Raw genomic sequence first — 133,417 nt, forward strand, 5'->3', positions numbered from 1 at the left:
TGGCGCCCAAAAACTCAGAGATGCCAGGAACACAGAGCCCCAAAGAGATTGTTAAAGCTTGTCACAGCCCAGGATCAGGGAGCTGCAAGGTCTGGGCTCCCAGAAGGGCCACAGGTCTTCTTTCCTTCTTGCCACCCACAGCGTGGGGAGCGAGGGTGGGAGGGCATGTTTTGGGGAGGCGTGTTTTAGCCCATTTGTGTTACAGCTTTTTCAGTCCCACTGCCCGACTCCAGCCTGTAGCTCCTGGACTGGCCCAGCCCCACCACTGCTTCCTGTTGCATAGGGTGACCACTGGAGCCAGTGGAAGGCAGAAGAGCTATACTGTTAAAGCAGCTCTGGCTTCAGGAACTCCAAGATCTGGGCTTCCAAAAGGTCACTACTTTTCACACCCACAGTCCAGGAGTGTGTCACTGCCTGCAGCTCAGCAAGCCAGCCAGGAACATGTTATAGTTCCTTTTGTTCCTGCCATTTGGCAAGTCTCAAATTCCTGTCCCATGTCCATGAAGAATGAGGTATGAGGTTACACAGACAACTGTAGGGTGAGCAAGGTGGAGAGGAGCTTTGTTGAGAGACAGAACAGCTCTTGAGAGACTCAAAGTAGGTAGCTCCACAGGCAGATCATCCCAAGGAGTGGTTGAGTCTGCAGTTATTATGTGCTCAGAATGGAGGAAGTACATGCTGACTGGTCCATGGATGGCCGTGGGCAGGCCTTAAAAAAGCACCATCCAGTTGGCCAAAAGACATCAAGGAAGTTCTCACTCCTGGTCACAGACTCCACTTGGAACAGCCAGCCCAGCCCCCAGGCTTCAGACCATCCCTGGCTTGAAGGTGAGGTTTCACTGGGGACTCATCCCTTCCCAACTAGTAACCTGTCTGCCTCCTACTGCCATCAACATGCCATCTGCACCACCCAGACTGTTCATTCTGAGGGACACCTGCAGGCCCATGCCGAGCCCAACCATCACCCCCTTGCCAAATTTGTTCCTGAGCTAGTTGGCCCCCAAAGTTTCAGAGTGGGCTGAGATGCATTCTGTTTAAGGCAGCAATTGAAACAGAAATTTTAAGGTCAGCAGCAAGAAAAAATAAGCTCATTTTGATAAATAACATACAACAATATGACATTTTAAAATGTACTAGTGGTGATCAGGTGCGGGGGCTCACGCCTATAATCCCAGTACTTTGAGAGGTCAAGGTGGGAGGATAACTTGAGGTCAGGAGTTCAAAACCAGCCTGGTTAACATGGTGAAACCCAGACTCCACTAAAAAATACAAAAATTAGCCAGGCATGGTGGCATGTACCAGTAGTCCCAGCTACTTGGGAGGCTGAGGCAGGAGAATTGTTTGAACCCAGGAGATGGAGGCTGCAGTGAGCTGAGATCATGCCACTGCACTCCAACCTGGGCAACAGAGTGAGATTTCATCTCAAAAAAAAAAAAATAGATCCTAGAAGCAGTAAGAGAAAAGAAACAAATAATATACAATTGAGCTCAATATGTCTAGCTGCAGACTTTTAGGTGGAATCCTTACAGGTCAGGAGAGAGAGTCATGACATATTTATTATGCTGAAGGGAAAAAAAGCTTTTACCCTAGAATAGGATATCCAGTGAAAATATCCTTCAAACATGAAAGAGAAATAAAGACTTTCTCAGACAAACAAAAGCTGAAGGATTTTATCAACACCAGACCTGTCCTACAAGAAATGCTAAAGGGAGTGCTTCAGTCTCAAAGAACAGGATGTCAATGATCAATAACAAATCATCTGAAGGTAGAAACCTCACTGATAATACTAAGCATAGAGAAAACACAGAATATTATAACACATAATTGTGCAGTGTAAACTACTCTTATTTAAGGAGAAAGACTAAATGATGGACCAATCAAAAATAATAACTATGACACCTTTTCAAGACATAGACAGAACAATAAGACATAAAGAGAAAAAACAAAAGTTAAAAAGCAAAGAGATGAAATTGAAGTGTAGAGTCTCTACTCATTTTTCTGGTTTTTGCTTTTTTTGTTTATGCAATCAGTGTAAATCTGTCATTAGTTTTAAATTATGAACTATATGACAGCATTTGCAAGCCTCATGCTAGCCTCAAATCAAAAAACCTACAACACATACAGAAAAAATAAAAAGCAAGAAATTAAATCATACCACCAGAGAAAATCACATTCAACAAGAGGAAGATAGGAAAGAAGCAAAGAAGGAAGAGAAAACCAGAAAACAAATAACCAAATGGCAGGAGGAAGTCTTTATTTATCAATACTAACATTGAATGTAAATGGACTAAACTCTCCAATCAAAACACAAAGAGCGGCTGAATGGATGAGAAAATAAGACCCACTGATCTGCTGCCTTAAAGAAACACACTTTACCTATGAAGATACACATAGACCAAAAATAAAGGGATGGAAAAAGATATCCCATGCCAATGAAAACCAAAAAAGAGCAGGAATGGCTATATTTATATCAGATGAAATAGATTTCAAGATAAACATATGACATAAATCTCAAGAGACAAAGGAGGTCATTATGTAATGATAAAGGGATCAATTCAGCAAAAGGATATGACAATTGTAAATATATATGTACCACTGGAGCACTCATATATACAAAACAAATATTATTAGAGCTAAAGAGAGAAATCGATTTCAATACTATAATAGTTTGAGATTTCAACAGCCCACTTTCAACATTAGACAGATCTTTCAGACAGAAAATCAACAAAGAAACATCAGATATAATCTTCACTATAGAACAAATAGACTTAATAGATATTTATGGAACAATTCATCCAATGATTGCAGAATACACATTTTTCTCCTCAGTATATGAATCATTCTCAAGGATAGATCATGTTAGGTCACAAAACAAGTCCTAAAACGTTCAAAAAATTGAAATAATATCAAGCAGCTTCTCTTACCACAATGGAATTAAACTGTAAATCAATAACAAGAGGAATTTTGGAAACTGTAAAAAAACATGAAAAATAAACATATTTTTCTGAATGACCAATGCATAAGAAGGAAATTTAAACATTTGTTGAAACAAATGATATTGGAAACACAACTTATCAAAAACTAGGGGACACAGAGAAAGAAGTACTAAAAGGGAAATCTATAGCTATAAGTGCCTAGTTCAAAAAATAAGAAAACTTTACATAAATAACCAAATGATGCATCTTAAAGAACTAGAAAATTAAAAACAAACCAAAGATAAAATTAATATAAGAAAAGGAATAATAAATATCAGAGCAGAAATAAAATTGAAATGAAGAAAACAACATAAAAGATTGACAAACTGAAAGTGTTCTTTTTTAATAAACAAAATTGACGAACCTTTAGCCAGAGTAACTAAGAGAAAAAGAGAGAAAACCCAAGTAAAATCAGAGATGATAAAGGAGACATTACAACTTATATCACAGAAATTCAAAGAATCATTGGTGGCTACTTTGAGCAACTATATAACAATAAATTGGAAAATCTAGAGGAAATGGATAAATTCCTAGACACATACAACCTACCAAGATTGAACCCTGAAGAAATCCAAAACCTAGGCCAAGTGCTGTGGCTCATGCCTGTAATCCAAGCACTTTGGGAAGCCATGTGGGTAGATCACGTGAGCTCAAGAGTTCAAGACCAGCCTGCCTAAATGGCAAAACCTTGTCTTTACTAAAAATACAAAAAATTAGCCAGGCATGGTGGTATGCATCTGTAATTTCAGCTACTCGAGAGGCTGAGGCATGAGAATCGCTTGAGCCTGGGAAGTGGAAGTTGCAAAGAATTGAGATTGTGCCACTGTACTGCAGCCTGAAAAGAAAAGAAAAGAGTAGAAAAGAAAAGAAAAGAAAAGAAAAAGAAAAGAAGAGAAATCCAAAACCTGAATACAACAATAACAAGTAATGAGATCAGAGCTGTAATAAAAAGTCTTAGAGTAAAAAAAAGAAAAGCCCAGGACTTGATGCTTTCATTGCTGAATTCCACCAAACATTTAAAGAAGAACTAATATCAATCTTACTCAAACTATTCCAAAAAATAGAAGAGGATAAAATACTCCCAATCTCATTATACAAGGCCTAGTATTACCTTGATACCAAAACCAAATAAAGACATATCAAAAAAAAAAAAAAAAGAAACAAAAAAAACTAACTATGGGCCAATATCCCCGAACATTGATGCAAAAATCCTCAACAAAATACTAGCAAACAAAATTCATCAATACATTCATAAAATCATTCATCATGACCAAGTGGAATTTATCTCAAGGATGCAAGGATGGTTCAACATATGCAAATCAGTCAGTGTAATACATCATATCAACAGAATGAAGGACAAGAACCATATGATCATTTCAAATGATGCTGAAAAAGCACTTGATAAAATTTAACATTCTTTCAAAAAAATTCAAAAAACTGGGTATAGAAGAGTATACCTCAACATTAAAAAAGCCATCTACAACAGAACCACAGCTATTATCATACTAAATAGGGAAAAACTGAAAGCCTTTTATCTAAGATCTGGAACAAGACAAGGATGCCCACTTTCACCACTGTTATTCAACATACTACTGGAAGTCCCAGCTAGAGCCATCAGACAAGAGAAAGAAATAAAGGATATCCAAATTGAAAAGGAAGAATTCAAATTATTCTTGTTTGCAGATGATATAATCTTATATTTAGAAAATTCTAAAGACTACCCCAAAAAACTATTAGAACTGATAAGCAAATTCAGTAAAGTTACAGGACACAATATCAACATGCAAAAATCAGTAGCATTTCTCTATGCCAATAGTGAACAATCTGAAAAAGAAATTTTAAAAAGTAATCCAATTTATAGTAGCCACAAATAAAATTAAATACCTAGGAATTAACCAAAGAGTTGAAAAATGTCTACAATGGAAACTATAAAATGTTAATGAAATAAATTGAAGAGGACACAACAAAGGGAAAGATATTCTATCTTCATGTACTGGAAGAATCAATATTGTTAAAATGTCCACATACCAAGAGCAATCTATAGATTCAATGCAATCCCTATCAAAATACCAATGACATTCTCTACAGAAAGAGAAAAAGTAATCTGAAGTTTATATGGAACTACACAAGACCCAGAATAGCCAAAGCTTCCTGAGCAAAAAGAACAAAACTGGAAGAATCACATTACCTGACTTCAAATTGTACTACAGAGCTACAGTAAACAAAACAGCATGGTACTGGCATAAAAACTGACATGTAGACCAATGGAACAGAATAGAGAACCTGGAAACAAATCTATACACCTACAGTGAACTCTTTTTTTTTTTTTTTTTTTTTTTTTTTTTTTTTACAAAGGTGCCAAGAACATACATCAGGGAAAGACAGTCTGTTTAATAAATAACGTTGGGAAAATTGGACTTCCATATGCAGAACAATGAAACTAGGCTCCTATCTCTCACTACACAAAAAAATCAAATCAAAATGGATTAAAACTTAAATCTAAGAGCTCAAACTGTAAAGCTACTACAAGAAATCATTGGGTAAAATCTCCAGGACATTGATCTGCGCATAAATTTCTTGAGTAACACCCAGAGCACAGGCAACCAAAGCAAAAATGAACAAATGGAATCACATCAAGTTAAAAAGCTTCTGCACAGCAAAAGAAGCAATCAACAAAGTGAAGAGACAACCCACAAAATATAAAAGAAGCAATTTTATCACCACTACAATGAAGATACTGAATAATATCAATGATAAAAGTTTCTTATGGAAAATTTTTTTCTATAGGGAAATATCTAATAATCTGATCAAAAAATGGGGAAAAAATTTGATTAGACATTTCTCCAGAGAAGATATACAAATGGCAAACAGGCATATGAAAAGATGTTCACCATCATTGATCATCAGAGAAATGCAAATCAAAACTACAATGAGATATCATCTCACTCCAGTTAAAATGGCCTATATCCAAAAGACAGGCAATAACAAATGCTGACGAGGATGTGGAGAAAAGGAAATTCTCATACACTGTTGGTGGGAACGTAAATTAGTCCAGCCACTATGGAGGACAGTTTGGAGATTCCTCAAATAACTAAAATAGAGCTACCATACAATCCAGCAATCACATTGCTGGGTATAAACCCAAAAGGAAGGAAATCAGGATATCTAAGGGATATCAGTACTCCAGTGTTTATTGAGGCACTGTTCACAATAGCCAAGATTTAGAAGCAACCTAAGTGTCCATCATCAGATGAATGGATAAAGAAAATGTGGTATATGCACACAATGGAGTACTATTCAGCCATTAAAAATAATAACATCCTGTCATTTTCAACACTATGGATGCAACTGGATGTCATTATGCTAAATGAAATAAGCCAGACACAGAAAGACAAACTTCACAGATTCTTGCATATTTATGGGAGCTAAAAATTACAACGACTGAACTCGTGAGAATAGAGAATAGAAGGATGATTACCAGAGGCTGGGAAGGTTAGTGGGGGGTGGGTAGGGGGAAGTGGAGATGGTTAATGGGTACAAAACATAGAATGAATAAAACCTAGTATTTGATAGCACAGCAGGGTGACTACGGTCAATAATTTAATTGTACATTTTAAAATAACTAAAAGAATATAATTTGATTGTAACACAAAGGATAAATGCTTGTGGCAATGGACACATCATTTACCATGATGTGATTATTACGTATTACATGTCTATCAAAGTATCTCATGTACCCCATAAGTATGTACACCTACTATGTACCCACAAAAATTAAAGAAAAGAAAGAGAAAATGAGTAAGTTGAGGAAAGAGTTGGGTCAATTAGTTTTATCAGAATAAAAGTCGAGAGTGATCTTGTCAAGAGCCATTTCTATGGAACAATGAAAGTGAAAACTAGGTTAAATAGGTTGAAAAGTGATAGGAAGTGAGGAAGTCGAGATTGAATGAGTGACAACTTGGAAGAAATGAGTTTGAAGGAAATACATGAAGTGGTAAATAGAAGGAGACACGGGATAAAGGAGGCGATTTATAAATATAGGTGGTTTTCTAATGTGCTTACATATATTTTCTCACGTTTCTCACCAAAACGAACCCTGAATAAAATATCCTTTCTATTTAACAAGAAATAATGGTCTGTGATACAGATCCTTATAAAATTGCAGTAATTCCTGTCATGTAGGTCACTATGAAAACATTTTCTCATTGTCCATATAAAACCAAGTGCTACCAGAACAAAAGCAGAGAGCTTGACCTCAGATGTCACTTCAAAATGAGGTTATCTTATAATTTCACTGAAAAAAAAAACCAGCCAAACTTGCAGGATATTTTCAGCAAATATGAAAATTCTTTAGTTCTTCTCCCACATGTGAGAGACATATAGATAAACGAAGGACAGATAAATAAGCTTAGATGAGGGAATGGGAAGGGCATCTCACTGCAAGGAGACAGCCAAGAAACTTGTTTTGGTATTTAATTTGACAACATATAAAATTTAAGTAAAGGGACTAATTTTTAATTGAAGAGTTTCCACCCAAGTAAGTGTCCCAAGCATATTCTATTCATTTTTTCTAAACACAATGAGGTTGACTCTATTATCTTAAATTTATGATGAGGAAACAGATTTGTGGAAGTTAGCTGGGAAGTGTCAGATCCAGGGTCGAAGGCCAGCTTGTCCATCACCAAAGCCAATGCTGAAGATATATTGTCATGAGCAACAGTAGAGGAAAATGGTTAGAAACATAGGCTAGGAAGCAGACTACGCAATTGATGTTCAATTTTACTTCATACTAACTCTGTAAACTTGTGCAAGTTATTTTTATATTCTATTCCAGTTTCCAACCTATAAAATGAGGATAAGGAAAATGCTTACTACACAGCATTGTTATGGGGATTAAATGAATTTAAACAGTGCCTGGACCATAGACCTTCATAAATGACAAGTGTTAGTATATTATCTTCTCTTAAGAAAAAAATGGTCTCTCTATTTGGAAAGGTCACCCTTTTAATAGAGTATTACTAGTTACTTTAGTCAGCAGAGATGTTTCTCAGTCAAATCACCCTAAACCAGTTTTGATCTTGTATCTGAATAGAGGCAACTAGAATTTTAATTTCAAAATCATCCCATCCAAAAACAAAATTGTCTTTGGCTCATCACTGCATATGTATTTACTTGTTGTTCAAGATTTCCTTCCCACCAATAACTCTTTGTTTGTCTTCCTGTAAAGAAAATGATGAGGGCCAAATCCATCAGCACCAAAGCTGGGAAGCCCTCCAGGTTCATTTGGAAGAAAATACTCCTCTGAGCTCAAAGGAAGTGTGATCTGTCACAATATTGTATGCCTGCACTAAGTTTGCATCCTGAAAACTCACTGGAAGATAGGAAAGCAAGCATGAAAAAGCAGCCGGGTCAGACAGGCTTCTGGATTCAGTGTGTGGACGTGACTTTGCCTGCATGAATTGCCCCTTTCTCCTACAAACAAGGGAATTCGGTCAAGTGGATGTGGCAGAACTGGGCTGCTCTGAGATGATAGAAAAGGGCTCCTGCTTTTCCTGTAATTGCAGCCCCTTGTTCTTGTGGTTGCTACATGCAATAAATGTAATTCTATGAGAAGCACCAGCCCTTACATCCCATCAGAATGTTTCCTGGAAACCTGGAGCACAGAACTCTGATATCCTCTCACATTGTGGCAGGAGAAGCAGCACAAGGCACAATGCTGAAATACCATGGTCCAGGGTAGGGTACAGCTCATTTATTTTGTTGAAGAAATCCTTTTCATTGCATTTGCTGGAAGAGGAGGAGTAAGGGCTATTTGACACTCGTCTCTTAAATGCTATACATTCTACCTTGTCCCTGTGATGTAAGAGCAGGAAATAAGGAATGCCAAGCACAAAAATAGTAGTTAACAATTTTGTGGGTTAAATGATAAAGTGTGTGTGTGCATGTCTGTGTTTTCTCACAGTGGCCATGGAGTAAGTGATTTTTATGCCAAATTATGGTTTTATAGAAATTATTTCGGAGTTCCTATGGTGACTTCTTAACTTTATCAGACAGTTGGCAGTTTGGACAACTTACAGAGAAATCTAGGACTCCCAGCTAAGGAAATTAAATATTTACAAAAATCAGCCAATAGCAAAGAGAAGAAAAGCTCTGACAGCTTAAAAAGTTTCACAAAAGTGGTATTTTTTAGTGTAAACATAAACTGCTTTAAGAATGCGTAATTATCTTTGTACACCTATATGCATGTGTATTCAACACAATGCTCATACAAAGAATTTAAGCCCAAGTAATTTTAGTTGAAAAAATACATATTTTTCAATTACATGGATGTTCAAGAAAAAGTAAAAATTATTCCGACCACAACAACTTTCAAAATGATGTCACAGTTTTCCACTTTATTTGTGTGTAGACTATTTTAGAACATTTCCTCTTTTCAAAAAGAAGTCATCTTTGACAGCCATTAGAATGAGCACAAAATAGGCCCATTTATTTATTTATTTCACAGATGGACAACTAATACAGATGGTACTATTAAAATTATGTCACATCAATGTTTTCAGGGAACTTGGATTTAACATTATGAAAAAAGATTCATTCAGAAATAAAAAGGGTGATACTTTGAGAGTCAACGTGAGTCTACTTTCCAATGAATTCAAGCAATACTTCAACTGTCAACTAAATAATTTAAGTTATTGGACTTCCACTTCCAAATGTAAAAACTGAAATATCTTCCTTAATCGCATTTTTAGCAGTTATGAGATGAGACTAAATCAATAACACCAATGGAATTGAGTATTTACAATCATTGCTTCAGCAAAAGGTTTGGACTGAACAAAAGGTTTGGACATAACTATGGGCTAAATAATAGAAGTGTAACAAGCTACGATTTTTAATAGCTGTGTTTTAATAGTTGACAAATTTCTGAAATAATCTCAAGCAAGTAAAGCTCAGTAGAAATAAACATTAGTTTTCTAATCACTGTTATAATAGAAACTTTCCACAATGTTTAAATTATTAAGAATTTTTAATCCTCAGAAAGTAGCAGTAAATAGATCATCAACTTTTGTTCTGGGTCATGAATAGATATATGTATTTCCTTCCTTTAAGATCTATTGGGCACACTTAAGCTGAATATACAAATTTTTGTAGTTCCCACTTTTGGCAAAACAGTGGCCTTTATGGTGTCATTCTATATTCCGAGCCCTCTTAGGTATTATCTCTCCAAAGGGTTAAAGTGGCAAATAGTGCCCAGCCTGGAGTCTTAAACTCAAAGGTAGGATTTGGTCACAACTGCTGTTTCTATTATATTTTCATTAATTATTTTTTTCTTTCTTTGAATGTATTCATTTTCAGCAATGTTCAAAAGTTAAAATAGGGTCTATGACATATTTTCTAAAAATGAATGAAATGTGGGTGTCCCAATCAGTTTGGGCTGCTATAATGGAATACCATAGACTGGTGATTTAAACAACAGAAATTTATTTCTCAAAGTTCTGGAGCCTGGGAAATCCAAGATCAATTTCTGGTGAGCGCTTTCTTCCAGGTTTATAGATAGCCATCCTTTGCTGTGTCTTCACATGACAGACACAGGCAGAGAGGAAGAAAGCCTTCTTGGGTCTCTTCTCATAAGGGCACTCATCCCATCATGAGAGCTCCACCCTCATGACCCAACCACCTGCCAAAGACTCCATCTCCAAATGCCATTATATTGACGAATAGGGTTTCAACATATGAATGTGGTTGGCAGGGCTGGGGGGTACACAAATAGCATATGAATGAATTTGTTTCATAATATTTATTGCATCATATCCTTGATGATTTAGGCCTGCCAAAAAGAGGAAGAGAGTTTTCAAGTGGACGTTAGCCTTGAGCCTCAAACATTTTGATTCCTGCTTTTTAAATGTATCCAATAATCAAGAGAGAACAATAACAATGAAGGATGTGATGCATAGAATACCAACCAGTTACAGCCAGGAAACTTTCAAAAACTAATACATGAAATTCTAAGAAGAGCTTATAAATAGCTATGTTCATTTCATTTTAGTCATTTTATATTCGCCTGTGAGAGAGAGAATAAACTGAGAAATTCTATAAGCAATGCCATTCAAGTGCCTGAAATAATCAATGCATGCTGGCAAAAGTTACAGAAAGAATTTGTGGATTTATGCATCCAACAAATGTTTATGGGGAACCAATTTTATTTTGGACAAAATTTTCTGCCTTCATGGAGTTCACATCAAAGAGTAGAATAAACACGTAAGTAAAATTTAATAGGTTGAATAATGGTAAAAGTTTAATAAAGCTTAGTAAAATGAAGTATCAATAGTGTGTCCATTAGTTTACTATTGCCACAAAATTGTCACATTTCAGCAATACGTATTTATTGCTCATGTGTCTGAGATCTGTCAACTATGCTGATGTTGGCGGGGGTTGGCTGACTGAAGGGTGATCAAAGCTGACCCTGGCTAAGGTGACTGGAGCAACCAGTATGTGTCTCCACCTCCAGCATGTTAGTCTGAGCAGGTTATCAAGGCCCTGGAAGGAGTGGGAAGACACGTGGAAACAGCCAAGGCTTCTTGAGACCTAGACTTGCACTAGCACACTGTCACTTCCAGCTCATTCTATTGGGGAAAGAAAGTCATATTGTTGATCCTAGAGTCAAAGAACAGAGCAGGTCATCCTGCGCATTGAGAGAAGGAACTGGAGAGTCACGTAGTAAAGGATATAGAGACAAGGAAGAGTAAGAAATGGGGCCAGTGATGCATCTACCATGGCGTGGATGCTACTCCAAAGGAGAGGTCAGGAAAGAGGTTACTGATCTATTTGATCTAACTGATAAGACACCTTAAGGAGGTAAATAAGTGAGCTACAGAAATATCTAGAAGAAATATTTCAAGTGCAGACGCCATAAGGCAGTATGGAAGAAATGATGGAAGTGTGGTAGAAATGAGGTCACAGAGGTGGTGGAGGAGTGAGGTGGAACACAAATCTTGTAGGGCCTTGTAGGCCATTCGAAGAAACTTGATTTTACTCTAAGTAAGATAAGAAACCAGTTAAGGATTATGAGGGATGGAAAAACATAACCTTATATTTAAGAGGTTTCCTACAATGGACAAAAAGCTGAGCAGGCTGCTGGTTGTCATACAAAAAATGAATATTAAGAGCCACAGACAATGAGAGAAATTGATAAATTGGACATGCAGGATCATATATACAAAACTACATACCTGGTACCTTAAAGGAAATTTAATGACTATTGAAGGTAAGGTGATTTAAAATTTGCTTATGCTGAATTTAGAAAAAAAAAGCCCAGCTAAGCAGAGATTTCACCATAAGCTATGTCCTTGAATACGTTACTGCTGGGCCCACTGAGCACAGATATCCTTTCATTTATGTGGTATATACATTTCTAAAAGGTCTATGGGGTTTTGAATTATAAAGTGAAGTAATTTTCCCATTACTATAATGGAAGATATGTAGCCCCATGCAGAAATGAAATTAAAATTCTCCAAAATAAAATTTGCCTTAAACAATAAGAGAATTGAATAAGGCATAGGGTATAAAAAGTAAGCCTGCCAAAAGCAATATCCTATATGCACACATAACTAAATTGAAGATACAATGGGAAAGAAGACCATATCTGATATAGCCAAAATGTATAATAATATAAAATATCCAGGCTAAATTTTAGCAAGAAGTGTTCACATCTCTAGAGGAAATCTAGAAAACACTCTTCAAAGACACAAAAGTAAACTTAAACAAATGAAAAGATATGCCATGTACTTAGGAAGAAGCAACCTTATAAGGAGATCAGTTCTCCCTCAGGTAATTTTGAAATTTAATACAACACCATTGAAAACCACCAGGTTTTTCTTTTCTAGAGCTTGAGAAGTTAATTATAAAGTTCATTTGGGAAAAAAAGCAAACATATGGAGAGAGTGGCTAGTCTTATTTGTTATTAAAATCCACTAAAAGTCTCATAACGGTGTAGAATGTGTTATGCAAAAAGACAGAGAGACTAATGGAACAAAATTTAAAAATTCTGAAATCAACTTGGTTACATATACATACATACATAGAAAATATGGGATACAATAAAGATGGAATCTCAAGTTTAAACTGAAAAGATGAACTTTTTAGTAACTTGAGTTGAGATAATTTGATAGCCATATGGAAAAAGACAAAAATTAGATCAGTCTCTTACATCATACATGAGAATAAATTCCGAAGGGATCAAAAAGTAGGTTCTAAAAAATTAAACCCTGTAGTACTAGAAGTTAACATGGGTAAATTCTATAATCTCAGAGTGGGAAAACTGCCACGCTACTACTCAAAGTCCAGAAGTAATACAGGAAAAAAATTGATGAATATGAATACATAAAATAAAAAGATATTTTTGGTATGGCAAAATTATAAGCAAATAAAGACAAATGACAAACTGAAAAAAAAATAGCTAAGTGCTATATCTCTAATATATAAAGATCTTCTAAAATAAAGAAAAAACAGACTAATAGCCCTATTTTTAAACGGGACAGAAAATTAAAGAGATCTCACGAGAAAGCAAATGGCTCTTAACTCTAAGAGATGGTCAACCTCACTGATAAGAGAAATACAATTAAAACTACATTGAGATATCATTTCTCACCTACTAGATCAGCACAAATCCAAGAGGTTGAAATCACACTCTGTTGTCAAATTCATGAAGAATCAGACACTCATATATATTTCTTGTAGAGTTGCAAAATGTACAATTTCCAAGGAAAGAAAGTTAATAATATCTAGCAAAATTACATATGCATGTATCCTTTGACCCAGCATTAACTCTAGGAATCTACCTCAAAGACACAGTGGCAAAAATCCAAAATGCACAGGGCAATTCACTGTACTCCTGTTTAGAACAGCAAATGTCAGAGAATAACTCAAATGTTCATTAATAAGGCACTGGTTGAATAAAGTATGGTAATTCTACACACAAAAAAATAGTTTACAATTATAAAAAGCAGTGAAATATGTCTCTGCATATCATTATGTACTATCACAGGAAACTATATTAAAGTAGCAGGTTATAAAATTATACACAAAAAGCATAAGAAAGTAGGGAGGATAAAATTGTATAGTGTGACAACAATTACCTACGGATAGAAGAGAATATACTGTTAATACATATACATATCTGTTTACGGTAACAATTTATGGAGAAAACAAAATTTTTAAATTACCTTTAAGTGAGGGAAGAAGGGGAAAAGGCAGTGAGTAAAGAGTAGCTCAACTTCTTTAGAATGTACTTTACTTTGTATACCTGACTCTGATAAGAATTTAAATTGCTGATAAAACATATTGCAACACTGTAATTTTTAGAAGTGAATTTGAAGAACTTATGCTGAAAGTTATTTTCAAGTTTAGGAATTCTAATTCAACTTTTGTCATATGACATTAAGTTATTTTCTAAAGTTAGGAACACACAACAGCTATTTTGGCATGTGCGAAAACACATACGTGTGGACTGTATTTTTCACTGTGATAGGAGCTCTAGTATACAGCAGAAAGAGACGGAGTCTAGTGGAGAGTTTCTCAATTGGAAATCAGGTCACTAGCCAAATAAACAGAAAAAATTTCTCTGAAAACAAACAGAAAAAACTCACAATGGTTACTGATTGTATCCAGAAATAATGATTGGGGTTTGTTCCCTTAATGGATATGATCCTGTTTATGTAATCAAATACAAATATCTCAGTTTACTTCTTAGCTTACTTTTTCACTGAGCTATCAAGCTGATTTTGACACAAAATTGACTTATCTCCCTAGCACTTATCACCATCTGACATTACATGAAACTAATTTCTCTCCTCTCTCCCCCTCTCTTCCTCTTCCTTCTCACACCCCATCTTTCTTTCCTCCCTCTGCAACGTAAGATCCATTAAACCAGGGAATTTGTGTTTTAACTCTTTTAACTAACTACTTGGTACTAGTGCCTGACAAATAGGTGATGCCTGATAAATATTTGTTAAGTAAATGAATGGGCGAGTATTGATTATTTGTCACAGCCAAAAATCTAACTGAGATTTGATATGGTCACAGTGTGTTTTGCCATGCCTATCAATCCAGGTATTTATGATGGACAGCATCTCTTGTAGGCTTTTAATGGCACTGGGGCACAGGTGTACGTGAGATCAGGGCAGACTGTCCTGGCTAAAGAGGATGCTCTCTGAAGGCATTCACTCCATCTTCCACAGAGCCTAGTTCACGCACCTGGATACAGAGACTTAGGACAGAACCTATCTCATGTGGTTATTCAAGGAAAGTACCCAACACAGTGTCTGGCAGACAGTCAAGAAAATTTATTGTTCATACCCATAAGTTATGAGAAGGGATAAAGGGAAGAAGTCTGAAGGAGCCATAAAGCCTCCCCAACACCTAACTTCCTTGATTTCCCATTCTGCTATTTTTCATACAGGTGACCATGGTTAACTTTTTGGAATGATTTGAGCATCAGCTTCTGAATTAGAAAAATTGAAATAAAATAATTCCTGCTCAATCAAAAAGTCAAATAAGACCATTTAAGTGGAAGTGATATGTTACTATATAACTGTGCTGTGTCCTTTGCCATCTACCCACTCAAACCACCTAGTCAATTAAGCCAACTGTTCAATCAATCAAACAGTATGTATTCATGATCACACACCAAGTGAGAGGCACTGAACTCTTCACCATGTAGAATAATGTAGGTATTTACAGCACTCCCCAGGGAAACCACAGACAAAAGATTCACTGAAGTCTTCTGATTTTTGTTTAACATGCAGCTGCGGACACTCAGGTATAAACAAAGAGATTTTTTTCTCCCAAGAATATATTCTTGGGGACCAGGCACTGTGGCTCATGCCTGTAATCCCAACATTTTGGGAGACCGAGGTGGATGGATCACTTGAGGTCAGGAGTTTGAGACCAGCCTGGCCAACATGGTGAAACTCTGTCTCTTCTAAAAATATAAAAAATTAGCCAGGCATGGTGGCTCTGTAATTCTAGCTACTTGGGAGGCTGAGGAATGAGAATCACTTGAACCTAGGAGGCAGAGGTTGCAGTGAGCTGAGATCAGGCCACTGAACTCCAGCCTGTGTGACAGAGTGAGACTCTGTCTCAAAAACAAACAAACAATCAAAAAGAAGAAAATATACATCCTTGGGTTCTAAGTTCTTTCTCATTTTCTATTGTGCCCTGTTAATTCTTTTTTTTTTTTTTGTCTTTTCTGGCCCTGCATATCAAAAATGTGGGAGACCAAAACCAATTATAGTCCTAGTAAATAATAAAAACAGATTAAGTCTTCTGATATTATCCCAAGAGAAAACATTTGATACTCTTTTCAAATCACAATGTCATTCTCCTATCCAAACTGCAGGTTCAGGAATGAAGGCTCAACCCCTGAAAATGCTACTATCTCCTGACCCAGGATAAACTTTCTCTGCATGTTTTATACGGAAAAACAAAGTGTGTTCTATTGAAACAAAATGTATTCTATTTGGGTTCAAGGCCCGCCTTCCTTATATCCAGCATTAGACTATTTTCCAGGAACCTCACTCGCACCTGTATTAATATCTTCTCTTTCTGAACACATAATTTCTCCCCCACAAATTTTGTTTTTCCTTATATCACAAATTTCTTAACAATATTACTGTTTTTATTTTTTAATTTCAGTTTGATGGGTGCCTAGTAGGTGTATATACTTATAGCGTACATGGTATGTTTTGATACACGCATGCAATGTGTAATAATCACATCATGCCAAATCGAGCACCCAACCTCTCGCGCATTTATTTTTGTGTTACAAACAATCCAATTACATTATTTTAGTAATTTTAAAATGTACACTTAAATTATGATTGACTGTAGTCACCCTGTTGTGCTATCTTTTTTTTTTTTTTTTTTGGCTTACTGATAGCATGCTTTTTAAAAAAATCATCTTTATTTTTTAGAGCAGTTTTAAGTTCACAGCAAAATAGAGCAGAAAGTGCAGAGAATTTCCATATGACCTTTGCTCCCTCACACACACACACACACACACAGCCTCCCCACAATTAACACCTCTTGCCTTTGTAACAATCAACGAACCTATATTGACATATTATTATGACTCAAAGTCCATAGTTTACATTAGAGTTCACTTTTGGTGTTGTACATTCTATGGGTTTTGACAAACATATAAGGACATGCATTCACCATTATAGTACCATATAGAACAGTTTCACGGCCCTAAAAATTCGTACACTCTTCCCATTTTTTCCTCCCTCCCTCCAATCTCTCACAACCATTGACTTTTCTACTGTCTCCAGAGTTTTGTCTTTTCCAGAATGTCATATGGTTGAAGTCACACAGTACATAGCTTTTTCAGATTGGCTCATTTCACTTAGAAATGTGAATTTAAGGTTTCTCTATGTATTTTCATAGCTTAATGGCTTTCTTTTCTTTTCTTTTCTTTTCTTTTCTTTTTTGAGACAGGGTCTCGCTCTGTTGCCCAGGCACAAACATGGCTCACTGCAGCCTCTCCTTTCCGGGTTCAAGCAATACCCCCGTCTCAGTCCCCCAGGTAGCTGGGACTACAGACACATGCCACCGTGCTTGGCTAATTTTTGTATTTTTTGTAGAGACGGGTTTTCACCATGTTGGCCAGGGTGGTCTCGAACTCTTGGGAGCAATTGATCCATCCACGTTGGCCTCCCAAACTGCTGGGATTATAGGTGTGAGCCACCACACCCAGCTGATAGCTTATTTCTTTTTAGCCCTGAAAAATACCCCATTGTCTGGATGTAGTACAGTTTATCCATTCACCTACTGAGAGACAATTTAGTTGCTTCCGATTTTGACAATTATGAATAAAGCTGCTATAAACATCTGTATGCAGGTTTTATACAGACATAACTTTTCAACTCATCTGAGTAAATACCAAGGAACATGATTATGGGATTGTATGGTAAAAATATGTTTAATTTTTTAAGAAATTGCCAAACTGTTTTCAACAGTGGCTAGGTGTTTAGTTTTTTTAAGAAATTGTCAAACTGTTTTCTACAGTGGCTGGGGTTTGGGCCATACTCCTGAAACATACCATTCTAAATGTTGTAATATCAAATGTTGAAATCCCAAAAGATCAAAATCCCTGATGTCTAAAGTCCCCAAAATCCCAATCCTGATAGACCAAAATCACAATATAATTCTGGAAAGATAATTTTTAAAAAAATTTAAAGACATTTACTTACATTTGTAAAGAAGGGTTGTTTGAGAAACATAAAAACACAACCGAACACTTTATAGGCATTTGAGATTATGGCATTTGGGATTTTGTCTTTCAGATTATGATCGGCACTGTGAAGGGCTCTACCCTTATGCAATCCCACCAGCAATGAATGAGAGTTCTTACTGCACCAGCATTTGGTGGTGGTCATGTTTTGCTTTTGAGCCATTCTAATATGTATTTAGTGGTATCTCGTTTTAATTTGCAATTCACTAAGGGCATACAATGTTGAAAATTTTTTCATATGCTTATTTGCCACTTGTATGTCTTCTTTGGTAAGTTTTTAGAGTACTTTGGACACCAACCTTTATCAAAAGTATTTTGCAAATATTTTCTCCCAGTCTGTGGCTTGTCATTTCATTCTCTTGACAGTGCTTTCACAGAGTAAATGTTTTTAATTTAATGAAGTACAGCTTGTCAATTATTTCCTTCATCGATCATGCCTTTGGTGTTGGATCTAAAATATTCAGCTCAAACCCAAGGTCATCTAGATTTTCTTCTACACTATATTCTAGGAGTTTTATAGTTTAACATTTTACATTTCTGTCTGTAATCCATTTTGAGCTGATGTTTGTGAAGAGTTTAAGGTCTATGTCTAGATTCATCTTTTTGCGTGTGAACATCCCATTGTTCAGCACCATTTGTTGAAAACTTACTTTTCTCCACTGTATTCCCTTTGCTCCTTTATCAAAAATCAGTTGATAGTATTTATATGGATCTATACCTGTGCTCTCTGTTCTGTTCCATTGTTCTATTTTTCTATTCTTTTGCAGATACCACACTGTCTTTATTACTGTAGTTTTATAGTAAGTCTTGAAGTCGGATAGTGACAGTCCTCCAGCTTTGTGCTTCTTCAATATTATGTTTGCTATACTGGGTCTTTTTCCTGTCCCTATAAACTTAAAAATCAGTTTGTTGATATTCAGGAAATTATTTCTGGGATTTTGATTGGGTCTGCCTTGGATCTATACATCAAGTTGGGAAGAAGTGATGTCTTGATAATATTGAGTCTTCCTATCCATAAACATGGAATCTTTCTCTATTTATTTAGCTTTTAATTTCTTCATCAGAGTTTTATAAATTCCCTCATAAAGGTCTTATATATTTTCATTAGCTTTATGCCTAAGTATTTAACTTGGGGGAACTATTGTAAATGGGATTTTGTTTTTAATTTCAAATCCCATTTATTTGTTGCTGGCATATAGGAAAGCAATTAACTTTTGTGTATCAACCATTTTTGCCACCTTGTTATAATTGCTTATTAGCTCCAGGAGGGTTTTTTTTTTTTTTTTGGTCAACTCTTTCAGATTTTCTACATAGACAATCATGTCATCTACAAACAAAGGCAGTTCTATTTTTTTCTTCTTCTTCCCAATGTGTATACTTTTTACTTCCTTTTCTTGTCTTATTGAATTAGCTAGGACTTCCAATAAATATGATAAATATGATGTTGAAAAGGGTTGGTGAAAGGAGACGTCCTTGCCTTGCTCCTTATGTTAGTGGGAAAGCTTCAATTTCTTACCATTAAGTACGATGTTAGCTGAAAGATTTTTGTACATGTTCTTTATCAACTTGAGTAAATTCCCCTCTATCACTAGTTTGCTGAGGGTTCTGATCATGAATGAGAGCTGGTTCTGTTAGATGCTTTTTCTGCATCTATTGATATGATCATGTGATTTTTCTTCTTTAGCCTGGTGCTGTGGTGTAATTAGTCTGCTGCCACAGCCCAAGTGTGTAAAATCCTCTGGTGAATCTCCTGTGATGATTCAAATCCTGGAGTAATTTCCTGAAGAAGAGAAGAGCCTCTGCTCCACGTCCCGTGGCTTCCGCCCTTCCTTCCAGTGCAGGGGCCTGGCCTGCTCCCCACAGCCTTGGGGGCTCTCACCCCTTCTGTGCTATCTAATAGTAGGTCTTATACAATCTTTCTAATGATTTTTTTTTTAACCCGCCGAGTATACCCACCTCCCCATACCTTCTGACTACCTTTCCCAGCCTCTGGAAATCATTCTTCTACTCTCTATCTCCATGAGTCCAGTTGTTTTGATTTTTAGATTACGCAAATAAGTGAGAACTTGCGAACTTTTTCTTTCTGTGTCTGGCTTATTTCACTTAGCATAATAACCTCCAGTTCCATCCATGTTGTTGCAAATGACAGTATCATTCTTTTTTTATGGCTGAATAGTACTCTAATATATATAAATACTACATTTTCTTTATCCATTCTGTTGATGGACACTAAGGTTTCTTCCAAATTTTGACTATTGGGAACAGTACTGCAATAAACATTGGAGTGCTGCTATCTCTTTGGCATACTGATTTCCTTTCTTTGGAGTACATACCCAGCAGTGGGATTGCTGGATCATGAGGTAGCTCTATTTTTAGGTTTTTGAGGAACTTTCAAACTGGTTGTACTAATTTACATTTCTACCAACAGTTTATGAGGGTTGCCTTTCTCCACATCCTCACCAGCATTTGTTATTGCCTTTGGATATATTGTCCTTTGGATATAAGCCATTTTAACTGGAGTGAGATGATATCTCAGTGTAGTTTTGATTTGCATTTCTCTGATGATCAATGATGGTGAGCATCTTTTCATATGCCTGCTTGCCATTTGCACATCTTCTTTGGAGAAACGTCTAATCAATTCTTTTGACCATTTTTAAAATCAGATTATTAGATTTTATTCCTATAGAGTTGTTTGACCTCCCTATATATTCTGTTTATTAATCTCTTGTCAGATGGGTAGTTTGCAAATATTTTCTCCATTCTATAGGTTGTCTCTTCAGTTTGTTGATTGTTTATTTTGCTGTGAAGAAGCTTTTAAACTTGACATGATTCCATTTGTCCATTTTTGCTTTGGTTTCTTGTGCTTGTGGGGTATTACTCAATAAATTTTTGCTCAGACCAACATCCTTGAAAGTTTCCCCAATGTTTTCTGGTAGTAGATTCATAGTTTGAGGACTTAAAGTCTTTAATTCATTTTGATTTGATTTTTGTATATGGTGAGAGATAAGGGTCTAGTTTCATTCTTCTGCATATGGATATCCAGTTTTCCCAGCACCATTTATTGAAGAGACTGTCTTTCTCCCAATGTATGTTCTTGGCATCTTTGTAAAAAACTGAGTTCACTGTAAGTGTGTAGATTTGTTTCTGGGTTCTCTATTCTGTTCCACTGGTCTATGTGTCTGTTTTTATGCCAGTACCACGCTGTTTTGGTTACTTTAGCTCTGTAGTACAATTTGAAGTCAGGTAATGTGATTCTTCCAGTTTTGTTCTTCTTGCTCTGGAGAGCTTTGGCTATTCTGGGTCTTCTGTGGTTTCACATAAATCTTAGGACGATTTTGTCTCTTTCTGTGAAGAATGTCATTGGGATTTTGATGGAAATTACATTAAATTTGTAGATTGATTTCAGTAGTATGGACATTTTAACAATATTGATTCTTCCAATACATGAAAATGGAATATTTTTCAATGTTTTAGTGTCCTTTTACATTTCTTTTATTACTTTTTTTTATAGTTTTCACTATAGACATCTGTCACTTCTTTGGTTAATTTAACTCCTAGGTATTTAATTTTACTTGTGGCTATTGTAAATGGAATTACTTTCTTGATTTCTTTTTCGGATTGTTTACTTTTGACATACAGAAGTGCTACTGATTTTTGTATGTTGATTTTGTATCATGAAACTTTACTAAATTTGATGCATTCTAATTGTTTTTTGATTCAGTCCTTAGAATTTTCCAAATATAAGATCATATAATCTGTAAACAAGGATAATTTGACTTCTTTTTTTCCAATTTGGATGCACTTTCTTTCTCTTGTCTGATTGCTCTAGCAAGTACTTCCAGTACTATGTTAAATAACAGTGGTGAAAATGAGCATCCCTGCCATGCTTCTGATCTTAGAGGAAAGGCTTTTAGTTTTTCCCCATTTGGTATGATAATAACTGGGGGTTTGTCATATATAGCTTTTATTATGTCGAGGTATGTTCCTTCTAGCCCCAGTTTTTTGAGGGTTTTTATTATAAAGGAATATTGAATTTTATCAAATGCTTTTTTCAGTATCAATTGATATGATCATATGGTTTTTGGCCTTCATTCTGTTGATACGATGTATCACATTGATTGATTTGTGTATGCTTTGAATCCCAGGGATAAATCCCACTTGGTCATGATGAATTATCTTTTTAATATATTGTTGAATTCAGGTTGCTGGTATTTTCTTGAGGATTTTTGTATCAGTATTCATTAGAGGTCTTGGCCTATAGTTTTCTTTTTTTGCTGTGTCTTTGTCCTGTTTTGGTATCAGGGTAATATTGGCCTCATAGAATGAGTTTGATAGTATTCCCTCCTCCTCTATTTTTCAGAATAGCTTTAGTAGGATTGGCATTAGTTCTTCTTTAAATGTTTGGTAAAATTCAGTAATGAAGCCACTAGGTCCTGGGCTTTTCTTTACCGGGAGAACTTTATTCTGGCTTCTGTCTCATTACCTGTTATTGGTTTGTTAAGGTTTTGAATTTCTTCATGGTTCAATCTTGGTAGGTTGTATGTGTCCAAGGATTGTCAATCTCCTCTAGATTTTCCTATTTCTTGGCATATAGCTGCTCATAGTAACCACTAATTATCCTTTGAATTTCTGTAGTATCAACTCTAATGTCTTCTTTTTCATTATTGACTTTTATTTGGATCTTCCTTCTTTTTTTCTTAGTTAGTCTGGCTAAAGGTTTGTCAATTTTGTTTATCTTTTCAAAAACCTCATATTTTGTTTTGTTCATCTTTTTGTATTGTTTTTTACATTTCAGTTTCATTTATTTCTGCCCTGATTTTTATTATTTCTTTTCTTCTACTAATTTTATCTTCAGTTTGTTTTTGCTTTCCTAATTCTTTAAGATGCATTGTTATGTTGCTTATTTGAAGTTTTTTTTTTTAATGTAGGCACTTAATAGCTACAGACTTCCCTCTTAGTACTGCTTTGGCTATATCCCACAGGTTTTGGTATGTTGTGTTTCCATTATCATTTGTTTCAAGAATTTTTTCAATCTCCTCCTTAATTTTTTCATTAACTCATTGGTCATTCAGGAATAGATTGTTTAATTTCCATGTGTTTGAACAGTTTCCAAAATTCCTCTTGATATTGATTTCCAGTTTTATTCCATTGTGATCAGAGGAGATGCTTGATATTTAATTTTGTTGAATGTTTTAAACATTAATGTTTATGGTCCATCCTTGAGAATGCTTCATATGCTTAGGAGAAGAATGTGTATTCTGTAGCTGTTGCATGAAATGTTCTGTATTAAGTCCATTTGGTCTATAGTACAGATTAAGTGTGAAGTCTATTTGTTGATTTTCTGTCTGGAAGATCTGTTAATGTTGAAAGTTGGCTTTTGAAGTCTCCAGCTATTATTGTATTGGGGCCTATCTTTCTCATTAGCTCTCATAATCTTGCTTTATATATCGGGGTGCCCAATGTTGGGTGCAAATGTATTTGAAATTGTTATATCTGCTTGCTGAAGTGACCCCTTTATCATTATATAGTAACCTTCTTTGTATCTCCTTGTAGCTTTTGTCTTGAAATCTATTTTGTCTGATACAAGTATAGTTAGTTACTCCTGCTCTTTTTTGGTTTCCATTGACATGGAATATCTTTTTCTATCTTTTTATTGTCAGTGTATATGTATCTTTGTAGGTAAAGTGTGTTTATTTTAGGCAACAGATCAATAGGTCTTTTATTTTTCATCCATTCAGCTAGTCTTTATGTTTTGATTGGAGAGTTTAGTACATTTACATTGAATGTTATTATTCATAAGTAAGCAATTATTCCTCTCATTTGGTTATCTGTTTTCTGGTTGTTTTGTGGTCTTATCTTGCTTCTTTTTTCCATTCTGTCTGCCTTTCAGTGAAGGTAATTTCCTCTGGTTATATGGTTTTGTTTGTTGCTTTCTATATTTTGTGTATCCTGTGTATTTTGGGGAGGGGTTATGTTACCACGAGGCTTGCAAATACTATCTTGTAACTCATTATTTTAACCTGAAAACAATTTAGCACTTTTTGCATAAACAAACAGGTAAAAAAACCCAAAAAACTCTAAACCTTAACTTTGTCGCCCCACTTTTTAACATTTTGTTGTTTCTATTTATATCTTATTGTACTGCTTATGTCTTGAAAAGTTGCTGTAGTTATTATTTTTTATTGGTTCGTTATTTATTCCTTCTACTTAAGGTAAGTTTAGATTACATACTAAAGTTATAATGTTATAATATTCTGTGGGTTTCTGTGTACTTACTATCACCAGTGAGTTTTGTACCTTCAGATGATTTCTTTTTGTTCATTAATGTCCTTTTCTTACGGTTTGAAGTACTCCCTTTAGCATTTCTTGTAGGACAGGTCTGGTGTTGATGAAATACTCAGCTTTTGTTTGTCTGGGAAAGTCTTTATTTCTCCTTCATGTTTAAAGTATATCTGATGCAGAAATAGGGTAAATGTTTTTTTTTTCTTTCAGTGCTTTAAATATGTCATGCCACTTTCTCCTGGCCTGTAAAGTTTCCACTGAAAAGGCTGCCCACCAGACATATTAGAGCTAAATTGTATGTTGTTTGTTTCTTTTTTATTGCTGCTTTTAGGATCCTTTCTTTACCTTTGACATTTGGGAGTTTGATTATTAAATGCCTTGAAGTAGTCTTCTTCAGATTAAATTTGCTTAGTGTTCTATAACCGTCTTATGCTTAAATATTGCTGTCTTTCTCTAGGTTTGGGAAGTTCTCTGTCATTATCCCTTTGAATAAACTTTCTACCCTAATCTCATTCTCTATTTCCTCTTTAAGGCCAATAACTCTTAGATTTGCCCATTTGAGGGCTGTTTGCTAGATCCTGTAAGTGTGCTTCTTTGTTTCATTGTTTTTTATTCTTTATTCTTTTGTCTCCACTGACTGTATTTTCAAATAGCCTGTCTTCAAGCTCACTAATTCTTTCTTCTGCTTCATCAGTTCTGTTATCAAAAGACTGTGATGTATTCTTCAGTATGTCAGTTGCATTTTTCATCTCTATAATTTCTGTTTTATTATTTTTAATTATTTTAATCTCTGTTAAATTTATCTGATAGAATTCTGAATTTCTTTTCTGCATTACATTGAATTTGCTTCAGTTTCTCCAACATAGCTATTTTAAATTATTTGTCTGATATGTCACATATCTTTGTTTCTCCAGGAATAATCCCTGGTGGCTTATTTAGTTCATTTAGTGGGGTCATATTTTCTTGGATTGTCTTGATACTTGTAGATGTTTGTCTGTGTTTGAGCATTGAAGAGTTAGGTATGTATGGTAGTCTTTTCAGCCTGGTCTTGTTTGTATTTGTACCTGTCCATCTTGGGAAGGCTTTCCAGATATTCAAAATAACTTGGGTGTTCTAATCTAAGATGTATCTGCTTTAGGGAGCACCTCAACCCCAGTAATGCTGTGGTTCTTGCACATTCATTGAGGTACCACTTTGATGGTCTTTGACAAGATCTGGAAAACTTATCTGAATTACCAGGTAGAGACTCTTGTTTTTTTTTTTGTTTTTTTTTTTTTTCCTGTTACTTTCTCCAAAACAAATGGAGCCTCTCTCTCTGTTCTGAGCCATGTGGAGCTGGCGGTGGTGTGACACAAGCACCCTTGAGACCACCACTACTAGGACTCTGCTGGGTCAGACCTCAAGCCAACACAGCACTGGGTCTTACTCAAGACCTGCTATAACCATTCTCTGGCTGTGGCCTATGTTCACACAGGACTTGGGGCTCTTCAATCAGCAGGTGGCAAAGCCAACCAGGCCTGTGTCCTTCCCTTCAGTGTGACAAGTTCCTCTCAGGCCCTGGGCATGTGCAGAGATGTTGTCCAAGAGCCACGTTCTAGAGTCAAAAACCTTAGAACTCTATCTGGTATTCTATTGTACTGTGGCTGAGGTAGTACTCAAACCACAAAATGCAGTCCTTCCCACTTTTCCTTTTTCTTTCCAAAGGCAGAGGAGCTTCACCCTGTGGCCAGAGCCACTACTGGCCCATGGGGAGTACTGCCAGACTACCACTGCTGTTCCCTTAAGCCCCAAAGGCTCTTCAGTCAGCTTGTCATGAATGCTACCTTGCCTGGGACTCACTCTTCAGAGTAGTGGGCTATCCTCTAGCCCAAGGCAGGCCCAGAAATGCCATGCAAGAGCCAAGTCCTAGAACCCCATGAACCTACTAAGTACTCTACCCCACTGTGGCCAAGCTGGTGTCTAAGGTGCAAGACAAAGTCCCCTTTGCTTCCCCCTCCCCCAGCCACTTTTTTCAAGTGGAAGGAGTCTTACCCCATAGTCACCATGGCTGGGAACCTGCTGAGTCTCACTTGAAGCCATCAAGTTTCCAGTCTTACTCAAGGCCCTCGACATAGTACCTGAGTATTGCTGCTGGTTATTCAGGGCCCAAGGGCTCTTCATTAGCAAGTGGTAAATTTTTCCAGGACTGGGTTCTTCCCTTGAAGACAGCAGGTTCCCTTCTGGCCCAGGGTGTGTCTAGAGATGTCATCCAGGAGCTACGGCCTGAAAAGAGAGCCTCATAAGTCTGACTGGGGCCATATCCTGCTGTGGCTGAGATTCAAGATGCAACACGAAGTCCTCCCCACTCTTCCTTCTCCTCTCGTAGAGTGGAGAAAAGGGATCTCTCTTGGAGCTGTGAGCTGTGCAGCCTGGGGCTAGGGGAGGGGTGAGGCCAGCTCTCCGTTAGCCACCACATGCTCCTGTAGTCCACTGTCTACTGGCCACGTTCAGCACTAGGATTTGCCTAAAAGTTGCAGTCCTTGTGGCCTAGATAGTCTTTCGAGTTTATTTAAGGCCCCAGCGCCCTTTAGCCCGCAGTGGTGAGGCTTGCAGGAACTCAAGTTCAGACCACTGGGATTAGTGATTCCCCTCTAGCTAGGGCTGGGTTAAATGCTCCCTCCATGGGCAGGCATCAACTGAGTTGGTCCGGTTCTGTTTTCTGTTATAATAGGACAGCACTGAGTTCAATGTGTCACAAATGCTGCAATCTCCGTCTACCTAGCACACAGAAACACTCTCCATACACTGCCCACCCACTGCTGGGGAATGGAGGAGGAATGGTGTTGGTGATTCAAGACTGTTTTTCCTACCCTTTCAGTGCCTCTTTCTCTTTCAGTGATATGAACTTAAAACCAAGTGCTGTGAGTGCTTACCTGATTTTTGGTTCTTATGAGGTACTTTTTTGTGTAGATAGTTGTTAAATTGGTGTTCTTATCAGGGGGACAATTGCTGGAGCCTTTTATTCTGCCATCTTGCTTCACCAGAAATCCAATATTATTATCTTATTTGGTCTAGCTTATCAGTAGCCCTTCTCTTGTAGGGGTCTCTATGTCTCTTCCATGGGGCTTTGCTAAGTTCAAATACAGATTCACATATTAAACAGTGCCCCCTTTAAACTCTGATCTGCCTTTAAAATCTTTGGATATACGTAAGACTGACATTTTGTAAAGTAGTATATGAGCAATGTGACAACAAATTAAATGTTTCCTTTAAAAAAAAAACTAAACACTCTAGAATATGAATAAATGAAAGCAGTCTTTTAAAAGGGTCATTTTGTAAGATTATCTGTTTCTAGAAAAACTTGCTGGTTCAGGACTAATCTTGAAATTGCCTTCAAAAAATTCATAAACCTATTTTTTGAAAAGAAATTTCATTCACATACACTAAAGCTGAATGTCTTTCTTTAAGCCACAAATAAAATAATATGAGTACAATGCAAAACTTAGCTTTAATATTTCAAAAAAAAAAATTCTATCCTCAAAAAATAAAGACTTAAACACTTGCAGCTATATTAAAGTATATGTTAATATACAAGGAAGCACATTTCCAGATGAGATTTTCTAAACATATGTTGGATGATATGGTTTGGCTGTGTCCCGACCTAAATCTCATCTTGAATTGTAGTTTCCATAATCCCCACATGTCATGGGAGGGACCCAGTGGGAGCTTTTTGAATCCTGGGGGCAGTTGCCTCCATGCTGTTCTCATGGTAGTGAATGAGTTATCATGAGATCTGATGGTTTTATAGGAGGCTTTTTCCCCGTTTGCTCTCCACTTCTCCTTGCCGCTGCCATGTGAAGAAGGACATGTTTGCTTCCCGGTCTGCTATGATTTTAAGTTTTTTTAGGCCTCCCAAGCCATGTTGAACTGTGAGTCCTCTTTCCCTTAAAAATTACCAGTCTCAGATATGTTTTATTAGCAGCATGAGAATGGTCTAATTTTTGAGGCCTCCCAAGCCATATTGAACTGTGAGTCCTCTTTCCTTTAAAAATTACCCAGTCTCAGATATGTTTTATTAGCAGCATGAGAATGGACTAACACGATGGGCTATCATTAATAATTCTGTAGCCTCCTATCAGGAAATGTTTAGTCATGTACCCATGTATATTCTATTCAGGTCTGTTTCCTTAAAAATTAGTAGAATACCTGACATACTGTAGACTTCTGAGAGTCTCCCCTTGGTGTGCATTTATGTTTAAGAAGAGGATATATTAATACATTTATGAAGAAGGGTAAATCCTGGCTTTTGCTCTTGAGGTTCTTAAACTTGATTAAGAAAATAAAAAGACAGGCATTGTGGGGACACTGGGGATTTTAGAACTTTTCTTTTATGCCTAGAAAAATTTTAAAGATTCAGAACAGGACTATGTCTGTCTCTTTAAGAATTTAAACATTTTATAGTAAGGTATAATTAAGAATGAACTTCAAAGCATCAGTTTACCTTAATCAATAGTCTTACTGTGTGCTTGGACACTTTCAAGGGAAATGAGGAGAAAACAAGTAAAATTAAAAGCTAAAAAATACCAGAGTAACAGAAAATATTCACCAAATACATGCAGTTGACTTTCCCAGTAGCAAATTAATTTTTAGTACAAAAAAAATTTTTTTGTATTTTCCCCTATATGATTTGGAAAGTACAGAGAGATTAGAGAAGAAAGACAGTCTAGTCGAGACCAGACTGACCAGCATGGTGAAACCCCATCTCTACTAAAAATACAGAGAGATTAGAGAAGAAATTTGGGTAACAGACCTTGTTCTATATCAATTTTGGCAATCTCTTCACTGAAAAGAGGAAACATTCTATGAAGCTGAGAAGGATCGAGAGTGATAAACACCATTAGAATACATGGACTGCTTTCATTGTTCTTACATGAAAGCAGTCACAGAACAGATAAATACAAAGACAAGTGACATTAGTACTCTCTCTGAACCTTCAAATGGATGCAAATGAAGCCTAGACTATATAATCCAAGATAAGAAGCAGAAATTTCAGCCACAAAGAATCTAAGTGTAACTTAATTCTAAGGTTACCATGGAAGTTTAATTTTACATTTAAAGCAATTAAAAAATAAAATTTTCTATGTAGTTTAATCTCATCAAAAGCTCTGTGAGTAGTTCACATTTCTATAAATCTCATTTCAAAAATGCAATATCTTGCTGTTAATATAAAATATTGGTATTTGGACAATTTTAAATTATTATTTTACTAAAAGTGCTTAAAGAGAAAATTATCATTTAATTGTTTGGCACAGGTCATTAAGTTCTGAGCTACTCTGTTGCATATGTCTAGAATGCACCAAACCATGGAGTCTGCACTACTCTCCTGGCAACCAGTTGCTACAGAAAAGACTGAGGAGCTGCTATATTCTATAACTGCCAGTCTATAATGTCAGCAGAACCAGTGCCTTAGAGTGAGTCAAGAAATGTTTATTGGCTGGGTGCGGTGGCTCACACCTGTAATCCTAGCACTTTGAGAGACCGAGGCGGGCAGATCTTTTGAGGTCAGGAGTTCAAGGCCAGACTGACCAAAATGGTGAAACCCCATCTCTACTAAAAATACAAAAAAAAAATTAGCTGGGCATGGTCGTGCACGCCTGTAATTCCACGTACTAGCGAGGCTGAGGCAAGAGAATCGCTTGAACTTGGGAGGCGGAGATTGCAGTGAGCCGAGATCGCGCCATTGCACTCCAGCCTGGGTGACAGAGTGAGACTCCGTCTCGGAAAGAAAAATAATAAAAATAAAATGTTTATTAAATATCCACTGTGTGCTAGAGGAAAAAAAATGAGCAAAAACAGAGAAGAAAGATCATGGCAAATACAGGGAATTATAAGCTGTTGAGGATTCATGGTGAGCTAGGAGCAAACGGTGAGTATCCAGAAATGCAGCTAGAAGGGTTTGTCCTCAAGGACCTTAGATGTCAGGATGTTTAACTTTATCCTGTACATTATGGCGAGCCAACAAGCATGATCAGCAGAGGCACAGTCTGATTTCCATTCTTTTAATCTCTTTTTGGCTACAGTGTATAGGATGAACATGTAGGAAGATAGATCAGTTAAGAGCTCACTGTACAACTCTGTATGAGCCATGAAAGTTTGAACAACAAAAATGATACCAAAAGGTAGAGTCAACAATCGTGGTAGTTGAATGTGGGAAAGGCAGCGAGAGCAGTCTATGATTTTCTTTAACAAAAATTTATATGATGCATACTGTGCCAAGGACTCTTGTAAGTGCTTTATTAACGAAGCTCATTTAACACCCATAAAAGTCTTATAAAGTAAGCACTATGGAAACTCACTTTTACAAATGAAAAAATCAGGCCATCAACCAGCTGATTAAGTTGTTCATTGTCACACCAATTGCCTGTGATTTAAACAAGATTTTAGCAAGAAATGGGGCACGAGAATTTATACTTCTTTTAAAATTGTTTTTAGAGACAGGATCTCTCTCTATCACCCAGGCTGGAGTGCAGTGGCACAATCATAGCTTACTGAAGCCTCAACCTCCTGGGCTCAAGTGATCCTCCCACCTCAGCCTACCGAGTAGCTAGGATTACAGGCGTGCACCACAACACTTGGATAATTTTTTGTTTTTGTAGAGATGGGATTCTGCTATATTGCCCAAGCTGGTCTCAAACTCCTGGGTTCAAGTAATCCTCCCACCTCTGACTCTCAAATGCTGGGATTACAGGCATGAGCCACCTCACCCAGTCCAGAGTTCACATTTCTAACCATTGAACAGTGCTGCCTACCTAGAAGGCCAAGGAAGGCTGCCAGATTTTTGCCTTGAGGAACTCAGGAGATGGTGATGCCATTAAGAGAACTATGTTTGGATAGGAAGGTGAAAATGCTTTGGGCATGTTGTATTTCCAGTGCTCATGAGTTATTTAAGTGGAAATGTCTACCAAACTTATCTATATTAGGATCTGAAGCTTTAGAGAAACAACAGAGCTAGAGATGTAGGTTGCATCTGTCAGCATATAGGTTAAAATCAAGACAAGAATGATTTGAGATTACTTAAGAATATGCTGAAAAGGTTAATAGAGAGAATGCTGGAAAACATCAACATTTAAAATACAAGCAAAGGAAGAAGAAAGCATTAAGATAAACCAAAAGAAATTGTCAGGGTGGGAAAGTAATTTTTAAAAATAAGGTTATGGAAGAGAGAGATAAGAGATGCTGTAAAATAAAGACTAAAACACCAATAGGTTTAACATTATGAAAGTCCCTAAAGTCCTTGGAAATAAAGGCCAGATTTTAAAGTGTGGAGGAGGAGAAAGGGAAGCTGTGAAAAACAGAGAGAAAGTTGAAGGCAGGCCTTGGGTTAGAGATGAAAACATGAATAAAGTGCCAGTTTTTAATGAAAATGGAATAGCCCCATGGTATTAACACCAACGAGAGTCTTTTATACAAAGGCAGATGTGCAAGGGTTTGAACGTGGAATTAAAGCGCTGGAAAAGTGCTACCACCCCCACTGCTTTCTCTGTGACCCTTGGAGCATGAAGTTCAGGGAGGGGAGGATGAGAGGAAGAATCAAGTGAAAGGAAGCACAGAGAGTTGTACAGAGATAAGAATGCAGGTTAATACACTTTTTTTGTGAGTATTGAGGGCTATAATGCAAAAGAGTGATTTGCTCAAGAAGTGATTTTAGAAAGATTTATATGGCACTGATACAAATGTTCAATGGAGTAAAACGAAACAAAAGAAAGAAGCTGAGACATTTTTATGATGACCTAAATCAGTGCTTCTGAAAGTGTGGTCTGTGGATTTGTGGGGTCTCTAAGACTCTTTCTGTGGATCAACAAGGTCAAAAAAATTTTAATAATAATTCTAGAAAGTTAAATGGCTTTTTCACTATATTGTATTTTTGCACGAATGGGGCATAAGCAATCATGAGTTCAACTGCTAATACCTTAGCAGGAATCGAGACAGTAACCCCATGGCATAGTAAGAGTCACTGTACTCTTCACAGACGTGCACTCACAGAAGAAAAACACGAAAGAAGTTCCACTTTTAAAAATATAATTAATGGATCAGTAAAATGTATTAATTGTATTAAATCTTGGCCCTTGAGTACATCTCTTTAAATCTGTGTATGATGAAATGGGAAGGACACATGAAGCTTCTGCCACAAACTAAAGTAAAATGCTTGTCCCAAAGAAAAGCGCATGTTGACTGTTTGAGCTGTGAACTGAACTAACCACTTTTTCCGTGGATCACTATTTTTATTTAAAGAATGACTGAGGCCGGGCGCGGTGGCTCACGCCTGTAATCCCAGCACTTTGGGAGGCCGAGGCAGGCAGATGACGAGGTCAGGAGATCGAGACCATCCTGGCTAACACGGTGAAACCGCGTCTCTACTAAAAATACAAAAACAAAATTAGCTGAGTTTGGTGGCGGGCACCTGTAGTCCCAGCTACTCAGGAGGCTGAGGCGGGAGAAAGGCGTGAACTCGGGAGGTGGAGCTTGCAGCGAGCTGAGATCGCGCCACTGCACTCCAGCCTGGGCGACAGAGTGAGACTCTGTTTTAAAATAAATAAATAAATAAAATATAATATAATGATAAAGAAATGTTTTTATAGAGCTCTCAGTTTTAATTTCTGAAGTGATAGACTGTGATAAAGATAACCTAAATAAGAAAAGCTTTTTCGATCCTCAATAATTTAAAAATGTGTAAAGAGTCCTGAGACTGAAACATCTGACAACTGTTTATCTATTAGAAAGTGATAAGGGGATGTACTAGGGTAATGGCAAACCTCTGTAACTGGAAATTGAAGAGCAAGACTTGAATAGAAATGAGGTTCCAGATTTTAGAAAGACGTTTAGGCTTATGTATCATTTAAACTAGTTGTTTTTGGATAAATTTTCAAGAGTTGATTTAGTGGGACCCTAGATACTACCTTCAGGCCCTTAAAAGAATTAGGTCCTTTAAGGACGATTCTGTACAGTTAAATATAGTGTATTATTTATAATAATTCTTCTTGCTAATTTCTAGGCCACATACAACAGGATATAAAAAGCCAAACAACAAAGGATAAATTCTTTCATATGTGTGTAATCCTATAAACCCTCTTTGAAGTTGATTCTCATATTTTTATTTTGCAGAAAAGGAAACCAAATATCAGGAAGTATAAGTAATTTAGTAAGTCACAAGGAAGTAAATAGTTGAGACTGGATTTTGAACTGCTTTTTTTTTTAATCAAAAGTCCGGGGCTTTCATCCACTTTATTCTAGATGCCTTTGTTTTAGGTTTATTGGGTAGAAGTTGGTGTGAGGAGTTTTTTGCTTTCATTTACTTATTTATTTTTTTACCATGCAAATAAAGAGTGCCTATTCCATTTTACTTCATATGTATACAACAATCCAGTGATCAAGGATAATATTGTATCACAATGCATTTGCATTCTCATTAGCTATGCCCATTTAAAAGTTAGATAACATAGAAAATATCTATAAACAAATACATAAAATGTTCCTCCAATGAAACCTTGGATGTCCCATTTTTCTGAGCTTCAAACCACTGTAATTGTTTCCTGCATAGTATTTATGTTTGTGTTCCTCATTAATAGCCATTAATCATGTGTTCCATTAACAGCCACTCTCAACAGAATCAGGACTAAGCTATTAAAGTAAGTGTAGGATGAAGGCAATTCTATGAATAACTAAGCCAATAGATGTTGAAATTCAAAGAAGAGAAGTGACTTTTAGCACTTTCCTGGGATTCATCCATGCTATGAATAAATACGTTGCTTTGAAACAAATAATTTTTGTGAAAAATGTTGCATGATATGGGTTTGATAGCAATGTTCAATCTAAATGGATAGATAATAAATTATTCTTGCTTCGAATAGAAAGCCTGGGCTAAGCAAGAAGCATCAACAAAAAGACAGATATTTCTATTGTACAAATTACATATTAAGGCTCAATGAAATAAAAGATATATTTGGGATCAATACTGTATGAAATAATTATGTTTGTAATAAATTGACTCATTTGTTTGCAGTCCATCTCCTTTTATGAGAGACTTGAACTTTCACAACAGACTTCAGACCAATTGAGTAGGAAATGAACAATTATGGAGGAAACGGAATATACCATAGGGAAACTCTGAAATAACAAAAACTTGAAATTGAGGTGCTTTTATACTACATATTAAGTGGTATTAATTTATTATTTCTGGAACAGTTTTTCTCTAGGTTTCTCAAGACTGTCAATATATTTGAAAGAAAATTAAATTTGTTCTGCAGCTTCCTGAATTGTATATTAAATGGGTGGAAGATACCAAGATATAAATGTTAAACAACTTAAGGAAGGACATGCAATGATAACCAGAATATTCTATATTCAAAATAGAAGGATAATAACTATCCTCAGTGAAAGATGATAAAGACCAATAGAAAACAAAAAAAATCAATCTCAGCTGAGAATATGAAGCACAAAGTTCAAGTCCTGCTCTAGAGAGTGATTGCATTTTTCTATGAAACAGAATAAAAAAACAACTGTTTCTAGAAAAGGGCAATGGGAATGGGGTTGCTCTTTGCCTGTAATTCTAGAAGAAAAGGCATATGGCTAGTCCATAAGTCTATACGTTTAAGTCCTGGTTGGTTGACAGACTATATTGAGTCAAAAAGGACAAAACGTCTTCATTAAGGTTTTCCCATAAAGATGTTTTATTTTCAAACTGTGTCATTAAAAAAATCACCCAGATTGTTTTATTTTTATTTTATATTATTTTATTTATCACCCAGATTGCATATATTTTATGCCATTATCTGGGTATAATGGCATAAAATATATGCTAATCATTTTTTCAACTGAATTCAAATATTATGCACATGCATATTCATATATATTTAATATAGAAAGAAACACAGAGAGTGAGGGAGGGAGTCCACTATGTATTAAGTACTGTGTTAGTGAGCAGAGCTCCCTTAGGAACCTTATTACAGAGTACAAAGCTAGGAGAGTAAATAAAGTATATTAAAAAATGCATACTAAAGATGACAGAATCACCATTCCAAAAGATCTTGGTGGATAAGAATCATGAATTGGATCTAACAAGATGTAACTTAAAAGTAAAAAATCTGTAGTGTTGTACTGAGCTCCCTCCAAAGCAACTATAAATTTATAGGAGATGAAACATGATTCACCAGGCATAAGAAGAAAGTTTCCATAATCAAACACTATTGTATCCATCTTTTTAAACTCCAGCTCCTATCACAGCACCTGGTCCAAAGCAGATCTTTAGTATTTGTGGAAGTGACTTGGATTGTGTTTAGGAAATTTTGTCATTGGTAAACCCAAGGAGAGTCAAGAGAACAACGTGACCAAAAAATAAAACTAAAAAAAAAAAAAAATGGGACTTTCATTGTACTGGTAGAAAGATAAAGTTTATAATCTGGCTTAGTTTCTTTTTTTGTTGTTGTTTGTTTTTTGGTCAGGGCAAATTTAGGTCATTATTTTTAACACTGGAACTATAGTTTCAGAGCAGATAGACAAACTATAATGAGAATAGATGAACAGCAAGGCCACTGAAAGGACTCAGAACTACATCTTATAAGAAACAACTGAATGATGCTAATGTTTAACTTGCAAAAGAGAATACTCAGTTGATTTCAAATATATGAAATATAATGGTAAGGAGTTTTCACTTATTAAGCAATTACTATTGCAATGTATACTCATTTAATCCTGCTAACAGACATATGAGGTGAATATTATTAGCCTACCCTCGCCTTTTTTTAAGTAATGAGAAGACTGTCATCCTGTAGGGTAAAGTAACATGTCCAAACTCATACAGCTACAAAGTTACAAAGCTGATTTATAAAATGATTTGACTCCAAGGTCAGGAATTATTATACTGTGTCTTGTCTTCCACATGAACTAAGCACAAAGGAACTGAATGCAGGCAGACAGATTTCAGCTCAATATAAGGGAATTGTTACATTAGTTCATGGAAGAATATGTTTTAAGGTATTTTTGTTAGTCTCTAGGAAATCTCTGTAACATTTTATTGTGTAAATTATATGCTTTAATGTAAGAGGATAAAAATAATAGTGAACATTGGCAAAATAGCCTATGATTAATAGAGTTTACCTATGAGTTATCTGTTTCTAAGATAAATGCCAAAAAATAATATTGGATTTAAATGTTCCTTTCAAGATCTTCCCTCCCTGCTCCCTGAGATTGCAGTGAATTTTTCAAGACCAACTGGGGACATGTATTTTCAATGTTTATGGTTAAAAGATATATACATGCACAGATATATACATGCACAGAAATGAGAATTACTTCAGAATTGGTGTTAACTTTAGAAAAAAAAAAGACCAAGAACTTACTCTTGGTATTTACAAATTTATTTCTAAAATAGAAGCACTCGTGGACTTAGAAGTAAGGTATAAAATTCAAAAACGTATCCATGTTTCTCAAGGATCTTGTTGTAGGCCACTCTAATTCCATATATTATGTGGCTTTTCCTAGAATTTTTACAGTAGAAAACAGACTGAATGCAAATTTTGTTTTGTTTTAACAACCTTCTTCTCAGAAGCATATGTCTATCGAGGAAGTCTTCAGATAAAAAAGATAAACAATTCCAAACAGGTCTATGAGATTTAAGATGTGAAAGATCAACATTATCTTTAGTTGACTTTACTGGATGCCACAACCTTCTGATTTCTGTAACCACTTCTTATGCCTCCTACCCACTGAAACAAAATCAGAGGCAAACAGAGCTTCACCCTAGAAATTGGGGAAAATGAGGAACAGGTTTTCTGCACAAAAGTTTATTTGTTTCTCATTTCTTTGTCAGAAAATAAAGGATCGCTGTTGTTCCCAGCAGGTTTGTAGGGAAGAAAATTGGAGAAACATTATTACCTTTTCTTAGATGTTGGCAACGGAGGCAACAAGGACTGCAAAAGAAAATTGTGTGTCCCCCATTCCTAAATAATCAAAATTGACAGTAGGGATGGAAGAGCATTGGGGTTTTAGGGCTGTTAGGGTTTCATCAAGCCAATGTATTCCCTGCCAGATTTTAAGGAGAAAAAGGCGCTGGAAAATTGAGTGATGTCAGCCCCCTTTCTTATTTTTCACTGCTACCAAAGACTAACTATCTCTCTCCCCAACCCTTCTCTCCATCTCCCTCCTTTAGATGTGTTTGCACAGAAGAGTGCCCAGTGAAGAGACCTACTCCTTGGATCGCTTTGCGCAAAATCCACCCCTTTTCCCTCCTCCCTCCCTTCCAGCCTCCGAATCCCGCATGGCCCACCCTCCCCTCCTGCAGCGGTGCGGGGCAGGTGATGAGCCTCTGTGAACTACTAAGGTGGGAGGGGGCTACACGCAGAGGAGAATGTCAGATGCTCAGCTCGGTCCCCTCCGCCTGACGCTCCTCTCTGTCTCAGCCAGGACTGGTTTCTGTAAGAAATAGCAGGAGCTGTGGCAGCGGCGAAAGGAAGCGGCTGAGGCGCTTGGAACCCGAAAAGTCTCGGTGCTCCTGGCTACCTCGCACAGCGGTGCCCGCCCGGCCGTCAGTACCATGGACAGCAGCGCTGTCCCCACGAACGCCAGCAATTGCACTGATGCCTGGGCGTACTCAAGTTGCTCCCCAGCACCCAGCCCCGGTTCCTGGGTCAACTTGTCCCACTTAGATGGCAACCTGTCCGACCCATGCGGTCCGAACCGCACCGACCTGGGCGGGAGAGACAGCCTGTGCCCTCCGACCGGCAGTCCCTCCATGATCACGGCCATCACGATCATGGCCCTCTACTCCATCGTGTGCGTGGTGGGGCTCTTCGGAAACTTCCTGGTCATGTATGTGATTGTCAGGTAAGGAAAGCGCCAGGGCTCCGAGCGGAGGATTCAGCGGCTTAAGGGGGTACAAAGAGACACCTAACTCCCAAGGCTCAATGTTGGGCGGGAGGATGAAAGAGGGGAGGTAAACTGGGGAGACTCTGGAGGCGACCACGGACAGTGATTGTTATTTCTATGAGAAAACCTACTTTTCTATTTTTTCCTCAACTGATAAAGAAAGAATTCAAAATTTCAGGAGCAGAGAAGTTGCTTTGGTAAAAGCTACAAATGTCTAGGGGTGGGGGGCGGGGGGAAGCTATAGCATAGACTTGGAGCGCTTCCTTATACTGAGCAAAGAGGGCTGTTGGCAGAGTCCTACACTCAGTCCCTCTGCAGGAGCTATGGAAAGAGTAAGTTGTGAATAATGGGAGAGAAATTCTAGTTAGCTTTCCCAAATTTGGCTGGGGCCGGTGTGTGTGTGTGTGGCGGGGGGAGCATTCTCAAGTCTTCTCAATTGTTTTGAGATGGACCTTGGCAACTTTCCTACTCCTGCTGGTTTAGTACTTCCCTGTACCACAACCCCACCCTTTCTTCTCCCCTGCCATAGCAGCCCTTACCCAGCTCTTCCTTTCATCCTGAGGCAACACTAGGTAGAGGAAGTTTTCCTAGCATCTCTCCATGGTAGTTTTCCTCTGTTATAACAAACATGACAAATGTGTTGCCTAGACCAGTTTGCCATTAGTAGCTTCAGATTGCCTAAGTCACAGACTGCATCTGGAATGGGTAGGTTGGTTCAGGAGAACCGCAGGACATGGCTGTATTTCAATGCTTTCACAAGTTGGAGCTAATTAGGAGTGACCAAAAGCATCATAATTCCACATTAGAAACTGCAGAAACTCTTATACAGGAAGTTGTGATGGGTGCTCTAGACAAAGTGTTCTTATCAAGTAAAATTAATTCAAAAGAGTTGTAGTCCACTTTCTGTTTACCCAGATGTTCCCGGTATATTTGGCAGAGTGTGGAAGCTCTCAGTATTGACTGAGATTGATATTGATTGTGTTGGTGTTGATGTGTATATTCAAATACTACATGTGAATGTGAAATGCCATATATCTGTTTTTGTTAAAGAAGATAAATATTTTAACACTTTAAAATAGTTCCTAATTCGAGGGTGTTTTTTTTTAACCAGGGGTATGTGTATATAGGGAACATGGCATTTTCATATTTAGTTACAATATTTGTTTCACCTATTCAGCAAGTATTGCAGGTTTCAGCGGAGCTCTTAAATCATTTAACAATTGCTCTCTCCAGTATGCTTTCATTACCCAGGTGCTGCAAATTGCTTATAAGCAATTCTTTCTACTCATCTGTCTGATTTCTTTAATTAATGATTTTTAAAGAGTAAAGCTAATTTCCCTGATCTTTTGATGAGGAATAAGATAAGTATTGTCTGTAAGAAAAGAGCACCATCTATTGAGAGGAAGGCTAACAACAGAAGGAAAAATGCAGGAAGATCGATGGAAGTATTTATTTTTAAAAACATTTACTTTAAGTAATTCAATACAATGATTCACATTGAAGATTAAAAACCAGTTTAATTTTGCAGTTATGACAATAAAAGTTATAATTAAAGGCCTGTTTTGCGAAGGGAAAATATGTTTCTCATTTTTTCTAAAAGAAATTCATAGAATCGTAAACTAATCAAACTAGAAGGGACTCTAGAGATTATCTATGCTAAGTAAATAAACTGAGGCACAGAAAATGTAAATTATTTTCTCTAAGAACAGATAGTTCATTAATTCAGTGCCACTAAATCTCTCCTAGCTAACATAATTTTTTTTTATTGTGCTGGCAAATCATGATTTGAGTTAATTCGACTATTAGGTTGACAGAGTGGGTTGATATAGCAATAATAACTTTGGAATAACAAATTATCCCCAAATTCTATGTGAAATCCTGAAGGAAAAAAGCATGAAACAAAAATTACCAAAGCATCTAGGAATCCTGCCATCTGAAACATAATATTTTATTCCCTTTTATTGCTTCTTGATATTTTCCTTCCTCATTTTTCTACCCTTTAGTTTATGCTTTGCAATACAGAGAGAGCCAATAGAGTGGCAACTGGCTGTGAAATGAGCAGATTGGTCTTATTCCAGTGTAGAAGAGGTTGCTGGTTGGGTGAGTTAGTTTTAAAGGCATTACCTCTGGCCTCTTGTTGACTTGGAGAAACATGGTGACGGTGCATCTTACTGAGAACATGTTATTATGCTTTATTCTCGGTACTGAAAGTTCTTACAAAATGCAGTACTATTTGAAAGGTCGTCCCAAACACCCACCTGTGGCAGGCTGGGTTTTAATCGCAGGGTTAGGTAACCCTCTTGGAATGTGACTGTGAAACAGAAAAATGGGCGAGTTAGTGACAGATGAAGCGACAGGGAAAGCATCTGGGGATTGAAGCAAGTATGTCTATTTAGCTGAGAACATTTAACTGACTGTCTCCAGGCTGCGGTGTTTAAACTACAAAATGATCAGTTCAGGGATGTATTGTCCTTGCTAAAATGCTGGATATAATGTTGCATCTATTAAGTATTGAGGAGATATGTTCACTTCCTTCCCTATTTAAAATTCAACAAATGCTATTGAATGATCAAGTAGTTGCAGTTTTCTGATTATATTAAGGTAATATTTATTAAAATGTTTTAGTACATTGAGTGAATCATGAGGCTCAGATGACTATGGCAACAACAACAACAAAAATAACTGCTAACATGGACGCTGTGATTAACTCTTTGGTTCTGTTTGTAACACCATCGTCATCATCCCCTCATCAACAACATTATTAAGTAGTATAACTTAAATGAGATTCTTAAACAGGGCTGCTCTAAGGAATACAAGGGAGGAAAGGAGAAACTGTAATATGTTCTAAAGATTTTAAGTCCAGATGTTAAGTGATAAAAATGTTATCACTAACCATCACCTGAAAGCTTTTTTGGTTTTAAAGAAAAATAATGCTTGGAGAATAACCTTATGAAAATTATCACAAAGATTTTAGAAAATGTGATGAAAATACTACAACAAGTAGCAATCACTTAAAATGGGATGATAGTATTTCATTGTCAAGAACTGTAAAGAAAAAAATCAAAACAAAAAGTAACAGCCACCAGAGATATTTCACTTTTGGGAAAATATTTAATAACTGAACCAGATTATAGAATTACCCATAACTGCAAAAACTAATATAATCCCAGATGTGTTTATGTTGGGAAATTCTTTTTCCAAGGTTTGTTCATGTAGCTATGAACATGGTATGTACAGACACTGTTGAAAAGTGGAGGGCTAGAAACTTTGAGATTTCTGTGGGCTGCGTAAACCATCCTTCCAGTAGATTTCCAATGAAGAGTGCCAAGGAATAGTACCTTCATTTTTAAGATTATTTCTTAATGTGGTTATATAAATTCTCAATATAACTAATTATCAGAGAAGAGCATTTAAATACGTGCAAGATGTTATTGTCATTTCTCCTTCCTAACAAGTATTTCTGATTTTAGAAAAAGTCCTGTGAGCTTATACTTGTTCTATATACTAAATATTTGATTCAGGTTTAAATTTAAAAATGATCAGTTATACTTGATTGAAACAGAAGTATAAGCTTTTAAACTTAATCTAGATTCAGGTAGCTACAAATTAGTGAACAATAATGTTTTATCTAATATAAGGATATATATGTGTGTGTATATATATATAAATTCACACACACACATACATATTTGAATCAATTTGAATGCATATGTCACTAAATATGATCATTAGTAATTTTCATAAAATAAAAAGATAATAGTTTAGAAAGCTCAAATATTAATAAAATTCACTTTTTTAAAACCCACAAAATATCCTAATTAGAGGATGGATTTAAAGTGAAAAACACTAAATAAAATTCAGTTCTCAATTTAATGGCTTACATTAAAAAATACTAACTTAATTGCATGCCTTTCACTTAGTAAGGGAGAGCTCCTGGTACCTATTACAATTTGAACTTTAAGTGTTATTTTCCATATAGAAACTAATTCAGAGGAGAACAACTCTTCTTCTGTGTCTCCTAAATACAGTAAATTGCTTTTCCTTTCCTTGGTTGTAAGCTGTGTCTTTGTCATTTGCATGACATTACCAATCAACGAGTTTCCTATATTCTTCTCTCTCTCTTTTCTTTCTTGAAAGAATGACCTATCTGATATTTTATGAAACATCTCCAAAGATAAAAAGTATATAATTACAGAACAATTCTTCTCTTAAAGGATGGATGGATAGAGAGAGAGAGAGAGAGAGATAGACAGACTGAAACAGTTGAAGTCTCTTCTCTGCTCCCAATACCCTCCTTTCACTGAGACTACCACTATTATAAATTTAGTGGTGAGTTATTCACATGCATGTTTTTAAACATTTACTACATATGGAAACACATATATATATAGTAAACATATGGAAACACACATACATAGTAAATGTTTTTGTATGTTCTCATAACTTTTTATAATTGGTACCATATCATATGTTTAAGCTTAAACATAATTTCCCTAATTACTCCAAGTTGTTATAGTTCCAGTAGGCCAATGCTAGAAAACAGATGTCAAATAAAACCAACAAACATAAAAGAAAACTAACAAACGTTCGGGCCATTAACTCTTCTGAGTACTTTTAACTGATCTAATTGTTTTTAAATGTGTTAAAAATTGTTTCTAAAAATTTATTTGCAAGCATTTTTCTAAGCTAATTGTTTTAATTAATATTTAGGTATAATACTCAGAAAAAAACCTCAGCTACTGCTGCAAAAAAATAAATCGGTTAATGAATTTAAATAAAGCACAATTTCTCTACTGCTAAGAAGAAAATACAAATAATTAATTGGTGTCTGTATGTATTCAAATAATAAATGCTGACAATATTTACTTTGAGATTTTGAACATCTAATAGGATCTCTTACATATAAAAGTTGAAAATATTATTTCTCCTAGGATTCCGTTTAAGGCAGTAGTTGAAACAGATATTTTAAGGTCGGATGCAAGAAAAAATAAGCTCATTTTGAGAAATAACATACAACTATATGAGATTTAAAAATGTACTAGTGGTGGTCAGGCACTGTAGCTCTTACTTACAATGCCAGTGCTTTGGGAGGCTGAGGCAGGTGGATCACCTGAGGTCAGGAGTTTGAGACCAGTCTGGGCAACATGGTGAAATGCTGTGTCTTCTAAAAATAAAAAAATTAGCCAGACTGGGTGGCGCATGCTTGTAATCCCAACTACTGGGGAGGCTGAGGCACAAGAATTTCTTGTACCCAGAGGCAAAGGCTGCAGTGAGCCAAGATCGCACCACTGCACTCCAGCCTGTGTGACACAGTGGGACTCCGACTCAAACAAAAAAATTAAATTAAAAAAAAAAGTACTGGGGTAAATACCAAGACTAAATGATGCATGTCATTTTAAAATACAAGAATTCCAAGTCTTTAGTCCTCACTAAGTTTAATGTTTATCTGACTGAAATAATTATCTGTGACAGCAGTCTTCAAACTTGTTTTTAGATGTAGACACTTATTTCAAGAACTTGGGACCCAATATATAAAACAGATCACAGAACAACTGTCCAGATGTAACCACATGTTGAGACCAAGAGCACTGCTCACCTTGCACCCCCATACCACCCACCAGTGCTGTCCCCAAGGGACCACCATAGAATTTCTAGGGCTCCACCAGGCAAAATTTGAAAGCAATGGCTTTCACGTTGTTTCATATCCTTCTCGTGCCCACCTCATGTCCTTCACCTCGCCTTCTACCTCAGCCGTTGATATGGCAGTCAGTTTTGCCCAGACATAACTGAGTAACACTTCACCTTGGCTGCATCTAAATCACTTACTTTCTGCCCTAGGGCTTCTCTATTGGAGTAATTGCCCTCCATAGGAATCAGCCTGGCACTCACAAAGGCACTATTTGGAAGTTCAGGAAAGTTCCCTTGACCAGGAAATGGAAGCCTGTGGAAAAATGCTGCCCTTGCTCCCCTCTCTCCTGAGGTGTACAATTCTGAGGTGCCAACTACAAGGCACATCAGAAGGCCCCACCCACATTCTGACCGTCTCAAGAACATGCCTCATTTTCCTCTTCCCTGGTTTACTCTTCTAGTTTCCCACTCCTTGCCAAGCAACCACTTTTCAAAATGGTTCACCTTCACACAAGGTCGTATCTCACACTCTGCTGAATATCCTTCCTGTTATTTTATAATTGGTGACTATATGTTAGCACAGTAAAATCTGGTTAATAAATAGAGCTCTTACAGACCTATCAATAAAGGTTTTCTCTTAACTATCAAAAACTCGTAAGAAAAATTCTGATAGGCAGCACCAGTTAGAACTACCAAGAGAGTTCAGAAGCTAAGCTTTTCCTCCCATTTTTGTTCCTGCCTTGGGATTTAGGAAAGGCTTTTTTGGGTAGGTTTGGCTGAATGGAGAGAGAGTGCGCACCAGTCATGTCCAGTGTTCAGTTTACTTCTTCCTGAGCTCAGGGTGATAGGAGCAGAATTGTGTGTGCCATGTAAAGGAAATAAAGCCTCCTGTGCCTTCTGGCAAATTATCTGAGGGTATAAGAAAACAAACAAACAAAAAATCCTGCCACTCCCTTTTCCATTAATTTCATGTTATATAGTAACGTTAAGAGTATCTTGTGATTAATTGAGCTCAAGAAAATTTCAGTCTTCAAAAGTGAGCTAAAGCATCAAATGCAGGAAACGTCATATACAACAAGCATCATATACTGAGCTTACCAAGCAACTCCTTTCTTTACCCATCCTTTCTTGCCTCAGGTAACTTTTTTTCTTTCCCCATCAATTTCTCAGATACAAATTTAGAAAGGAAGAACAGCAAGGAAGAGAAACCTTGCCCTGGCTCAGGGCCCCAAGTGTCAGTTGTGGCTCGACTTCAAGGCACTCTGCGCCTCACTCTCCTTATCTGTAAAAAGGTGCGAATTGGACTAAAAAAATCTTAAACGCTTCCTAGTACTAAAATGTCCTATGGCAACTTCAATGACTATTAAGAGCATGTTTTTCCCAGCAATACAATCTGGAGGAAAAGAGGAATCATCCACAAAACTAAACAATCGTGGTTGCCATTCCATCACAGCCCTTTGGATTCTATATAAGCTCAAATAGGTTCTGTCAAAGGGAGAAAGAGTGAGCGTGCTCTGAACTGCCAGGTGTGGTGTTTATGATTAGGACAATAAGGGAAACAGAAAGTTACAGTCAAGCCTTTATTCATATGCTTCGAGAGTACAGGCAAGTGGTTAAGTGGGAAAAGGTGCAACCCCATCATGTTTCATTCCCCCCACCCCCACCCCACAGAAGCCACCAGGTGAACATCACATGTTTGAGCAGAAATGCAGGAAGGAGAGGGGAAAGTCATCTTCTTACTGCACAGGGAGCCCCAAGCAAAAGGTCCTGCTGTTTTGTGTACCTAAGGGCCTGGGTGCAAGATGGGGAAAGACAAGGAATGAAAAACAGTGAGTCAGAGTATGTGCTGCCTCTTCAAGGGTTAGGAACGCATAACCTAAAAGCGTGATTGGCAAAGGTGGAGCGTGGGCAAAATTCTCTCTCTCTCTCTCTCTCTCTCTCTCTCTGTCTCTCATTCTCTGTTTAATTTTTAGGAGATGGTTTTAATATTTACCTTTAGATATTAGTCCTATCCTGGATGTTGTATTCCAAATCTGATGCGAAGAGGTTCCACCAAATCTAATCAAGTGAACTTTCGTAAACCAATGGATAGGGCTTTCCCATAAGATGAAGTGTGTGATGGGTTTGAACAAGAGAGAGATCGTTCTGTTCTGGATATGCGTCTGTCCAGGCAAAAATGTTGTTAAGTACAATTTTTGTTTGTTTGTTTTTTGTTTGTTTTAAATAATATGTTAGCTTATGCACTGTATGTAAGTAGGTGTCTTCGTGTGTTCAGGCTGCTATAACAAAGCACCATAGCCTGGGTGGCTTACAAACTACAGAAATTTACTCTTACAGTGCTGGAGGCTTGAGAAGTTCATGACGAAAGCACCAGCAGATTCTGCATTTGCTGAGGACCTTCTTGCAGAGACAACTAACTTCTCCCCATTTCTCCACAAGGCAAAGAGGGAAGGAAGCTCTCTAGGGCCTCTTTCATAAGGGCATTAATAGTGTTCATAATGGCTCTGCTCTCATGACCCAATCACCTCCCAAAGGCCCCACCTCCAAATACCATCACACTGGGGAATAGGTTTTCAACATGTGAATTTGAGGGGAACACATTCAGTTTACAGTAGGTGTCCTAAGTGATTCAAATATTAACCACTCATATTCACTGAAAACCATTAGTGTGATTTAAATTAACGTTTAAGTAAATTAGGCCAACCTGATTCCTTCACTATCTTCCAATATGCTTCATATTTATCTCTTCTATACTGTTTCCTTTATTTTTCTTTCTCTCTGTTTTCCTGTAACGTATCTGTCATTCTTTTCCTATCAAAATGTTTCTTGTTGTTCAAGTATCAACTTAAATCCATCCTTTCTTACAGCCTCTCCAAAGTACTCCTACAACCAATTTCCCTGCAATATAACCCAAAATACATGCTACCATTGTTAAAAAAAATTATGCATTTTCTCATGGCCTTATAAAATGTCACCTGATAAAACTTAAAGACTTGAACTATATCTATCTCTTTGTGTTTAGGTGAGAAATCCAACATTCAAAGTTGACCAACAGAACTGAACATCTTCAAAATACTGTACAATTCTAAGCTATTAGCAATTCAGATGTACCTCAAATTATTCAAGTATAAAATCTAATTTAAATAATTTTCTCAATTCACTTTGTTCATGCATATTTAGCTTTTATCACTTGAATCATGAAAAGTGATCTGTACCATAGATACATATTAGCAAATCATAAATTCAAATACAAACACATACATGTCTATATATGCATATATTCCTGAGTTTACAAACTTTAAAAAGGGAATATATGGTTACTCTTATAATAAAAATTCAGAAAGTAAAATCTGAAGAAGTAAAAACATAAAAAGTTAATATAGTCAATTCCCATTATTCATGATAGTTATGGTCCATAAAGTCATTATGACTACAGAATTCGTGAATACTGAAGCTTTGCTTCTAGGGGATATATAGGGCAGGTTCCTGTGAGCCTCTGATTATAAAATTTTCATCAGCTAATGCATTCGTAACCTTGTTTTATGTGTGTTTCTGTTTAAAGACGCTTTATTTAATATATAGCTGATTCACTAACGTTGAACTCATGGTTAACAGCACTATAAATCATGCCTGAACAAAGCTTCTGTAACACAAGTACTTTCCTCATAAGCTACATCACAGTCTTCTTGGCTTAGGGACAGTAAGCAGAACTTCCACACTATGTTTGAGACCATTTTAAACAGTGAAGTCACCACTAACAACAACAACAACAACAAAAAACAGAAATGTGGAAAATGTGGCAATAAATAGATTGTGAAAAGGACACGTGTTTATAGTACAAGCTGAAAGAAGACAGCAGAGCATTGCCTTGTTTGACCTTACCTGGGAACCTGCACAGAGAGCAACTCAAATTTTTTGCTGCTCTATACATGTCCACACAGGTCCTCAAATGACTGCAAAAGCCAAGTATTATTTTGCGGGTAAATATTAATAGATTTTAGTGAAGAGGCCAATTTTCAAATACAGAATCCTCAAATAATGAGAATCAAATGTATATAAAATGTTCCTCAAGGAAATATTTTTGAAACACTAGTAAAGAAGAAAATCAGGAAGCTATGTTCCAAATTAAATATGGTAGCAAATTCATGACATGATGACAAGTTGTATGTTTTATTATAATCAGGTAGAATCATTTGAAAACAAAATGGATTCCCATATAAGTCACTCATGAGTCACCAGATACCCAACCACATCACACAAATTTAAAATATATACAGCGCATTGATTGATTTGCATATGTTGAACCATCCTTGCATCCCAAGGATAAATCCCACTGGGTTACAAGGAGTGATTTTTCTAATGTGTTATTGAATTCTGTTTGCTAGTATTATGTTGAAGATTTTTGCATTAATATTCATCAGAGATATTGGCCTGTATTTTTCTTTTTTTGATATGTCTTTGGTTTTGGCATCAGGGTAATACTGGCCTCATAGAATGAGTTTGGATGTATTCCTTCCTCCTCTATTTCTTAGAATAGTTTGAGTAGGAATGGTATTAGTTCTTCTTCAAGTATTTGGTAGAATTCAGCAGTGTAGCCATCAGGTCCTGGGCTTTTCTTTACTGGAAGACTTTTTATTATGGCTTAGATCTCAGTACTTGTTATTGATCTATTCAGCTTTTGGTTTTCTTCCTGGTTCAATTTTGGTAGGTTTTATGTATATACTCAAAACAAAGGAAGTTAGTATATCAAAGAGATATCTGCACTCCTATGTTTGTTGCAGCAGCACTGTCTACAATAGCTAAGATTTGGAAGCAACCTAAGTGTCCATCAATAGATTAATGGATAAAGAAAATGTGGTACATAAACACAATGGTATACTACTATTCAGCCATTAAAAAGAATGAGATCCACTCATTTGCAACAACATGGATGGAACTAGAGATTATGCTGTTAAGTGAAATAAGCCAGGCACAGAAAGACAAACTTTGCATGTTTTTACTTATTTGTATTATCTAAAAATCAAATCAATTGAATTCATAAACTTAGAGAGTAGAAGGATGGTGACCAGAGGCTGGAAAGGGTAGTGGGGGCTGATGGGGGGCTGGGAGGAGGTGGGGATGGCTAACAGGTACAAAAATATTAGAAAGAATAAATAAGACCTACTATCTGAAAGCACAAAAGGGTTACTATAATCAATAATAAGCTAGTTGCACATTTTAAAATAACATAAAGAATGTAACTGGATTGTTTGTCACTCAAAGGATAAATGCTTGAGGGGATGGATAACTCATTCCTCATGACGTGTTTATTTCACATTGTCTGCCTGTATCAAAACATTCCAAGTACCCCATAAATATATACACCTACTACATAGCCACAAAAAACAAATAATGTTAAGATTAAAGTATATATTAGCATGTTTTATTTTGCATATTGAAATAAAATTTCAAAACTAAATTGACTCCTGTATATTTCTAAAATAGAAGTTTAAGTAAAATTGTGATTATGTAATATAAGTATGTGAACGTCAAAATTATCCTTACAATGTAGGATTTCATTTATCTGAAGTCTTATGTTTTTTTCAGTAAAGCTCTAAAACATGGAAAGGAAACTTTTACCTAATAAGTAATAACCATGCTATAGCTATAAAATCACAACAATTACTTGATATTTACAATTAGCAAACTTTGGAAAAATTTATTAAGCCACAAAATCCTTACTCTAATTTTTGGTAAACAACTAAAAAGGGCTCTGCCTAAAATTGAATGGCTCTAGGACTGTGAATTCGCCTGCTCCCTCCAAACTGAGAATGGCGAAAATGCACAAGTAAACTAGACATTCCATCTGGAAAATAAAATCCTATTTTATACCAAAATACTTTTACTAGCCAACGTAAAATTTGGATCTAAATGATTCTGAGGTAAGACTCTCATCTCATTTTACTATAGTTAGATGCACATAAGACCCATTCATTGCATGAAGAGTGATGGCTTTGCTCAGTCTTTCCTATAAGAGTTACAAAGTATTTATGCAGCCAATAAGCATATGAGAAAAAGCTCAACATCACAGATCATTAGAGAAATGCAAATCAAAACTACAATGAGAACCATCTCATGCCAGTCAGAATGGCGATTATTAAAACATCAAGAAACAATAGATGCTGGTGAGGCCATGGAGAAAGAGGAACACTTTTACACTGTTGTTGGGAATGCAAATTAGTTCAACCATTGTGGAAGACAATGTGGCAATTCCTCAAGGATCTAGAACAAGAAATATCATTTGACCCAGCAATTCCATTACTGGGTATATACCCGAAGGAATATAAATCATTCTACTATAAAGACACATGCACACGTGTGTTTATTGTAGCACTGTTTACAATAGCAAAGACATGGAACCAACCCAAATGCCCATCAATGATAGGTTGGATAAAGAAAATACGTTACATATACCCCATGGAATACTATGCAGCCATAAAAAAGAATAATATCATGTCTTTTGCAGGGACATGGATGAAGCTGGAAGCCATCATCCTCAGCAAGCTAACACAGGGAACAGAAAACCAAACACTGCATGTTCTCACTCATAAGTGGGAGTTGAACGAGAACACGTGGACACAGGGAGAGGAACAGCACACACTGGGGCCTGTCGGGGGTTGGGGGGCAAGGGGACAAGGAGCATTAGGACAAATAGCTAATGCATGAGGGGCTTAAAACCTAGATGACAATTGATAGGTGCAGCAAACCACCGTGGCACATGTATCCCTGTGTAACAAACCTGCACGTTCTGCATATGTATCTTGGAACTTAGAGTAAAATAAAATAAAATAGGTAGAAAGTAAATATTTCTGGTTTTTACAATCAGATAATCTCTGTCACAACTACTCAGTTCTGCTGTTGCAGCCTAGAGCAAGCCATAGACAACACATAGATGAATGGATATGACTGCATTTCAATAAAACTTTATATGGACACTGACATTTGAATTTCCATATAATTTTCACATGCCTCAAAACATTATTTTTCTTTTGATTTCTTTCAACCATTTAAAAATGTAAAATTGTTCCTAGCTGGAAGACCACAGAAAGAAGTGGTAGGCTGGGTTTTGCCCACAGGCTGTCATTTGCCAAACTCTGATACAGAACATCTTAAATAAAATTTTATTCTTGCAGTGGTCATGAAATAGGAACACATCATCTTCCTTAGAAAATTTGATTACATATTGTTTACTACATGAAGGCAAAACATTTTGTTAAAATAACCTAGTACTTAGTAGGTGTGTATATTTATGGGGTATGTATATACCCACAAAAATTAAAAATTAACAAAAACCCTAGACCAACTCACAGTATTTTTCAACATCAGAAAATAGCAACACAAATATGAAGTTACCGCAAACCAGAACAGTTGCCATAGATTGCTATGACAGAGCATATTGCTCTTCTGGAACTGAGGTTGAAGTTGTGCTATAATAATCACCACACAAAATTATCTCTATTTCACCCCAGGCCTCCGTATCTAACCCTCAACTCTGTATTTGACTCAGACAATCAGCAAGGTTTATTACCACCCTTAGCCAGTGATTAAGGAGTAAGTGCTTAGAAAATAGCATTTCTGAAGAATTTCTCTCTATTGGATATGCTTTGTGGTTATCTTAAATAAGTGCAATTTGCTAGGCTTGTCACAGTATTTTCGTCTTCAATCTTTTGGAAGCTTTCAGGAAAAATGGAAACTGTCATCTGCAAATTCATATTAACTTCTTGGCAAATATAAAATCTGTCTTCCAAGATACCTATGCCTGCACACCTGCCACCCTGCACCCACTGCATGTGACCAGATAGTGAGTGGCAGCTTCAAACTCTATGCCATTTCAAACATAAAAGCTCATTGCTTGGATCTTTTTTCTTTTCTGTCTGACTTACATATTGCTCATTTAAAAAAAAATGTTTTCTGCAGCTCTCAGAAGTTGCTTTAGAAAATGCTATTACTTATTCTTTGGAACTCAGACTGTCTAGCTGGGTAAAAAGTTGTGCTAGGGTAGGCCGAGGTATTCTAAGCATGCTTATAATCCCTTGACTTCTTGTCTACAGTTTTGTTCAATGATTTCCTTAAGACTCACTGAAATCTCCCCCCTGCCTGACTCTACATCTTTAATTTTGTCCCCATCCATCCATATCTAAATGACTGCCCTTTGATCTGCCATGCTCAGAGGAAACTTTCTCCCATGTACAGGAATTCTTTAGATTAGCCAGATGACCATCAGGAAAAAGTTTGCAAGAAGAGTTAAGTTAAAGGAGAGTTTAAACTGGGTGACATAGAGTCCATTGCAAAATTTTATAATTCCCAGACTCTCTTAAGCGAGAATTGGATCTAAATTCTAGCAAGGAACCCAGACAGGATAAAATGAATCATAATTGTGTCTCCTTCCAATTAACTCATGGAACATCAGAGCCATTATATAAATCCCCACAATATGCTTAGACATGTAGAAGAAGAGTACTTTCAGATCATCTAGTCCGGTGATTCTGAATCCTGGTGGTACCTTAGAATTACCTGGAAAGCTTCCACTGGTCTCGGTGGCTCACGCCTGTAATCTCAGCACTTTGGGAGGCCGAGGCCGGCGGATCACGAGGTCAGGAGATCGAGACCATCCTGGCTAACACGGTGAAACCCCGTCTCTACTAAAAATACAAAAAATTAGCCGGGCATGGCGGCGTGCACCTGTAGTCCCAGCTACTCGGGAGGCTGAGGAAGGAGGATCGCGTGGACCCAGGAGGCGGAGCTTGTAGTGAGCTGAAATCGCGCCACTGCACTCCAGTCTGGTGACAGAGCGAGACTCCGTCTCAAAAAAAAAAAAAGGAAACCCGCCTAAGGTTAATTGAATCAGAATCTCCAGGGGCAGCTCCTGGGCATAAGTGATTGTAAAAGTTCCCCTGGTGACTCTACCATGCAGCCAAGATCAAGAAGGACAGGTCTGGTCCAACCTATCCATTTTGTGGATGAGAAAACTGAGTCCTGTTTGTGAAAAATATTTAACGGATCTGTCCTTATATTTTACTTCCCTGAACTTTAAGGGGTTATTTATAGAACAAGTAGTAAATTAAATTGTCTTGCAGAAAAGCGAAAGCTTAGGATGTTTTGAAAATTTCTCTAAATTTGACCAGTCATCTCTCTTCAGAGTAGGCATAGTGGAGTAGACAGAGTAGTAAACATGTAATGAAATACATGTTTAGATAAATGCTCGAGAGGATGCATACCCCATTCTCTGCGATGTGATTACTATGCATTGCATGCCTGTATCAAAACATCTCATATACTTGATAAATATACACACCTAACACCTACTAGGTACCCACAAAAATTTAAATTAAAAAAACTTGAAAAGCAGACATGTTTACATGTCTGCCCCTTACTAGTGACTACACTAGACACCTAACCTACTTGAGTCTCATTAGTTAACCCTTAATAAAGGAAAAATAGCCGTATTCAAACTCACATGGGTTTTAGGTCCAAATAGATAAGATTTGGATAATAAAAATAAGTGAAAATATGTGGTAAACTCTAAAGTGCTCTGTAAAGCTTGGCTGGGCGCGTTGGCTCATGCCTGTAATCCCAGCACTTTGGGAGGCTGTGGCGGGCAGATCGCTTGAGGTCAGGACTTCAAGACCGGCCTGGCCATCATGGTGAAACCTCATCTCTACTAAAACTACAAAAATTATCCGGGCAACATGGCTTGTGCCTGTAATCCCAGCTACTTGGGAGGCTGAGGCAGGAGAATCGCTTGAACCTGAGAGGTGAAGGTTGCAGTGTGCCAAGATGGTGCCACTGCACTCCAGTCTGGGTGACAGAGTGAGACATCATCTGAAAAAATAAATGAATAAACAAAAAATATATATATATAAAAGCTAGAGAGTTTTATTAGCTCCTAATTTTCTTCCCTCCCACTGCACTCACACCATCAGTATGCAACCTACCAACACTCACTCAGGGCTTTTGCCTTTCCCTAGGTCAGATATATTATCCATTATAATATTTCTAATTACAGTTTATCTTTCTAGACTCCTAAGTTCTGCAGAGAAGAAGCTAGGCTTTGCATGAGTATCACTGTTTCTTGTCATTCTTCTCTTCATTCCCATCAACTCCTTCTACATGCACTGGGTCATTCCAAAACCATCGTGTCAGGGACATGATGATGTGAAGAAAATTCTAAGGACAGGCAACTGCAACTCATTTGGTTCCCTACTGATAAGTCTTTTTATATTGTCTAATAAAGTCAGTGGGGGAAAAATATGCAAACCAGTGATGTTCGAACAAAACAGCATTTTTGTTACTTAAATCTTGGTGTGAAAGAATCTCAAGCAGGATCTAAGTCTAAATGCTAACTGCATGTGACAAAACTCCTTTGTCCCCAGCAGCACTGTTCATTTGAATAAGAAGAAATAACTTATAACAATGGCATTCTCTGAACACCAGCTTTGAGAATTTAGGGATTTCTAATTTCATCCCTATAAAGAGTCATCCTGACCCCTGTTGAGTCTGATTCTCTAATCACAGTAAAATTGGTCAAATGATGGAGCTCTTTTCTTTTCTTTTTTTCTTTTTGTTTTGAGACGGAGTCTTGCTCTGTCACCAGGCTGGAGTGCAGAGGCGCCAGCTCGGCTCACTGCAACCTCCGCCTCCCAGGTTCGAGTGATTCTTCTGCCTCAGCCTCCTGAGTAGCTGGGACTACAGGTGCTCACCACCATGCCCAGCTAATTTTTGTATTTTTAGTAGAGATGGGGTTTCACCACGTTGGCCAGGATAGTCTTGATCTCTTGACCTCGTAATCCGCCCGCCTCAGCCTCCCAAAGTGCTGGGATTACAGGCGTGAGCCACCGCGCCCGGCCTGATGGAGCTCTTTTCTGCATGAAGGACACATTAATGACGATTCTGTGGCTATTTCTAACACCTTCACGATGGATTTTTCCAGGACTTGCAATGCGATGTCTGTCAACTTCCTCACTCAGGACAGTAAACTCTATAAATAAAGCAAGCAGAGGATGCAGCAGAGAATGACAACCTGGAATCTTACGGTGCCCTTGAAAACTAAGACTCTTCCAAGTACAGAAGCTGTGGGAACAAGGAGATCAATGGAAGGGAAGGCCTCTTTGTTTCTGAGCATTTTTTCACTGAAATGCTGGGTTCAGTGCCAGTGAGAGGTTGAGCTTTTTCCGGGGGAGTATTAAATGTTAATTGAAAAACGTTGCCAGCAGTATAACCTGAACATCAGAGCCTCATTGTGCCTGCCAAGAAGAACAAGGGAAATTATTATCAACATTATAATTTCATTCTTACTCAGCCCCCATAAGCTCTGGAAAGAAAACCACATGGGCTGAATAAAATTAAATATGAGCATGTTAAAGATCCAAGGCCACTGAAATTGGTAGTCCTATTAAAAGCAGATAACATTAATTGAAATCCTTCAAATAGTCTTTCCTTCTGATGACAAAAGGAAGCCTTTTCAACTTCCTTGTAAAATAAATAAAACACATATCTAAGGACTAAAGATATTCCTTTCGTCCTTTTAATTTTATAGAACTTTACATTTTCCCCTAAATTGAGCAGTTTGAGTCTCATAAAATTTTTGTGAGTCTAAACAGGGAAGACATTGAACAGACTCATTTTAAAGAAATAGACTAATTTTAAAGAATAAACATGAACTACGTTTGTTGAGCACTATGTACAAAGCACTCTCTTAGGAGTTTCAGATATCAGTGAGCAAAATAGACACAGTCTGACTTTTTCCCAAAGGTACAGTCCAGTGGATAAGAAAATTAAACAATTTTACCAGTTAATAAATGCCAAGAATAGGACTATAATAACTGACCTTGTGTTCTTTCCATCACAGTATCAGAAAAACACTGTTCTCAAGGTTTATTGCAATCAATTACTATAGCTCATCTTATTCCATCACCAAGCCCATCAATGCAATAACTTCTTAATTTAAGTCTTTATTCCATTTCTCAAATTTTGTTAAAGGTATTATTTATGTCTCAGAGGCAAGATAGTAGTGAGTAGAAAAGGCCTGGGTTCATTTTCATAAAAGAATGAAAAAAAGTGCTATTGACCATAATTTATAAGTATTTTTCTCAAAGTAGATATTGTAAAAATTTTACAAATAGTAAGGATATCGGCACAGAAGAGCAGAGTCCTGTATGAGTGGAATTTGTAGGAAGAAAATCTCAGGAGTCATTCCTTTCGGACATTTGTTACTCTCACTGTATTGGAACGATGACCAGTCTACTTATGAATACCCTGTCACACGAAGACAGGCAGGAGAAAAATAAAGCCAGAAGTCCAACCTGAAACTTCCACATTTTAAAAAGTTTTGTATCAGTTTTGTGGAATTTAAGATGTAACTATCAAAAGAGAAATTGACACTAACTTTTAGAAAAGGGCCACTATTCTGAACAAAGAAGAAATTGTCTGCATATAAGCAAATACATCACATTTCCACAAAAGACTTTGGTATATTTGTCAATGCCACAAAGCATAACTTAAAACACATAAAGCACACCAGTGATCATTTCCACAGGAGTATTATTTTCTCAGCAATTTAGAAACTCAAAATAACAGCATATGAATGAAGGAATTAACATGCTTTCTACACACCCTTGCTTTTATGCATCTTTAAAAAATTTTTTATATAAAGATATATGCCTTCTGCTATATCAAAAAAATTCTAACACTAGTAAAAAGATGAAAAATGATGTTTGGTATAGCTGTCATGTTTTTATTCACACATTTGTTTGAAGTTAAGTTGATATTAAAGCAGAATATATTGGGTCAGCATTCTGGTTGAAATAGATGAAGTTATAAAATTTAGCTGACCAAAACATTTTTGGAGAGATAATTGGTCAAAGAAGCCCTTTGAAAACAGTTGTGTTTTCAGAACAATCACAGGTCAGAATGCATCAATTATCTTTAGCCCACATGAGAAACATCTAGAAGCAATGTTAGTACACTCAAAACAAAATGTAACACTTTAGTAAATATGAATGTTTAACCTGGGCCCATATTCTAAGGACAAATAAACATGAACATAGTAGAATATTGGTCCCTAGCAATGTGCCTTGGAGAATAAATTAGCACCCATTAAATTGGAAACCCATAGAAAGCATTATCATCATCACCATCTTCATTATCATCATCACCGTCTTCATTATCATCATCATCATTGACTTTTACTGAACGTTACTGCAGTTCAGATTCCATACTAACAATCCTTAAATACACTACATTAAAAAAATTTTCATCTGTATACCAACCATTAAGGAAGGTATTAATATTTCACAACTATTACAGATGGGAAAAATAGAATTCAGAAAATTTGTGTGATAAGCCCAAATTTGTCCAACTAGTAAATGATGGAAGTAAGATTTGAATTGAGAGCTACATTACCCTGAAACCTAAGTGCTTAAAAATTGTTTTATTCAATTGCATCAAGGAGAGGTTTTCAAACCAGTTATTGAGGGTTCATTTGGATGGCTGACTGGTATATTAAGGTAGCTTTTATATCTTACTTTCCAGAATTGTTCCCTAATTGGCAGCCTATTTTCCTTATTGACAGGCTCTTCCTTGTGGAAATCGGAATGAAGGAAATGAGACGCCTGTCTCCTTGCAAGTCAAACCCTGGAGATTTTCCTTCATATTAGTCTGTGACATTTTGAATTGACCTTTTGTCTCTAGGATAACTGGATCTAGGTCTGTAATTGAGTCAGCCTTTTAACCTGGTAAAATAGAACCCATCAATTATTAGTGGAACTTCTATTTACAAAGCCTCAATTGTGATCTAAAAATGCTGTCATAATCTATCCTCGACAGCATCATTACTCAATGTGTGACTAGTGAGTGCTAATAATTCCTATCAGCAAACTGATCAAGAGACAGCCACTCTGCCAGGCTCAGTGCTGAAAGCTGGAGATCTAGTCAAGCTTCCTGGATGTGTTATTCAGCCAAGCACTGTGACATTTGCATATCTCCACTTACATTCATGATCCTTTTTTACACTTGAAAAAAATTCCAGTTTTAGGAATGCAAGCTCCTTGAGGACAGACTGTGTCTGGTATTTTTGTTGTTGTTTGTTTGCCTGTTTTAATTCTTTTATCTCAGAACCTAACAAAGTAACAAATAATCATGTGACATACAGTAGCTGAAATGTTCCACTACACTGAATTTATTACAATGTTATGTTAATGCTACATTTATTTCAGCCCTTTGTGTCTCAGTGTTCCATTTCTAATATTTGAAAGTAACTTTTAAGTCATTGTTCCACTGAGAGCTAATGTTTCAAAGAAACTTGAAATTCCCAAGATTAAAATTATTGTAAAAGAGCTTTTTTAATTATTTTGATGCAAAGATATTTTCCAAGGTTATTTTCTATGTTCGAGTTGGGAAGAGAACCTAAGCCCATGAAGTGTCTGCCTTTTCCTCTTCCCAATTTAATGCCGCAAGGAATCCAAATGGGAGAGGGGTTATAATAAGATAATAGTAACCAAGAAAAATTGAATCTAGAAGAGGAATTAAATCTGGAAGAATCTAAGAAGAATCAATCTGGAATAAAAGGTACAACTTTACTCAAGGATTTTATTTTTGAAGCAGCACTAATTAAATTCAAGAAAAGGCATCCTGCTCCATATCCTTGCATCCCTACCCTAGCGAACAAAACACCAGATGGACAGAATGAAGGCAGATTAGCTGGAATTACTGCCAAGTGCAAGTAACCAGGCATGTCGGTGGTACTCCAGCGAGCCTAAATAAATAGACCAAAAGAACCAAAAGTACCCAGCAAAGTAGTGGAAACTCCCCCATTTTACTCATGACTCTTATCTGTAACTCTTTCTTTGCTTCTCAAATGGTTAATGGGGTCACTTATGGAAAGTATGGAAACCTAGTCCATTCAACTCCCATGCCAAATTCTTCCCATAGACTACTCCAGTCCATTCCATATTCTTTGTCTTATAAACAGATTGGAAAAGAATAAGGTATCTGAGGAGACTTCCAGTAAATGAGATTTTTGCTTATTGTATCAATATGATAGTCCGAAAACTGACAAACACTGAGAGAAGAATTCTTAGTTGTATGAGTTTTTTTCCCCAAAAAAATCAGTGGATTTCTGCCTCCCTGGGAGAAAAAGATGAGGTGACACTAGCCATAATAACAGGAGAACGATAGGGGTAGAATGCTTCCCTAGAAAATGGGAAGAAAGAAGTCACAAGACAATGTGTCATTAAGAAATCCAGATTCATCTTAGAGATGTATCCCACAAGGAGGTTATACTAGGTGATACAAGAAAATTTCTAGTCTCTACTCTGCACCAATTATTTCACAAATATTTAAAAGTACAAAGTTTATGTCAAGAAAACAAATTCTTACTTCATGGAGCAGAAATACACTGGTAATAAAATATTGGCAAATATCTCACTCTCGGTAAAATGGGTAGTAAAATTTGTGAATTTAAACATATTTAACAGTGGTGTATATTCACTTCTGGAAACTAGATACATGGCAGGCTAATTGGAGATACTAGATTTATATTAGTTTCTGGAAAACTTTCGGGCCCACCCTAAATTAATGGCTTTCTGCTACCATCAGAGACAAAATCCTTGGCAAAATGGGCCAGGAACATGTCCCCAGTAAGTGAATTAAATACTCTCATAGACACTCTCCATCTAGTAGAACAAATTTGGAATAATTGCAACATTCCTGTCACCTACATGAGCATTAAGTACTCCTCTCAACACTGCCATGTTACGCGCACTGCGCTGTAACATCTAACACACCATTTAGAAATCACTTGGTTCTGGTTTGTCACCAGACTTAGGAGAGATATGTCTCACTGTAGAACCAGTGCCTATCATGCGCTTGGCAAAAATAAACATAAGAGAGGTGTTATTATGGAATACTATGCAGCCATAAAAAAGAATGAAATCATGTCCTTTGCAGCAACATGGATGCAGCTGGAGGCTATTCTCCTGAGGCAATGTATGCAGGAACAGAAAACCAAATACCACGTGTTCTCACTTATAAGTGAGAGCTAAACATTGAGTACACATGGACAAAGAGGGGAGCAACAGACACCGGGGCTTACTTGAGGGTGGAAGGTGGGAGGAGAGTAAGGATCAAAAAACTTTTATCAGGCACTATGCTCACTACCTGAGTGACAAAATCATTTGAACACCAAACTCCAGCGACATGCAATTTACCTATGTAATAAACCTGCACATGTACTCCCTAAAACAAAAATAATAGTTGGAAAAAAAAAAAGGTGTTAAGGAAATGTATGTTGACTCAATGTTGACACTAAGAAGATTTTATGGTGAACAAAAGTAATTATGAAAATACAATGCGTTCTATGAAAATTAAAAACATGCCCATAATTCTTAAGATGCTTTAATACATAAAGCTCAATAACATTTTTGTCTTTAGCTAGGAAAAGTGTGAAATGTATAACTTTGATCACGAAGTTAGAGTATTAAATATAACAAAATGTTCCCAGAGTTTGCCTGTACTTGTTAAGTTTAGAGTGATTTATATTTTAGTTTTTATATAGTTCAGTGTTATTCAGATTTTTAAATATGACTGTCCAATAGCATAAGGAAAAATGTAATTAATCATATGAAAACAAGTAAAAAGGGAGAACATTTCAGAAGTAGTAGATGATCCTGAAAAGTAATAAAGTATTGCATTAGAGAGCTTTTTTACTAAAATATAAATCAATGTTTGGAATTTTCCTATTAAAAGAATAGTTACATAATTTGTGGCTAAAAATGTTGTTAGTGCCAAATGACTCTATTCCAAGTCGGAAGACAACTCCATATTGATTTAATAACCCTTATTGCACTATAAGACTAAAATTTCAGGCTTTAAAAACTAATGGGACTTCTTTGCTTTGCCAAATTACTGGTTTATTCATGAATCATATTTTCTCCTTACAAATGCTATTGAGTTCTCCACAGGGAAAGGAAAATACCTTCCAAAAAAAACTCTCTGACTGAAAAGAAATCTCAATAAGCTTCTTTCTGTTTCCTAGAAAAATCTCAAGTCAGCATGATTGTTAAATTACAAATAATTGTGTAATTCTTGGATGGAAAACAGTCATCATAAATACCTAATTTTATATAAATCAAGATCTACAGGAACTAATTGCATTACCTTTATTTCTCCATGAATTGGTCCTAAAATATTTTGGAAACCTACTGTTGCAGGAATTCATTAAATGTCAAAATATTCAGACATCAGCAGGTGTCTGGATAAACAGAAATGCTCATCAACAGTTTGGACAAATAGAATTTGAAATTAAGTCTTTATAGACCTTAATTAAATCTCCCTTTTGTAAAACTTAGGAGCAATGAGAACATCCTTATTTCAATTTCAGCTTCCTAAACAGTATCCTGACATATAATTATTTCTAATCTGTTGTGCTATTATTAAACATTCCAAGTAGTTAAATCTCCACAAAACACACACACAAAACTACAACTGAAACAAATCTTAACTATCCAGATATTTTGCTTGCATAGCAACAAATATCCAGGTATTTCAAATGCACAATGCTAACAATGTTAAATATTTTTGTCTTTGACAATTGTCCTAAACTTCAGTACTCTTCTCTTTAAAATAGATAGAGTAATAGATACAATAATCATGGTTGTCTTAGTTACTACTAGAATTTTTGTGAACATCAGTTCGCACAAACCCCTGCAAAGAGTTAGTAAAGCTTTCTGTACTTTATAATTATTTATTATACAGATAGCTTATGTTTCATGGTGCATATATGGTAGCAGTGCAATGTAGTAGTAAAGAGCATTAACTTTATTAAATTATTAAACTTTATTAAATTTAAATATGAATTTAAATTCTGCCTCTGCCATTGTTATTCTTTTTTAACCCTAATTCATATTTTTATTGATTCATGCAACATAAAGTTTCCATTTTAACCGCTTGTAAGTATACAATTCAGTGGTCTGAAGTACATCCATGTCATTGTGCAATCATTAGTATCATTCATCTCTAGAACTCATTTCATCTTGCAAAACTGAAACTCTATACCCATTAAACAATAATACCCATTCATTCTTTCCTCCTCCCAAACCCTGGTAATCACCATCCTACTTTTTGTCTCTATGATTTTGACTAATCTAGTTAACTAATATAAGAAGAATCATATATTATTTATCTTTTATAAATGGTTTATTTCATTTGGCATAATGTCCTCAAAGTTGATCCATGTTGTAGTATATGTTAACATTTTCTTCCTTTTGAAGGATGAATAACATTTCATTGTATGTATGAACCACATTTGGTTTATTTATTCATCTATTGAGTGGTTACATCTATGCTTTAGTAATTCTGAATAATTCTGATGTGAAGATGGGTATATAAATATCTTGTGGAGACCGTGTTTTCAATTTCTTTGGGTATTTGGATCATATGGTAATTCTGTTTTTAATTTTTTGAGAAACTGTCGTACTGTTTCCCACACTGATATGTCATTTTACATTCCCACCAACAGTCCATAAGGGTCCTATACATTCTCCACATCCCCACCAACACTTGTTATTTTCTGCTTTATTTAATAGTAATATTCCTAATGAATGTGAGGAGGTATCTCATTGTGGTTTAATTTGCGTTGTCCTAGTGAATAGTGATATTTTGCATCTTTTCATATGCTTATTATCCATTCAAAAATCTTTTTTAGAGCAAAGTCTGAATAGACTCTTGAATAAGTCTTTTGTCTGTTTTTTAAATTGGGTTGTTTGTTTTCTGTTGTTGAGTTTTGGGAGTTCTGTATATGTTCTGGATATTAATCCCTTCTCAGATATATGATTTCCAAATATATTTCTCATTCTGTAGGTTGCCTTTTTACTACATGGATAGTGTCTTTTGATTAACAAAAGTTTTCAGTTTTTATGACATCCAATGTGTCCATGTTTGCTTTTGTTGCCTGTGCCTTTAGTATCATATCGAAGAAATCTTTGTGAAATCTAATGTTGTGAAGATTTTGCCCTATTTTTTCTCTTAAGGGTTGTATAATTTTAGCTTTTATATTTAGGTCTTTGATCCATCTTGAGTTAACTTCTATACATCAGGTTAGGTAAGGTGCCAACGTTATTCCTTTGCATGTGAATGTCCAATTTTCCCAACACCATTTGTTGAAAAGACTGTTCTTTCCCCATTGAAAGGTCTTGGAACTGTTGTTGAAAATCATTTGGGCATGTAGGCAAGGGTTTATTTCTGGGATCTCTACTCTATTCCATTGGTCAATACGTATGGCTTTATACAAGTACCATGCTGTTTTGATTACCATTACTTTAAAGTAAGTTTTGAATTCAGGAAGTGTGAGTCCTCTGCCTTTGTCCTTCTTTTTCAAGATTATTTTGGCTATAGTGTTTAACTTAAGATTCCATATGAATTTCAGGATGAATTTGTCTATTTCAGCAAAAACTTCATTGAGATTTTGATAAAGATTGCATTGAATCTGAAGATCACATTGTATGACATCTTAACAGTATTACATTTCCAATCCATGAACATGGGATGCCTTTCCATTTATTTATATCTTCTTTAATTTTTTTTTTTTTTTTTAGACAGAGTCTCACTCTGTCACCAGACTGGGGTACAGTGGCACGATCTCGGCTCACTGCAACCTCCACCTCCCAGGTTTAAGTGATTCTCCTGCCTCACCCTCCCAAGTAGCTGGGACTACAGCTGTGTGCCACCACGCCTAGCTAATTTTTGTATTTTTAGTAGAGTCGGGGTTTCACCATGTTGGCCAGGATGGTCTCCATCTCTTGACCTTGTGACCCACCTGCTTTGGTCTCCCAAAGTGCTGGGGTTACAGGTGTGAGCCACAATTTCCTTTAGCAATGTTTTGTAGATTTCGTACACGCCTTTCTCCTCCTTGGTTAATACCTAAGTGTTTTATTACATTTGATGCTATCATAAATTGAACTATTTTTCTAATTTTCTTTTCAGATTGTTCATTGTGAATGTATAGAAATGCAACTGATTTTTATATGTTGACTTTGTATTCTGCTACTTCACCAAATTCATTATTAGTTCTAACAGTTTTTTTGTGTGTGTGGAATCTTTAGTATTTTCTACTTATAAGATTATGTCATCTGCAAACATATTCATTTTACTTCTTTTCTAATTTAGGTGTATTTTTTTTCAAATTTATTTCTTTTACCTATTTTCTCTGGTTAGAACTCTCATGCTACATAGAACAGAAGTGGGGAAAGTAGCCATCATTGTCTTGTTCCTGATATTAGAGAAAAAGCTTTCAGCCTTTCAACATTGAGTATGATCTTTGCTGTGGAATTTTCATATACAGCTTTTAATATATTATGGTTGATTCTTCCTATTTTGATTGTTTTGAGTATTTTATCATGAAAGCCTGTTGAGTTTTAACAAATACTTTTTCTGAATTAAATGAGATTATCATGTGGTTTCTTTTCTTCGTTCTGTTAATCTGATATATTACATTGATTGGTATTCATATGTTGAACCATCCTTTCATTCCAGAAATAAATCCCAGTTGATTATAATGTATGATCCTCTCAATATGCTGTAGAATTTAGTCTGACAATATTTTGCTGAGGATTTTTGCTTCGATTTTTATAAGGGACATTGGTTTACTGTTTTCTTTTCTTGTAGTATCTTTGTCTGTCTTTGATGTTAGGGTAATGCTGGCCTTATAGATTTAATTAGGAAGTGCTCTCTCCTCTTCGTTATATTGAAAAATTTTGAGAAGTATTGGTATTTGATTTTTTTTAAGTGTTTGGTACAATTCACCAATGAAGCCATCAGGACCAGGGCTTTTGTTTATTGGGAGATGTTTTTATTACTGGCTCAATCTCCTATTATTGATAGTTTCTATTACTTTGTACTTTAGTCTTGAGAGGTGTTATGAATTGAATTATGCACCCTCCCACCGCCCCCCCAAAAATCATTTGTTGAAACCCTAACTTTGATGTGACTGTAATTGGAGGCAAGGCCTTTAGGAGATAATTAAAGTTAAATGAGATCACAATGATGGGGTACTAATGAGGTTAGTGCATTAATGGAATTAGTAGCCTTATAAGAATTGAGAGAGAGAGAGAGATCTCCTTTGAGCAAAGAGGAAAGATCACAGGAGGACACAGTGAGAAGGCTGCACCTGCGAGCCAGGAAAAAAATCCCTCACCAGGAATTAAATCAGTTAGCATCTTGATTTTCAATTGACCAGCCTCCAGAACTACAAAAAACATTTTTGTTGTTAAAATCACTCAGTGTATGGTATTTTATTGTAGGAGCTCAAGTAGACTATTACAGTAGTTTTTATGTTTTTACGAACTTGGTCATTTCATCCAGATTATCCAATTTGTTGGCATATAATTTGTCCATAGAACTCTCTTGTAAACATTTTATTTATGTACAAAAACTAGTAATATGCCTACTTCAGTATTTTATTGTAGTGATCTGATTATTGTCTATTTTGTTATTAGCCAATCTAGTTAAAGATTTGCCAATTTTGCTAATATTTTTGGAAAACCAATTTTTGTCTTCGTTCATTTTCTCTATTTTTTTTAGTTTCTATTTCATTTATCTCTACTCCAATTTTTCCTTCCTTCTGCTAGCTTTGTGCTTACTTTGTTCTTTCTCTAGTTCCATAAGTTTTTAAGTTGTTAATTTAAGATTTTTAAATTTAAGCATTTATACATACAAATTTTCCCTTAGCACTGGTTTTGCTGCATCATAAAAATTTCAGTGTGTTGTGCTTTAATTTTCATTTATCTCTAAGTATTTTCTAAGTTCTCTTGTGATTTTTCTCTTTGAACCATTGGTTATTTAAGAGTGTTCTTAATTTTCACAAACCTGTGAATTTTCCAGTTTTCTTTATGTTATTATGTTATTGATTTTTTAAATTTTATCCAATTTTGGTCAGAGAAGATACTGTATATAATATTTATTTTTTTAATTTATTAAGATTTAATTTGTGGTCTAACATATAGTCTATCCTTGAAAATGTTCCATGAGCATGTAAGAGGAATGTTTTCTGTTGTTGTTGGGTAGAGTAGTCTGTCTATATCTGTTAAACCTAGTTGGTTTATTGTGTTTTGTAAGTCCTCTATTTCCTTACTTATCTCATCTGATTATTCTATCCTTTGTTCAGAGTAAGATATTGGCACTATCTCTTTCCCTCTTCAATTCTGTCCACTTTTGCTTTATATCTTTTTTAATGGTCTGTTGTTGAGTACTGTTTGTAATTGTTATATCTTCTTGCTGTGAAACATTTATTGACATATAATGCCTTTCTTTGTCACTTGTAAACTTTTTTTATTTACAAAAAGTTAAATTACAAATTATTGTTGCAATAATACTAGCATTTATAATTGTCAATGTATTTACCTTTACTGAGACCTTTATTTCTCTGCATGACTTTGAGGTATTGTCTACCGTACTTTCCTTTCAACCTGCAAGACTCCCTTTAGCATTTTCTTAAATTTTAATAGTATATTTTACTTAATCCCATGTATCTATATTATCATTTCAACAAGTAATCGATGTAAATTTCTTAAATCATGTACAACATGATATTTTGAAGTATACATGCATTCTGGGATGGTTAAATCTAGCTAGTTATCACTTCTGTAATGAAAACACAACATTCACTCTCAGCATTTTTCAGTAGTACCATATTTCAATATTAACTATAGTCACCATGTTGTACAATAGATCTCTTGAATTTATTCCTCCTAACAGTAATTATGTCTTCTTTGATCTATATAACCTCAACCCCAATTCACCCTAACCACCCCAGCCTCCATTCTGTTCTCTACTTGTATGAGATCAATTTTGTAGATTTCTCATTTGAGTGAAATAATATGGTATTTGTCTTTCTGTGCCTGGCTTATTGCACTCAACATTATGTCCTCCAGGTTGACCCATGGTCACAAATGACAGGACTCCCTTCTTTTTTATGGCTAAGTCGTATCCCATTGTGTATATATACCACATTTTCTTTATCCATTCATATATTAATGGACACTGAGATTTATTCCATATCTTGGTTATTGTGAATAGTGCTGCAATAAACATGGGAACGTAGCTATCTCTTTGACATATTTATTTTGTTCCCTTTGGATATATATACCTAGTAGTGAGATTGCTAGATCATATGTTAGTTGTGCAATTCGTTTTTTGAGGCACCTCCACAGTGTTTTCCATAATGGCTCTACTAATTTGCATTTCCACCAACATCGTGTGAAGATTTCCATTTCTCTCCATCCTTGCCACCACTTACCTTTTGTATTTTTTGTAATCATCATTCCAACAGGTACAAGCTGATATCTCATTGTAGTTTTGACTTGCATTTCCCTGATGATTACTGATGTTAAACATTTTTTTCATATACCTGTTGACCATGTGTATGCCTTTTGAGACATGTCCATGCAGGTCTTTTGCCCATTTGTTAATTAGGTTATTTGCTTTCTTGCTATTGGCTTGTAAGAACTTCTTATGTATTTTGGATATCAGCCCCTTATCAGCTGTATAATTTGCAAATATTTTCTCCCATTTTGAATGTTGTCTCTTCACTCTGGTAATTTGTCCCCTGCAGTGTGCAGAAGCTTTTTAGTTTGATGTAATCTTATTTGTCTAATTTTGTTTTCGTGGCCTGTTTTATTTTTTGAGATGGAGTCTCGCTCTGTCACCAGGCTAGAGTGCAGTAGCCAGATCTTGGCTTACTGCAACCTCCACCTCCCAGGTTCAAGTGATTCTCCTGCCTCAGCCTCCCCAGTAGCTGGGATTACAGGTGCATGCCGCCATACCCAGCTAATTTTTGTATTTTTAGTAGAGACAGGGTTTCACCATGTTGGCCAGGATGGTCTCGATCACTTGACCTCGTGATCTGCCCACCTCGGCCTCCCAAAGTGCTGGGATTACAGGCATGAGCCACCGCGCCGAGCCCTGGCCTGTGCTTTTAAGGTGATAGCCAGAAAATCATTGCAGAAACCAGTGTCATGAAGCTTTTTCCTATGTTTTCTTTTAGCATTTTCGTAGTTTGGGGGTCTTACATTTAAGTTGCTAACTTACTTTGAATTTATACTTTATCTGGTGAAAGATAAGGGTCTCATTTTATTCTGCTGCATGTGGAAATCCAGTTTTCCCAACATTATTTATTGAAAAGACTTCCCTTTCCCCATTGTGTTTACTTAGCACCTTTGTTGAAAGTCACTGAGATATAAACTTAAGGTCTTCTCAGGCTTTTTTCTGGCCTGTGCCTCTCCCTCGGCTTGTTAGTGACTTTCTGATTTTCCTTGTATATGCAGTCGCTTTTGAATATCCTAGTCTTTCATGTCTGACCCCCAGAAAAGGATAAAAAGGAAAAACAAATGAAGTAGGGGGAAATGGTCCTGGTAATTTAAATTCCCTGGAAGTTGCTTCAGCTATAGGGAAAGAAATTTGTAATATTCGGAGGTGAGGGGGTACGACAATGACTATCTGCCTTTGTGTCTGTCTTCCATGATCAGAAGCAACAGTCAGCACTCAGAACACAGGTTCTGCTATTTGGATGACACGGTTCTTATTGCCTCCCCTGGCTCCTACAAGCTGCATGCAAGCTGCTCCTGCAGCTCATGCACTGCCTCCCACCAGGCTCGTGTGAGAGATAGAAAGCTGCTAGCCAGGTAAGAGCAGAAATTAACCAAAATTAACCAAGTTTACTGTCAAGCATTCCCCTGGAAGTTGCAAGCCTTCAACCACACTCCAAAGTTCAAAAATATTTACAACAGACAGATTATGCCAATGCAGTTTTTATCTAGATGGGGAGACAGATTCTTGACGCGTCTACTCATCCATCTGCCCAGAATCTTTGCCACTGTTATTTAAGAGGTGCATCTTGAAAGGCTGTGATGAAGATCAAGTAAGAAAAAACCAAGTAAACTCTTTAAAGCAATGCCTGGCATTCAACAAATGTTGGCTCTAATTATAATGCTCAAAAACAGTATCTATCTCCATTATTATTTAATTCGTTTTAGAGATAATTTTTTGGTAATATCTTCGCCACTTTACATTTATGGAAATTGGGACTCAGCAACTTGACTAACATCACAGACACAGTTCTCAGATTTATATATCCTAATTCCAAACCCAATATTCTTACTACTAGAATATGCTGGACTGTTTTACTCCTAACTTGGTTAAGAAGCCAAATATAGGAGGAAATTAACAAATCAAGGTAGTTTTAGTTAGTCATTGGTCCGTGGGTTCACAGCATTTTAATGGAGCCAACTTTGCTCTTAAGATGAGTAAGCAGTTGGTATGACTCAGGAGTCTCTAAGAATGTTTCTACCTTAAAAGGCAGGTTTTTGTTTCTTAATCTTTTAACAATTAATGTTTTAATTAAGGGAACATTGGATAGACATTGTAAGGTGCAAAATACCTCTAGAAGGTATTGAAAATACTCACTGTAAGTATAAGCCATTTGATTACAACTGAGCAAGCAGGTCTTCACTTTGATAACTGCTAGACCTAAAGACCATGGTTAACTGATATTTGAAGGTATGGAATGCATAATATGGAAAGAGACTTAACCTAGATCATGGTGAAGATCTAGCTAAAGGCACAGTGTGTAGTCATAGCTGCTGAAGGAAGGAAGCAGCTCATTAAAAAGGTGAGATGGTATCCAACACTAGCTTTCATACCCCCAGGTCTGCCTGAGGTGGGTTTCTGCCTGCTACAGATAGATGCTGGATAAGTATATATGCCAGGATTTCAGTGGGGCAGCAGCTGATGTAGCTACAATGCCCCCTAAGTGGCCTGTACCAATCTGTCAGCATCACTGGAAAATGTCTAATGCTTCCCTCTAATTGCTGATTTTTGTCAGCTTGCTCGTCATGAAGCCTGATCCTCACTTGTTATCTTCAAGTACACTCTATTATCCATGCTCACCAGCCAAAACCACCAGGAATACCCCTGTAGTTTAAAAAAAAAAATAGGTGTATTGATCTTGCTACAGCAAGGAACACAGAACACCCAGGGATTTCAGTTTATATTTGGTGATTTGGGAAAGGATTCAAAGAAACAAAGGTCTATCTAGACAGTGTGCTGTCCTAAAGCAAGAGAAATCTGACGAATGAGCATCAGTAATTTTTTATCTAGGAGGAAGAATTAAGCATGTAAGGCTAGAGTTGTCATTGAGCAGTGGTCAATGACAATAAGAAGCAGTGGTTACTTAATGTTAACCAGGAAAGGGAGATGCTTGGCATTTTTATGGTTGTGGGTGATTTTGGTTTTATCTCTGTTCCAGGCATGGTTACAAAGTTAACTTGTTTTTGTCTTGTTGCATCACATCATGGAGAGTCCTCATCTGATGTTTATATTCTATGGAATTTTGTTCCACAGAGGAATACCACAGACTGATGGTTAGCAACTAGGCTGCTCCCCAAAAGCTGTCAGGGACTTTTTTTTGGTCCTTCTCGCAATTACTCAACTATTATATACTGTCCATTCTCCTTCTTTGGCAATAGGAGAGGGATAAAAATGAGAATCAATGTGGGAATGGTAAGATAACAAGAGCTGGGAAGGTATGGTTTATTCTTATTGGAGGGAAATCTCCTAAGAATGTGAGATGATCAGGAATGTCATAATTAAACAATATATAAATGTGGCCGTTAGGATCAAGAGAATGCATCATGTTGCTCAGGCATAGCAAGGTAGGCAGTTGAGTGCAGATTGAAGGTGGTCTCTGAACTCCAGAAGCTTATAAACCAATAAATAAAACAGATACTACTACTATAATCATCACATATGTTACATAGCACTAAGATTTCTTGTGCAAGAATGCAAAAGGTTGAAATGTATTTTCAAATTCATTGATAGCACAAGATTTGCTTTTATTCAATACTAAAACTAAGTACTTGCTTAAAGTGAATGCAATCTTTCATTTTCAAGATAGCTAATTGAGAACAAGCACGAGACTCCACTCCTGGTCCCCAAGCTCCAGAACACAATAGAAACTGTTTTTTAGAGAATATAAAGCAATAAATCAATGGACAGTCATACATTAGTTTGTGAAAATGACAGAGAAATTCTTACTAAACAATGTGATATTTTAAAGGGCCCTATTGAAGGTTATTCCTGTTTTCTCTGCCATTTTTGAACCAACTGAGAGATAAGACAAAATGATTTAACAACGTCACTACTGATAAATATCTTTATGATGGAAAGTTGTGCAGTAACAATGGCTTCCCAATTCTAATCCCAGAATGCAGCATACTCAACCACCTGATTGCCTGCTTGGACCACTGGTGACCTCCGCACACGGATACCAGCCCCTTTAAAATTTAGAAAATAGAGTACTTTTATGTTTTCCTTGGGAAGCTGAATCTCAAAGAGAGAAATGGAGAAAGCTATACATATCCTATTCTTTAAACATATAAAATAGCTAAGTCACTCCTCCTTTTGAAAGGAGTGAGTAATGGAACTGAGAGAAATCAAAGCAGAGAAATGGTGGATGACTTTACTCATGAAACATGAACTCAGAAGAAAGGAGGTTCTCCCATTGCAGATAAACTAAAATGCTGAAAGAATACCTGAAACTAAGAACAGCCAATATAAGCTGCAGGTAGTGGAGCGAACCCCATTGATGTTCCATAATGAGGCAGACTTCCACAGTGGTAGCAGGCATGTTAGTTTAACTCTTTTATATCTTCTAGGCTAGACATAAGCAACAGTGTCCTCATGCATACTTAGGGCAGAGATACTAGGCTATACCTGGGAAACTAGCACTTCTCTACAGGATTAGAAGGAAAGATAAGTAATTGAAATCAGATGACCAGCCACTAATGTATTATGTCTACTGCAAGCCATCTCATCCTCTGTTTTTATTGAAAACTGCATAGTGTGTAAACTCAGGAGCTAATTCTAACCTTTATCCCCAGCCAGGCTGCACAAGCAGAAGCAGTGAACAGTCTACCAGGGAATATTAACTTCAAGGATCATCTCAAAGCCAATAATCATCACACTGTTGAAGAGTGACTGCACCAGGAAAGAGACAGGGCAGCAGTGGGAACACAGCAAACAGAAGAATTTACACTTGAGGAAACAGAATAAAAAAGCAATCACACAAGGACTTTAAAATAAGTCATATCAGGCATGGTGGCTCATGCCTGTAATCCCAGCACTTTGGGAGGCCAAGGCGTGCGGGTCACTTAAGGCCAGGAGTTCAAGACCAGCCTGGCCAGCATGGCAAAAACCGGTCTCTATTAAAAATACAAAAATTAGCCAGTGTGGTGGTGATCCCAGCTACTCGGGAGGCTGAGGCAGCAGAATCATTTGAACCTGGGAGGTGGAGGTTGCAATGAGCCAAGATTGTCCCACTGCACTCCAGCCTGGCCAACAGAGCAAGACCCTGTCTCAGAAAAACGAACGATAATAAGTCATATTTCACATCTTCAGATAGATAAAAGAGAGAATTTTTTCTATGAAATAGGAGGAAGCAGTTCAAAAATAATAAGAGGTGGTTATTAACAAGCAAAGCATAGCAACCAAATTCCCAGACAACCTGGGTTTCAATCCTGGCTCCGACAACAAGCACTAGCTGGATGTCTCCAGGGCAAATTACTTAACCAATCTGTGTCTTCATTTTTTCATCTGTAAAATGAAGATAGTCATAGTATATACCTTATATATGTGGTATGAGGATTAAATAATTTAGCATTAGTAAAGCACTCTGAACAGTATCTGACACATAAGTGTTTGTTAAATAAACGAACAAATTGGAAATTCTAAAAATAACAACTTTAATTTTTGGCGTTCAGGATTTTATGGGTGAGCCGAAAAGCAGAAAGAGAGAAGGCGAAGAGCATGTTAATGAGCTGGAAGAACATAGAAAATGGGATGGAGGCCAGGCACAGTGGCTCACACCTGTAATCCTAGCACTTTGGGAGGCCGAGGCAGGCAAATCACCTGAGGTCAGAAGTTCAAGACCAGCCTCGTCAAGATGGTGAAACACAGTCTCTACTAAAAATACAAAAATTAGCCAGGCGTGGTGGTACACTCCTGTAGTCCCAGCTACTTGGGAGGCTGAGGCAGGAGAATCGCTTGAACCTGGGAGGTGGGAGGTTGCAGTGAGCTGAGATCATACCAGTGCACTCCAGCCCGGAGGACAGAGCAAGACTCCAAAAAAAAAAAAGAAAAGAAAAACAAACAGAAAAAAAAGACAAGCAAAGAAGAAAAGAAAATGGGATGGAAATGGAGAGTATGAAGAAACACATAAGATACTAGAAGGATAGACACGGAAAAGCTAAAATGTATCTATTAAAGGTAGAGAACAAAAGCAATGGAAGAGAGGCAATATTGGAAGAAATAATAGCCCCAAACATCCTATAACTAAAGAAAGGGATGAGACTGAACTGATGTCTCTGTGTTCCAGGCACAATAAATATTTTTTAAAATTCTTGCCACATTTTAATAAAATTCAGGAGCATACAAAAGAGATAAGATTGCAAGTACTCTAAGAGAAGAGAAAATGATATTTTTAAAGGGAATAGAATAAGAGTTTTCATCAACACACTTGGCACAACGAAGACAATGAATAGAGTAACATTTTCAAAGTGAACAAAAACTACTTTGAAAATTAAGCCAAACTAGCTCTTTTAGAGGTTACACCCTCAACTTACACTAGAAACATGCTTTTTAGAGACATTGAAGTAGATAGCAAAATAATCAGTTACAAGTATTGAAAATGATACGGTGAGCAATAGGAATGAGACAAAGTAAAAAGAACTGGCATTTTTCATTACAAGGATGAAATTATGTTTTTGCACCTTTTTCATAGAGATTAAATCTGTTTTTTATATAACCAACTAAAATAAGCACTTTTTTTTTTTTTTTCCAGACGGAATTTCACTCTGCTCCCAGGCTGGAGTGCAGTGGCGCAATCTCGGCTCACTGCAACCTCCACCTCCCAGGTTCAAGCAATTCTCCTGCCTCAGCCTCCCGAAGAGCTGGGATTATGAGTGCAGGCCACCATGCATAGCTAATTTTTGTAATTTTAGTAGAAATGGGGTTTCACCATTTGGGCCAGGCTGGTCTCAAACTCCTGACCTCAAGTGATCCACCCACTTCAGCCTAAAATAAGCATTTCGAGTGCTCCTATGCAGAGGGCTTGAAGACTTGGAAGACTCAACCCCACCTCTGAGAGACTTCCCATCTGTTAGAGGGAGGAAGGGTGGAACAGTGAACGCACCTGGGGAATCCCAGTCTGTCATTTACTGGCTTTACAAGTTGAGGGAAGGGAGCTGATCTCTCTGAGCCTTAGTTTTCTTGCCGGTAAAATGGGGATGATGAAATGCCCACCCCATCAACTTTATGAATGACTTAGTGCAATACTTGGCATGTAGACAATATTCATTATCATTACTCTTCTTCTCATGTATAAGGAGATGCTTGAAAAGGCTATCTCCATGTAGTAGGATTTTACTTTATTTTTATGTGATTCTTTGTATTTTCCTGTATTGTGTATTTATACAGTAAGCATGTATTATTTTTACAAAGTTTACAAATTCACCCTGTAAAAGAATCAATATTTTTAAATTATCAGAAGAAAATTTCAGAGATCATTTTTAATAACCTCAGAATAAGTAAAGACCTTTACGAAAAGCATGTACAAACACACCCACCACAGGTAGTCAAATGTAATACTCCTAAGGGACAAAAACACTGTGAAGAAAGTTCAACAGTAGCCATCTTTGAGGAAATATTTGCGGCATATAGCTTAAATTTTTATAAATCGGTGAGAAAAAGACAACCTAATAAAAATGGTCAAAAAATAAATTCATAGAAGAGAAGTACAATTAACCCAGAAATAGATGAAATTATTTTCAACCTCTAATTAGTATATTGTTAATTGAAACAATAGTGGCATATTACCTATCATTCATAATATTGGTAGATGTGGCTAGACACGGTGGCTCACGCCTGTAATCCCAGCACTTTTGGAACTGGTTATCAAGAACTCCAAAATCTCCCCTGTAAGAATCACCACCTTTCCAGACCCTGAATCTGATACCTCCCCCAAAACTGAGCTCTTCAATCCATCATCCTAACTCCTTTTTTATAAACTACAAATCTCAAATGAGCACCTAATACTGCCAAGCAAATGTTTCTTTGCTAAATTTACTTTCCTGTTCTCTTCTCTTCTAGATCTCTCACATTTTCTTCTCTATCATTTCCTTTCATTGATACTTCCGGGTTTTATTTTATTTATTCATCCAACAAATATTTGTTTTGTTCCTTTCCAATAGAATTCAGGTCCGTGAATATGGATTCTTTCTTGAAGTTTTGCTGAAAAGTAAAATAGAAATGAAAATTATAAAACAGAAAAAATTGCGGTTAAGAGAGGGCTTTCAATGAAAAAAAATAAAAGCAGGCAAAAAAGTCCTCAATAGATCTACAAGCCTTTTCTGTATCTGTACCCATATTTTCAGTCTTCATGCCAGTAATAATCAAGAAGAGGTCAACCAATCCACATGTGCTCCAAACCCCACCCCCTTTCAGTTTCTCAGGGACATTGCACATACTCTATTTTCACTGCTTCTTCAAGTTTCCATTGCTACAACACAATTTAATAGCGCACATAAATTCTCTAGTATATCAAATCATAAGGGGGTGGTTTCTGGGATTTGTTTTGTTTTGTTTTTAGAGACAGAGTTTCACCATGCTCGCCAGGCTGGTCTCAAACTCCTGGCCTCAAATGATCTGCCCACCTCAGCCTCCAAAAGTGCTGGGATTACAGGCATGAGCCACTACGCCCAGCCTTAAAGTCATGTTTTTTAAAAAACAAAATAAGGCCACGTATGGTGGCTCACGCCTGTAATCCCAGCACTTTGGGAGGCTGAGGTCGGCGGATTGCTTGAGGTCAGGAGTTCAAGACCAGCCTGGCCGATATGCTGAAACCCCATCTCTACTAAAAATACAAAAATTATCCAGGCATGGTGGCACATGCCTGTAATTCCAGCTGCTTGGGAGGCTGAGGCAGGAGAATCATTTGAACCTGCAAGGCGGAGGTTGCAGTGACGCGAGATAGCGCCACTGCACTCCAGCCTGGGTGACAAAGCGAGATTCCATCTAAAAAAAATAATTAATTAATTAATTAACTAAAACAAAAAAAATTCTTTCTTGAACTCACATTTCTCTCTTTCCCTCTTCATACCAAAATATCTCCAAAGAGTTTTCTAAATTATTGGCTTCCAGATCCTCACTCCCCATCTACTTTTTTTTTTTTTAACTCATATCTATTTATCATCCAACCCTACCACTCCAAGGAATTTGCCAAGGTTATTAAGGGGTATTTTGCCAAAGGCAGTGAACATATTTCTGTTACTCAGTCTCTCTGCATTCCGCAAATTTGACCACTATAGACTTCACGATAATCTTTCCTCTTTTGGTTTCCTTAACCCCATCTCTGGGTTTCTTGCTTAAATTCTCTGGCCATTCCTTAGTTCCTCTACCTTTCTCAGAGCTTTAACCTAGGCCCTCTTCTCTTCCGTACATATACTTTCTCCTTAAGTTTTCTTCCTCAGTTCCATGCTTTATAAAGTATCCATATGTCAACTACTCCCAAAGTCACACTCTAGCCCTGTCCTCTCTTCTAAACTCCATATTCCAACTGCCTATTTAATTTCCTTACCAGTTACATAATAGGCACTTAGCAAAAATAAGAAATAAAAATAATATCCATTGCATATATTCCCTTTCAGTAATTCCTTTTTATACTGCAGGTCTGTTACCCTTAAAACCAGACTATGAGAGTAAGCCTGTATTCCCAAGAAAGGGAAAAAGAACCCACAGGGAGAGCAAATGACTGTCAATTCCATTATAGAATTTTGAAAGCTTTAGCTTTAAAATGCAAAACTAGATGATGAAAAAGGAAAATGTTTTTAATGAATTCTGAAATCTTGGGCTTAATTATGAAAGACACATCCTAGGCTGCATGTGGCAGCTCACACCTGTAATCCCAGCACTTTGGGAGGCCAAGGAGGGAGGACCACTTGAGCACAGGAATTTGAGACCAGCCTGGGCAACATGGCAAAACCCCATCTCTCATCTCTACAAAAAATACAAAAGATTAGCCAGGCATGGTGATGCATGCCTGTGGTCCCAGCTACTTGGGAGGCTGAGGTAGAGGATCGCTTGAACAGAGGAGGTCAAAGCTGCAGTGAGTCATAATTGTGCCACTGCACTCCAGCGTGGGTGACAGAGCCAGACCTACCTCAGGAGGGGGAAAAAATCATCCTAAAAGACTAAAAGAATATGGCTTATGCCATAGGCCATAGATTAGAAAATAAAAGCTGGTGAAAATGTTGATGTTCCTGCCACACAGAGAGGAAGAGAGGAGAGAGGAAAACGTTCTGGGCTGGGGAAGACATTTGAGAGGATAGGAGAAAGAGAGCAAGAAAAATCAACTCAGTGTGAGCCCTGCCTTTACCAACTGATCATCTCATTCCCTCACTCCAGGAAAAACTCTTTATGGGGAAATAAACAAAAGGAATCCAAAACAAATAAGAGATGTGACCTCTAGCCTGACTGGAATTCTGGAGACACTTCACAGGGTGCCCCAGGGTCCCCTGGAGTAGCTAGAGGGGAGTAGAAATCTGGCCAGGTGGCACTAGGCAAAGAGAAACTGAGATGATCTTGCAATATGCAAAGGAGACCCAAAATGGGGTAGAGGAGGTCAATGCAGTTGGGAACTTTTGTGCCAGCCAGAGGCACCTGCACTGCATGGGGGAAGTGAGCCATCTAGATTCCTGTGGCAGAAATCCAGGGCAGAGACCAGAGAGATAATCAGGCTCAGTCCAGGAACAGCTCTGAGAGCCAGAGCTGAGAAGTGAGCAGGCAGGGGCTCGAAATATGTGGGGTGAGGCTCAAGACTCATACACACTGGAGTGCTCTGTAAGAAGACGATAGAAAATCACAAGTAAAAATAAGAAACTAAAGCAGATAATTCAATGGAAAAATCATTTACAAATATAAAGTATTAAAAGTGGACAAATACCACAAATATCACAAAATCCAGAAAAGATAATTTTTTTATTTATCTTTTTAACTTGTTTTAATTTTTTAGAGGTGAGATCTTGTTCTGTTGCCCAGGCTGGAGTGCAGTGGCATGATCGTAGCTCACTGCAGCCTTGAATTCCTAGGCTCAGTGGATCCTCCCACCTTGGCCTCCCAAAGAGCTTAGGATTACAGACGTGAGCAACTGCACCTGGTCAGAAAAATAATAATATTTTTGTTAGTTAACTCCCTGCCATACCTCTGTAATGCTTTCTTAAATGGTAGGCCACATACTTTAGGAATGCCTGATTATTTGATAACAATTTCAGATTATCATTTTCTATATGGAAAAGGGAATACTAATTAGTTTCTCTAACATGGTTAATGAAAAATTTATTTTTACTGATATTTTACATAATTTTTAGTTTGCAAATTGATCCTGGAATTATCATTTAAATTTTTAAGATTGTCACATTTGGGGACATTTCTATCAAGATCATTTCTTATATGAGCTATAAGATTTATCAGGAAAGTTTGTATCACATAAGTGAAATGTAATTCAATATGTTAAGATGCATGAAATATGTGATTTCACATACAGACATACTCATGGCTACAGTACTGCAGCAAACTTAATGCCTTCAAATGCAAGAATCCTGATAAATTCTATTTCAGACAATTGCCATGAAAAAGTTATAGTCCATGAATAATTGCATGTTACATGTATAATCAGCTATAGTCAGACGAGAATTGATAAAAACCAGATCCTCTACTTACAAAAATTTGTGTACGATGATTAAAAAAATTCCCACAGATTGGCTTCTACCTCTGACATTTCAAACCTCATTTCTCTCACACTCACTTATTTCTGACGTAGCCTGCAAAGTGCATTCCTATCTTTCCTCCCTGTCTCGCTCCCTCTTTTCCTCTCTGTTTTTTTCTGGAACTTGATCCTTCTCTGCCTTCAGCATTCTTTCCATTCTGCATCACAGCACAGAGCCATCCCATCTGCTCACATGATTAGAATCATCTAGAGTCTGGTGACCCGTACGTGAGTGGCTCCGGCTAAACTGTAGACATTTCCAATGGCTTAATGAACAGTCTCCATTGTCCCACAACACCATACATCCAAAGTGTCAACACCAAATCTACTTTTCCTCTCTGCCTTCTCTGTTACACAATGATATTACCATCTATCCATTCTCCCATGCTGGAAATGCAGAAGTCACATTACATCCTTCTTTTATTCCCTCCTTCCAAAAAATAATTAAGTCTTGTTGATCCTTCTTTCGAATAATCCCAATTCTCCATTTGTTGTATCTTTGTAAGTGATGTCACTGATTATTGTGTTGTTCTCATTGTGGTGGTGGTGAGATGAAGAGGTGAGAAAGACTAAGTATATTTTGAGAAGTATTGTCTCTGAGAAACCAACACGGCAAGCAAGCACAGATGTCCAAACAAAAGGAGAAAATGTAGTCACCAAACTGGGAACAGAGAGGTTGTGAGTCAGTTTACATAGAACTGATAAGTTCAAACCATGGATTGTAAGAAAATAAAGCAAAGGGCCCGGCGCGGTGGCTCACGCCTGTAATCCCAGCACTTTGGGAGGCCGAGGCAGGCGGATCACGAGGTCAGGAGATTGAGACCATCCTTGCTAACACAGGGAAACCCCGTCTCTACTAAAAATACAGAAAAAAAGTAGCCAGGCGTGGTGGCGGGCGCCTGTAGTCCCAGCTACTGGGGAGGCTGAGGCAGGAGAATGGCGTGAACCCGGGAGGCGGAGTTTGCAGTGAGCCGAGATCGCGCCACTGCACTCCAGCCTGGGCGACAGAGTGAGACTCCATCTCTAAATAAATAAATAAATGAAAGAAAAGAAAAGAAAGCAAAGGATATGGAAAAAACTCAGCTTTCCTTTAAACAACTATGACTGTTACAGCATTCACTATAACGAGAAAATGTCTCAAGATTTCCAAGATACTCTCAGCACAGTCATATTTGAAAAGAAGATAAGAAAGCTTTGCATGCCTACTTCGATGTGGTCAGAGAGGTAGAAGAGTATTTCTGGGACCCATTGCTTACAACACAATCAGCAATGCGCTCCTAGAAATACACGTGGCCCACAATACAGGCTAGACTCCTCTTTAGTTTTAGATGGAGTCTAGAGAAATGGGAGAAAAGCCTCAAATACTTGTAACTCTGTGTGCCTCCGGTCCTTCACCATCAAGCAAAGGTGCCTCTTTGCTTAGTTTCATAGAGGCCTCTGCCGGTCTTCTCTTTTTGAGGCAAACTAGCAAGCAATAGTTCCTTTCCTGTAGCGGGATTCAGAGGTCTGCTATCACCCCTCGTTCTCTTAGACAATGTGATCTTGAAAGTCTCATTGGGATCTTCTCATTATTCCATGACTTTCTATGATTGAAGTTCTTTTTAATTTGATAGTGAACTGGCACAGCAAAAACAAATATTCCCTCTTCATTCTTACGTCAAAAATTGCTGGTTCCCTAAGAAAAAAATGTTTTATCTTACACACAGAAAATAAAATAACCCAAGCCCTTATTTCTTTATTTAAATTCCATTCAACAAGCATATGCTGGTGCACATCTTGCGCTGGGTTCTATGCTGAATGGATTATTTTTTTCTATTTTATTTTGTTAAATTATTCTATCCATGTTATTTTTCATATTTTACTTATATTGAGTGATTATATGTACAATGTCATTACAAAAAGTGTATATTAAGCCTCATATTTGTTGTACTAAGCGCAGTAAAAAATAAGTTTACTAGTAGTCTAAACTTTCTAGAAATTTAAAATCTACAGCATATGTTTGCACTTCTACAAAAGTGATTTTCTAATATTGATAATGATGAAATTGTTTTATCCTATTTTGAAGTTGTCTTCTTTGTTGTTCCTTCCGTATTAAAGAAATACCTAGGGCTATACCATTTGAAGTCGCTAGTAATGCATACTTGATTTTTCATTTATAAAATTCCCAGATCATAAAATATAAGAAATGATCTTTCCCCTTAGAAGTTATAAGTTTGAAAGCTAAACTATTTCTTTTTTTTTTTTTTTTTTTTTTTTTGAGACAGAGTCTTACTTTTCGCCCAGGCTGGAGTGCAGTGGCGCGATCTCAGCTCACTGCAAGCTCCGCCTCCTGGGTTCACGCCATTCTCCTGCCTCAGCCTCCCGAGTAGCTGGGATTACAGGCGCCCACCACCGCGCCCAGAAAGCTAAACTATTTCTAAGCTCTAAATATCAGGTTCTTAGAATAAAAGCAAAGCAGTGTTCTCTGTAAACCAAAAATCTCTAGCTCCTGAGATGGGTGCTCTGATGCTGTTTTCAAAGTCTTTATTCCAAAAAAATAAATATTCTATATATTTGCAAACAAAAATCAAAGCCACAGATAGGAATATTTCATCTAGTTATAACTGCTTATATATGTCAGAGAATATAACATAGTAACATTTTTCTATAATACATAAATACTATTTATCACAGAATACAGAAATCAGAGAAGCAAAACATGTCATTTTTATATAAACTTCTGATACGTGCTATCCATGTCCTGAAGTAAAATTTTCAGAAATCGAATAATGCAGGAAATGGGCACTTCCGGAAAGCATAATACAAAAATGGGAAAGCAAGGTCTCTTGGCTATAATGGAAGTATCTCTCTTTCCATTTCCTTTCCTATACCCAGAGGAGTAGTGAAGTGGCGTGCGGCCATGTTCTCTCCTCACCCTCCAACCCAGTTTCCAATTCCAAAATAAGAATTTGAAGAGCCTTACAAAAATGTGTACCAGAAAATAAGAGAAATAAAGAAGAAGACAGGCCAATAGAAACCAAGAGAGAATGAAACCATGAGATTAGCAGGAGAGGTAACACAATAGAAATGTACGCCATTAGCTTCTACACAATTATTATGAGGATACACAGATTTTCCCCTGATATTTTAAGCACCAAATGCAAAAATAAAAATACAGTTAGTTATTCATTTTACATTTTCTATATACAAAGTTCATCATGGTTCTGAGAAAGCAACCTCCCCTTTCTCTGTCTGAAAGATAGTTTACTCATGGTTTGTCATCGGGGGACCTGGAGGAAGAAGAAAGCAGAGAAGATTGGGAGAGGACAAAACAGCCAGAGGATGTGGAGAGAAAGGGTGACATGCTACCAAGAAGACTGATAGTCAGCCGGGTGCGATGGCTCACGCCTGTAATCCTGGCACTTTGGGAGGCCAAGGTGGGCGGATCACGAGGTCAGGAGATCGAGACCATCCTGGCTACGACACGGTGAAACCCCGTCTCTACTAAAAATATAAAAAATTAGCCGGGCTTGGTGGCGGGTGCCTGTAGTCCCAGCTGCTCAGGTGGCTGAGGCAGGAGAATGGCGTGAACCCCGGGAGGCGGAGCTTGCAGTGAGCCGAGATCGCGCCACTGCACTCCAGCCTGGGCGACAGAGTGAGACTCCGTCTCAAAAAAAAAAAAAAAAAAAAAAGGAAGAAGACTGATAGTCATCCCACTCTGGTGACACACAGGGATGGAAACGGCCACTTGCCCTCTGGATGGAAATGCCTCTTTGCTTAATTTCATACAGGCCTCTCCCCGTCTTCTCTTTTTGAGGTAAACTAGCAAGCAGTAGTTCCTTTCCCGTCGCAGGATTCAGAGGTCTGCTATCACCACTGTTTTCCTTTGCTGATAGTAGCTTATTGGAAATGTCATTAACCACAAAACGTCACCTTGAAATAAATGTAAATTAAATGTTTCACAACATTTTATAGCAAAGTGAGAAGTCCTCCATTCTCCCCTTCACTAAGCTAGTGGAGAATATAATACAAAATAGCAACCTAATATATAGTCTTTCTCCATGTTAATGCCAATGAGAGGATAATCACTAGTTTTGATTATGCTTTTTCTTATTTTAGAACCCCCCCTCAACAGACAGACACACACACACACACACACACACTCACAAGTAAAAACGCACCTGGGATATCAGAATGGAATAGATGGATAATAATGGATCAATTAACTCAGGTAGATACTCATTTGACCACATTCTTTGCCTAAATAATTACTTGAAATGTAGGAAAGTATCTTTATCTCATTGGATTGATCCAATTAATTATGAGTATTAAAGTATGACACTCTAGGGAGGACTTTTTTTCTCGACTAAAAAGGTTAATTTCTATGTGAGGGTAAGTGGACATAAAAGTCATGGCAAATGCAAGAAATAAATCTTTCCAAGCACATTGCTGAACATATAAAAGGGGCTTGTTGAATTCTTACTGAATTAGGTATCTTTCTTCACACTACTTGGTAAAAAAAATGAAAAGGCAGAAAAATCAGCCCCAAAAGAGATGAAACTCTTCCGTCCGTCACCATTGACTCTATTGTGAACTTATGAAAAAGGTAGTTGAGCAATATGAAGGCCATGATGTGGAATTAAACACACACACACACACACACACACACACACACATGCTGGATTCTAAAATGTGTCCTTCCTCCTCTCACTCTCTTGATCAGTTTTATTTCTGAACTGAGACACGATCACCACAATTCAAATAATTAACCACAAAACTAAACAGAAGTTTACAAAACCCATCAGGTGTACACAGGTAATTTATTCAGTCTGGCTTCACTTAACACAAATAGGTCAAAATCAATCACATTTTGTAAGTAGTAATAGTTGGAGAAATGTGTGAAGAATAGGTCAAAAGATAAATAGGAATTATTTTATAACCATAGGAAAGGAAGAACATCTATAAACAAAAGTCATATATGCAACATAAAAGAATAGGTGAGCTGCCAGCAAATGGGCCTCACAATGCCTTTTCCCCAACGCTTCTGGAAGCTCCATAAAAATCACTCTAATGGGTCAAACATTGATGGTTCTCAGAAGAACACAATTTTTTTCAAAACCGAATAGCACTGTAAATTCATTTGAATTCATAAAACAAAACAGCTATTTAATCATCTAGACCAAAGTTAAAGAAATACCTACTACAAAAATTTTAATGGGATAATTAGAAAGAAATAGCTTGGGCCACTGCTTCGAGCAGAAGATGGAGTTCAGTGGCTACCATAGGAAGGGTCAATATCAGGACGGCCTGTGAGTCCAGATGAGTCTCTCTTTGCCCATTTTGCCACAGAACACGTTCACAGCACAGTACAAAGCAGTAGGCATGGAGTAAGGAAAAAGGCTTGTGTTTTAATAGCCAGGAGTTCTACTCAGACCCACTCAGGTAAACAGAATGGCAAAGATAATTCTTCCTGCAGGTCATTTCTTTTGCTAGTTTGCTAACTCTGAGTCCTATGCTCCTGTGCAAGGCCCATGGTGTGACTCTGACCATTCATTGAACTTTGCTGGGACAACATTCATGCCACCACATCAGAACAGAATGAAAAGCTTGCCCTTTTTTTTTTTTTTTTTTTTTTTTTTTTTTTTGAGACAGTGTCTCTCTCTGTTGCTCAGGCTGGAATGCAGTGGTACAATTCTCCTGCCTCAGCCTCCCAAGTAGCTGGGATTGCAGGTGCCTGCCACCACCCCCAGCTAATTTTTCTAATTTTAGTAGAGACAGGGTTGACCAGGCTGGTCTCCTTCTCCTGCCCTCAAGTGATCCATTCACCTCAGCCTCCCAAAGTGCTGGGATTACAGGCTTGAGCCACCAGGCCCAGCCCACATTACTCCTTTTCTGATTAGACCATCTCTTCAGATTAAAGCCTTTGGGTATATGCTGGAGGCAATTGGAATTCTTAATCCTTTAGCTTTGTATAATTTTCTTTCACATATTTAGAAGATCGTTGAGCCCCCTTTTATATGTTGCTGTGATCCAAAGCATGAGTAACTGGGGTAAGAACGCTGGCTATCTTTAGAGGAAGGCTTTTTAAATAAATTGAGAAAAATTAAACAGCATCATTCCTATAAAATGCCCATTGAAGGAATTTTTATAGATAAATATTCACTTTTCTTTTTTATTTTTATTTTTTGGTAAATTGACGATAAAATTATGTATATTTACCATATACAACATGATGTTTTGAAATGTATACACATTGTAGAATGGCTAGCATGCTAATTAACATATGCATAACCACGTTTCCTTTCACCATGTTGAACCCTGACATAATTTTTTTTTTCACAACACCTCACTCTGGAGAAGGAAATGATTTTTTTTAATTAAAATAAACATACATTGGAAATACTTAGTGCTAAAATAAGCCTGAAGGAAAGGTTGGAAGTATGATGAGTCAGAAAACTGGCTGTAAAGAAACCAATTACTTAAGATAAAACACCATTAAAGATAAGCCACGAAATGTAAGGTCTGCTGGGTAGGAAAGTGGCGAATGCAATGAAGCATGTCTTTAGATCACGCAGGTCTATAACCAACGGTGAATCTAACAAAAGTTATTTTCTCTTTTGGGGAGAAACTTCTGCTTATTAAAAAAATCAAAAATGTTTCAACTTCTTGAGCACCAAGGTCAATTATTCTAAATCTTAAAACCACAGTTTTAATTTTACTTTTTTGTTGGTTTTTGTACTTTGGAGTATTTGTCTACATTATCCTTTTTATATTTGCCATATTTAGAGTCCAAACTAAAAGCAAATTATTTTCTCTCCTCAAGTTAAATGGCTCTATCTTTTTCTTTAAAATCCATTAAGAAAGTAAAACTTCCAAAGTAAGTCCAAAAAAAAGCCCCCAAGTCTGAAAATGTGGAGCTTTTCTGGCAGTAATGCAGCTTCTGCAAGTATTGCAGACCAGATCAGGTATCAGAATTTTAAAGCTTCGGTAACAAAGCCGTCCTATTGACCCTGAGGAGATTTATGAAATCACTTTCCTGATGTTATTGAAACCAAAACACTTTCCTGGACACTGAATTCAGTCCTAAACAAAGGGCCTCCAACCAACAGCTGTCTTGGGCTGAATGAGTTAGACTCAACCTCGTGTGACGGAAAAACAGTAAACACAAACTAACATTTAAAAAGAATTGATGGCACCATGTAAATCAGAAGCCCAAGGAGGGCCTGGCTTCAGGTGTGGGGTTCTCTCTCACACTCTCAAATCCACATCCTCCGGATTAGGTCCATTTTCAGACAAGCTCCTCCAGCAACTACATACCATGCGTCTTCTCAGGTGTGGGTCCTGCAGGAAAACTAATACACTCTTTCTCCATAAGTCTCAAAATAAACTCTCACTGGCTCTGGTTGGAACATGAGACCATCCTTGCCATTCACCATGGCCCCAGTCACTGAACGTCTTCACGCCCTGGACTGGTAATATAGCCTATCCCAAAGCACCTGGACTGAGAATGGGAAATGAGTGGTTCCCAGAGTGAAACTGAGGTACTATTACTAAATTAAGGTAAATATATGTGGAATGTTAAAAAAAAAAAAAAGATGTCCGATGTTTACAAGGTATACTTCTGCCATCAGATATAATGTATTATTGCAAGTGTATCTGCTTATATTCTACTATCATATTTCTAATTCCTGCAGGCCTTGAAAACATATAACACTCCTAGATACTTACCCAGGAGGAAGAAAAGCATATGTTTATATAAAGACTTGCACATGAATGTTCGTAACAGTTCATTTGTAACATCCAAAAGTTGTATGCAACTCAGTTCCCATTAATAGGTGAATGGATTAAAAAAAAACAGATGAATGCATAAGTAATACTACTTGTCAATAACGAGGAATTAATTCTTGTTATATGCAACAACATGGATGAATCTCAAAATAATTACACTGAGTGAAAGAAGCAGCACAAAAAAAGAGTACATACTGAATGATTCTATTTGCATCTTCTAGGAAATGCAAACTAATCTATAAGAACAGAAAGCAAACCAAGATCAGCAATTGCCTGAAGAATAGTGAGGGTTGGATATGAGGACAGGGAGGGGCAAACAGGAAAGATTAAAGAGCTACACAAAGACACTTTTGGGAGCAGTTGATGTCATTATCTTCATCAGAGGTTGACATTTTTTTCTGTAAAGTGCAAGATAGTAAATAACTTAGGCTTTGCATGTCATCTGATCTCTGTTGCAATTATTGAACTCTGCCATTGTAGCATCAAAACACTTATGGGTTTTTAAATAGGTGTATCTGTGTTCCAATAAAACTATTTATAAAAACAGGCAGCGGTCCAATTGGGTCTACACACCATAGTTTGCCAATCTCTGATCTTAATTATGGTGGTGGTTTCACAGGTGTACACATGTATCAAAGCTTATCAAATTGAACACTTTAATTATGTGTTATTTATTATAGGTCAATTCCACCTCAATAAAGCATTAAGAAATAAAAACAAAGCAAACACACTTGGGTTCCTCATCATGGATTGGATAGAGTCTAATCTTACCATGGCATACAAGTTCTTCACGTACTGGCGTCTCTTCTTCCCCGGTCAGATCCCTTGCCATTCCCTGGTAGAATGTGCTTGACACACACATCAGGCCATTCCAACTCTACCTCTTTGTTGGGATTCTCTCTGTTACCTCTCTGTCTAGAATGACCTGCTCCTACCAAGTGTCTAACTCAGTCATCCTGCTTGTACTTTGAGATTAAATTTGCACTTACAGGATGCCTTCCACATCTTACTCCTACTATTCCCTTTGCCTTATGCTCTGTGAGATGCCTCATCTCTGTGCCCCATAATCGCCTGTGTGTTTGTATGTGCATGTGTTTGTGTACATACCTATAGACACTTGCACAATTATACTTCTTGATAATTTTAACTATTTTTATATAGCTAAAATTTTCTCTTTTATAGTTAGAATTACTATCCAGTCGCTGCCCCTACTGCTTGACTGGAATCTCCCTCTTTCTATTAGACCTATCACAATGACTGACACATTACAAAAAAAAAATTAAAACCCTCACTGCGTGTGGTGGCTCATGCCTGTAACACAAACACTCTGGGAGGCTGAGGAGGGAGGATTGCTTGAGCCCAAGAGTTCAAGACCACCCTAAGCAACATGTCAAGACCCTGTTCCTACAAAAGTTTTTTAAAACTAACAGGGTATGGTGGCATGCACCTGTGATCCCAGCTACTCAGGAGGTGAGGCAAGAGGATCTCTTGAGCCCAGGAGGTTGAAGCTGTAGTGAGCTCTGTTCATACCATTACACTCCAGCCTGGGTAACAGGGCAAGATCCTATCTAAAAAAAAAAAAAAAAAAAAAGAAGAAACTCAACAAAGCAGCATCGTTGCTATTATTGCAGCTATTTACCCAATAGGTACATCACTGACATCATTGTAAATAGCCAAGCTGATACTGGAAAACAATTCTATATCTAATCTCAGAAAAGCTTTCTACTAATTCATGCAAATTTATTATTGGAAGCTTACCTATATTTTACATTAGTGTCTTTTACTGGCTCTCACTCTTCTTCCTTTATCTCCTAGATACACCAAAATGAAGACTGCCACCAACATCTACATTTTCAACCTTGCTCTGGCAGATGCCTTAGCCACCAGTACCCTGCCCTTCCAGAGTGTGAATTACCTAATGGGAACATGGCCATTTGGAACCATCCTTTGCAAGATAGTGATCTCCATAGATTACTATAACATGTTCACCAGCATATTCACCCTCTGCACCATGAGTGTTGATCGATACATTGCAGTCTGCCACCCTGTCAAGGCCTTAGATTTCCGTACTCCCCGAAATGCCAAAATTATCAATGTCTGCAACTGGATCCTCTCTTCAGCCATTGGTCTTCCTGTAATGTTCATGGCTACAACAAAATACAGGCATGGTGAGTGATGTTACCAGCCTGAGGGATGGAGGGTTCACAGCCTGATATGTTGGTGATGTCATAAGCAAAGCAGTATTTATGGAGTGCCCCATTGTCTCAGTCAAATTGTAATTTTAATTATTCTTTCTAGTAAAAAAAGCCTTTGAATACTTAAAAATAGGAATTTTCCTCATAATTTTAGGCCTGTTAAATCCTTTAAAGAGAATGTAATCTATTTATTTCTGATTTCTCTGTATTTACTTCATAAAAATGGTGTGTAAATTAGAACATAGCCCTCCCAAGAGTAATTGGAGCTTAAACCCAAAGAGTATTACACTGAGGCTTGTTTAAAATTTTCAAGTGGCTGACTACATGGCAAATTTATCTTTCTACACCTAATATCAGAATATTGAACAATCCATCAAAAAATGAAGTGAAAACATCCATTACCTGGAGCCACCTAGAGACTTTGGACAATTATTACATTTTTTATATCAATATAGACCTCATGGAGGATCTAGCTCATGTTGAGAGGTTCATTTTTGTTCCCTGAACGAAAGCTTAATGTGATCGAAGTGGACTGCAAAATGGGAAATTTAGAAAAAAACAAAAAACATTAGAAGTAAAACTTTCTTTGAAAAGTAACAAACAACTGAGTTTCTTCCACAATTTCTTTGTAGCCTTAAGTTAGCTCTGGTCAAGGCTAAAAATGAATGAGCAAAATGGCAGTATTAACACCTTATGACATAATTAAATGTTGCTGCTAATTTTTCCTTTAAATTCCTTTCTTCTAGGTTCCATAGATTGTACACTAACATTCTCTCATCCAACCTGGTACTGGGAAAACCTGCTGAAGATCTGTGTTTTCATCTTCGCCTTCATCATGCCCGTGCTCATCATTACCGTGTGCTATGGACTGATGATCTTGCGCCTCAAGAGTGTCCGCATGCTCTCTGGCTCCAAAGAAAAGGACAGGAATCTCCGAAGGATCACCAGGATGGTGCTGGTGGTGGTGGCTGTGTTCATCGTCTGCTGGACTCCCATTCACATTTACGTCATCATTAAAGCCTTGGTTACAATCCCAGAAACTACGTTCCAGACTGTTTCTTGGCACTTCTGCATTGCTCTAGGTTACACAAACAGCTGCCTCAACCCAGTCCTTTATGCATTTCTGGATGAAAACTTCAAACGATGCTTCAGAGAGTTCTGTATCCCAACCTCTTCCAACATTGAGCAACAAAACTCCACTCGAATTCGTCAGAACACTAGAGACCACCCCTCCACGGCCAATACAGTGGATAGAACTAATCATCAGGTACGCAGTCTCTAGAATTAGGTCTATCTACTGGGGATGACATAAAAATTATAAGGCTTTGTGCTAAACTAGGAGTTTAATCCATTATAGAGGATGAGAATGGAGGGAAGAGGGGAAGCAAATTGTGGTTCTAGTGTTAGAGAAGAAGTTTGTTATATAAACTGTGTTCTTTATATTTGACTGTACATATTCATTTAGGTATAAAGATACACCAATGAGAAATCCATGAAACTATTCAAAATAACTATTTTTATGGCCTTTACTTCTATGCAAAATTTATGACTTTAGCACATTGTAGAAATAATTCTGATCTAGAATCCTTTTCATTTTCCCCAGAATTATTATATAATTCATAGATGTCACTGCAATACCCCTCTTATTTCTCAAAAGCCAGTCTTGCTCTGGTTCTGTGATTAAAGAGAGAGGGTGAGTGCCTTGCCCACTGTGGTCATGGATGCAAGATATTCACAGAAAATTAGCATCATGGAAAAGGAGAAAAGATTAAAAAATGACCATCCCTAACTTTTCTTAAGCTGTTGGTTTGCTACCTGAACTCTAGCACAAATATCAAACATATTAGACTGAATAATATATTATTAATATGTGAATATTAATCTAATAAATTTTATTAGATTAAACAATTTTTAACAGAACTCATGCTTGTTGGAGATAATAGGGTGAATAGCGACTAGCTTTTGGAAGGTGTATTTCTGTGCCCAGACCTACACAGAAAATTCAAGACTTATACACAATATTATAATCATATGGGAAATCAACAGAGAGGAAAGAGAAAAGGCTGTCTCCAAGTTAGTATTACTTGGTTAAGCCACTGGTTGGCTAAATTTGACCTCTGACCTATAAAATCAATCAAATACATGGCTTAATTTTTAATATTAATCTAAGTAAGTAAATTTTAAATAATGATGCCAGCACCCAAAAATCACAGCCTGTATAATTTTTTTAACAGTGAATTCAAATTCAAACTTCCTATGAAGTAAAGCCTGGAGTCAGAATCTTGGCTAAAGTTCCTAGAGTCAGGCGTCAGGACTGTGAGGACAGATGGCTCCGGAGAAATGAATAGCAAGTCAAATGATTGAGGAGCTAGGGGAGGCCTTTGCCACCACAGGGTGCAGTGGCTTCCTCCTGCTGTCTCTTGACCACACCCTGTCTCTCACTGTCCCCTCTTTACCCCACTCTGCCATCCAGCCCAGCCCAGCCCAGGCTCAACCTTTCTAATTGACCAGAGGACTAATGTAATATGGCCCAGATACATCCGTCATGGGCGACATTAATCCTCATACCCCTGGTATTCAGTGATGCTCAAGGGAACACAGGAACTCACACCCCCTAGAGAGCATGAGGTAATGATGGCAGACCCACTTCCAGCCAAAGGGAAATTAACTTATTATGTCTCACTTCTAATTCCATTTCAGAAATGAATGCCAGAAAGAAATGGTTTTGACTCTGCTTCTTTTCTCTACGTTTTTTTCCACATCAAGACTGCTAAACCTACTCCTTTTACTAGGAGCTACTTTTAAAAAGTAATTGCAAAAACAGCGATTACTTTTGCACCAACCTAATGCAAAGCAGCCCTCCTATTCAGTGGCTGCTAGAATCTTGTAAGTAACTTTAAAAGGGCAGGGATTTAAATAGATTTTCACCAACCTGGGGATAACATGTTAAAGATTGCAACTTAAAATGCCTAGTCCTCAGCTAAGGATAAAATATTTTGCTTTGAAGTAAAATATTTCCACTGGAGCAAAATAATGGCCATTATAAAGTACTGACTCTTTCTCCTTTAGTGCCTACCTATACCTTCCCTGTCTCGCTGGGCTCTAGAGCATGGCTGCTTGGTTGTGTACCCTGGACCACTGCAAGGACCTCTTGTCACATATGACCTCCCAGCTATCCTTCACTCGTCCTACCTTCGTGGAAATACTGCTCCCAGCCTGTCTGGTGGAGCATTTCTCCTGAGTTAAGCACGATTATTCTTCAGTTGCCCGACACTGCCCTTGACTCCCTTCCAAATTCGGCATTTTCACATCAGTATGGCTATTGTACAGCCAGATAGAAGAGAAAAGAAGCTAATTGGAGGAGTTCTGTTCCAAGTAACTAAAAGGTTTGCTTTAAAAATACATCCAATTAGGCCTTATCTTCATCGCTGCCTCTATGAAGCAGTATCAGTGTAAGATAACAGCAGAAACACATTAGCCCTGGAATTGGCTGCTGTCCCAAAATGCCCAACTGAGAGAACTGGACACAGAAGAGAGGCTGCCAGGAAAAGAGGGAAAGATGCTCTGACATATTTAAAAATTAAGATAAATCAAAGCTCCCTTTGGCTAATCTCCACTGATGTGTCATCATTAGAATTAAAGCAGTTACAACCAGACAACTGGAACAATACATAAGCTGCTAGTGATAGTTTCAATAATATATCAACATAATAAAATGACTTGAAGGAGAAATTGGAGACTTGATGGCTGTGTCTATAGGACATGTTAAGTTAGTTGTACAAATCCAGAACGTGACAAACAGGTGTTTGGTCGTTGTTTCACATCGTGACCCATCATGTTGGAAAACAAAGCTAATAGGATTTGCATTTAACTTTTCAACTACTTGTTTGAAGTTTATATTGGTTGTGGATGTTTATGTTCTGCCTTATGTATTTGTACTTTCTTTGAGGAATATATTATACTCTATATGTCACGTTTCAAGCACATTAGTCAACTTCATATTCTGCAGATCAGAGATCCAATATCAAACCTTCCCAGGGTGTCTGTATTCTGACAACTGTCCACTGAGGCAATTTCCATACAGCGCAAAGTGGAGTGGCGATTTGGCAGTTATCAAGGTAATTTGATAAGCCAATGAGAAAATTCTGTGCCCAAAATAAGCTTAGAGTCATACTTACACAGTTAAGAGCTGCTCAGTCAGCTTTTGCTACATTACAAATCATTCCAAAATGTAGTGGCTAGAAGCAACCATTTATTTAGTTTACAATTCTGTAGAACAGCCATTGGAGCTGGGCTTGGCTGGACCGTTCTTCCATATTGGCTGGGCTTGCTCAGAGGGCAGCTGCCCGATGGGCGGGTGGTCAGCTAGCTGATCCACATGGCCTCAGCAAGAATGACTAGCTCCACATGGACTCTTACCGTCTAGCATGTTACCCCAGCCTTGTTCTCACGGTGGTCACAGATTCCGAGAGAGAGAAAGAGAGAGAGAAAAGAGGAAAGCGTCTTTTGGCATAGAGTAGGAACTGGCATGCGGTCAACTCTGTGGTTTTATAGGTCAAATAAAGTCATCCTGCCAACCTAGATTCAAAGGGTGAGAAATTAGACTCCATCTCTTGCTGATAGGATCTGCAGTCACATTGCAAAAGGGTGGGGATATAGGGAGCGAACAATTATGACCACTTCTGCTAACAATCCGTAGTAAGGACATGCTGCATGAGACAGGGAAGCCATTACTTCCTGAAGACAGGAGCCGTGTCTGTCTTGCTCTTCCAAGCCAGAGTCTAGCACATTAAAAAGAAAGTACTTCTGGCCAGGCACAGTAGCTCAAGCCTGTAATCCCAGCACTTTGGGAGGCCAAGGCTGGTGGATCACCTGGGGTCAGGAGTTCGAGACCAGCCTGGTCAACATGGTGAAACCCCGTCTCTACTAAAAATACAAAATTAGCCAGGTGTGGTGGCACATACCTGTAATTCCAGCTATTTGGGAGGCTGAGACAGGAGAATCGCTTGAACCTGGGAGGCAGAGGTCGCAGTGAGCCGAGATTGTGCCATTGCACTCCAGCCTAGGCAACAAGAACAAAACTCCATCTCAAAAAAAAAAAAAAAAGAAAGAAAGAAAGAAAAGAAAGAACATCCAAAGCACTGGACAGATTCATGTCTGTTGAATAAATGATGAGAGGGCTGAGGATATTTCAGGAGATGTGGCAGGCACGACCCCTTCATCATGCAACTGACGAGCAACCTAAATGACTATGTACCCTAACCCTCTTACCGTCAGTAATGGGAAAATATTCAAAATAGGCCTTCTTCCTTTTCTCCTCCTCAGCCTTTATTACTCTGATCCAATGTTATTTATACTTTTCAAAAAACCGGTTACATTCATGGTTATTTTCTAATTTTATTTCTAACGAGTGCTTTTGATGAGGAGACCAAGAGATTGATTCAGTGCCCTAAAGAGGTCTTTCCGTAGCTGAATATGAAAAAACAAAAAAGATGGTCTCGTGGTTTTTTTGTGCATGTCTGGGCTCAGCCTACTGCTCCAGCTGTAGCCTGTGTGCCTGATTGATGTTCAGCTTGCTGTCTTTATGACTTTTAGATCTTTATTAGGTAGACTAAGGCATAGGCATTCATTTTCCATCTGCTCTCAGTGCAATTTAATTTCTCCACACACGCCCTACACTGCTGTTGTCCTATTGAACTCCACTTTGCTTTCAAACCCTTCCCCTGTTTATTTCGATCACTTCGGGTTCAACTCAAACCTGAACTGTTGGCCACTGCTAACCTGCCTTGCCCACTTGGTTTCCACCCAAATCATATTATCTAATGCATTTTCTTTTCGTTGTTATTGTTGTTGTTTGTTTGTTTTTTGATTTTCATTTTGAAATGGAATTACTCTGTCGCCCAGGCTGGAGTGCAGTGGTGCGATCTCGGCTCACTGCAACCTCTTCCTCCTGGTTCAAACGATTCTCCTGCTTCAGCCTCCCCAGTAGCTGGGATTACAGGCATGCACCACCACACCCAGCTAATTTTTGTGTTATTTTTAGTGGAGATGGGGTTTCACCTTGTTGGTCAGGCTGGCCTCAAACTCTTGACCCCAAGTGATCCGCCCACCTCAGCCTCCCAAAGTGCTGAGATTCCAGACGTGAGCCCCTGTGTCTGGCCTCTAACACATTTTATATCTTGACACGTAGGTGATTATTGAAAACGTTTAGCATTATATGGGGAAAAAAGCAACACTGTTAGATCAGTTGAATTATCACTGAAACGGTAGAGTTTGGTGCAAAAGTAATTGCGGGTTTTGCCATTACTTTCAATGGCAAAAACCGCATTTATTTTTGCACCAGGCTAGTACTAACAACCACCATAATAATAATGCTGCCTTACATTTATATGGCAATGTACAGATTCAAAAGTGCTTTTATGGGCATTATCACACCTGCTTCCTATAACAACTCTGATGGGTAAATGTGAGAAAATAAATGCTCAGGGAAGTTAAATCATTATATAAGATCAAACAGCCAGGAAGAGGTAGAATCCAGACAAGCACCCAGGGCTTCGAATATTACTCCACAGCTTTTCTCTGCTTTCCTACACAATGCTACTTTGCACTCAATTATTATCACATGGTCTCAGCCAGATTCTCAACATTTACTACGAGCTCCAGAAAATGTAAGTTCTTAAGAACTGCTCTAATAAATTATAGTTCGTTATGTGAGGGTCCAAGAATCTGCCTTTTAAATAAAACAATAAACTGAAATCTCTTATTTAAACTGTACCTTCATCTCCAAAGTAGCACGTTTACTGTTTTGTCTAACCTGCCTAGCCATTTCAGTCAAGCTGATTGACATGAATGTTTTCACCAAATGAGTTATGTGTTTTGTGAAATAATGTAATTATCCTTGGAAAAAGCCTTAATATTCTGACATATCTACCTGTGGGTCTTACAGGAAAAAGTAATATAATAGTGATAAAGTGAACGTCGTGGCATGTCCTGCTAATTCCTTTCCATTAATATGGCAAGTCCAGTCCTAAACCCTCTAATTACTATTATTAAAGCACTTTCTTGACATTTTAATCAAAATAGCGGGTCAAGAAGTTAGGAGATGCTCTGTATTTGGTTTAACTGTGAACTATATTATCCCCAGCTAAACTAAAAGCAGAAGCCTACTTTTAAAATAAACTACATCACTCTCAAAAGTTGATCTCAGTTTTTTTTACAAGACATCTGTGGAGAGTTAATTTGGGAAAGAAATTGTTTCAATTCAATGGGAAAAAAAACTCAAATGAGAATAGCTCACAAAATTACAGCAGTGGACAACATTAATGCTTATTTTGTGAATGAAATCAAAATGGCTATTCTTTCAGTTCTATAGTTTAAAAAGAAAATGGTTCCGTGTGTGTGTGTGTGTGTGCGTGTGATATAGGCGTGTCTCTTTTTGCATGTATGCAATTAGAGTAAATGTAGGTTTAAAATTAATATTTCATGCATAGCAGAAGAAATTAGTATGTGTTTCTATAAATTATTGTGATATGTGAGAGAAAATGTTGTTTAGTTAAAAATGTGTTTATCCCTAGAAAAATCTGGCTTTTAGACTATTCATAATAACATATATTGACCATTTTGTGTCTGGGATGGGATATCTTATTTAATCATATTGGATATGGATTGTAACCTCTACTCTATAGTTGAGGAAACTAATGTTTAAGGAAGTAACTTGCCCAAGGTCATAGTTAAAAAGTAGTGGCTGAGGGTTGGGTGCAGTGGCTCACGCCTGTTATCCTAGCACTTTGGGAGGCCAAGGCAGGAGGATTGTTTGAGGCCAGGTGTTCAAGACCAACCTGGCCAACATAGCAAGACTTTGTCTCTACTAAATTTATAAAATTTTTTTAAAAATTAAAAAAAATTTTAATTAGTGGCTAACTATTGACTCCAGTTAAATTCCATCTTATAACCCAGGCTTTTAATCAATGTGCCCTGATATATTCCAGTCTATTTTTCACTCTTCTCAGCATGGTCTCAGACCTGAGAAATTTAGGGAAATTTAGTTTTAAAGATTGGATTAACTAAAATGGTGCAGTATCTTCTTTTCCTGACTGTTCTAACTAATGTAACTAACTGAAAAACATAGCAACATATTTTTCCTTTCAAAACTAACAAAATGAGATGTCATCTTATTTGGTTAAACTTAAGTGGTGAATTGCTATTTTATAGCCATTTTTTTGTAAAAATACTCTCACTGAGATTTAGTGTTTTGGAACATGTCAATCTTTATTTTCTACCTCATGTAGTTTTGGATGCTAAATATGAAAAGGTGCATATTTTTCTCTTTCAACTTTCAACAACACCACGTTTATTTTTACTTCTACCTCTATGATTTTGAAATGCAGTTTCACAGTATTTATTTTTGCTTTTGCATTTTCTCCTTCACACTAAAGGAAAGGATATTTGAATGTATATGACCTATCACAAACCAGCTGTTAACTTTTGGATGTCATTCTGATCACTATATCTTTTGGCAGGTTGCAAATAAATATTTGTAAATTGCTAAAATTTGACAAAAATAGCAAAATTAATTTGGAGAGGACATTATGAGAAATAGAAGTTTATGTGGGGTGTAGAACAAAATTTGTCTTATTGATAATTTTCCTTTTCTAATTATTATTTCCCTGGAAATCAAGAATCCAAAGCCACAATTTCATCAGTCCTCTCCCTTCACACTCAGAATTTGTTTCTTTTTAGAGTAGAGTTTCTGAGTTTCACATGAATAGGAACTTTTCATGATGAAGAAAAAAAAGTAGAGCCAGGCCAGGTGCAGTGGCTCTCATCTGTAATCTCAGCATTTTGGGAGGCCGAGGCCAGTGAATTCCTTGAGCCCAGGAGTTCAAGACCAGCCTGGGCAACCTGACGAAAGTCAATCTCGGCAAAAAACAAACAAACAAAAAAAGCCAGGCGCGGTGGCATGCACCTGTAGGTCTAGCTACTCAGGAGGCTAAGGTGGGAGAATTGATTGAGCCTGGGAAGTTGAGGCTGCAATGAGCCGTGATTGTGCCACCGCACTCCAGGCTGGGCAACAGAATGAGAGTCTGTCGAAAGGAAGGAAGGAAGGAAGGAAGGAAGGAAGGAAGGAAGGAAGGGAGAAAGAGAGTGAGAGAGAGAGAAAGAGAGAAAGAAAGAAAGGAAAGAAAGAAAGAGGGAGGGAGGAAGAAAGAAAGAGAGAAAGAGAAAGAAAGAAAGAAGGAAAGAAAAAGAAAGAGGAAGGAAAGAATGAGAGAAAGAGGAAAGAGAGAGAGGGAGGGAGAGAGGAAGGGAGGAAGGAAACCATATCGTCTATGACTTCTACTCTACTGCAATAAAATCTCTTAAATAAAGATCATATGCATATATACACACATATATATACACACATGTATATACATATATACACATATATATACATATATATATACACACATATATCTGATGTGGGTAGGGGAGGCTAGAAACAAGATTCATTTCAAATGTTAAATTGTAACTGTAGTTTTTAAAAACATGGAGAGTTTTCATAATAAACATGAAGAGTTTCATAAAAACATGAGTTTTCATAGTATATATCAAATATATATCATATCATGATATATCATAATATATTATATATTATCATATTATGATATATAGTAACATATTATATATTATCATATTATGATATGTATCATAACATATATTATCATATTATGATATATATCATAACATATTATATATTACCATATTATGATATATATCATAACATATATATTATCATATTATGATATATATCCTAACATATTATATATTATCATATTATGATATATATCATAACATATATATTATCATATTATGATATATATCATAATATATATTATCATATTATGATATATATCATTATATATTATCATATTATGATATATATCATAATATATATTATCATATTATGATATATATCATAATATATATTATCATATTATGATATATATCATAATATATATTATCATATTATGATATATATCATAATATATATTATCATATTATGACATATATCATAATATATATCAAAAAGTCACAGCTCATGCAAGCCCAGTCATCCCCATTGCCAGTGGTGTGTGCTGAAGGAATAAACACCCATAAATATTAACCCTAACTGGTGGGAGATAAGTGTGAATTTAAGGTAGTGCTTGTTGCTTTACTGTGTATGAATCAAAGGAAATTAACCATCTTGTCTTTCTATAACATCTGAACATATTAGAAACACATACAAAGAAATAAACAGCCTGATAAATTGGCTCCATATCATTATCAGGTACCAAATAAATATAGGCTGAAAATTTCATCACAATTTGAATATTGGCCCTCTCAGTTTAAGAATGAATATATAGAAAAATAATGTGAGCCATTTGTCTGTATAAAGTGAAGTATTTCTTGGGAAAGAAAGAAGGAAAAAGAGCTAATGTATAGAGCACATTTTTTGTGTAAAATCAGCTACCATCTACTATTCTGTTTTCCATATAGACACCAGAAATCCCAAGAATACTAGAAATCTACAAAATCTAGCAACCCCTACCTAGGTTCTTTCTACTTTTGTCACATTATCCAATATTTATAAAGGTTAAAAAAGATATATTTAGGAGATTTTATAAATATAAATATATATATATATATAATCCAGGATTCCTAATATATATTTACATATTATATATATAAATATATATACACACATATATAAAATTCAAGTTTTCTATACCTAAGTCCCTTGAAGTGTAAAAAGTAAATGATTTCATATGATGAAATGGATTCCTTTAAGATGTAATAGAAAAGCAAATTCTATGAAAGATGATATTAAGAAATAAGAATAACTTAATCAACAAATAGCAAAATATTTTTTAAAACGTTGACAACCAGAAAATTCAATGAAAGGTGGATATGGGATGAGATGACTACTGGACATTTGACAATACAATCATCTATTTAACTCATTTCATAATTTGTTGACTTAAGAATATCTCACTCTTACTCTTCTTCCTTCTTCTCTATTATATTAGCTAAGGTGTTCTTATATTCAAAATTCCTGAAGTATCATTAAATATGGGCTCATTCAAATTCAAACCATCAACTTTTAAAAATGCTCTCCTTGAGCTACTCTTTGGAAATAGAAGGGAAATGGGAGGAACAATTCTCTCATAGAATTTTTAAATGCTTCAGCTAAGGCTTGCAGTGTGACTTGCATATACTATAATAACTGAATTTCTTTCTGATTGCTTCAGAAGTTCAATATGACAAACAGACTTTCAAATGGCTATAGTATAGTAAATATCAACGTCTAAATCTCAATAATGTAACTGGATATGTCAAGCAGATGCAAAATATTCACAGTTCTTCGAACACTGGAACTGAAAAAGAACACTGCAGACTATCTTATCCAAACATCCTTTTCCTATAAATGGAGAAATTGAAGGCCAGAAATGTATTTTTTATTGTATACCTTTTTTCTTACTAAATGTAAAAGATGATAGTGAAATCTTTCCAAACACCTAGTTTTCAAATAGAGTTTAAGAAAATTTGTGTAAATAAAAAGTCAGATAATTGTATTTTTACATAAACAGGTGTAAATTTAATTTTAAAATTTTCATCAGGTTAAGGGGAAGCATTACAATTAGATAAGAACAGCAGATGCAAGATAAAATCCTAAAAAATTATTTATTTTATTTTTTGGAGACAGGATTTAGCTCTGCTGTCCAAGCTGGAGTGCCGTGGCACCAGCTCAGCTCCCTGCAGCCTCTACTTCCCAGGCTCCAGCGATCCTCCCGCCTCAGCCTCCTGAGTAGCTAAAACTACGGGCACACACCATCACACCATGCTAATTTTTGTACTTTTTATAGAGACAGGGTTTTGCCGTGTTGCGAGCCTGGTCTTAAACTCCTGGGCTGAAGTGATCCACCTGCTTTGGCCTCCCAAAAATCCTAGGATAGCCAAAATCCTAAAAATGTAAATGGCCTCAGATCATACTACTGATGGGCTGAATGTTCTTGGGCAAGTTTCTAACACTCTCTGCTTGCATTTCCTCATCTGTAAGAAAGGTAATAACTGTAGTAACTACCACTTAGCTTTGACGTAAGCATGATGTATGATTATCCATCCAAAGTGTCAGGCAACTGGCTAATATTATTACTCTAAGCCATCCGGTGAGGCTTTACTATTTTCATCTTCTTCTTTTCCTTTTCCCTCAAAGCTGAATTTCATCTCTTGTAAATAGCATTTAAAAGGAATGAAATAATGTACCAAAAGAGATCATAAAGTGGACTAACCCAAGCCTTCTCAACCTTGGCACTAGTGACATTGTGGGCACTGTAAGATGTTCAGCAGCATCCTTTGTCTCAACACACTAAATGCCAGTAGCACCCACCCATCTCCCACTGTGATGCCAAAATGCCTCCAGATATTGCCAAATGTCTCCTGGAGTGGAGGCAGGCAGCAGAAATCAGTCAAGAACCATTGATCTAACCTGTTTAATTTTGTTCAATAGCTGGAGAAACATTAAGGTCCAAATTAGTTGTGATGTTTTTAAAGCAATGCTTGAGAAAATTGGAACCAAACCCCAGGTGTCCTGACTTTAGTCTGATCCTCCTCTGAAAATTTCTCTAAGGAAAGCTTTCTTCTACACCACTAACCAGTTGCAAAAAAAAAAAAAAAAAAAAAAAAAAAGACTCCATATTCATGGAAGACAAGAGAAAGGCACAATTCTTCAACCCTTATATTACTTCAAGCTTCTTTTAGAAAAAAAATGACCTTCAGCTTGAGACACTATTAAGAAAAAACTTAAAGGCCAATAAAGATAAAGATATTGTTAGAGAACCCCATGAGGCTCCGAATGAGGTCAAATCTCATAGCGATATTAAAACATTAAGAGGAGTTGTGGACAAACTACAATGAAACACAAATCATAATCTCTGAAGCAAATAAGAATGGAAGGACTTCTGGAAAATGAAGGTAAAGAAATAGAATCCCAAGTTTAATGGGAATATTGTAGCAACTGAAAACCACAGAATATTTAGCTTTGTACAAATTGTTTTTAGAACCTGGATTAAATCATTAAAATGTATTTTGAAAGTACTTAGAAAGCAAGTAACCTCTAAGAGTCAAGTTATTATTAGTTATGGCAAAATAAATTTTATTTTCTAAGAACATTACTGGGCCCGGAAATTAGGTAAACCCTATACCAATTGTGTTTCTAACAATAGATTTGACAAGCTCTTACTAATTTTTGTAATACTATACTATACTATACTATACTATACTATACTATACTATACTATACTATTCTATACTATACTATACTATACTATGTTTAGTTATGATCTAGGTACAATGAGGTAGGTTTATAAACTTTTTTTTCAAAGTGAAAGCAAGTTTATTAAGAAAGTAAAGAAATAAAAGAATAGCTACTCCATAGAGCAGCCCTGAGGGCTTCCGGTGGCCCATTTTTATGGTTATTTCTTGATGATATGCTCAACAAGGGGTGGATTATTCATGCCTCGCCTTTTTAGACCATACAGGGTAACTTCCTGATGTTTCCATGGCATTTGTAAATTGTCATGGTGTTGGTGGGAGTGTAGCAGTGAGGACAACCAGAGGTCACTCTTGCTGCCATTTTGGTATTGATGGGTTTTGGCCGGCTCCTTTACTGCAAAGTGTTTTATCAGCAAGGTCTTTATGACCTGTATTTTGTGCTGACCTCTTATCTCAGCCTGTGACTTAGAATGCCTTCACTGTCTAGGAATGCAGCCCAATAGGTTTCAGCCTCATTTTACTCAGCTCCTATTCAAGATGGAGTTGTTCTGGTTCACATGCCTCTGACATGTCCCCCCTCCCTTTTGTAAGAGAACCCTTAATCCTAAGAGTTGCAGAGAGATGAAGATCCATCTTCCGTAACTTCTTCAGGCTGAATAGGGGCGACAATATTCCTGCCTAGCTATTAGGGGCTCTTGTGTTCAGGGTAGAGAGAAGCTCAGTCAGAAAGCATCAGTATGGAGAGGGCCATTCATGACTCTTGAGTTTCAACAACAGATGATATCTGGAAGATTAATAAATGTTTAGTTAAAGAAAACATTCAGTCAGCTTGTCCTGTATTCCTACACAAAGAATATAATAGGAATATATTCCACAAGAGTAAAGTAAAATAAATGAAGTTATTCCAAGTAAACTAAATTAGAACGCTTTTCATAAACTGGACAACTGTTGGAACTAAGCTGATATGGGGTTGTTAGCTGATTGTAATGTGCCCAGAATTAGAATACTGATTTAGATTTTTACATTACCCATCCCTCTTGTTTCTTCTAAGCAGCAGTCAGACATCACTGGTTGGTTTACAGGAATAAGCAGGATTAGCCTAAATTGCAGAAACAAGCTTAAAAACAACTAATGAGACTAGAATTTAATAACAAGTGTACCATAGTTTTTGAAACATAATATTTCTCTCTCTAGTTTCCCGTTTTTACTAAAGACAAATCATGGTAAGGCCAATTTGCTCTATTATACATGACCTGATTATTTGTATAAAGTGCAGCAAGAATAATTATTTTTCACATAAGCTCTTTTTAAATTGGCTTTGATGGAACACTGTTCCACAGAAGGAATTTCAGGTAAGACCTTTTTAAGCCGAGCCCAGCCATGGGTTTTTACCCTCGAATACCTATAAGTTGGGTAAATTTCTTTCCACTTGAGGTCCCAAAGTAACTTCAGGCTTCTGGACCTGACAGAAAATGATGTTCTTTACTTACCATAGGTCAGAAACCCTGAACAGGGACTGTGTAGGCAAGGTATGAGGCCAGTTCCCCAAGGGACTTTTATTGGCTTTATAAGTCAAGTTTAATTCCTTAAAGGAAAACACACCATTCCAGTCAAAGCCTTGGCAAGATAAACAATTTCTCCAATTGTGTTGTGTTACAAAAGAAAACAGATTCTTATTATGCCTATGCAAATAACTATACTACCATAAGTTAAGAATACTCACAACTAGTTTCCAAATTCTGTAGAAATCAGGTAGAGAGAAATAAATATGCTCCAAATTTTGTTCATAGGAGTACACTCAACTGTTAAAAGCTGTAAATAGCTTAAAAGAAAAGTTTTCTTGACTCTGAAAAACAAAGCAAAGGATCAGCAATGTTCTAAGCAAAGTTTAAAAGATTAGTTTTCTATTGGTTTACCAAATTTAGTTAACTCCTGTTTTGCTTGACATGCATGAACATTCCATGTCTTCATGAGAGTTCTGAAAGTTGTTTCCTCTATTCTAATGTTACAATTTCCAAAGATATCAGAAACTTGCATTTAAGAACACCTGTTAGAGTTCTATAGTTGATTATAAATCATCTTCTAAAGAGGATTAAAACAAGACAACAATTTTCTGTGGATGACAAAAAGTTTTAGGACAGCCACTATTAAAGCCACAGTTGATAAGGAAATTTGCTTACTTCTGTGGCACACAGAATTTTACACAACAGTTATAAATAACATACACTAAGTCATATTAGAATTATAGGAGTTTCCCATAACTTTGGAACATATACCAGTAACACATTTATGCAAATATAGTCTAAAGCAAGCAAAACACCATTTCACATTTGATAACACTTCCTCTATGATTTTTACGCCAAATAAGCCAAATTTCACCTTTACATTCATGTACTATTAATGCTAAACCTAAGTTTTAATAAAACCTTATAGACATATTTACCCAATTTTAATGTTTAACCGAAGGTAAGATTCTTATAAACCTTTTATAACCATTTACATTGTTTTGTGTAAGAGCAGATCAGTGCTCTAAGAAAAAGCTATTGTGATTTATTCCAATGTTTAATTTATGGAAAAATGGAATAATACCCCCTTTTAGCCGATATGTTCACACACAGAATCTCTTACAATTAATCCTTATAAACCTTCCACAGCTTGTTTAAATCTTTAGATTTTTTTCTTACTTAAAACAATCCTTTAACACTTTAAGCAGAAAAAATTCACATTCTTATGACTTCTTATAATTTTTCACCAAAAACACATTTTACTTTCTTTATACACCTTGCATGTAAAATTGTTTCTTTAGTAGTTTTAATTAATTACATGTGATAATGTTAACTCTTAGCAACTTCTATTTTTGATGAAAACCTTGGTAAATTTGAGATTTTAGTTGTGTGCTAGGTGTGAAGCCTGGCCCAGAACACTCCAGGCAGAAGTGCAGATAAGAGCTGGCTCTCCAGCGTAGCTGAGGGCATGACTAACTCCGCATGTCCCCAGACCTTACCTAGCAGTAAAGCAGGCAAGTTGTACGGTAAGAGTCATAGTGGCATTTTATGAAGCATTTAGGAGTCCTTACAACCTTTGAATTGTACAACATTTCTTGCATAAATTCCTTTTCACAAATCCTTTCATCACTTACACAGAGTATCTGAGGCATTTTTGGACTTTCTGACTTGTCCTAAATCTCCCTTCTTTTAAACAACCAGTTATTTTACTTTAGGATAAGAATTTACCATACAGGATCCTTTTTTATATAAAATCTCTTTCTTTATAATCTTCTTTGTATAGCTAGGGGGCATGGTAAATTCCACATGTCCCCAGGCCTTATCTAGAATTTAATGGCTTTAAGGTAGGTAGATTGAACAATTTTCAAAAGTCAAAGAAACAGTTTGACCTTAAAGCATTTAGCAAATCTGATATCTGACCTTAATTTAGACCAAATGTCTACATTTTTAAGACATTTTATTTTGCCAATAATCTTTAAAACTGTCTGTATTTGCAAAATATTACTCAAGTCATGTGAACAAAGAGGCATTAAATATTCGATTTTTCTGCTGAAATACTTCATTTAAAGGCTTATATTTCTAAGCCAATTAATCAGAGCCCTTTTACATATAAACATACAACACATATAAATATACAGACAGACAGAAGATTCAGCACTTGTAAGATTTTCATTTGCCAGTTTCTTAATTGGATGACTGGCTTGAGGATGGAGTCCTTGGAAGAATGGGGACAGGAAAGGGGTCTCTGGTGCCTCCTGTTTTTCCCAAGGAGTCCAGACTGTTAGAGTTTGAATGTCCGCTTTTAATTAAACTGATTTTAACCATAGCACTCTTTAATAAAGTTCTTTTAGAATTTCTTATGCCAAAAGGCCGGTATTTCTGGCTTTTGAACTTCACCAAAGGCAACCTCCTTGGTGCTTAGAGAAAGCAAAATTTCAGACAGTCCACAGAGGAGAAGAGAATAGACATCTTCACTCAGATATTAAACCAGAAGTGACTTACTTTCTAGGTGGAATTGAACCTGGACTGTCACTGTGAAAATGCAAAGCCTTGGCCACTGAGCTACAATGCAGGGCAGTCTCCATTTCCCTTCCCAGGAAGAGTCTAGAGTGTTAATTTTGAGCTTGCAAAGGCTTGTAACTATTTCATATGATTTTTAGAGCTGACTATGACATGAACCCTAAAATTCCTGTTCCCTTGAAGGTGGAGACCAAGAGAAGGTACTGCCATGTGGTTAAAAGGTCAAGCTCCCAAGGTGGAGAGACTTCATCCAGTTTTTTTGTTGGTTTCAGGGACCTCCAGCCAAGTTTGTTGCTGACCAACTTGCCGGGTCATCTTGAAAAGGGGGCTTATAGGTGTTCCCAGCCCGTGTTTTATCCTAAAGTATCACTCAACACAGAAAAACTACCTCATAACACAAAATACACCAGCTTAAAAATAGCCTTTGAATTATTTTTCACATTAATCAAAACTTTACAGAGGAGATAAACACTGATTTTTTATTTTATTTTATTTTATTTTATTGCCATTCATTCAACCGTTTGCACAGAGAGAAAGAAGACAGAAATCTGACTGGTAAGAAATTGTTACCCTTTTGCCAGCATGCCAGGCTTCTGGGTTCCCTTTCCCTGAGCGGCCCTAGTGATCCGGCTTGCGGCACCATCGCCTACGGGCCAAGCTGCATCATAAAGGAAATTTTTTTTTTTTCATTCTGGCCAGAGCAAAACACATGTGATAAAACATAGGCATTAGCTACTCTGCTTAGCACCAAATATCAGACTAGCTTAAATTTTCCCCCAGATGGGTTCCATCATCTTTAATCCGACCTCTGACTTGCAGTTTCAACACGTGCTCTCTGGGCAAAACGGTTGCCCTGAGTAACAGAAAAGATAGGAAAAGAAAAGGAGAGAGAGAAAAACGTGCCAGTGGAAGGGTGGGGAAGGTGAAATGATCAAGGAGGCCAGAGAAAGACTCACCTATTGCAGCAACACTGTAGAAGTTCAGGCAGCTGCTTCTCGGTAGCAAAAGGATCTTTTCCAGCAATCCTATTAGCTCTCAAGTTTCCCCTTTTAGGGAGGAAAAACCTCCCCATGTCCCACGATCCTGTACATGTCCAACCCTGCCATCCACAGCCATCAGCAAAGAGTGCAAGACAGATTAATCCAAAGAGAATAGCAATTAATATCCCATAGCATCAAAGCTGTTCTTAGCCAAGAGGGACTTTAACGAGAGGGGTCTCTAACACCCTGAATCTTAGAAGAGACTCTAACCATCCTAAGTAGGGCCTCTAACCCCGCTTTATAAACTTTTGATTGACTCCCATCTTAACAGTTGCAATCCATGGAGGAATGCTTGATAACCTCGGTGATAAGATAAAAAACCAAGCATACTAGAAGTGTTTGCTAAAATTAAAAATACGGTAGTTACTAGAGAAAAATTTTAGTCCAAAAATCCAACTATAGAAACATAGAATGTGAGAGGTAGCACATAAGAAATAAGTCATGGGGATTTTATTTCATGGACCAGCAATATGATGATAAAAGCCATCTAACCTGTTGGAATTATAGGTCACATCAAGAGAATTCTAGTGTCTAGAACCAAAGAAATGTTAGCCTCACTCTAATAGACAATACACTTCAGGAACGAAATAAGCCAATTAGATTGCGTTCAGAGATGAATAACCAAGATGGCAGAGAGAATTAAAATAATTGCTCATGATTACCCTGGGAAATAGAAGGCTTAGAAAGGACGACACAGTTTCTTCATATGCTTAAAGCAATGTGAATAGGGAATTGGACTCAACCAACATAGCCCGACTTGTTAAAGCCAATGGGCAGAGGTTACAGAGAAAGCTATTCCAGTACAACCAAACAAAAAAAAATAAAATGTAAGTCACTTTCTTGAGACATGATTGACATACAAAAAGATGTATGTATTTCATGTATACAACTTGATGAGTTTAGAATTTTCTAAGCTGTGAGTTATAGAGATTTTCTTGTTACTGGAAGTCTAATATTCAAACATCAGCATTTTGCCTACATGAAAAGGACACTGAGATAATTCAGATGTTAAGACTTGATGATTAGGGAGTCAGAGGGAATGACCCTTTGAATAAGGTTTTCAGTTTTCACACGCTCTACCAGCTTCTTGTAGAACACTGCTAAAGTGAAATGCTAATGGTGGTCCATGAATGAGAAGCTCTATAGACAAGTGTTGGGAAATGTGGCCTCCCTTATTTTGGTCATGGGGACTGATAATATGTATAAGCATTTAAAAGGCTGTGAAAAGCCCTACTCTCTCTCTCTCTCTCTCTCTCTCTCTCTCTCTCTCTCTCTCTCTCTGTGTGTGTGTGTGTGTGTGTGTGTTGCATACATACACATTTCATTTTCTAAGCCAAAGTTCAGTTCTCCAATTCATCTGAGCTCAGGCCCAGTTTTTCAAGGGACACCTTATAACATCTCACAGAATAAAGGTTTCGCTAAGCAATGTTTAAAAGCCACTGTAGATCATCAGTTCCAGTTAGGCATGAATCTATTCAAAATTCAATGTTTCACTGGAATAATTGGCAAGTTCTCATAATTCTAGGCATTAATCAGAATCCTAAAATTGATTGTTGAACTCTTATTCTTACTCATTTAAAATATATGCTCTAAATACTTCAGTATACAAAAAGACATTAAAATTTCCTATCTCTGAAAATAGAGCAGGGTTTTCCCTTTTGTTTTATTTGGGTTTTCACTTTTGTTTTACTTTGTTTTCTGGTGATATTATAAGAAAAAAATCTATGTAGCTTTGGGGTATAAATCATTGAATTAAACTATACATTGCTAAGAATAAGCATTATAATTGGCACATTGTTCTGTTTTTGAATGAAATATCTTTGCAGAAAATAGATTTATTTTAAAAGTCATCTTTACTCAGCTGTGAGCATACCAAGGGCTAACAATTACAATATTTTCCTGTGAAAGAATATAAGATTGGAAGCCAGAGAGCCTGGCTTCTGCTGCTAGCCCTAATGGAGACCATTTGTGTGAGTTTTTCATCCCATGGCTTAAGGGTTTCTTATGGTTGCTTAAGGGATCCCTTCACAAGCAGGAGTTCCCGAGCTCTTTTGACTGCTCAAGAATTAGGACTCATTGGCCGGGCACGGTGGCTCAAGCCTGTAATCCCAGCACTTTGGGAGACCGAAGTGGGTGGATCACAAGGTCAGGAAATCGAGACCATCCTGGCTAACATGGTGAAACCCCGTCTCTACTAAAAATTCAAAAACTTAGCAGGCGTGGTGGCGGGCACCTGTAGTCCCAGCTACTCGGGAGGCTGAGGCAGGAGAATGGCGTGAACCCGTGAGGCGGAGCTTGCAGTGAGCAGAGATTGCGCCACTGCACTCCAGCCTGGACGACAAAGCGAGACTCCGTCTCAAAAAAAAAAAAAAAAGAGAATTAGGACTCATTTCTGGGTTTGACTGATTACACCATTCAGACTCCAGGGCCAGCTTCTCTTAGTGGACAATAAATGTAATGACCAACGCTTTCTCTTGTGAAAGAAAGATGTATTATATTGGACAAAATAAGTCCATATTCACAGCAGAAGAAAGCATATGGCAGATCAAGTCTGGATCTTTTGAACTACCAGATTATTCTACCTCTCCTTGAATTCTTCTTTGCTGAAGTTGGAGCCCTTGTACTATAGATTCCATATGTCTGATTCAGGCAATGGAGCTTGGAAGAGGGGATGAGTTTCCTATTATTATTATTTAGGTACATGGAGATCTTTGCCTATGAGTCATCAGCTCCCAAGGTTTTCTGTATGGCTCTGTTTTTATGGTTTCTGTAATAAATAAGATTTTGAAGCCTATTACTGGCTCAAACTCTGATCGGCTTCAAAAGTACCCAAGCCTGTTATTACCTTCAATTGTAACTTTGAATGGCATCACAAAGAGAAAAGAAAAAAATGGAGGTGGAGGAGAGTGGCCACAAAATAAAAATATTAAACCAACTTTCCTCCTCCAATGCACCTGGGCACACCACTTCACCTCTCAAGGTTATGTTTGCTTCCATAGATTGACAAGGTTGAAAAGACAATCTCTTCAATTTTCTTTAGTTCCAAAAGTGCAGGAAATACACACCAATCTTTGCGTGGATAAAGATTAAAAGTGCCTTAAATCAGCTTCAGTTTGAACCTTGAAAGCTTTTCAAACATTTAATTTTTTTAAATAGGACCAAAAATAGCCCAAGGGTATTTGCTAGTTGACTTCCTGGAAAAACTATAGTTTATTTTTATTTATTTTTATTTATTATTATTTTTTTGAGACCAAGTCTCTCTCTGTCGCCCAGCTGGAGTGCAGTGGTGCCATCTCGGCTCACTGCAAGCTCCGCCTCCCGAGTTCATGCCATTCTCCTGCCTCAGCTTCCCGAGTAGCTGGGACTACAGCCGCCTGCCACCATGCCCAGCTAATTTTTTGTATTTTTAGTAGAAACAGGGTTTCACTGTGTTAGCCAGGATGGTCTCGATCTCCTGACCTTGTGATCCGCCCGCCTCGGCCTCCCAAAGTGCTGGCATTACAGGCTTGAGCCACCGCGCCTGGCCAAAAACTATAGTTTAAAAAATTGTTGACAAAAATAGAAAACCGATAGCAGAGAATTGTGTTACATCTGTGTATCTAACATATGTGTCTAAGTTATGGTATCTAATGTCAAATGTCAAATCTCCTAACTGTACTGTGGTTATCACCAGAAAAGAAACCCAGCTTTAGAAAATGGTAGGGAGTTCCAAAACTGCAAAGGAGATATCTTAGCAAGCAAGTAGGTTGGCTTGTCACAATTTTATGGGTGCTAGAAATAGACAGCGTGACTCGGTGGACCAGAGAAAACCACTTATTACTCACAGCACAGTAAACAGCACAAGTATCAGCATGCTAATGCCAGTTCCTTTGCCTTTATGTCTCGTGATGTGACACAATGAACCCAAATTGCTGCTACACATACAATGAGTTGCACAGCAGCTGAGGAGTTCAGAGATATGGGTTCAGTGTCTTTTGTAGCAAGCAGTAAACAAATCAATCCTCCTTCCCCAGGAGCCAGAGTCTCAAAATGCTGTAGTCCTCATGTGGTCAGGCAGTGAAGGTTGTTGATTGACTATGACTAGCTGTAGAAAGAAATCAGGGTGAGAAGATGATTAGATCTTGCAGTTCAGCTCAGTCAGTAAGAATGGGCAGGGTTGTTCAGTGGACTGCCTCTCCCAATAATTCACGTTCAACCTAGAATATTCTTGGCTGAACTTAAATTTTTATACGATTATGCCACCCTATCAGCAACTTGAATTAGACATATTGACAAGGACTAGGACCAAATCTGTTTCCACTTATTTCAGTCAATACCGGATTAGGGCTACTGTCAGCAGAATCCCATCCACAGGATGAGGTCAGTCTGCAGTATTGACCTCCACCATGCACTCCAGGATCCCCAACCCAATTAAATAAGTCACAGAGAAGACTAATAGGTCAAATTTCAGATAAGCACCTAGCTTCCTTTCTTATGGTATGCATGGATTGCTACACCATACCGTGGATATTAATCCAAACAAAACAGGAACAGTTGGCAACCATACAAATTCTCCTCCATTCAGCCAGACTGTAGTCTAAGGCCAATCAATGACCCATTTACAATCAGGGAGCTAAGACTGGCCTGCTGATCTTCTATGGTTTGTTCTATCTCATTGGCTAGGGTAGCTAAACTTAAGAATAGGTTCCTGGCCTGTCTCTAAAATGTGGACTCTGATGCTGGGGAACAGTACTCACTGCTGTATGGAAATAGAAAACCATGTATCGCTCAGGCAGGACAGCCCTCTTTACCTAGGGGACTAACAAAGGAAATAAAATCCAAAGAGTGGCGCCATTGCCAATTATTGCAAGGACTCAAAGATGAACCAAATAGCAACCTCCACATGCTCCAGTGGATGGATATCCTCTGGGCCACTCTCTCCCACATATGAACATATAACTTGATTTGGATCACCATGACCTTGGTTTGGTTAAGCTCTATGGGCAGAATCGCCAAGTACTTGTCACCTGGACAGCCCTACATAGCATGACTCAAGGGCACTCAGTGTCAGGAGAAGCACATGAATCAGTATGAGCTGTCTGAGTGATTGTGCAGGTAAAAAGGGTGATTAATTTTGGGGAGCTGACTTTGATACACCAGGCACAGTAGAATAATTCTGGACCGAGCAGGCCAACAGGAGATTTTCTGATCCCAGAGCACACGGATGAGGATGATAAATCCAGCTGATAAATCCAGCAGTGGTACGGGTTGGCAATCAGAGCTGCTGCTTGTCTCTGATGGACCATGTGATTATTTTGCCAAGTGAGAGGCTGGGATTCAGAGACAAAAAGAGCATTCATTATTCCCTCCTCTGAGCACCTCCAGGGTCTAAGGTGTTCTTTCCCCAGTGAAGTGGCGAGTGGTGCCAGGGAAGCAGTGAGTCCAGGATGCCAAGGGGTACTTCCAGGTGGAGACTGTTTCCCTTTCCAGAAGCCTGGAGTTGAAAAGGGCCCCCTGGGTGGTCTGCTGCAACAACCTGCTACACTGACCCACGTGTCACCTGCAGCTTAGGTCCCCAGTCATATATGGCAGACTTTCTAATCAACTTGTACATAGGACTCAACAAGAGGCATGCATAGATAAGGCACGTATTGTCTCTAAGATCTAAATAGTCCAGTTAAGTGCCAGGCTTCCTTTCTCTTAGGAGAGCCATAGAGCAAAGAATATTTTCTTTACCGTCTAGGATCAACTTTTGAGTCTTAGTCCACATCATTTTGGAGATATTGACTTGGGTGGCTGGTCCTGTATCTTATCAGAATTAAGAGCCTTTCTGAGATTTCATGTGATTTAGCATTGGCTAATTTTATTAAGGCCTTTCAATAGAATATCATCAATACAGTAAGCCCAATTTCTCTGCAGAAAAAAAAAGAGAGAGAGAAAGAGAAAGAGAAAGAGAGAGAGGCTTGTCCTGTGTTTTGACCCACCTATTGGCGATAAATAACAGGGAAATTCAAGTAGTACTGCAACAGCCCAGTAAACGTGTTTTGGAGGGTCAGCCAGGGAAGGGGTCTTAATCTTTGGATGCAAAAGAGATTGAGAAAAATACATGGCCAAAATCAAAAATGGCACACCAGGTGCTATCACAGGGAATTGATTCATTTACAGTCACAATGTCTGTAACAGCCAGGACTATAATACCAACTAAATTCAGTTGGCATGATCTAACACAAGCCTCCAGATTCCCATTAGTTTTTTTTTTCACTGGCCATACAAGGCTGCTACATTGAGATATTACATTTTTCATTAGTCCCTTTGTATTTAAGTCCTTGGTCAAGGTTGTGGTTTCCTTTTCTCCTTCTGGAATTCTAATTAAAAAAAAAAAAAAAAAACTTAAAGAGAACCAAAGCCAAGTTGTGATCAGTTGTGCATGCATCCTTCTATCCCTCTCTACAAATGGCTCTTCCAATCAAAAAAATCTCTCTTGGACATCATGAACATTTACAGAACAAGAATGTAAATTATCAATACCAATTACACATTCAGCCCTGGGAGCCACAAAAGTAGTAGATAACAGGGCTCTAAACAGCTCTGCCCAGTGGATACAGTTACTTCCTTTCCCATTTTTTTGGTATCAAATCTGGGTAATTAAATGTGTGGTCCTTACAAGAGAACGACCTCAGAGAACCTAGTGCAGTCCCTCAGGAGAACCTAGTACTTACTCATTTGAGCATGGATATCAAAAAGAGACATAAGGCGGCGCAATGGCTCAAGCTTGTAATCCCAGCACTTTGGGAGGCTGAGGTGGGTAGATCGCTTGAGCTCAGGAGTTCGAGACCAGCCTGGGCAACATGGTGAAACCCCATCTCTACCAAAAATACAAAAATTAGCCAGGTGTGGCGGTGCATGTCTGTGGTCCCAGCTACTCGGGAGACTGAGGTGGGAGAATTGCTTGAGCCTGGAAGGTGGAGGTTGCAGTGAGCAGAGATTATACCACTGCACTCCAGCCTGGGTGACAGAGTGAGGCTCTGCCTCAAAAGAAAAAAAGAGAGAGAGAGAGAATAAGAGTTGGACCCCTCCTTCTCTCCTCTACCTCCATTGTTCCCCCCATCAGGTGTAATGCCTCTGATTCCTCTTGGGAATGAAGAGAGCTTGTCCTTAAAGGAGTCTAAATCAGGATATAGAAGTTTAAAGTTAGACAGTAGAGGTTCTGAGGGGGTGATCTGCCCTGGGGCAGCAACCTGGCTTCCCCCTCCATTAGAGGAGGATTGATCTCCACAAAGGAATCTGTTTCTATAAAGGAACGTAGAGTTTCATCTGTGTAAACAACTAACTGCCTCCCTAGGGCCCACCGTCGCTAGATATCTGGACTGAGTTTCTCTGGGGATCATCCGATCATTCCCTTCTTTGGGAGCTCCTGTTTAGTAGGCATGCCCACATTGCCTTATGATCAGGTCCCTTTGGAGGGGCTTGGTTTTTCCCATCCTGGGCTTTGTTTTGGATTGCAGAGACCTTACCTGGTTTAGGGAGTGGTGTTTTTATCCTAGACATCTAGGGGCCCTAAATCAGCACAGCTGCCAGTACAGGATCTCCTGGCAAGAAAAGTAGTGGAGTCCTCAACCTTGGAGGGAGAAACACAATCTTAAAAATGCATTGGTCGTGCTCTGGGTGAGGGTTCATCATCAAAGCTGTCATTCTGTCCAGGACAGAACAAGTCTAGGGCAGCTTCAGCCCTCAAGCTTTAAATAGCTTCCTCCATGGGGTTTCATGAGATTTTATTGACTTAAGAAAATCTTCTTCAGTTGGGCATGGTGCCTCATGCCTGTAATCCCACCACTTTTGAAGGCCGAGGCAAGTAGATCACTTGAGGTCAAGAGCTCGAGACCAGCCTGGCCAACATGGGAAACCCCATCTCTACTAAAAGTACAAAAATTAGCTGGGCGTGGCGGCACATGCCTATAATTCCAGCTACTCAGGAGGCTGAGGCATAAGAATTCCTTGAATCTGGGAGGTGGAGGTTGCAGTCAGGCAACATCGTGCCACTGCACTCTAGCCTGGGTGACAGAATGAGACTCTGCCTCAAAAAAGAAAAGAAAAGAAAAGAAAAATCTTCTTGGATTTACCATAATGTAGTCACTAAAACAGAAATCCAGGGTAGCAAACCTTATTGTGGGACATGATTCTATCTCAATGACATAATTTGCACAGTGTTTTAAAGTATAAGGTCCCACATGAGACAGCCTTGGTTCTGCATGCTCTAAGCCATAACCTTTCTTACTCCTTCATTACACTAATGCAGCAGCCAAGTGTCGAACAGCCCCTCTGTCTGCTGATCCAAGCACCCCTGGACTTCTTTCCTTTCTCTCTCCCCATGGATCTGCATCTTGGTACTCTCTGCGGGAATACATTGCCCTTCAGGTGTATACGTTTGTAACTTACAACTTGACACCGTTGTGCTTTCCTCCCTAATGGAGCCCGGAATGTTCTCTCCGTCCTCTACCCCACAGATGAGCAAACAGAAACCATGGTAGCTTCTTGGATTTTATCCCTCACCTTTCAACCTCCATCTATTGACTCAACTCTTGTTCATCAACAGGTAGGACAGAGGTGGACCACTCGCTGCCCATCTTCTGCATCATTTGGGCCAGAGTATTTGCTACCAGACCCAGGGAGTTCACAAATGTCCTTGAATCCAGCTTATGAGTTCTTGCCTTTTTATTCTTCCAAAAAGTTGTTGTCTGTCTTGGCACCCTGCACTTTGTGCCACTTTGAGAAGAATTTCAACCTCTTAGAAGATGGCAAGAAGTAACAGAATTCCAAAAGAGATGACTAAGCAAGCAAGTAGGTTGCTTTGCCACAACTCTATAGGTGCCAAAATTAGACAAAAGACCCAGGCAATTGACTACTCACAGCACAGCAAACAGCAGAAGCTTTAGCATCATAGTGCCAGTTCCCCTACTCCCAAATCCCACAAGGCAATACGATGGGACCAGACTGCAGTACACACACAGTGGGTCGTATCACAGTTGAGGGACCCAGAGCTTAAGTCTCAGCACCTGGGGGAGCAATAAACAAACCTCCCCTACGATCAAGCAGCCACATCATGGTCAGTGCTGTGCTCGCCTGTGCTTTCTTAATTGCCTGTGTGACCAGCTACAGAAATGATCAGAGTCAGAGGACAGTTAGACCTTGTAATTTGTCAGGGTCAGCAAGGGTGTGCAGGGACACTCCTGGCCATGATGGACTGCCTCTCCCTAAAGTAAGAATGACCTAACCTGTTCTTTATTCTTAGAAAACATGTACTGAAATATTTAAGGGTAAAGCATCAAATGGCTTAAAAATATGGTGTGTGTGTGTGTGTGTGTGTGTGTGTGTGTGTACGAGAGAGAAAAAAAGAGAGAAAAAGCAGATGGCAAAGCACATGGATAAAGCACATTTACTAAAATAAAATTTCGAAAAAATGATCTTTTACCCTTTTACGCTTCCTATACAAACATCTCCTTTTCTCCTCAGCAGTATTATAATGAATGATAGCAACAATTATTTGTTAATTACAAAACTTATTCTATTTCCACAGTCCTCTTTTCTTACCTGAAAATAGCAGGCCACATTTCCATATGTCTGAGCAAATGTTATTGTTCAACACATATGCCAGCTTTACAGTGGGGATCAGGTAGGGTGTACTTCAAATCAGTTACAGGAAAAAAAATCATTAATTTTGAGAATTGGGTAAAAATAGAAATCTCTTTATCTGGAAATAAATAAGATCAGAAGTATTTAAAAAACATCGTTTTTCTTTCAAAATTTTGATCAAGTCATAAATGATTTGAGGCTAAAGAGGGAGGAAGAGGGTAAAAAAAGGGGGAGAAAGAGTTTCAATTAAAATGTGTTTTTTCAAGGAAATTATCAATAATCTCTCTATAATGACTAGTATACAGTTCTTTTCAGTAGCATACACAAATGAAGAGCATATTCATAATGAGCCAGAAGATTATTCACAATGTCTGAAGAGATTGATTAATGTCTTGACATTTAAGAAAAACTGAGGCTTGCAGGTGAAAGTATACATGAAGGTCTTCAATGCAGTTCTTACAAGCAGAAGATACTCAACAAATGTGTGCTGCAACCGTATCTGAAATGTTGACTGTCTTTGCTCTTTCTCTCCTTTCAGCTAGAAAATCTGGAAGCAGAAACTGCTCCGTTGCCCTAACAGGGTCTCATGCCATTCCGACCTTCACCAAGCTTAGAAGCCACCATGTATGTGGAAGCAGGTTGCTTCAAGAATGTGTAGGAGGCTCTGATTCTCTAGGAAAGTGCCTGCTTTTAGGTCATCCAACCTCTTTCCTCTCTGGCCACTCTGCTCCGCACATTAGAGGGACAGCCAAAGTAAGTGGAGCATTTGGAAGGAAAGGAATATACCACACTGAGGAGTCCAGTTTGTGCAAGACACCCAGTGGAACCAAAACCCATCGTGGTACGTGAATTGAAGTCATCATAAAAGGTGACCCTTCTGTCTGTAAGATTTTATTTTCAAGCAAATATTTATGACCTCAACAAAGAAGAACCATCTTTTGTTAAGTTCACCGTAGTAACACACAAAGTAAATGCTACCTCTGATCAAAGCACCTTGAATGGAAGGTCCGAGTCTTTTTAGTGTTTTGCAAGGGAATGAATCCATTATTCTATTTTAGACTTTTAACGTTCACCTTAAAATTAGCATCTGGCTAAGGCATCATTTTCACCTCCATTTCTTGGTTTTGTATTGTTTTAAAAAATAACATCTCTTTCATCTAGCTCCATAATTGCAAGGGAAGAGATTAGCATGAAAGGTAATCTGAAACACAGTCATGTGTCAGCTGTAGAAAGGTTGATTCTCATGCACTGCAAATACTTCCAAAGAGTCATCATGGGGGATTTTTCATTCTTAGGCTTTCAGTGGTTTGTTCCTCAGTTTTAAATGTGCAATTTTCTTGCTCTTATTTAAGTGTTCACAAAAGGTAATAGTCAATGAGCTCATCACTTCATCCATGCAGGAAGTCAAGCATTAAAATGTACTCTTTATTTCTCACTGGTTTCTCCATACTGCAGGCTCCCCACATATTATTTTCTTTTTTTAACTCAGCTCAGAATCCTTATGCCTTTTGAATCAGTGTGATAAAATGACAGATGTTTTTGTTGATTGCCAGAACAGTTTAAACTTTTTTTAAACAATAAATCCAATAAACATAATCTCAAGACAGACTCATATGACCATACAGAAAAGTGTGTCATCTATTTTTCAATCCTGTGTAGTTACTTGGATGTGAAATAGTAACAATGGCCCAAAAATATTTTCCTGAAGATTGTGTTTATATAATGTCATCACCAATATTTTGGTCTTTTTGATCTCTGCTAAATGTCAAGATTTCCTTTGTAAAGTGTCGATCTTCTAAGTAGTTTCTTTAAGACAATTCTCCTCTTTAACTGATTTTCTTTGTTGTGAAACACAGTAGAGATTTGGCAATCAACCATTTTACTTGATCTAGGTAGACAGCCAAGTCAGATGGCCCATGCCGAAAAGCTCTCCATTTTGAACTTTTGTCAGCATTGATTAAAAGAATCAAATACCTTGTAGTTATCTATGACGATACAAGTAAAAAACTAGGCTGCTGACTTCTGAGTATTCCTGAGTCTACAACTGTAAAATTGTAGACTCCATTGTAAAATTTGTATTTTTTCATCAATCTGACAAGGCACAAATATGTGCCAGATATACAAAAGCAATGTTTCTAGAAAACAGCTATCATGGATGGGAATAACTGAATTTACTCTCAGATCTATTGGCTATAGTTATCTGGACTCAACCCATGTATCCAGCAGATGGGAAAAAACAAAAGCCAAAATAAGTTTTTTAGTGTTTCCTTCTGATGAAGTTTCATGTTTGCTTGTAATAATCTCCATTTCTCAAATATTATGTTCCATAATAGACATACATTATGTTTAATTTTTTATATTTTCTGACAAAAGTAACTAAAACTAGGACCTTAAAAAGATTTAGAATGTTAAATAAGTGTACTAGGGTGTATATATTTACATATATACACTACTAGAGCTTCCAAAAGTAAAATGGATAATTCAAACAGAACACAATGTAATGTTTGTATGTAAATAACTGAGGAGGAAAATCCATGCTTTTCATGGGCTAGGATGGTTTCTCCCAAGAGATGACATAGTATTGCTTTTGCTCATCAGGCTGTTTCTCAGCAATCATTGTTTCTGCTTAATACCAGCTCCTAGTACGAATTATCTGGCATGTTGTTGAGAGCAACTTTGTCTTCAATTAGGACCTGATCTATCTTTTTCCACAAATGTCATGTGTGTGAACAAGTTTCTTCCATGTCATCTTTGAGACTCTACACAGAATACACAATAAAGGGAGTTATTTTTAAAATAAGACGTTCTAAAGTAAATAATAAATAAGGTCATTGTCAACGTTTTTCATTCAAAACCATTTTTTAAGGTAAATTTGCTAGAACCACCTTGCAATTCCAAGGCAAGGAGAGACATAACAACCCTGACTCAACTAGATAGGCTAAGGTTTCTGATAAAATCTGAAGATATAGAAAATGGAATATTCTGCTTTTTTCTTCCTTCTAATTTCACCCTTGCCTAAGGATGAGATTTCTTCCCGGGTTGGTATTCCAGAAATGCAGACTGTAGCTATGGGGCGGAAGCTTTGTTTCTTTACCTGATCACTTGCTGTGGAAATTCTAGCTTATTGTGTTCCAAGTAGTTAGTGGTTTTTCTCCTTCAGTCTCCACTGTTATTTTGCTCCTTCATCCCTCTTTCCTTGCCAATCATTAGAAAGGAAAGAAGAGGAAAGAGACACGGCTGGAGCACTGGTGAGTCTCTAGGACCCTGCTATCCTATCCCAACAGGGCTGTCAGAAGGAGAACTCCTAATTTGGCCATTTGAAACACGTCTCAACATTGAAATAGACAGTTGCAGTTTTAAAATAACCTCTTCTAAGACACAGCTATGAGTAGGTAAGAGAGCATTCATTCCCTTCAATAATATGACTGTGTTGATAAAACTGATATCCATTCACTTGCAAATTTTATTATTGAATAAGTCTCACTTAGCTCATTTAATATTACCCAAAAGATGCTAACAAATTCTGTTTCCCACATTATCACAGCATGCCCTTTACATCTCAGGATCCAGGCAAAAGTTGAAATTCAGAAACATAGATATGAAGTGTAAGATACAAAGAAAACACCTCTGCAAAGATTCCGACCACATTTATCAAAAAGTCCCCAAAGCATTCAAAATCTTTACTTAAGTCAAGTCTATTTATACGTTTAAAAGCTAAAAACAAGATCTTTTTGGTAATGCTTCAATTAAATGTTTTATCTAAATATGTGGAAATGATAAGATGCGTACTGCATCTCTCACATAATAAAGATAATCAGTTTTATACAGACATATTCTCCATCTACTGGCAATTACCAAGATAAGATGGCACTAGAAATTTCTCCAGCTTACGCCATGAATACTGCAGAAGCTGATACTATCCGTTGTGGTTTTACAAATTCTAGAGGTTTCTAGCCAAAGCAACCTAAGAATAGGACATGGTAGCTTAAGTTTTTCAGCTTCTCAACTGGCCACACACACGCAACTTGTGGTTGTACAATTCTTGAGGTCAATCAGAACCAAAAAATCTGTTGCTGGAAGAAATATTATCCTCTTCATAGAAATATCCACCAGCAGAAAATTGGTTTCTCAAGGAATCCCTACTGCCCTTGTAGAAACATCAAGATTCTTGCCTGGATTCTCAACATAAGTCTTTACTCACAGGCCTATTGCTTGGTTTCAGATGAGTGAGAACATGAAAGTTCATAAATGCCTGGACCACTGCAACTCTAACCACTGTGTTTCCCCCAGTTTGATATGGTTCAGGATACATAGTCATAGAACAGGGCATGCAGATTGTATTTAAGACCACTGCAAGTAAGGTCTAAGGCAAAAGTCAATTAATGAGTCTGACTCTGGGACATCCATTTAAGAGCCATTTAATCCATTTAATTACAAATAATTTCAACCCATAGTCAGTGTTCTTTACTGTCTTCAAAAATATAAAAAGTACAAGGAATTGTGTACATTACAAACTGCTCCAGAAGCAAAACCAAATGTGGATAGCTTTGTGAGCTGCAGTGTGTGGCAAATGTTCAACCTTTTGTTATGCAATATCACCCATATCGAATACCATTCTTAAAGCAGTAGACAGATGAGTCAAGTTCAATTTAATGCAAACAATATTACTGTGTTCTAAGCACTTCTGTTACTCGAAAGGGGTCTGATCCAGACCCCAAAAGAGGGTTCTTGGACCTCATGCAAGAAAGAATTCAGGAGTAAAGTGAAAGTGAAATGGGTCAGGATCAATGGTCTCATTGTCTAAGGTGTTATCCGAGCTCGTTGTCTCACAACCAAGAAAATTAAGGAGCATGGACACAAAGGGTGAGGTTGGAGCAAAAGTTTAATAAGCAAAAGAGGAAAGCTCTCTGCAGCAGAGACGGGAGCCCAAGTGGGTTGCTGCTTTTACAGCTGAATCCAAAAGCTTTTATAAGAAACTCCTCTCATCTCTGCAGCTATTTGAGTAACTTCTCTTATCTGAAAAGCTGTCTGTACAACTGCCTCTATCTATGCAGCTATGGGGTGTCTCTAGGCGAGCACAAAGCATAGCTTCTCTTGTTGTATAATTGTGGGTTTGTTTTAAGTAAGCCACTTTCCTCCCTGCAAGTTCCCACGGAGCAGAAAAAAGGAGGAAACTTTTTCCTGGGAGCCCACTAATCACACAGTGAACAAAAGGCTTCTATGCTGGGCCTTACTTTCTAACAGTGCAGCAGTTATAGTCTGAGTTTTCTCCAGGCTGCTCCATTTTTGCCTGTAGCTATGATTTTTCAGGCAGGCTGCTTCTCCGAGGACTAGTCTTAGCTGTTTACCTAACTGATTGGTCCTTTTCTTCTCCCTGAAAAGCAAGTTTATTAAGAAAGCAAAGGAATAAAGAATGGCTACTCCATAGGTAGTGTAGCCCCAAGGGCTGCTGGTTGGCTATTTTTGTGGTTATTTCTTGATTATATGCTAAACAAGGGGTGGATTATTCATGGGTTTTCTGGGAAAGGAGTGGGCAATTCCCAGAACTGAGGGTTCTTCCCCTTTTAAGACCATATAGGGCAACTTCCTGACATTGCCATGGCATTTGTAAACTGTCGTGGTACTGGCGGGAATGTTTTTTAGCATGCTAATGCAATATAATTAGTGTATAATGAGTAGTGAGGACAACCAGAGGTAACTTTCATTGCCATCTTGGTTTTAGTGGGGTTTGGCTGGCTTCTTTACCACATCCTTTTATCAGTAAGATCTTCGTGACCCGTACCTTGTGCCAACCTCCTATCTCTTCCTGTGACTTGGAATGCCTAACCTCCTGGGAATGCAGCCCAGTAGGTCTCAGCCTTATTTTACCCAGCCTCTATTCAAGATGGAGTCGCTCTGGTTCAAACACCTCTGACACTTGAATTACAAATATAAGGACCATTGACACTGAGATTTTAAGTGAGGAAAAGCAGATTGACAGTGGACTAAAGGTACTTTTGTAGCAAGGTACTTTCCACACAATACTGAATAAATGCAGTGTATACATTTTTAAAGGAATTTTAAGAGCTCAGAAATCATTAAAATTAAATTTATTAATTTTTGAAAGCATCTTCTGACTCAAATATATGAAAAGATTATTCTAGACACTAGGCAGATATTCAGAGAAAGATCAATTTTCTATGGGTTTTTTCCATCATGCATTTTATACAAATTTAATATACTTTTTCAACTCACTTTGCATTTCCTGTTACCTTGTACTGAGAACTTCATTAAAACCTGCACTTGAAATTGCACTTAAACTTTACAAAATCACAGAAGAAGTTGTTTTCCATAGGTGTGGGGTGGGATGTTAGAGCTCTAGACATTAATTCCTAGGAATCGCATACCTACAGAAAACAGTCCTCTGACCTCCTGTGACACATGGGGTGAGCCCTTCCTTTTTGTCTCAATCTCAAAAACAGTAAGTCTTTAATCCATTTGCATCAAAAAGTACTTCATATGCTCGAAACTAAAGTAAAACTTTATTGAAATACATGAATATGCTCCTGGAACATACTACTGGGTCTCAGACAGTGCAGAAGGTTTATTGTTTATTTGGGAAGAGCAAGGTAAGAATCAAGTAGAAATGATAAAGGGCAAGGAAAAAAGATGAAAGCTTACTCATATTAACCATTCTACCATTGGAATTATTTGCCAACACACCTTGCTGCTACTTAGAGAAAGTAGTTCACCTCACTACCTTTTATCCAAAGAAATTATCTCTAAAAGCCCTCAGACATTTTGTAGAGCAAGTAGCAATCTATTCAAAGTTGTAAAGTTTCTGTAGAATCTCTCAGACCAGGTACAGGACCTACCAAAGGCCACAGCCAAGCACAAGCAGCTACATTAGACAGTTTTACAGCTCTGTATTTCAGGAAAACTTCTGTCCTGTGGGAGCAATACAAAACTATACCAGTTTTTTGTTAGTGTAAAAATTGCCCAATATTAACCAGAGCAGCCCAAAATGTTTCAGGGTAAGAATAGATATATTTATATTTTTCAGATGATGTATCTTCATTTTCGATTTTGAAAGAACAGTAATACTAATTATATCCCATGTAAGGGGCTACTGACAATTTTGATGGTACCTGAATTTGCCTCTATCATGCGTCTCAATGATTTGTTGTCATCCAAAGCTATTTCATGAATCAAATATCGTTTTCTACCTGCCCCACAATTGTGTACATAAAACCTAAACCTCTTAAGCAATAAACCTCTTCCATTACACAGGTTTAGATTCAGAGTTTTCTTGCTTAAGTTCCAACTAAAAGTATTACATTCTTAGCATAAGCATACTCATAAAGAAAAATAAGTATTTGTTTTAGGTTTTAAAGAGAGAGCACAGAGTCCCTTTGAGACAGTGGGGAAAATTCATCTTCATATTGTCACATGCACTGTAATAGGAATGTTTAGCAAAAAAAAACTTCCAGAGAAAAGTTGTTTCCAATATTACCTACAGCTTCCTTTGCAATTTGATTTTTGAAAGGACCTAAAAGTTGAAAACAGGCTATCACATCCCATTTGCTTTAAAGTCTCTTAAACTTATGCTCTTTCGCTTCAAATGCATAAATGTTTTATTTAAGTTTGCATTGCCCACTAAGGCTAGAAATTTTTTGATAAATTCACAGGGTTACAAAATACCAAATGGAAATGAGATAAGTGGTATAAACCACAGAAGATATAGGAGAAGAGAAAAAAAGAGGAAATAAAGAAGACAATTGTTTTCCTAAGAGTCTGGGTAAAATTGAACATAGCCATATTCACTGAACGACATGAGTGAGCTTCATTAATTTAAGCACAGCAAAACTGCTTTAATTAACAAGACCAGAGAGAAGGGAGAGGAGACTACATTTGTGTGACCTAATGGTTGTGATTTCACTGTCCAAGAGGACAAAGACAAAGAAGTTCTGGGAAGGAGAACAACAATTATATTCCCCCATTTCAAGAAGGGCAGAAGTGTCCCAACACTACCCAATATTTGCAAAATTCAAATGTCTCATAGGCTCTTCTTCCCTGGTTCCCTCAGGAGCTGGGTTTCTGGGTTGCAGAAGTGCTTTTCATATTCTGTATCTGGTTGTGGTGGCAATGTCACCACCCTACACTGCTGTGACACCGAAACAACCAAGCCTAGAATCAGCTGGTGCCTCTTTTCATCTGCAGGGTAGATTTGGCTTCCATGGCTGTTCACTGCTCTGTGTTAGGAAGGCTCAGTGACAGGTGTACAGCCTTCAGTAATGCCTCAAAGGTTCTCCAAGCAGAGGTAAACATGTGGGTCCTGCTGGTGACATATTAGACTTCTTACTTTCCCCAAATAAAAAAGTGCCTGCTGGGCGCGGTGGCTCACGCCTGTAATTCCAGCACTTTGGGAGGCCGAGGCGGGCGGAACACAAGGTCAGGAGATCAAGACCATCCTGGCCAATATGGTAAAACCCCATCTCTACTAAAAATACAAAATTAGGAAGGCGTGGTGGTGCACGCCTGTAATCCCAGCTAGTCGGGAGGCTGAGGCAGGAGAATTGCTTGAACTGGGGAGGCGGAAGTTGCAGTGAGCCAAGATCGCAGCATTGCACTCCAGCCTGGGCAACAGAATGAGATTGTTTCAAAAAAAAAAAAAAAAAGTGCCACGTGCCATGCTATGTGCCCAAAGTTTCCTTCACACAACACAGCCTTGAGATGCAGTATTAAATTCTACACTTTTCCTACCATAGTGATACATGTGGCTTTTCTTTGCTGTGTTCTGAGACGTCATGCTTTGAAATCAGTGGCCATTATCATCTAAGGATTCCGCCAGAGACTTCCAAAAGAAGAGGCCTCATTTATAAAGTGAATTTGAATAAAATGACCAGTTAGGTGTTTTCAGAAACACCTATCCCCTACTTGCCTACTCTTCAAGGGTTTAGGGGCTTGGGGGGAGGTTTTGTTTGGGTTTTTTGTTGCTGTTGCTTGTTTATTTGTTTGTTGTGTTTAAGACGTTTTACTTGTCCCTGAAATGTTTGTCATCACACAGATACACGCTCAGGATAAGAACTACCAGACTAGATTAGGAGGTCCACACCACCAATTGAGATGTACCTGTGCTCATGACTTGACATTGTGGTGGGCCAGCTACAGCCCTCCCCACCCCTCGCTTTCACTAAATAACAACTCTCTTCTCTCCGTCATTTTGACTTAGAGCCAGTCAGAATTCAATCTCCAATATCCTGACTAGCACAAGAAATCCATAGGTTGATTCTTGTTCTCCTGCATCTCTGCAGGTGGCAAACCTGATTCCTAATGCCTGTTCCTGCCTCTGCAGGGGTCTATTCAGAAAACAGGAAAATAACAAAGGCTTCCTGTAATTCTCTTTGGCTGTAATACAATTTGTTCCCGTCTGCCCCCAGGCTCACCCAGTGCTCTGTCTCAGTGGTAAGCTGTAACTCATCACTGCTGTATTAACTCAAAACTCATTTGCTTTATGGAAATTCATGGCCCTTATTTCTCAAGGGACCAGAGAAAACCAATAGGCCTACTCCCCAGCTGAGTACTTTCCATGCAGGCTACTGCATCTGTATAAATTAGGTTCAAATAACAGAGTATTTCCAGGATTTATAAATTCAGTATTACAAATAGTAATCTGGCAAGTGTTCTCAGGATCCCCTTGCTAACTGTAATTCAATCATGTAACTTCTGAATGGGCTGGGGGAAAATAACAATAAGAAAAACTGGTGTTTACCTGAAGAGCTGCCCAGTGATTTGTGTGTTTTCTTAATAAACTTTACCCATTTATTAAAAGAATAAAATGAGGGTGGAGTTAATTCTGACTACAGGATTCCTTTTTCACTTTTATAATGAACTCCTTCCTTCTAACTAAATCTTATCATAAGCAAATCTATACACCAAATTGTTTAATACAATTCCTAATAATGGCTGAAGGACCATTTATTTGAAGCAATGTTCACCATAGCAAAATTCCAGTGAAGTCTAAGAACTGGGACAGTCCGTTGAGGATCCTTGTGCCAGGATGTATGTTGCCCCATGAATGTGCACATGCATATTAAAATATGGGCACCTCTTTTAAGTCTTTTTTTTCTCATAATAAGTAAGTTTGAAACTCACAGTAGGAAATTGAGAGATCAATTTGGTTACTGTTTTATCATTGATCCTGAAGACAGTTGAAGCAATCATGCTGGTTGTTCTCGAACTAGCTGGTTTCCCAGAGACAGCTGGAGACTGAGCAAATAAAGACATCATTGAGGAAAAAGGCTACCTTGTACCTCATGGAGAGCTGAGGGTCTGATAAATGGGAACTGCCAGGTAATAGCTATGCTATTTCTGACATAAATGAAAAAACTAGTATTGTTTCTTCTAGCTCTGTTTTTGCATAGTGCACAGAGATCTTTGTAAAAAACAGGAAATTAATGTTAAATTGGATCTATAAACATAAGTCAATTTGGCTCTATTATGTCAAAAGAGAATAGGAGTTTTAACTTATATCTGTGTTTTATTAATATTTTGAAGTATAGGAACCTCATGGTGTAGCAGGACGAGCCACAGACAAAACCTCTCAGACACCGAGTTGCAGAAGTAAGGGCTTTATTCAGCTGGGAGCATCGACCAGCTACTGTCTTCAAAATCCAAGCTCCCTGAGTACACAATTTCTGTCCCTTTTAAGGGCTCACAACACTAGATTTCACATGAAAGGGTTGTGATTGATTTGAGCAAACAAGGGGTATGTGACAGGGGCTGCATGCACTGGTGGTCTAGGAGGAACAGAACAGGGCAGGGAGTTCTTCTATGCAATAGAGAACAGAACAGTGTTCTTCTATACAATGTAAGGAATCTATGAATAACATCGGCTTCTAAATCATAAGTTGATTTTTAACTACTGGGTTTAGGCCAGGCGGGCCCAGGCCTGGTTTCGGGCCTGGCGCTGGGCTGCCTGTATTTGGTTTTACTTCCTTGTTGTTTTTACTGAATATGAAACAATATAAAACAATGTGAGCGGGTCTTTCTCTCCTCTCAGTGTCAACATCATATATGATTGGAGACTTCCACATAATTGAGTTTTAGTGCCCACTGTTACAGAAAATCATAATGGAAAAACTAAAATGTCAATAATAATTTCAGATGTGTATTTTAGTTCTCATAAGAACATCTACATTCATTTGAAAAATAGTTCTATATCTATTCTTGAAACATATTTCTTTAGTTCAAGGTCTGATGAGCTCCCAGACTGTTGGGGATTGCTCTACAGCTGCTCAAGCTTTTGAAGACTCCTGTGATTTTTTAAATGGCTGGTTTGGTTGAAGTTTCTCTTATCAGTCAGGCACTTTGCATTTTAAGTGTACTTTACCACCGACACCCTCCCCCGCCAGCAAACACACACACACACACACACACACACGCACACACACACACACACACACACACACACACACACACACACACAACATAGTGAAATGGACCCGTGGGAATTATATGATAGTTGTAATCAAAATAAAATGCAATCAATACTAAAATACAATTTACCAAAGGCTTACCTCCTTATTTGAAACTCCAGCATCAATAATTTACTTGCACTCTTGTTATTTACATTTGTACTCTGGAAGTAAACTTAAAATGAAAATTAGAATTTGCTTTCAATTATACTATCTCTATCTAAATCTTAATTTGAAATTTAAATTATTTTGTCTCTACCCAAACCATCGATTTCATGGAAATGTTTAAATTTTCTTTTTTTTTTTTTTTTTGATGGAGTCTCACTCTGTCGCCCAGGCTGGAGTGCAGTGGCACAATCTTGGCTCACTGCAACCTCTGCCTCCCGGGTTCACACCATTCTCCTGCTTCAGCCTCCTGAGTAGCTGGGACTACAGGTGCCCGCCACCACACCTGGCTAATTTTTTGTATTTTTAGTAGAGATGGGGTTTCACCGTGTTAGCCAGGATGGTTTCGATCTCCTGACCTCGTGATCTGCCTGCCTCGGCCTCCCAAAGTGTTGGGATTACAGGTGTGAGCCACTGCGCCTGGCCAGAAATGTTTAAATTTTCATAAATCTTGAATCCATAAAATTCAATGCTACCATGTATAATTTAACACTCCTACCATAAAAATTTCTGTGTTAGGCATAGCTATATGAATATTTGCCTATAAATCCCCATCAATTTAATAGGAATTAAGTTAGAAATACTAGTATATATATTCCCTTTATATACTAATTCTATATCCATATAAAAGCATTAGTACCATTATATGAAAGTATATATGCCATTCCATAAAAATATATCTACCAATATAAATAGAATATATAAAGGGAATATATATACCAATATAAATGGGAATTTATATTGGCACATACATTTCCATTATTTTAATGGGAATTAAAGAAAAAATGCCTGTTTTCACTAAGTCATCCTTCCCCTGGCAATACATTTCCTGAACTTTTACATACTTAAATAGCCAGTTATGAAAATGTAAAACAATGAGTGATCTTGTTGTTTTCATTTTATTATGTTATATGAAAAAAAGAAACCTTGTAAGTGCAGATTTATTTTAAAAAATTGAAAAACTACTCTGTCAAACATAGCAAATAGGAAAGTTAAAAAAAAGTAAGTCTAAAGATTAGGTGCTCTGTCACTTGTCATTACATTTTTTTATAACATTAATGACACATTTTTTGCTATCCAAATATAATTTCCACTAGAAAAGAAAACATGTCCTCCATGTTTTAAATTGCATTTGAAATTCAGGTAACTAATAACCCTTGGTTTTAAAAGATACGTATAATGTTTCCGTGGGAAAAAAATCAAAATATTGTAAAGAATCTGAGTAAATGAGAGCCTCTCATGGTTGATTAAGTTCAGACATTTTAAACAGACTCCTGCCCACAAACTATTTTTCCTCTCCAGGAATAGGAATGGCAACTGAATTGTTCCTTCTTTATTCTATAGCTTTAAGTCAAACCTAACATAAGCAATCAACCCTTCCACCCATTGTCCTCTTTCTAGCTGCTTATATTCCTGAGTCTGAAAGAAGGGCAGAATTAATTCGTTTCCTTGACAGTGTTGGGGGTGAAATAAAAGCTAGACCCCTGCTGCTCTGCACGTGGATTCAGCTTCTATGCCAGGGTGACATTTTAATTTACAGTAGTCCAGACACCTAAACAGGACATAGAAATGTCAACTGGTCGTATTAAAATAAAAAAGTCTAGAATAGTTTCTGTTTTACGGATTTTGTATCCAAGTAAATGAAAACACAATCACCTTTCAAAACATGGTATGAAATCCACAGTTGTAACAGTGAGCACAACATGCTTTCTGTGTGTGTTTTTAAGCTCTTTCCCCACATCTGCTTTTCAAAAATATTTGCCTGGAAACCTGTATTTCACCTATAGAGACAAATACATGTATTGTTTGTTGTGATAATGCACAAAAAGGAATGTTTAAAAAAAAAACACAACATTGTTTTCCTTTCGATGGTCTGGGAGTTTTTCTATAAGTTTTTGGTTTTTTTTTTTTTTCTCTTCATTAGTGTGTTAGTTCCATCATCATGTCTGTTTACTATTGAAAAATAAATATCTTCATTTAAAGTAGAGACAAAGCTACTATTTCACATTTCCAGGTAGGACAGGATGATCAGATGTAGCTTTCAAAAGAACTACCTGCTAAATCATAACGGTCTCATGTGCAGATCAAAATGTCAACTAGTATATCAAACAGTGAGCAATTCACTAAATTATTTTTCCATTACTCCTATTTGACTGTTTCAGATAGTTGTATATAAAAAATATAAATTTTTGCATTGTATTGTTCTTGATGTACCAGCATACATAAACATATTAGGCTGTATTGTAAGTTTCCTGCATGTAATGTGTAATGAGTAATTATATGTGATAAATAAAACCTAAAACTGATACAAATCTACATTTTCCTTTGTCTTTCTCATTCTGACATAACTGACCTGTTTTAAAAGAATATTCCCCAAGTAAATGTTGCGATGTAGGTAAATAGCCTAAGAATTAGAGTAACAGACAACTTTGATAGTAAATAAATACTTCAAAATAAAGAAGTGAACTTTCTCTCTTCATGAATTATTTCTATTTTTAGAATCAAAATGTCTCTAAACCTTGACAACCATAACTTCCTAGGCTAGAATTCTAACCAAACCATACAGAGAAGAAAAATATCCACTGTAAAGTCTATAGTTGAAAATATAGGCAGCTAAATCCACTGATAGTCTATTGTTTTTTTAAATTTGTTCTTGATGTTTTGAGCAGGAAAATTATTTGCAAGAAACAAAGAGTTTGATAAGGTGAAATTCAGAGCATGCTCTGTGTTGTTAGGTACAATTTTTTGAAGTGGAAACGTCTCAACATGAAAACACTTTATGGTAAGACAAAAACAGCCGGGCATGGTGGCTCACGCCTGTAATCCCAGCACTTTGGGAGGCCGAGGTGGGTGGATCACGAAGTCAGGAGATCGAGACCATCCTGGCTAACACGGTGAAACCCCATCTCTACTAAAAATACAAAAAATTAGCCGGGTGTGGTGGCAGGCACCTGTAGTCCCAGCTACTCAGGAGGCTGAGGCAGGAGAATGGTGTGAACCTGGAAGGCGGAGCTTGCAGTGAGCCGAAATTGTGCCACTGCACTCCAGCCTGGGTGACAGAATGAGACTCCGTCTCAAAAAAAAAAGAAAAAAAAAAGAAAGAAAAAAACTATCTCAAAATAACATTGCATAACTTTAGATTGCCTATTGAAAAGAGTTATTTAAAAGAGCCTTTTGAAGAGAAAAAGCTATGTCCCAATATGTAAAAATTTCATCTCTACATGGTATTACCAGATGTAATTTCCTGACACACAATTTTTATCTTGTCCTTCTTCTGCTCAAAAGCTTTGAATGGTGTCTTATTACCTAACGATTAAAGTCCGATCCCTTCCCATGGTATTCAAGGGCCTTCATATTTTGTGTGAACATGTCACAATGTATTCACCCATTCTGCTATCAATTGATAGACATTTGGGTCACCTCCAGCTTTAGGTGATCATAATGCTAGTGTGTGACATCTTCTGGTACACATATGCATGCATTTGTCTTGAGTATTTATCTAGAAAATGAATTGTTTGGCAAATAATACCAAATGGTTTTCTGAAGTGACTTTACCAGTTTACCCTCCTTCCAATAATGTGTGAAAAGGCTATTTTTATTGAAAACACTATTTTTCTCAAGTTCATTGTCGTGTACCCATGCCAGAATTCAGGCAGTCCAATGTGTGTTGGTCTGTTTCTAACTGTTGAATTTGTTCCATTGATCTGTCCATTCTGTTTTAGATACTGTGCGTTTGCAATGAGTCTTGATTATCTAGCAGTGTAAGCCCTCCAAGTGCTTCATTCTCAAGACTGACTGCTATTCTTGACCCTTTACATTTCTGTATAAATCTTAGAACTAGCTTGTTCATTTCCACAGAAAAGGCCAAAGGGATTGTGATAAAGATAAACTGCTCTCCACTGGAAATGGCCTATGATTTGGTTGACTGGGACATAGGGTTTGAAAGCTGAGCAAAGGAAGAAGCTTTAAGTTTGGCTGAAGACTTATTTTTAAAAACTTTGGCTGTCATTTAAGGAGTATGCACTTTATTCACTGCACAGTGGGGAACCATCAGTGATCTTTAAGCACAGAAGTCAGATGATTAGATTTGTCTTTCTGAAAGATCACTAGGAGGCAACATCCATGCCTTATTCCTGTCACCTAAATTCCCAGGTATCTACTCTAAATACAGAGTTATATTCATACCCAGGCTTTGGGAGATGAATTATTCCTTCTGGAACCCCAAAGCAGAGGAGAGGTTGTTTCATGCCTGGCTTTGCAGGAGAGAGACCTCACCATGGGATAGAGTAAACAAAGCCAACCAGATACTTCTTTCTGATGCATCGACATTCAATCCAAGATTTGGTTTGAGAGGCAGGATGGTGCCCTCTCTGAAATGGTTTATGTCTGCAAAGAAGACTTCTGATGTGCAAGAAGAGACCAGCAGATACAATGGCCCTGGTTCTGAAGCTGTGCCTGAATCACCCACCCTGCATCTCACATCACCCCTTGCCCTCCCTCTAATCCCCAGGCTGAGGCAGGGAACCCCCTTAGCACTGACAGTGCTAGAGACATAATATATCCAGAAGCCACACTGAGGACCATAAAACACAACAGAACAGCAACTTGTTAAAAGATATTCAACCAGGGCTCAGACTCCTCACCCTCAAACTTCTGACTCAGATAGAAGGAGCGATCAGGCCAACCTGCAAATTACAGATAGTTCTCTTTGAGAAACTGGCTAGCTGAGCAGCGAATTTAAAATTTAATATGCATTTTTTTTTAGGACAAGAGTCCTAAAAAACCACTATTTGAGTCCAAAGAAAACCACTATTTGAGAAGGGAAAATGAGAATAGTAGTTAACCCAGTTGTCAAAAATAGCTGACAGAAACTATCTATTTAAATTAGGTT

The 133,417-nt window shown here is 37.4% G+C and overlaps 1 protein-coding gene across 6 annotated transcripts; it reads left to right on the forward strand.

The window, feature by feature from the left end:
* The first annotated feature begins 37,805 nt into the window (after window positions 1–37,805).
* On the forward strand, window positions 37,806–121,332 carry OPRM1 (opioid receptor mu 1). Of its 6 annotated transcripts, none has more exons than XM_019029782.3 (4): window positions 37,806–38,400; window positions 88,556–88,908; window positions 89,682–90,202; window positions 117,444–121,332. In XM_019029782.3, exons 1-4 carry the CDS (start codon window positions 38,111–38,113, stop codon window positions 117,480–117,482), a joined length of 1,203 nt encoding a protein of 400 aa, XP_018885327.1. In that variant the 5' UTR covers window positions 37,806–38,110; the 3' UTR covers window positions 117,483–121,332. The 6 variants fall into 6 exon arrangements, with proteins under 6 accessions (XP_018885327.1, XP_063564040.1, XP_063564041.1 ...); XM_063707970.1 differs by lacking the exon at window positions 117,444–121,332 and adding an exon at window positions 106,529–107,789; XM_063707971.1 differs by lacking the exon at window positions 117,444–121,332 and adding an exon at window positions 106,786–107,789 and having other exon boundaries at window positions 37,899–38,400.
* Window positions 121,333–133,417: the final 12,085 nt, after the last annotated feature.

This window comes from Gorilla gorilla, chromosome 5 (assembly GCF_029281585.2).
Source record: "Gorilla gorilla gorilla isolate KB3781 chromosome 5, NHGRI_mGorGor1-v2.1_pri, whole genome shotgun sequence".
Taxonomy (NCBI): Eukaryota; Metazoa; Chordata; class Mammalia; order Primates; family Hominidae; genus Gorilla; species Gorilla gorilla.

Bases quoted from the DNA above. Each gene is read 5' to 3' on its own strand.
- OPRM1 (XM_019029779.3), top strand. From the start codon at position 38,111: ATGGACAGCAGCGCTGTCCCCACGAACGCCAGCAATTGCACTGATGCC. The intron at 88,909-89,681 runs GTGAGTGATGTT...CCTTTCTTCTAG, and splicing joins TACAACAAAATACAGGCATG to GTTCCATAGATTGTACACTA. The intron at 90,203-92,004 runs GTACGCAGTCTC...TTTCTCCTTTAG, and splicing joins TGGATAGAACTAATCATCAG to TGCCTACCTATACCTTCCCT.